Genomic DNA, 106,860 nt, shown 5'->3' on the forward strand with positions numbered 1-106,860 from the left:
AGGAAACTGGGATCAGGAGTTGCTGCCATCACTGCACAATTGGCTAGAGCGTGGGATGTGGATTCTGGTCTCTGCAGTCACCATAACTTCCTCTTAACAACTGGAAACTGGTGTTTAGATACTGGAAAGCTGAGTCCAGTCAGTGCTACCACTGCAACTACCTCACAATATCCACAAACTAGAGACTCGACACTGTCATCCTCAAACCATGTTTGCAAATAGTCAAAGCAGTGGCAAGAATTACCTGTGCCTCATTTCTCCTTTCAGATCTCACACTAGTATATCTAATTAGTGGATTTTAATTTGCATCCAAGATTTACCTTCAAGAGAGGTTTGGGTAATGTGTTTTCTTTAGGTCTCTGCAGTCAGGACCCTCACTAGAATGAGGTAGGTAGAGAAGATGGAAACCATTTGTCAATATCAAGTTCAAAAGGAGAGTGCCTGGGGACTCAGTCCTGAAACACACCGTATTCATTTTATACTGCTACAATAACAAATTAACTCAAACTTAGAGACTTACAACGACACACGTTTACTAACTCATACTTCCTATGGGTCAGGAGTCCAGCCGTGGCTAAATGGGGCCACAGGCTGCAGTCTGGGTGTCAGCTGGGCTGTGTTCTCATTAGAGGCTCACCTGGGGAAAGGTCCTTCGTGTTTCCTAAACTTGTTGGCAGAATTTATTTCTGTGAGCTCATGGTGACTTGCTTTCTCAAGGTCAGAAGGAAAGAGAATCTCTGACCTTCTAAGGGCCTCCATCTGATTAAACCAGGCCCCAGTCAGGATAACCTCCCTTTTAGAAAACTCAAAATCAACTGATTTGGGACCTTAATTATGTCTACAAAGCGCTATCACTGTTGCATATTTTATTGGCTAAAAACCAGACACAGGTTCCACCCACACCCAAGGGGAGTGTGTTATATAAGGCGTGACTCACTGGGGGGTTCACCTTAGAGTGTGTCTACTATATACTCCATGATTTAAAGGTCAGAAAAAGAAGGATAAGCAAGGCAAACCAAGAAGAATGGCAAGTGAGAAGAGGAAAGAGGGGGAAAAAGGAGATTGTTGGAGTATGGAAATCAAGTGAAGAAATTGATTCAACTGTGTTATAGGCTGTCCAGAGGCTGAGAAAGGTGAGAAGATGAGGATGAACAAATGACTGTCTGATTTGGTAATGTGACCTTGGCAAAGGTTTCAGTGATTGAATGTAAGCCTGATTAGAAGCCGATTCAAAAAGGAAAGGGGTAAAGATGTGGAGACACTGAGCACAGACAATTCTTTTAAGGATTTTTTCTGTAAAGGGAAGCAGAAGAATGAGGTGGTAGTTGGAGGAGATATGAAGTCAAGGAGGGGATTTTTTTTGAAAGTATTGTTTGTTCATTAATGAGAATGACTCAATAGAGAGAAAAAAATTTGAACATATAGGAAAGCAGGGAGGCAACCGTGGGAGTAGGAGGGCTTGGAATCCAGTGCACCAGTGAAGGGGACGGTAGGCAGGAGGCTGAGCCGCTCATCCATTGCAACAGAAGGAAAAGAGGGTTTAAAGGGACGGATGCAGGAAGCAGGAGGATTTGATGGTGAGAGTTTCTGCTGCTGCTTACATTTGTCTGCGAGGAATGGTCGATGAAATAGGAGGAAGGTGATGGAGTTTTGAGGAATGAAATAGCCCTGGGAGAGTCAAATAAATTGACCAGGGATATGCAGAAGAATCGTCAATCAGCAATAAGGGGCAACTTAAGGTCTGATGTCAGCATAATCATTTTTTTTTCTTGAGGTACATTCAGATTTTTAAGGGCAGGAACAGAGCAGGTAGGGACAGGACTATTCCCAGAGTTGGGATTTTTTTTTAGGATAATATAATGGAAGCAATAAAGGGTCAAAAGAGGTCAGAGCAGATTTAAAGGAGTAATTATAATGCGGGACCATGGAATCTAAGTTAGGTAAGGAGGGAATGAGGACCTGGGGGATGGAAATAAACAGTGAAAAGGCAGTAGGGTCAGATGAACAAAGTGCCTGGTGGAGTAGAAGAGTTTTTTGAGCTTCGGGCATGAGCTGGATGTAGAAGTAAAATGCTTGACACTGAGATAATTGAGGGGATGCAGCTATTATAAATGACGAGAACTAAGGATAACAGTGGGGGCTGGTGGCTGAAGTGGCAGAAGAAAAGATCACTGGAAGTAAAGGGATTGAGGAATACAGAGGCCATGAGGTTGGATGGACCAGCCATGAAGACATTGAAATCACCAAGAATAATGACAGGAGACTGGAGGAGAGAAACACAGTAAACCTGGTGTTGAAATCTCCAAGGAATGTGTGGGAGTGACGGGGAAGACAGGAGGAGGCACAGCAAGAAGGTCTGGAGGGGCAGTCTGATAGCATGAGCTTCAAAGCAGCTGATCGGGAGGGCAAGAAAGAGACAGTGGCTTGGAAGTGGCCACGAGGAGTGAGACAAGAACCTGGATTACCTTCTGACCCAGTGGTGCATGATAGGTGAGAGAGAACTGGCCACCACTCATGAGGGCTGCAGGGAATTCAGTGTCCTCAGGGGAAAGCCAGGTTTCTCTCAGAACTAGAAAGTGAAGGCACTGTTCAGAGAAGAGTGTGGATACAGGGGATTTTTCTGATGACAAACCAGTATGGGGATAAGGATCTGAGTGATGAAATTTGACCTGGGAAGCACGGATATCTTGAGGTCACTGAGATAAACATCTAAGACAAGATGGGGTTCCCTGGTGGCTGCTTCAGTAGAGGGAATAATTAATTCTAATTATTCTTAGAACTTGACTCAGGCAATTCTTAGGTGAGAACAGGAATTAAATCCATTGGAATTCAACTGATCCAATAATGCTGTTCATCCTTTTTCCTTAGTAACTTGTGTTGGTCTCCTTTCCAATCCTTATTGATTCTATCCTGCCTTAGTTTCTCATCAGTTCTGATCAAATCCAAACTCCTTAGCATGGGAAGGGCCCTCAAAGAGCTGCCCTGTCCTGCCCATCACCCTCAAGGGCCCCGACTCCACCACAAGCTCTTGCTGTGCCCCTTTGTCTCAGGGCTCCATCTCTTTTTCACTCGATTATCTTGCACTCATTCTTTTAAGCTATAATTCAAATCTTTGGAAGAATATACAAGAAATTGGTAGTCCTGATTGTTCTGAGAAGAAAACCGGGCCTGGAGAGGGGACCGTAAAGGGGAACTTTTCAGAGCATGCCCTTTTATACATTTTGAATTTTATATTATATGGATGTATTACCACATCTTTAAAAGTAATGAAAATTTAAAAATTTTTAAAGCATCAAATGGACCAAAAAAAGAGATACATTTCAGTGTTTCATCCTCCATGAAGTCTTCACTAACTTGACGCTTCCATCCACTGAGGCATCATCATGCCTTCCACATTACTCTATTACAGCATTTATCAGTCTATGTTGTAATTATCTGTAGACAAGTTAACAGTCTTAATGTCCTCATAGCCTGGAAGCACCTTGAGGGAAGGGACTTACTTTGTCTCATTCACCTTTGAATCTAGTACATGGCAGGTGCTCAGTAAAGGCCTGTTGAATTAATGAATGAAAAAAAATCTTCTGCACAGAAGGGAAAGAAAAGATAGGCAAGCAATTCTGCTTCTTTTACAGATGAAGAAAATGAGGCCCAGAGAGGTGATTTATTAAGGATTGGTAGCAGAATAAAATGAGAATCCAAGCTTTCTAGAGTCCAAGTTTGACATTAGAATAAGTTATAAAACTTTCACGTTGGGACAGCTGATGTGATGTGGATTATACTTACTTATTTTGACCTGAGTTTCTGGATTTTCAAGAAATTTCTGATTTCCAGAAAGCTGCCCAGTTAACCTCCAAAGGATACTTTCACATATCAGATCATGGGTCCTAAATTTGGGTTTGGAAAACATGTATTCTAAGGACCTCATAGACTAGGCTTATATTGCAGAGAAATCACAGGAAAATCTTGTGGCACATTTGTTTATCTTAAAAGCTGTGTTTCGTTTTATTGTTTTCCTGAAACACACACAGTGCGGTGGACATAGCTACACACAGTAGCTCTCTGTAGAGATGCTAGAATAGCACAGGGAAAAGTGCCTGGGTCAACTCAAAGTGATGTATTCAGTTCTCATTTGTTAGCATTTGCTGAATATCCAGGGCAGTGACCAAGGGCATTTCATTTTACACAGCAGCCATGTTTTTAATGTGTAAAGTGGTAGCGTTAACGATTACTTGAGCCAGATTTTAAGTACCCTGGGGAGGTCTGCTGTGGGCTTCAAGATCAGTGGTCTTCAAACTCTTTGCTCACATAACTCCCTGAAAGAATTCTGAAAAACTTGCATCCTTCCCATATTTTTATGTTGCCACCTATAATTTTTCAACATAAGTTTGCAAAGAGTATCATTTCCAGAGTATTGCATGCAATTCATGATATTTTAAAATAAAGCTGTTAGGTCACTTTTTAAAAGTTACCCCAAGGAATCTAAATCCCATGGCACTTTTTTACCCAACATTTTTTTTTTTTTTTTTGCGGTACGCGGGCCTCTCACTGTTGTGGCCTCTCCCGTTGCGGAGCACAGGCTCCGGACGCGCAGGCTCAGCGGCCGTGGCTCACGGGCCCAGCCGCTCCGCGGCATGTGGGATCTTCCCGGACCAGGGCACGAGCCCGCGTCCCCTGCATCGGCAGGCGGACTCTCAACCACTGCGCCAGCAGGGAAGCCCAACATTATTAATTTTAAATATATGTAACCTAGCTCTTCTTTAACAGCCAGGAAAGTTACATTGTTCCTTCTTCTTCTTGAACTCATATTTTCATTTTCATTTCATTTCCACATTTCCATTTCTCCCACAGAATGCTATCTTATTGCATATTTTCATGCTTGAAAAATTTGTATTGATCATTACATCATTCTTTTCAACTACATACTTACCTAATTTTACTTTCCAGTAACTCTAAGGTCCTAGGAGTTATGTCTCTGGATGGAGTTATTACTAAAATTATTAGTAGTACACTGTTGATCAGTGGCTGTATTACAAATTGACAACCATTTTTAACATAAAAATAAGATTTTATTGAAAATGCATCTGTTAACAAAATGGAGGGGACTTTTTCTTTTCCAGTGGATTTGCGGATGAATATTATAGAGTGAGATTGAGTTCCATCCCAATTCTATTCATGCGTTTGACAAGGTTCTTATAAATGCTGAAGCATTTTGTTCACAAAATAAGTAGATGGGAATGTAAGGTTTCTGCTGTAGCCGTGTTACTCAACTCCTTTAACTCCTTTCAATTATATGCCAAAACCCATGTGATGACCTCTCATTTAAACTCTTTTTTCTTCCCATTGCTTGTTAAATGACCCTTTATTGAATTATGGTCCTTTGCAGTTCTTAACTAGCTGGGCATTCCACCACACCACTGTTGTTGTCATTCATCTATGATGTCATGAGGATGACGGCAATCCACATCAGAGACCACAGACCTGGCCGTCCCCAGGATCTATTTAATGGTTCCAGAGTATTCTCTAGCTAAAGATTGGTGTCTCATCTGCTGGGCAATGTTGACGATCTCATCAAAAGTGATGTTCCACTGTGCTTAATGTTTTTCTGCTTCTTTCTGTCTTTCGGTTGTTCCTTGAAGGCTTCGATGATCAGGACTGAGACACAGGTACCACCTCAGTCTGGGCCTGTGTGTTCTGAATGGTCAGTTTCACTGTAGTCCTCAGACCCTTCCAATCCCCAGTTGCCTTGGAAATGTTATCACCAACCGTTTTTGGAGACAGACCCAGGCGGCCAATCTTGGGGGCCAGGGGAGACGTGGCACAGACTTCCCCACTGGTGCACCTCAGGTATACAAATTTGATCTCCTTGGGCTCAGACTTAGGCAACATGGTGAGGTGGCTGGTGTCAGATAAACCCGGATTTCAGAGGACCAAAGAAAATTGCACCTTGGCCTCCTTCAAGCCGAATCTGAATGAAAGCCATTTAAAAATTTTTTAGTGCACTAGCAGGTGACACTTTTGTTCCCCAGTCATCATAGTCATTCCCTTTCTCAACACTAACACCGGCTTCTAATTTTCCATGTTTTGTGCACCTGGGTTGAATGCACCATGCTACGATGTGGAATTTGTGAGAGGAATGACTTTCTTTTTTTAAGTGGAAAAATGGCGATTGTAAAAAAGGGATGGAAAAGAGGCTGCAAGCATGGTCTCAGGCAGATAAATTTTAGGAAAGTGTAGAAATGAAAGTTGAGAATGTGGAAGTGATCCCCTTAAAGCTATCCATGCTGTGTAGCACTACAGAGTCTTCATGTACACGGGCAGAATGTGGTTATCCCAGTTTGAAGATTTCTGTTCACTAATCGGCAGACATTTGAACAAAAATGATTGGAGAGCAAGAAAGATTAAGGCAGTCCTAAATAGGCTGGGAATGACATGGTGGTTAAGAGAAGAGCTCTGTAAACCCTAACTCTGAAATTTACTAGCTGGGTATTTTTGGGCAAAATAACCTCTGCCTTCTTAATTCCTAGTCTAGAAAGAAAAGCAATAATGATACCTACCTCATAGCGTTGTTGTGAGGATTAAATGAATTAATATGTAAAGCACTTAGAACACTGGTGGACAAATAATAATCGCTCAATAAATCATTAACATTAATACTAGGAAATGATTACATATGACTAAAAATGTTATATATGACTAACTCCCAAATAAGTTAACATTCCATATATACTTTGCTGTTAGCAAAGCTAACCCATTTAATTTGTAAATTAAATGAAAACTATAAGTACCCACAGCAAGAATGGGGCAGAGCCAAGATCCTTGCCCAGTTTGCATGCTTAATGATCAAGCTATGCTGCCTCTTAAAAAAGAAAAAAGCAAAAAGCAACAAAAATAAATGGAACAGAAGGTGTAGGAGTTGTAGTTATTCTTTCTAGGTCAAAGGGTAGCCTATGTTAGGCAAAATTTATAATATGCTTACTTTGGAGAGGCAAGAAAAATGTTTGATGTGTTCTTTCCTCATCTTCTATAATCACAGAAAGTGCCATTATTTCCATTTAAGACGTTCCCTCCCCCTACACATAAACTAATTACTAAATATATCAACCACTTTTGGTGCTTAGAGGTTCAGGGGTTTTGCCTTGCTACTGTTTGGGGCTTCAGGCAGATCATGTTCAACAGTCCTATCTTTGTTAAATGAAAATTAAAGGTTATTTTCAATATTATTTTATTTCTCCAGTATTTCTAATTGTCCCTACCCCTACCCCATTCTAAATTTGAGTCTTACGTTTGATAGCATATACCATAAGTTGTGAAAAACACAACAAAGAGCTTGAAAACCCTCATTTGAATAACATCGACTTTAGGAACAGCTGCTAAGATAAAATAAATCCAAGAAAGCTCAGCAACCAGGACGCAATTGCTTTTCTTTTTAAAGGGACAGGCAGATTCACACACGATTGTTAAGTCTTAAGCAGTTACTTTAAATCAATGCCGTATTTTAATTGATATCTAAGTTTTTCAACTCTGAACTTTTATGTGGGTGTTTTACCCAGTATGTAGAGGATTGTATTCCACTATATTTCAAGTTGAACAATTATTTGATGACATCATTGATAGAGGTTTACAAAGCAGGAAATAAAATCCACCAGAAATCAAGCCTTCAGATTTCTTCTTCCCTGAGAAGGCAGAAAGAGAAACTTTGCCTAGTGAAATAGAAATAATGAAATGACATGGAAATTTATTACTAAGATAAAATTGAATTGCCAGTTGCAGAATAAAAAGATAAGAACTGTTTTGTTGATTGCAACACCTCAGCCACCTCTACTGAGACTCATATTACAGAAAACTCTTCATTAAAATAGTTACCCAAAAGTCTGGGTTTTAAATAAGGAAAGGTGAAACTCTTTTAAGAAAATCCAACATATTAAAATATAATCTTATAGAATGGACAAATAATGAGATTATTTGTTCTACGAAGGTGTCATTCATCATGCAAATAGATTTATCGTAATTTTAAACATCTAGTTTCACTAGTACATTCAGATTATGACTTGATTTCTTATTTTTTTTGCGGTACACGGGCCTCTCACTGCTGTGGCCTCTCCCGCCGCGGAGCACAGGCCCCGGACGCGCAGGCTCAGCGGCCACGGCTCACGGGCCCAGCCGCTCCGCGGCATGTGGTATCCTCCCGGACCGGGGCACGAACCCGTGTCCCCCGCATAGGCAGGCGGATTCTCAACCACTGCGCCACCAGGGAAGCCCTATGACTTGATTTCTAAATGCATTATTTACACATGACTTTTGCTGGAATATACCAATAACATAACCTATATATAGGTTACCTATATACCTATAATATATAGAGCAGGGAAACATATACCTATAATATACCTATAACATAAAGCAAGTACTAGCCAGAAAACAGTGCTGTGGTCTGAAATTTTCAAAAAAGCAAATCATTTTGTGCAAAGTTATATTTATCAATGTGTCTTAATTTTTCTGGCCTAGTTAAATTAGTAAAGAAAGAAAGAAAATATAACTTAGAAAAATGTTAATATCTAAGATACATATTTATAATTCAAAGCATAGACACAGTCCCGCATTTTCCCTGCTTCTCATTTAATTATTCCATTCAGTCCTCTGTAAATAACTCCTATACTTCATTTTTCACTGACTTTTTTGCTCACTTGACTGTTTCCACATGTGGCACTTGAGTATATTTGTGCCAGTAAAATGAAATATCACACCATCAGGTCACTTCATGAAAGTTCTTTTTTCAATGTATTATCAGGATGCTTTTGGCTGCAATTATCAAACAACCTAACTAGAAGTCACTTAGACCATGAAGCATTTATTGTTTACTAAACAGAATGCCCAGAGGAGGAAAGGTGGGTTTGGGAGTTCAGTGATGTCAACATGGACCCAGGTGGCCCAGCCAGTATTTCAGCCCAGGCAGTCAGACTCAAGTGTCAATGGATTCTTCTGTGTTTCTGGGAAACTCTGAGTTCCTGTTATGAGCAGCAGTCTAAAATCTCTCAATCTCTCACACAGTAATCATTCAATAAATATTCATTAAACTGTTAAGGAAATTTTTAAATAAGAGCAGGGAAGCTAAGACTATGTGAAATAAAAGGGTGCTTTGGTGCAGAATTATATCACAGCTCTTCAAGTTAATGCTGGATCTTTGTGCTCTGTGGTTTTTACATAGATTTCAGTATAACTAAAAAACCATTTTGAGTCATTTATAGTCCCCCTACTTCCTTGTAGGGTCTTTTGCTGTCCGCTCAATGCTTGGGGTTTAAATCTGCCAGCTTAGAAGAGTAGACTAAACCAAATTGTTCCGTATGAGAAAGGTTTAGAGGCCACTGTAGTCAGCAAGGTAAGCTTTGTGCAGCATTTCTGTGTGTGTGCATGTGTGTATGTTTGCATGAATGTTCATTGCATTTCCTAAAGGAGGTATGCTTCTCTTTTGGAAATACAGGGTTTGAGAACTACTCTGGTTGGTACCTCATCACTTTTCTGTGATAGCACCTTATTAACTGTTGGAGTGACTTATGCACAATCAAGTTTTATATGAAATATTTTTAAATCAATAAATCAATTTTGGGACAAATGGAGAGTTGGAAACCAAAGAGTTAGCTTGGTAAAAGTCATCAGGTTCAGAAAAAACAAAAACAAAACCCCCAAAACAACCAACCAAACAAACAAAAAACACTTTCTAAAGAAATCGTAGAGCAAAACATTCAGCAGACCAGACAAAATCTAAAGCACTAAGAGCGAACCACCTAGAAGATGATCAAGCATTTTGGCCGCAGTTCTGTGTGTTTGTGTATGGTGGTGGGGCATGGGAGGTGGGGTAGGGCAGGGAGGCAGGGCGGGTAATGAGGAGGGATAGCTTTCTGAGAATCTTCACCTGGGTGGAGGTGGGAGGAAGGGGGAACCACAGTGGTCTGCTTTTTCTGCAGACTCAGCCAACACTTTATAAATGGCACAGGACTGTCGTTTCAAGCTGAACCACTACTGGCCCAAATCCAAAGGGACTGGCCAGAAATGAAATCATCTTTGGAAATGCAGCATGATGCAGAGGTTCACTCAGATAGCTAGAGGAGCCAAGCCCAGCTAAGTGTAAGGCCACCTTTTAGACCCGGAAGCAGACCTAGTGGTGTGGTCTCTGCTTACTGCTAGGCGTGCAGAGTCAGGGTCGCCCCAAGGCCCTACTCCAGTTCCCTCTTCTCCATTGAGTACTCCCTGACCACTCCAGCCCTCAGCGAGGATTCTAAAGTCTCATGGCCCTTGGAATTTGTCCTATACCATTTTGTAGTTAATTACAAACAGGTTTAAATTGATCTTGTGAATAAAATGAGGCTACGGATATGAAAGTTCCTCGTACAGAATCCAGCAAGACTTTGTTTCTTCACCCTGCCACCCCTGGAAAGACAATCCTGGCCAGAACACAGAATTAATGAAAGTGAGGCCATTAAGAGAGGTGACCCAGCCCCTCTTCTCATCTGTTAGAGCATACAGGCCCTGAAAAGCAATGGTCTTCACTAGATCCAGAAATTGTTGCTGCTATTGAAATAATCCAGATGGTATGAATTACAGCAGAAAGCCTTTCTAAGTTGGCCCATTATTATCCAGATTTGAATATACATGGTATTAGAAGCAGTGTGACCTGAATGTTTGCTGGGGTATTTGAAACACTGGTTTCTGAGGAACACATATGAGTAAATAGGGGGTGGATTATTAACTTACTACATGTATTAAAATCAGAGCCTATTTATTTCAGCAAAATTAAAATATTTTAAAATTATAATAATACATACTTATAAAAATTCATAAGTCACCGAAGATAATAAAATGTAAAGCAATCTTACTATTAACAGTATGGTTAGCAACCCTCCAGGGAAGGCATGAAGGGGCTGGGACTACAGAGGCAAACATGACCAACAAGGTCCCTGCCTTCAGGGGGATTACATTCTAGTGGGAGGAGACAGGCCATAAGTAAGCAAACAAGTAGACAAATAAACCAGACATGGGGAGGTTGCTTTACATATGGAAGTGGGATCTGAATGACGAAAACGAATCCGAGTCTTGAAACCTTCTTGGAAGAGCCTTGCAGCAGAGTGAATGGCAGGTTCAAAGGACCAGAGGAGAAAAAAGGGGGCCACTATGGCTGGCACTTTGCATAACCAAAGTAAGAGTTCTAAGAGGGGTATAGGGGCCAGATCATGCATGCATGACTGGGTAGGAAGTTCAATTTCATGCTAAATACAATGAAAGGCCATGAAAGATTCTTAATTGAAGATGGGGGGGCGGGCAGCAGAGAGGATCCGATCTTCATTTTTGAAAAAAAAGTAGGGGCAAGAATGGAAGACCGCAGACAGGTTGGAAGAGATTCATTCACACATACACACAAACATAGAGAGTTTAAAATACATGTATACTTTTCCTTCAACGTGTTATTAGTGTGTATTTTTAGAACTCCTCTTTGAAATTATGTTCACAGTCACTTTACTGTCTTAGAAAATCAAACACATCTTGTTTATTGACCTTTCCCTATCCACCCAAATGCAGGAACTTAGTTGGAAAACACAGGTTTTGGCATTTGAACATGACTCCAGAATGTGTTCATCAGATTTGGCTCTGAATAACTTTTGGATCATTCCAAAAATCAGATTTTTTCTCAAAGAGAGAATTCCTTTCAAAAATTCAGTGTCTCCTAATGTGATACTTGTGAGCAGCATCATGGGAACATGTATATAGCCTGCCAAAGTGATTTATTTGAAATGAAAAACATCCATTTGAAGTTATATTCATTTATTCACAAATAAGTATTGAGCACCAATCACTAAGTACCAGGCACTGTTTTAGACACTGGGCATACATCAGTGAACAATCAAACAAAATCTCTGTCCCTGTTGGGCTTACATTCTAGTAAAGGGAAATGGACTAAACAAATAACAAATGAAAAAAAAATGTAAACTCTGTACTATGGTTGAAGATTACATAAGAGCAAGGTAAGAGATATTTAGGAAGCTGGAGGGGGTTCCAGTTTTAAATAATGTTGTTAGCTTGGGCCTCACAAGAGGGTGACTGGTTAGATTTGAAAGGGGAGAGATAAGTAATATAGATTTTAAGAGGAAGAACATTCAAACAGAGGGAATAGTGCAAAGGTCCTGAGGCAGGAAAGTGCCTGGCAAGAACGAAGAACAGTGGCTAATGGAGAGAGCTGTAGGATATGAGGTCAGATAGGTAAGGAGACGGAGGGCAGGTCATAAGAAACTTGTAGCCACGGAAAGAAATTTGGCTTTAACACTGGCTGGGGGGAATCAAAACAGAAAGTCGTCATGATATGAATTATATTTTTAAAGAATTACTCTGACCACTGTGATATAGACTACAGAGGAGCAAGGTGGAAATTTTGATGTGTTTTGGAAAACAGCAACACTTGATAGTCACATCCCCTTAATTTTGCTAGAAGGGGGGAAAGTAGGCACAGTTAAGCATTAAAAAACATTCTAGATTGTGTCTTTCCCCTTTATTTCCTTTACCATAGCAAAGTTCTATTAAGTCAATTCCTTTACCTCTGGGCCAAAAAGCGTCCTTAGACTATTTTCAGGCTGTAGCCAGACTCTTTATCTTGTCCTGTACATTAGTCAGGATCTTCTTGGCTGCAAGTAACCAAATACCTGACCCCAAATGGCTTAGGTGATAGGCCACTTGCTATCTCATATGTGAGCAGTCTGGAGGTTTGCAGAGCCAGGGTAGGTTAACTTAGCCACTTAGTGACTTCTAGGTTCTGGGTTACCTTTCCTGTATTTTTCTTGCTCATTGTTACGGGATGTGCCACCACAGCTCCAAACATGTCTTGCTTACTGGAGGATGGCCAAGGCAAGAAGTAAAGAAAAGACTTCTTAGGGGCTCTCAGGGATAAAACCCTTCCCCTGAAGTCCCCTTCCCCCCACTTCCCATTATGTACTCACCAGAATTAGGTCGCATGCTTAGCTCCTAAACCAGTCATTGATAAAGGGGGATGAAGTATCAAGACCCATCTAGACCAGTGGCTCTCAAAGTATTAATTGGAGAAAGGGTGGGGGGGCAAGGGGATTTTAGGAGGTGATCCCCAAGACACTTTCAGGGAGTTTGCAAGGTCAAAACTATTGTTATAATACTAAAATGTTATTTGCCTTTTTTTTTCTCCTATTCTGAGTGTACAGTGGAGTTTTCCAAAGGCTACCTGAAATAGTGCAATAGATTAAATGCAGCAGATTTGAAGATCCAATTGCCTTCCACTAAGCCAGACACTAAAAGATATTTGCAAATTTTTAAAATACTATGATTCTTTTTACTATGTTAGGGGGAAATATAGTTATTTTCCATAAAAATTTGCTATTTATGATAAGATGTAATTATTATTATTTTAAAATAAATATTTTTAAATTTCTCAGTTTTAATTTCTAGCATAGTAAATATCAATAGATATAACCCACATAAACAAAAGCTCTTTGGGGCCCTCAAAAATTTTTAGGAGTAGAGCAAAAGATTCTAAAGCACTAGTTTAATCAGACAGCTCTGATTCATCCTTGCGGCTGGGGGCGGAGCCGAACTTCCCTGAGCTCACCTCTGCCTGAGCCAAGCCTTCTTAAAATCCTGCAATGTAAGTGGCTAGGTCACAACAGGGAGTGCCAGACGCTGCGTATCGAATCAACCGATCTCAAAGCTTCTAGCTAATCGGAGAGTGAGCTCTCGCTTTTTTGACTGTGAGGAGGTTAAAATGGTCAAAATGAACCTGGAAGTGTTACTTCAAACTGTCACACTAAGTTGCTTCTTAAGATGGGAAGGGGTGTGGGATTTTGGGGGATGGACAGTTGAAATTTCAAAACCCCTCTCGGGAGCAGGTGTAACCCCCTTTACTCCCATCAGTTGTCTGGGTTAGCGATTAAGGTAATTATTGGTAATAACTGGCTTTCCTCCCTACCAGGCTGCGGTAATAGCGTCCTTACAATGAGGGCCCTAACTGGCGATTCCGCTGTCATTCACTTATGCTTAACAGCATCAATCCAGGCCTCCTGATCGCTTAGGCCAAAGGCAAACAGGAGAATTACCTTGGTTTCTGAAGTTGTCGCCATGGCATGTTCATTTTCTCGCCTTGATCTTTCATTCAGGAATGGGGATATGTGTGTGTAAATTGGAAGGGGGCACTCCTCTCTCCCTTGTTCTTCAGTGTTAATATTTCTTGTCCTTCTCTCATACTATTTTGGTTTCAAAGTGCTCTCAGGAGCCTCCTTAAAATACCAAACCTGTTTTTCCTTTCTTGAGTAAATTTCTTGGCTTCACTTTAAAAAAAATCTATCCAAGTACATCTTGTGTTTATAACTCAACTCATATGCCTGCGATTTCTCCATCTGATCTCTTTCCTTTCTCTGGCCTCTCATCTTCCCTGGAGAATTTTAGGCTGCCGTGGAACAGGGGAGGAGCCTGCATGACCTCGGCTACGGGTGTAGCAGGCATACATTTTCTTTGCGCATATTTTGATCAGTGAGTGTGGGACTTTTTTGCATAAACGTCTAGTTCACAAGTGCCTTTTCTTAGTCTTTCCGCTGTCTTCCGCCTAGGTCCATTTCTTGTCCTAATTTTACATGAACTTTCTCCTTGGTATTCTCGTCTCCCGGCGCTTGAACCTCCCTTCCCCTAGGCCTGACCTAATTCTGGGTACCGGCTGTTGTTTGGTTTATTTCCCCACTTTTGCAAGCACACGTGGCTTTTCTGGGCGCTCCACCTTTGCTCCTAGGGTGGGTGCTGGGGTTCACCGGGGCTCGGAACACGTGCTTTAAAACAGACACGACTTCCCCACCCCGCCCCCAGCCCCACGAAGCTTTGGGCCCCGAGCTCCGCGGGCGTGAGGAGGGGGTGGGGAGCAGGGCCCGGCAGGGTGAATCACAGGGCGTAACAGGTGCCGCAGCTGCAGCTGCGCCAGCATCCCGCTTGGGCTCTAGGGATAAGGTTTTCTTTTTCTCCGGGTTTTTTTGGAGGTGGGGAGGAGACTCAGGGGCCCCCACCGGACCAATGCAGGCCGCGGTTGTTCATCGCCTAGCAACTGGCGGAGCCAATGGGAGGAGGCTGGCCTGCGGCGCCGGCGACGCGGGGGCGGGGTGGGAACCTTGCAAACCTGCAGAGTTCTGGAGGCTGCAGCGAGGGGAGAGGCGGAGCCCGGCCGGAGGCGGGGAAGGCGGGAGCTGGAGGTGGAGGCGGGGCCGCCGGCCCGGGCGCTGCGTGCCGCGGCGCCTGTGCGGGCCCTCGGGGCTGCGCGAGCAGGTTTAGGACGCTGATCGGTGCGTCTCCGCCGCACCCGGGGGCCGTGACGGTGAGAGCCTCGCCCCGCGCTGGGGATTGTGACGCGCTCGCCCGGGGAGGGGCGACGGTGCCGGCGGGGCCTGGGGCCTGGGGCCAGGGGCAGGCGGGCGGGGGGCGGGCGGGAGGGCGCGGAGGTGAGCACCGGCACCTGGCGCGGCGCCCCGCTTCTCTGCGGGAGGCTCGGCGTGGCCGTTGGGGCCGTTGGAGGAGGAAGGCGAGCGGTGACCCCCGGCCGCGCCTGGAGGAGGAGGAGGTGGGAGGTAGGTGCCAGCTCGGGGACAGCTCCCGCTGGCGGTCGCAGCGCTAAGCCCCAAATCCTATCGGGGATGGAGAGAGGGTGGCGCTTGGCGTGGGATGACGAGCGACGCGGGGACGTGGGGGAGGAGGGGATGGCCAGTTTGGGGCTGAGGTGTCCGCTTAGCAGAGGCTGCGGGACTCGCGGGCTTGGGGGATTGTTAGCTCGAGCCGCAGGGGACAGCCGTTAGAATGAGTTGCTGGTGGCCCGTGGCCACTGCAGAGGAAGAGAACCCCGCCAGCGGTCTAGTTAAAAGACCTGGGGAAGAATTTACATCATCTACAGGCAGGCATGTGTGAGAATATTTTGGTGTAGAATTCTGTGGTAAAGTACAGTAAACTGAATTGTGAGCTCCCCGCTCTCTTTCGAGCCTATGCTGATCGCCCAGTTATGCAAGTCACTTGGGCCCAGGAAATGGAATCTGCTAAATAATTTGTTCTCAGCACGTTTATATAATGTGGGGATCTTTAAGTTATTACCCCATTTCAAGGTCCGTAGTTGTGATTGCCAAGTTATCATTACTTGCAACGGGGATAATAGTTTTTGTTGAATCTGAGACTATTGACATATCCCTTTTCTGGACCCCATAATGGGGTGACGATTAGAAGAGGCACTCCTCCCAAGGGTGGTTCGGTGGTGTAAGAGGGGCTGCCTGGAATTCGAAATTGCTGGGCTCCCCTAACAGTTCAGATTAGAGTCTAGATCTAGAGTTGGCTGTGATTGATGGGAGCCTTGGAATCCTTCATGATTCAGGAGGGATTGGTTTACTGTTTAAGTAGGAGAAAATTCTGGTAGCCTTGATCCTGAACTGAAAAGGTAGGTATGACTTGACACATTTAGGGGACTGAGCAAAATTTGAAAAAATTAGAGATCTGGACAGAGAAAAAAAAAATGCCTTTAAAGTTTAGGTCAAGCTATCTCGAAATTTAGGAGTTTGAGGTAGATTTACGAATTTGGATTCAGTCAGCAAAACTTAATCCATCAAATCTCCTGTCCTAGAGCTATCGTGACCTACAGGTCTAGGGAGCTTTGGTTATTCATTCAAATTAAACAAGTAAAAGCTAGTAACTAGTTTGATGCTCTCTTCTGCCTGCTGTCAGTGAAAGTTTCTCAAACAAAACGGTTCTGTGACGAGAGGATGAGGAACTTATAGTTAAAATGAAGGCTCTTTTGGTGGCTTGGTGGACCTCTTCAGCCAAGTCATTTTATGTCCTTCCTTCCCCCATCTGTACAATGAAGATAATAAAGGCCCAGGATTAAGTAACATGGGTGAAGCAGCTTGAAGATAACTGTGAAGACTTAGTTATTCTAGGACGAAATGTGAAGATCTCCTCCTAACACATTGTGCCTTGTGACAGGACTTGTTAAAGCACATTGCGTTCCAGACATGCTGAGGCAGTGTATGAGAAAAAGAAAATGTTAACAGTTCAGATGATTTGCCTAAGGCCTCAAGGCTGACACATTATATTCTTGGGCTGTCTGAAAACCTGACATAGCTTCTCTTTGACCAAGCTAGCTGTGTCTCAGGTTTTATAAAGGTAAATATTTGAGTGCCTTCAATGTGGTATGCACCTAGAGATAAAAAGATGAAAAAGATGCTGCCCCAGAATTGTGTCATTTTAATTCATTTCACACACTTAAATTGGAGCACTTCCAAAGCCTTTTAAGTGATGTTTTTTCATATCTTTTACCAATAGTTGTAAACATGCCTTATTGGTTTGACTGGGTCATAAAGAGGTTTTGGTAGTCCTTGGGTCTCTTTTGTGTGTTTGGTGATGGTGCTCATGATTAGCTGGTGATGAAGGTACAAGTTATCTTGAATTCACGAGTTTTGGGGATGAGACAGAATAGAAAAGTGCACCATTCATTATCAGTAGTGGAAAGCTACCTAAAATCTTTACTTTTGATAATTGATCAGTATTATATAGTTCCTGCAGATTTACTGAATTATGCTTCAATGATTTACTCTTTTAATAAACATTTATTAAACACTTACTGAGCCTCTACTTGCCAGATCTGAGGATGAAAAATATCAGTGTTGCCTTGTGGAGTTTGTTTTTAGGAAATGTACAGTATAGTAAGGGAGAGAGCGAAAATGAAAATTGCGAATATGAGAAGGCTTTAAAAAAGAATTTCTGGACTTCCCTGGTGGCGCAGTGGTTAAGAATCCGCATGCCAATGCAGGGGACACGGGTTTGAGCCCTGGTCCGGGAGGATCCCACATGCCGTGGAGCAACTAAGCCCGTGCGCCACAACTACTGAGCCCTTGTGCCACAGCTAGGAAGCCCGTGCGCCTAGAGTCCGTGCTCCACAACAAGAGAAGCCACCGCAATGAGAAGCCCGCACACCGCAACAAAGAGTAGCCCCTGCTAACCGCAACTAGAGGAAACCCGCGTGCAGCAATGAAGACCCGACACAGCCAAAATAAATAAATGAATTAATTTTTTTAAAAAGTAATGATGATTAAAAAAAAGAATTTCAGTTGTCTTGATGGAGGAGGAGACGTTCACCCGGTGAACACATATGTTGCAATGGACCATTGAAGAAGTATAGGTGGTTTGGTAGTTGGGACCAGGTAGAGTGGGTTAAGGTTAAGGTTGGAGAGCAGGGCTATGACCTTTGACTAGTAGGTGATAGGGAATCTTTAAAGGGTTTTATCCAGGGGAATTATATTTGATTTTTACTTCAGAAGGGTATTTCCACCAAAATCAGTAAATTGCGTGGTCCATACACGATCCAAGTAATATCTGAGGCACAGCAGTCCTACACAGCGATTAAAAACTTTAATAATATGTTATTGAAGCCCCCAGAAACTTCAGAAAAGTGAAATGATTATTCATACAACCAACCTTTACTGAGAATCTTTCTTTTTATAATTGTGGTATAATTGACATGTAACGGTGTATTAGTTTCAGGTGTACAACATAATTTGATATTTGTGTATACTGCGAAATGGTTACTGCAGTAAGTCTAGTATCTTCTACTTTTACGATTGAGGGAATAGAGATACAAAGACAAATAAGATACACTCCCATTAACATATGTATATGTATAACTGATTCACTTTGTTATAAAGCAGAAACTAACACACCATTGTAAAGCAATTATACCCCAATAAAGATGTTTAAAAAAAAAAAAAAGATACACTCCCATTTTCAAGTAACTTGCAGTTCAGTAGGAGAAATGACACAGTTGTAATGCAGTGCTGAATCTGAGTGTCATAAGAGACATAAAAATGTCAGGTCTTAGCAATGTATGATTCTGAGATGAGAGAAGACACAAATTCTTTCAAATTGAAAATAAGTTCTTGAACAGATATTAAACTTTGGCCGGTTAAACAGTCAGTACAGTCTTAACTATAACATTTACAGTTCTCATCTATTAACCCTCACTTCACACATTGCCCACCCTCCCTCTTACTCTTTTGTGTGAAATTTTGGGCTTGACTACCATACTGCTAGCTATGAGACCTCAGCAAGTACCGTATCTTCTCTGTGCCTTAGTTGTCTCATTTGTAAATTAGGAATAGTAATACCTACTTCATAGGTTTGCAAGGATTGAATAAGAAAACACGTTAATATCCAGAACGGTGCATGGAAAAACACTTTACATCTTTTGAGCACTTAATAGTTCTATTTGACATAAAAATGCTGTAATTGAATAAGAACTAACTTAAAGACAGGATTTTTTTTTTTTTTTAAGAATCACTCATGGATCTATCCCTGAGTATCAGGCAAAGCCTCTACATTCAGAAAAGCTAAATATATTCTGTTAAACTCTGCTTCTCGAACAAGTGACCTTTGTTTATTATTTCCTTTTCTTATTTGCTGATCACTTTTCTGAAATCCAATTTCCATTTTTACCCCTCAGCTTTGTCATACAGTCACTAATTACCAGATCCAATGTAATGTTCTATTTAGCTCTTGCCCTTTTTATGGCATTTGTTGCTGTTCATCACTTCCTCCTCTTTAAAACTATTTTCCTTGGCTTTCCTAAAACTCCCCCCACCCCTGGATTTTTATCTCCTACATCTAGGTCACCTGCACTCACCTGTTACATGTTGATGTTCTTTAGGGTTCTTTCTGCTGCCCCTCTTTTTCTGTGTAGATTCAGCTATCACATGTATGCTGATGACTCCTAAATCTGCCCTGATGTCTTGATCTCCAGGCCCTAGAGTTTATCTCCATTTGAATGTCTCATAAGGGCATATATAAGCCCAGTGAGTTCTACATGGAGCTTTATAGCTCCACTCACTTAACCAAACCCACTGGTAACCTTAGTCCTCTGTTCTCTTTACCTGTGTGACACTGTTATCTGTCTAGTACCAAAGACAGATTTTTATATGCGAGAATAAATGCCTCCCTTTTGTATACTTGTCACCATGTTTGTCGGCCCAACTTGTGAAGTATTTCATATCCATCCTTCATTGTCCTCATTGTCACTGGCTAAGTTAGCCAGCCAACCCCTGACCATTAATTGCTCTGTGCCACAATATTTTTGGGCCAGACCTGCTGAAAATGGGACCTATTTTGGAAACATAATGTGGGAGGAGATTTCTAGAATAATATTGTTCTAAAAGAATTGAGTTTAATGAGTGGCTAGTAGATATTTGTAACCCGCCATTGCATATACACTCGGCCCTCCATATCCACAGACTCAACCAACCATGGATTGAATTCAGTCATTTGAATTGAACCCAGATTGGTTGAACCCTTGGCTGTGAAACCTGTGGATAAGGAGGGCTGACTGTATTCATTGTACTGTACTGTCATTTTATATAAGAGACTTGAGCCGCCTCAGATGTTGGTATTCACGGGGGCTCCTGAAACCAATCCATTTTGGAAACTGAGGGATGACTGTACTTTTTACCTGAGAGTTCGTATTGTTTAGGTTATAAAGTAGTTTAGGTTATAGAGGACACAGTCTTGAGTTTGTCAGTCTTTTGCCAGTTGATTGTAATCTGGTTGTTTGTGCTTCCTATCTAAAAGATGGCACCTTCAGCATGATTCTTTCTACAGGTGCCCTCGGAGAAATAGTGGGCTTGGTTCCAGACCACTACAGTTTTGTGAATATTGCAATAAAGTGAGTCACATGAATTTTTTGGTTTCTCAGTGCATATAAAAGTTATGTTTACACTATATTATAGTCTGTTAAGTATGCAGTAGCATTATGGCTAAAAAACAATGTACATACCTTAATTAATTAAAAAATAGTTTATTGCTAAAAAATGCTATTATCTGAGTCTTCAGCGAATCCTAATCTTTTGCAGTAGTAACATCAAGGATCACTGACTGCAGTTCACCGTACAAGTACAATAATAATGAAAAAGTTTGACATATTGTAGGAATTAACAAAATGTGGACAGAGACATGAAGTGAGCAAATACTGTTGTGAAAAACGGTGCAGATAGACTTTTTTGTTGCAGAGTTGCCACAAACCTTCAATCTGTAAACACGGTATCTGCAAAGCACAGTAAAGCAAAGTACAGTAAAATGTGGTATGCTTGTATTCTGTATCCAAGTTTTAGAAATCTCCTATGTAGGATCTAGCATGTAAAAGCAAGAAGACTTTTTAGAAATCATCAATAAATACAGTCTATCATCAGCTGTGTTATTTTATAATGAGGAGATGGGCTCAGAGAATTTATATCATTTGCTCCAGGCACTTAAAAAAATTATTTATTTATTTATTTACTTATTTATTTCTGGCTGCATTGGGTCTTCATTGCTGCACATGGGCTTTCTCTAGTTTCTCTAGTTGTGGCGAGTGGGGGCCACTCTCTGCTGTGGTGAGCGGGCTTCTAATTGTGGTGGCTTCTCTTGTTGCGGAGCTCAAGCTCTGGGCACACGGGCTTCAGTAGTTGTGGCATGTGGGCTCAGTAGTTGTGGCTCGCAGGCTCAGTAGTTGTGGTTTGGGGGCTCTAGAGCGCGGGCTCAGCAGTTGTGGCACACGGGCTTAGTTGCTCCGCGGCACGTGGGATCTTCCTGGACCAGGGATCAACCCGTGTCCCCTGCATTGGCAGGCGGATTCTTAACCACTGTGCCACCAGGGAGGTCCCTCCAGGCACTTTTTGAGTATCAAGAGGAGGCCGGGGTTTGTTAGGCTTTGGAATCAGATACAGACATACCTCTTTTTATTATGCTTCACTTTATTCTGTTTTTGATAAATAGAAGGTTTGGGGCAACCCTGTGTTGTCAGATGATGGTTAACATGTTTTAGCAGTGAAGTATTTTTTAAGAAAGGCATGTACATCGTTTTTTTCAGGCATAATGTTATTGTACATGTAATAAACTACAGTGTAATGTAAACATAACTTTTATATGCAGTGGGAAACCAAAAAATTTGTGTGACTTGCTCTATTGTGGTGATCTGGAACCAAACCACAGTATCTCCAAGGTATGGCTGTACCTAATCTTTATTCTTACCTTGCAGGGAAAACAGCTGGGTTTTCCTTTCTATCTTCCAGGTTTGCAACTGGGTAAGGTATCTAACCTCCCTGAGCTTCATGTTTTTCCATCAGTAAAGTAGTGTTATATCTACTCCTTCCTAGGGCTGTTGTAAGGGTGAGTGACGTGGCTGGTGAATACATCTGGCAGCTACTAAAGGCTCAGAGCAGCAGTTCTTCTCTCCTACCAGCTTCACATAATTAGCTAGAACAGAAGTTCTTAATTCCCTGTCCTTGATCCTTGGCAAATCTGTGGATGGCTTCATGGATCCATCCTCTGAAACTGTGGCCAAAACTGCCTGTTTTTCTACTTTTAAGTGGGAGGCTCAGAGGCTTTGAACTCTGTGACCCAAAACAACTTAACCTCTGGGTTGGCTGTTGTCAGGCCTAGAACCCCAGGGCTCTTGATACCTCATAGCCAGACTGGGTAGAATTTAGAATTGCTTGAAATATTTAAGGAACTTTGTGTGTGTGTGTGTGTGTGTGTGTGTGTGTGTGTGTGTGTGTGTGTGTGATTTCTTGGTCCCACCCCAAGTTTCTGAATCTGTAGGTCTGAAATGGGACTTGAAAATTTGCATTTTTAACAAGTTCTCAGGTGCTGTTGTTGAGGCCTATAACCAGTGATTGAATTTGGGCTAAATCATTGAAAAAACTGTTACAGATACATGATTACATTATCACAGAACAGATTCATGAATTATGTTTAGTTTCTTTGTTATTTCCATTGCCTTTAGTAAATGTCATTACCTTTTACCTAATTTTGAGAATGAAATACCAATAAATGACAATTGTTTTTTAAATTTTATTTGGACTTCTTAGCTGACTTTCAACTTTACAAAGTTAGCTTAATGTGCTTTTTTTTTTTTTTTTTCTTAATCCTCTTTTAAGAATGATTGCTGCAATTCCTCCCTCTGCCCTGGAAGAATTTGAAGCTGGTATACTGTCTCTAAATTATCATGCTCTTGATTGATACATCTAATTGCCTTCCTGCTTCTCTAAGCTGGCATCACTCAAGACTCATTTGAAAGCCTTTCTAAGTCACAGCGTGGCTAAAGTGTTGATTCTTGTCATAATATTACAGTAGAATACATCACACTAATACATCATTGAACTTAGTTGACATTCATTCAGCAAACGTTATTGGGTTCCATACTGACAGTGGGTCAGTTATGATACCTCACACCAAAGCAGGGTACAAACAATATGCTGACAGGCTTGCTGACCAGGAATGCAGCTTAGGTGGTAGGAGAGAAGTTTCATTACAGTTAGATCTGTACTACAGAGTTAATGCAAAGTGCTCTGGAAGCACAAAGAGAAGGGATGGCAGTTTGGGGAAAGCCTGGCAATTTGGGCTCTATATATTGACTAGATTTTTCAAAAAAATTTTTGAATTTCTGTAACATTTAATATTTTGTCTGCTTTTATACAGTTCACATTCCAGTTACTCAACTGGAATAATACTATTGGATTATACTTTAGTCTCAAGGCGAGGTGGTAGAGAAGCAAGAACCTGTGTGTGTGCTGGGTTTGAAAAAGCAGCTCACGTATTGTGTATTCCTTCCTGTCCTACAATAAAGATAGTAGGGTGTGTAGTTAAATGTGCTGGACTCTTATGGTTTGATTCTTGACTTTGTCATATTCTAGCTATGTGACCTTGGGCAAGAAAGCTGTCTGGACTTCAGTTTCCTCATCTGTAGTGGGGTGAAATGATTATTTGAGTTATTGAATCAGTTAATATGTGTAAAATGCTTTAAATTTACTTGTTTCAAGTAAATCGTTTATGCTTAATTATTCTTAAAATTAGGTAGAATCTCATTTGATAAACGTGGTTGTGAAGACAGTGTGTGTACATTCTGCTATAAAAATGTGAAGAAAATTTTAATATAAATAGCTGTATTCAATTCTCATATTAGGTCCCATGAGAAATGTAAAAATCGTAATTAATAGAACTGAAGATTCTTTAAAGATCATGTAGCTTGACCTCCTGAATTTACAGATGTGGAAACTGAAAACCAAAGAAATCATGGCCTGCTCAAGGTTGCTCAGTGTATGATGGAAGTGGCTGTGGGAACCGTGGTCCCTGGCTCTTGTCTGGGGCTCTTTCAGAGCCTCGTGCAGCTTCCCTGAGGTGGAAGTGCCCTGAAAAAATGAGTTTAATTGGAGAGCCAAGACCAGAACAGATGAAAACATGAGCAGGAAGAAGTCATTGTGTAATGAAATGCCGGACGGTGTGGCGTAGGCTCTAAGAACATAATGTCTCACTTCGCCAGCTGCGCTCCTGAAGCAGAGAAACACACTTTAGTAGCTGCTTGAGTCACAGAAGGTTGCTAGATTGAGAGCATTCTTTTTTGAAAAGAATGTTAATAGTTATAAATCAAAGTCAGCCTCCCTCTTCTTTCTTCGCACTGTGTTTAGATTGTAACTGAGCTGGAGGAAGAGTCCACCTTTGCCAGGCCAGCCAGTACTCTTGTATCTTCACTCTTTGCATCAGTGGGGGGGAAGCCTCCCTGATGGGCTGACTCCCCACAGACATGCTCTGACATGGCCAGGGTCAGTGTGAAGGCTGCAGCACCCTTGCCCACTCGTATGTGTGAACACAGGGCGGGGGTGGGCTAGGTGCTAGAAGTGTGATTGATCGATGGGGGGCATGTTTATTATTTGTCTACACTGATATTTCCACTTTTAGAGGGCAGGGGTGCTACTGTCTGGGATGGAGGTGGCAGTGCATCCATACACATTGTCTTAGTAACTGTGCCTGAATCCACTGCCTCTAAAAGTTTTACAAAATAATAAGTGCCCTAGAACATTCCAGCGGTATAAAGGTGTGCTGTAGAAGAAGTGAAAACGCTGGCCCACCTCTCACTACGCCCGAACGTCCCATTCCCCAGGAATGTCCTTGGGAACAGTTTGTAACCTTTCCACACCTTTCTCCTAAATATATTTAGATAGTTTGATTTAGCAAAAGGTGGTGATCAAACTATTCTTGTTTTTCATAACATTTTTTTTCATGCCATACGTGCAGGTCTGCTTCACTGAGATTGTATCCCTCAGCCCAAAGGGAAACGCATGAAATATTTTGCCGCAATTTGCGTCTTCACACTATTTTGTGCAGTCTTTGCCCAACTGGGAGATACGATCTCATGAGTGGTGGCAGGAGATACTGCTCCTGGGCCTCTCATCCATGAAGCAGCAACACATGAAAGTTAAGAGAATGGACTCTGGAGTGTGGGATGGGGAATATCCCCTGGCTCTGCCACTTGCCAGCTGCGTGACCTTGGGCAAATTATCTAACCTTTCTGTGCCTCAGTTCCCTTATCTCTGAAAAGGAAATGATGTGATAACATGTAGGGTTGTTGTGAAGGTTGCCTTCATGAAGTATGTAAAGCGTTTAGAACAGCACCTGGCACGTGTTTGTTAGATCAGCCCCCTAGGTACTCTGTACTTGGTTTTTCACCCCTTACCCCATTAAATACCTGTAACCACCCTACAGAGTAGATAGTATCACCCTGTTTTCCAGGTGAGGAAACCAGCTCGGTCAGGATACGACCTGTCCGACCCAGGCCTGTGAGGCTCACGTGGTTTGCACTGTGCTCCCCAAACTGTAAATCCTCCTCAGAGCCACAGCCTCAGCAAGGGGGTAGATGATTAGAGGGATACCAGATGTTCAGTTTCAGCCATTCAGATATATGTTAAAATTTAATTTATTTCTGTGGAAAAAAATCTGTACTATTATGCCACTCAGATGAAATCATTTGGATTTTAAATTTGTAAAAAGTAGGTTCTAAGAGGTTGAATTTAGTATTTATCTGTACTGAGATGCATAGACGAATGGTTTTGTATTAGATGGCAGAGGTATTTGTAATGGAATTGAAAGCTATAGTCTCCTTCGGAACAAAATTATAGTAGAAGGTGGTAATTTTTTAAGTAATCATAATGTATTTGGTTTTTGAGAATAATAACATCTATTAAAGTACACAGATAACTAAATTCTTAAGTTTTATGACTGAATTTGTAAGGACTAATGTTTAAAGATTAAGTTCTAACAATTTTATTTTCTTAACCCAACAGTTGGGTAACTCTAACTTTGTGAGAGTTTAGCAAAGACTTTAGTTGGTTATTTGTGAAAAATCCTGTGTAATATTTAGAAGTCCAGATGGTATCATGTTACTACCTTCCTGTATAATGAAAAAACTATTATTTTCTGATACTTGATTGAAGTTTGTTTTAGAATTCTGATTAGATAGGCAGTTGTGCCTTCTCAAGTTTGAACTTCAAGTGAACTTGAAAAGAACACTTAAAATAGTGTACTGTATGAAGGAAATCTTGTAATCAAGACATCACTTACGTTTCTGCCAAGCTCTCTTTCTGTGGGTAGAAGTGTTAGGAGAGATTTGGGGGATGATGAAGAGTAGTACTTTTCTCTAAAGGACTCACATCTTGTGCATCTTTTCCATTGCTGTTTCATTTATCCACTTTTGCTTGCTGGAATGAATGTGCTAATTTATCATCAGTTATTTACTTGGGTATTTGTTGATTATTCTATTAAGATGCGCGGCGGGTATAGAAATGGAGAATGTGACTAAAGAGTCTAACCAGGAAAGATGAAATAAACTAAGGAGGACCTAGAGAATAGAGTTTAATGGCCTGTGTGGAGGGGATGATGGTGGGTAAGCTGTGCTTTGAAGAAGCGTTAGTTTAGGGGCAGGTGAAAGAAGAAAGCACCTGTGGAGCACACAGGCTGGAGTGAGTGTGCCGTATGTGGGACTCAGTTCATTTTATAAACATCTGCTGAGTGCCTGCTGTGTTTCAGGAGCTGTGTGTACAAAGATGAATACATTCCCCACCCTGTAGAAGTTCATAAACTAGTTTGGGAGACATCCAGCTATAATAATATGGAGGGAGTTGTTGTAATACTGCATGATATCATTGTCATATACCTGATGGGTTGCTTTTGTAGTGCATGGTATCACTTTAGTTATGTTTCAGCAAGAAACATGTAATTATGGAAGGGACTCAGAAATGTAATATATATATGTAAATATATGTAAAAACTTACGTTATCTATTGCTGCATAACAAATTACTCCAGAGTTTAGCAGCTTAAAACAACTGGACTTTATCTCCCAATTTTTGTCCATTGGGAATCTGGGTGCCACTTTGCTGGGTGCCTGTGGCTCAGGGTCTCTCACTAGGCTGCCCGTAGGTGTTGACCGAGACTGCAGGCATCTCAAGGCTTGACTGGGGAGGATCTACTTCCAGACTCACTCGCCTGGCTCCTGGCCGGCCTCAGGTCCTCACTGGCTGCTGGCTGGAGACATTGGTTCCTTGCCACATCAGCCTTTCATGGGGCTGCTCACAACATGACAGCTGTGACAGCTTGCTTTCCCTGGAAGGAGGGATCTAAGATACAGCGAGTGAGAAATGACCCCAAATGGAAGGCATGCCCTTTTTATAACCTAATTTGGAAGTGAAATCCAGTCCCTTCTGCTTTATTCTGTTTGTTAGAAGCTAGTCATGAAATGCAGCCCACACCCAAGGAGCAGAATAACCTAAAGGTGTGTACAGGAATAACTGGGGCCATCCTAAAGGCTGCCTGCCCCAAAATTCTATAAGCAGTTAATATATATTGAGCAACCCTGAATCTTTGGGGTAGAAGGAAGAAGAAGAACCAGGCAAGGAACTTTTCTGTTGGAAAAAAAACGTATAATTAACCTGAATCACAAATGTTCTTGCTAAAGATCCGTAAACTTAGTTTTGATGTTGTCTTAATATTTATTCTAGGAATAAATGGTAAAACGAGTAAATTCCACCCTCATTAAACTTTCTGTGGAAGTGATCTCATTTCTGGGAGTTGTTTTTATGCCTTTTTAAAGCAAAGTAATCATAAATGAGAAAAAAGCTATTGTTTGTGGCATAGCAGAGAAGTTTACAAGTGTACCTCAATTTAAGTAGTAGGTAAGGTCCTTTAAGAATTGTGTGTTCTTAGTGGAATCATTTAGAATGAATTATAGGAACTCAGTCTTTTAAAGAAACTTGATGGAAATCTTTTATTATATTCTACTTTTAACATAGCTAGATTAATTGATTGTGTGTACGGTGTTGAAAGGTTGAATGGTAGAGAGAAAAGAAGCACACTTTTGAAGACTGTGATTTGTGTCCAGGCTTCACAACCAATTAGAAGTGTGACCTCAGGCAATCCTGTTGACTTCCCTGAGCTCAAGTTTACTGTCTGTAATATAGATAAATACACATGAAAGAAAATACTTTGACATGAAGAGTGATAGATTTTTTTTTTTTTTTGAAACTTACTAAAATCTTCATTTTCTTTCAGAAACAGTATAATTATGTTCAAATGTCACACTGCTTCCCAATTTTCTGTCAGGATCCTAACCTAGAAAATGCTACTCGGTAATTCTTAAGTTCAGCATAATCATTTTACTCAGAAAAGACGAGAGTACCCTTGCTTATTTTACACTCAAGTATGTGACGTTGTACTTGGGGCCTATAGCAACATAGAGGCATGCCAAAGTAGCTCTTCAGAAATAGTGAGATAACATTTTTACTGAAGTAATTGCAATTTTACTGAATTAGTACGATTTTCTGTTATGAAGATTTACTGGAATGTACTTGAGAGAAATACTTGGAACAGGGAAGTTTATTATATGCTTATATACATGTTATCCACTAGGAGGGAAAAAAACTGTGTCTTTCTGATGTGTCGAATAGGAGATAAAATTCTTACTTATGGATTACTTTATAGATTTTTTTCCTTTAATTTATTTGAAGATTGTTCCCCTTCAATCTTGGATGAATGAAATGACTTTTACAGGTTGTTTAAATCCTTTAATCTTCAGGTTTCGCTCATAAAGTTCACTCATTATTTTGGGAATTTGGGCAGCTACTCTAATTAATGGTATATTGAGAGAATTGGGGGTTACAGATTACTTGAACCAAAGCACAATTAACTGGTAACTGTTTTCCTTTCTTCTTCTGTGATGAACCTATAGTAACAGTGCTAGCATAACCAACCTTGTTTTTTATATGACTTGTCGTGGATAATCATGTCCACTATATAATGGTTTGCTATGACATGAGTAATATGTAATAATAATAATTTTTATATAAAGTATGGAACTTAATTCCGTGTTCCAGCACCAAGCTTTAATGGAGTCCTCCATGGCTGCTTTTAAAGCTTTCAAGTTGAAAGGGACTTGTGATGGTATTAGGTTTATTCAAAGCAGAGATACTTCTGTTATCTTTCTTATTTTGCTTCTGAAATTAATATTGACTTATTTTAATATAACATAATAGTTTGTAACCTTCATCAATGAAATTTTAGCTATGATTGAGCTAGAATAGAATACTTTGCTTAAATTAGTCTCTTGGTTTTGGGATGCATATTGATGAGTCTTAAGTCTCTGTTCTTAGAAAGACTGGTTGGGTAACTTTTCTTTTATCACAAGCCTCATTGTGTGTAATTTGGTGCCTCATTGAACAGAAGAGGATACATAGAAACTTTTTAAATGGTGTGAAATTATATACTCCTCCTAAGTTTTGTTTCATAGCACTTCAGAATGGAGTTTTGGTTTTCACTTTGAGCATTTAACTAGACCTGAATATTTTGCAAGGTTTTTTTGTTTTTGTTTTTTACAGGACAGGGGGAACAACTTACTGGTGAAACCTGGAGACGCTGGAGAACTAAATTCACAGACTGAGAGTAACTGACTTAAATTACAGTTTTAAAGTATGGATATGTAGTAGACACATATTGTGTTTAATAATCTTTCTGTATGAGGAGAAAAGGCACTTAGGCACACTGTTGTATTTTCTAGTGATGTCTGTCTCAGGTCTTCTAAGGATTTATGTTCAATCCTTATTAAGAGCAACAATGCATTTTGTTACAGGTTTTAGAATCCTGTCATTTATACCAAACCGTCAGATCTGTGTCTAAGTGATGATGATAACAACTGATATTAATTACGTGTGTCCCATATGCCAGGCAGTGTGCTAAATACTTTATGTGCATTATCTCACTTAATCTTTAGGGCATAATGGCAATTTACCAGTGAGGAAGCTAGGGCTTGGAGAGGTTAAGTAACTTACCCAAAGCAGAGCCGGGTTAGAATAGTTGGATTTATTGTCCCTTGGGTCCTGTTTTGCTTATAGCTAATATCTCTGAAAACCAAAAGTAAGATCATTTGTCTTTCTGGATGCAGATTCAACCTTCATCCTGCTCTTCCTGTTGCTGAAGGTACCCATTTAAGGTCACTGGGAAGTGCCAAAGAGTTCAAGGTGCTCTTCTCAAGGCACATGAGTAGCAAAATAGCAAAAGATCAGTGCCAAACTAGATACCCTTCTGTGTGCATGTGTGTGTGACATCGTAATGTATTATATGACACAATCATTTGCACGAGTATATATTTTATGTTGCTATGTAATCTAGGAATTATTTGTCATCTCTCTTTTGTCCTTGTTTCAATCCATCTGCAAGTCCTGAAGGTTCTGTCTCCAGGACACATCCCTAATTTATCCATGTGTCTCTGCTTCCACTGTCCGAGACATAGTGCAACACTGGTCTTCTTGCCCGAACAAGAAGTTGCAGTCGCCTGGTTTCGTCAGCACCCACTATTGCCCACCTATAATCTCACAGGGTAGATAGAGTGGCCGTAATGATCTTTTTTAAAGCCTAAAAAGAGATCACGTTGCTTTCCTGCCTAAACTGCTTTAAGAGCTTTTCATTGCAGTTTAGAGAAAATCCAGCTTTATACATCTATTCTTGCTTACTGTGCTTCAGGCTTACTGGCCACTTGTATATTTTTAATATGTACCAAGTTCTTTCCATCTTGGGTTTTTATACATGCTGTTTCCTCCACCTGGACTCCTCTGGTCATTGACCATCTTGTAGTTGATTCCGTATCATTTAGTTCTCAGTTCAAATATCAGCATCTCTACGCAGCCTTCCTTGACGGATCTAGATACCCCCCCACCCTAATACTCTCGTTACTGTGTTGTATTTTCTTTATTGTCATCACTCTGAGTGTGATGTTACTGTAACTTATTGCTTACTTGTTACCTGTTTCTTCCCTACCTGAATGTGGACTTCCTGAGAGCAGGGCTTCTCCTATGCCTAGAAAAGTGTGCCTGGCACATAGCAGCACAATTAAAATTGTATTGAATGAATGAAAAATTTCATGTCACTTTAACATTATATTGTGAATATTTCCCCACAGTCTTAACTATTCAGAAGAGAGGTGGTAAACTCTTGATCTACAGTCCAGATCTGGCCTAAAGACACATTTTATTTGGCTTATTAAACAGTAGTGGTGTTTGAGGTATAACTGCCATTCAGTCAAGTGTACAGCTTCATGAATCGTCCTGTTGTGTGTGCCTAAGTAGCCACCTCTCAGATCAAAGCGTAGGTGGTGCTCTGATCTCCCCCTTCCAGCTGTTCCCCCTTCCACTGGATAACTTGCGTAGTTACTCTTTTTAATTAGCGTCTAATATTTAAAAATTGGGAGATGTCACATAGAAATCCAGAATTTCAACATTTCTTAAAAAATGGAAAGATGTATCAGCACGGGAATTGCTTTCTTTTTTGGCCACAATTTATTGTGGCTGGGAAGCAGCTGTCCAAAGTGTTGACATGTGTTCTCCAGTTTGCCTGTAGTCTTCACCTCTCCTCTTCCTATCCCTGACCTTGAAACCAATTTCCAGTTGCTGTTTATAATTTCATTTGATTTTTTTTTTATGGTGGAGAAATAGTTACTACTTCCATTATCTCTGTAAAAAAGTGGAGGCATCGGGCTTCCCTGGCGGCGCAGTGGTTGAGAGTCCGCCTGCCGATGCAGGGGACACGGGTTCGTGCCCCGGTCCGCGAAGATCCCACATGCCGTGGAGCGGCTGGGCCCGTGAGCCATGGCCGCTGAGCCTGCGCGTCCGGAGCCTGTGCTCCGCAACGGGAGAGGCCACAGCGGTGGGAGGCCCGCGTACCGGGAAAAAAAAAAAAAAAAGTAGAGGCATCAATGATAGACTAAAACGGTTATGTGTTTCTTAGTCTACTTTATTCATATGCATTTCTTAACTTTTGTGTATGTGTTAGCCACCCTAATTCTACATGGCTGTGTTTAAAGGTTACACGGTATTCGAGCATATAAATGTATTATTTATGTAACCAGTCTCCTACTGTGGAACATATATGTTATTTCTGGGTTGTTTTTTTTTTTTTTGGTATTGTAAAGAACAATATGTAGGTGAATCTTTGTGAAAATTGTTATTTTATTAGGATAAAATTTTAAAAGAGGAATTCCTGGATCAAAATATATTTTCATTATTAAGATTTTTGATACATATTGCCAGATTGCTTGGTAGTAGTATAAATTGATCTAATTTTTCTGGAGAGCAGTGTACGGGAGTATTCATTTCACTACGTCTATGCCAACACTAGGAATTGTAATTAAAAGTTTTGTTAGTATAGTTAGTAAAAACAACAAAAAATGGGAATGCTGGCCAAGAAATTTTTCATCTTTTCATCTACATAAGTAGGAATTGTACTTTAAAGGGTATAGTTTGGAAGTATTTATTAGTTAGTACAATTCTGTACCTTATATTGTGAGTCAGATCATGTACCATGTACTTTGTGTATGAAGTAATGCGAATACCTTAGTATAACTCGAGAAGCCATTTACCTTGATTCTTGCACACGCACACACACACAATTATTATTATTAAGCTCTACCATGTTCTGTATGAGAGTACAGGAGAGTAAATAATGCAGAATCCATCTGTTTTGAAGTACATACAACTAATTCTTACACATTGGCTTTATATTTGCTTTCATATTTTTAATTAGATGCTGTTATTCTGTGATTTGTTTCCTAAGGAGATGCCTACATAGAAGAGTGACAGCAGCTGGGCTGAACGTTTCACTGCTGAACTGGTTCCTCAGGTATCCTGGCTCTGGCGATTGCTATGGGAGATTGGATGACTGTTACAGATCCAGGTCTGTCTTCAGGTAACTGAGTTTAGAATAGTTGTAAGCAAAAGCAGTAATTATAAAGGTTAATTTTCAATGACACTGTAATTACCAAAAATATTGAAGATGTAACTAGAGAGAGACATAAATAGTTGTAAAATATATAATTTTCATCTTCAGTAAAATTATCACGGAGAGCTAAGTATCGTGCCTGATCAGTGGGGTTAAGTGCTTTGGCTGACTAGTTGATTACTTGAGGAGGAGACTTTTCTGCATTTGAAATAAATTCATTGGCTACTCCAGTACATTGCTCTGATTTATTCCTTTAATCACATAAACTTTGAGTGCATAGACAAGTGGGTTTTATCTATCAGTTTCATAAATCTAAAGTATTGTAAAGTAAGATAGTATATTGTAGCTTAACATGCCTTTTCTAGGAGCACCACTTTATTAGTTGTATCTTTTTGGAAAAAATTATATAGTTTTCATACAAAAACCAGCTTTGTCCTAATTTGAAAAAACTTAAAAATATTTCTATAATTCAAAATCTTTGGTAATGGAGATTATGTTGTTAGCTTTGCATGCATTTTTACAAATTATTTACATAAATGCCTTTTACTGATTCTTTCAGAAAGCAAATATATCTCTCAATATACCTCAGAAACAAAGATGTCTCCATCAAGTTTATACTCACAGCAAGTGCTATGCTCTTCAATACCTTTATCAAAAAATGTGCACAGTTTTTTTAGTGCCTTCTGCACAGAAGAGAATATTGAACAAAGCATTTCATATCTTGATCAGGTAACATGTTTTGTTTTTGTAAGAAGCAATAAATAACATAAATCATGTTATATAATAGAACATATCAAAGGTATGAGAAAAACTTGTCAAGCGCAAGTACGTTACATATTGGCCCGGGACTTATATTAGATTTGCAGAGAACCTTGGTGACCATCTAGCCTAGATACACGAGGTAAACGTTTTTGTCTGGATCAGGTTGGATCCCCCATCACCCCAGGGGTTCCTCCACGGGGAGTCTTACCCTTATTTTACTGATGCAGAAACCTAGGTGCCTTCTCCAGATCACAGGTGATTGTAGAGCAGAGGCTAAAAGAGCGCAGTTCTCTTAATTCTTTGTCCTTTGGCATAGGTGCTACTTTCTTAACTATCTCAGGTTAGTTTTCTTTCTCAGAAAAGATTTCTGTCTTTTGTTTATTTATTAAGTTGTCCGGTCACCAACTTTTAGGAAAACATTTTCTCCTACTAGGAATTGACTACTTTCGGTTTTCCTTCATTATATGAAGAATCCAAAGGTAAAGAGACAAAGAGAGAATTAAATATAGTTGCTGTTTTAAATTGTATGAATGAGCTACTTGTACTTCAGCGGAAGAACCTTCTAGCTCAGGAAAATGTGGAAACACAGAATCTGAAACTGGGAAGCGATATGGACCATTTGCAGAACTGCTATGCAAAACTTAAGGTAGAAATTACATCTCAATCTGTATTTCAATGCCATTGTTATGTAGTTTGAAACTATAAATTTTCATTGGATTTATTTAGCAAACACATTTTAGGGTTTTGTTTTTTTTAAGTTTTAGGATTTTTTTTAAACTGGAAAGTAAAACTGAATGTAATTTGTACAAATCAGTTGTGCTGCTTCCTGATACTATCTATATCGAAGGCGACGATTTTATGAACTGTTTAGTGTCTTGCTGAAACTGTAGAAAGTTAGATTAGGAAGTACTTATATCTGAGGACAATAAAATAAGGATTCTCCCACCCTATCCAGTCTTGCTTAATAAAGTAGATGCTTAACTTAAAATAGTCTTATTGTGAGAGATTGCATCAATTTGATTGCATCAAATTTCAAGAATATTCTTGAGAGCATCTACGCCCTCTAGGAAAAATCTTGAGCTTACCGCTTGCAAGGCAGAACTGGTGTCATGCTGTAGTCCCACCCTTTTTGACCTGAAGTGTTCTGCTTTGCTTGGCCGCCTGTCTTCTTCATACTTAGCTCCAAGTCATTTTTGGCTCTTTCTCAGAGTGTGCCGTAGAAGTGTTAAAAAGTATTAAAAAAGAAATTATGAAAATGTTCAGTGGCAACATCACTGGAATAGGTAAAGAGTCTTTCAAGAGATCCACTTTGAAGGTCTTTTGTATATACATTAAAAATCGGTATTTAAATTAAATAAAATTTGATATTCAAATTTAGGTAAATTTTGTAACACTATAGTATCAAGCTTTATAGTAATTGTTTTAAATAAACATTTTGTGTGGTGCTAAACTTCAACTTTAGGTAACAAACCCTAGTTTATGTAACTTGTTTTTACTAATCTTTTAAGGATTCAGTTGCTCTGCATCCTATGTTAATTTTAGTCAAAATTGCATATGAATGTTTTAGGAGCAGCTGGAAACCTCCAGGAGAGAAATGATTGGTCTTCAGGAAAGAGACAGACAGTTACAATGCAAGAACAGGAATTTGCATCAGCTACTGAAAAATGAGAAAGATGAGGTGAGTTGTCAGTTATTGCAGATAAAGTTTAAGTGAATTTTTTTTTTTTCTTTTGGAATTTGAGGTGACCATAATGGTCACGACTTTAAAACAAGAAAGAACCATTTGTTCACCCTGTGTCACATTGGCCTGGAGAAACTGTGTGTATAGTGTCGTATCACATTTAACTGAGAGGCCAGGAGCCCTCCCCACCACCCTCTCCCCCAAGCGCATCCATTTGCCCTAGTAGGTTAGTCCAGAGCTCGTGACATCCCAGTGTCCTATACCATCTGTCGTGGACTCACAAGCACTGTTAATTTTTTGTCAGACACAAGGGCGCTTTAAATGCAGATCTTTTATTCTCTGCTATACCTTCACTTGTATCTGGAATGCCTTTTCTTGCAGTGTCTTAAATGTCAACATTGTTCATCCAGTCAGGCAATTACTTGACTAAATGGACACTCAAGTTACTGTTTAAAAAAAGCAATTCAGATTAAAAATCTCATTTTTAGGCTGAAGACATCATAATTCTAATCTCATCTTTGCTTTAGTGATTACTTAGTATTTGGACCTATAGAGTTAATGCATTTGAAATTATCTTTCAGTTTATGTAAGAAGAAATCATTATGTTTTTATTGCTCTGCAGTTTGATTTCTGACCACGTGATAACTATAAAACCATAACATTTTCAGTGTTGTGTATGTTGCTCACTATAATTAAAGACTTCTAAGGGAGCGTATTTCTTTAAGGACCTTGTAGTGATTTAGACAGATTTGTTTTACCATATTTGATTATTTAGTAGTATATTTAGTAAGTGGGTAAGAAGTATCTTAACTAAACCACAAGGTTACTTATACTTTTCCTTGAGTTATTTCACAGACAATTTTGACTTAATCTGTTGATTATACTTGAAATGTTTTGACTATAGTTCTTCCTCATTGAGGATTAAGTTGAACATGATCATCTCTAGCAGAGATAAAGAATGTCGGTATAGAACTTACTTCCTTCCCAGGGCTGCATGAGAAGTCTTAGTAGATATAAACATTGACCAGTAGTGCTTGGCATATAATATGTACTCAGCAAATGTCTGAACTGGATTCTCTCTGCTGTTTGTCTCACTCTAATCTGAGAACTGTTTTTGATCAGAGAAAAATGAACCTGTTTATCTACTGCCACGTGTCATGACTAATTGGCCTTGTCACAGATTGATAAAGGATAAAGTGATTCAAGTCATTAGTAAAAGGAAGTCATTACAAATGATCAGATGAAATCTACTTGCTTCAAATGAAGCTTTAATCACATTAATACTTCCATAAGAGTTTGTGGTTTCTAAATGATCAGAATCTGTATGTAGCGTGAAAGGTGTAGACGATAATTTAGAGAGTTAGCAGCTCTGGAAATTTCATAGTTAAAACATAAAAACTTTATATGCTTCATTTAATGATATCTTAAAGAGTGATTTCCAGTGGTTACAGAGAAGGAGGAATAATCCTAGAATTCTTAAACTATTATATGAGGAGCTGAATTCTAGGACTTCTTTTCTCTACTGAATTTGTAAATTTTAACTGGGTTTACCAGTCCTAAAGGAACTCACTTAATAGAAAATGCTTTTTTTAGGTGCAGAAATTACAAAACATTATTGCAAGTCGAGCTACTCAATATAATCATGATATGAAGAGAAAAGAGCGTGAATATAATAAACTAAAGGAACGTCTACATCAACTTGTTATGAACAAGAAGGATAAAAAAATAGGTAAGGAGCAGCTGGCTAAGATAAAGCAAAGGGAACAAATAAGCTAGTATTACACTAAGAAATAAATGTAGAGGGATTGAGCTCAATAATTCATGAAGTGTCCTTTTCATGCTTTATACAATTGATTTTAGATGGTATATATCCATGTAAACTAGAAATTGAGACAACTGGTTAGTTGAAAAATAGTAATTTTGCTTTGCTCCATTAGTTGCATATAAGAATTGCATATATATTTGTTAACATGACAGATGTAGGATTAATCCACAGAGAAAAGCTAAGCCAGAGGACACTCTAACCTTTCATAGCAAAGAACTGATTATATTAAAAATCAGGATCAGTTTCTGAGTACCAAAAGTGTGATTTTTGAGTTAACTTCATAAAATGGTTCATCAGGCCAAATCATTCATGCCAGTTTGAGTTCTTTTAAATTAGTTTAGCAGTGCTTTTTTTTTTTTTTTTTTGCGGTACGCGGGCCTCTCACTGTTGTGGCCTCTCCCGTTGCGGAGCACAGGCTCCGGACGCGCAGGCTCAGCGGCCGTGGCTCACGGGCCCAGCTGCTCTGCGGCATGTGGGATCTTCCTGGACCGGGGCACGAACCCGTGTCCCCTGCATCGGCAGGCGGACTCTCAACCACTGCGCCACCAGGGAAACCCTAGCTGTGCATATTTGAAGTACAGCCGACTGTGAAAGTTTTGTTTGTTAAAGTATACTTTTTTTCTATTATTCTTTTGAAACTTAATTTACAACTTATTTCATTCAAGTTTGTGCATAATTCCAAGTAAATAGTGTAGATTAAAAAGTAGAACTTCACTATTCAGCCGTAGAAAAGAACGAAATAATGCCATTTGCAGCAACATGGATGCAAGCAGAGATTATCATACTAAGTGAAGTAAGTCAGAAGGAGAAAGACAAATACCATATGATATCACTTATATGTGGAATCTAAAATATGGCACAAATGATCCTATCTACAAAACAGAAACAGACTCACAGACATAGAGAACAGACTTATGGTTGCCATGGGGGAGGGGAAGAAGGAGGAGGGGTGGACTGGGAGTTTGGGGTTAATAGATGCAAACTATTACATTTAGAATGGATAAACAACAAGGTCCTACTGTATGGCAAAGGGAACTATATCCAATCTCCTGGGATAAACCATAGTGGGAAAGAATATAAATGAAGAATGTATATATGTGTAATAACTGAGTCATTTAGCTGTACAGTAGAAACTAGCACAACACTGTAAATTAACTGTAATTCAATTAAAAAAAAAATAGAACTACACACACACAAAAGTAGAACTACACAGATAAAGTGTTGCTGGCCTGCCAAGATTCAGGGAACAGGAAATATGTGCATTGATTTATTGAAGAGTGGTTTCCAAGTGGGCTATAGGCTGTCATCTAACCTACATTATACATTATTCTGAACTTGGACTTGCATACAACAGCTGATGAGCAGATGTTTCAAGCTGTCACATGGTGGGCTAAGCCTGTTACCAGCAAGCAGTTCAGTGTTCACTGTGTCACTGTCATTCTGTACAGCAGCGCTGTTGCAGTTTTTTGAACATTTTATTTTAAAATTATTGAAAAATTTAAGTATGATAAGTAGCAGTTAAGACGAGGTTAGAAATCGAAGTATTCTGAGATTATAAATCTTAAACTTGGACACTTATTGGTTTTTAAGATTGGTTAACCTTGTGTTCATTCATAAAGGGAATAGCAAAATTAAAGAGCAGGATGAAATGCTAGAAGTATAAAATGTAACAGAGAAGTTTATTAAATACTTAACCCTATAGCGGAGCCCTTATATTATGGTCGTCTGGCTCTTTTCCTGGTCCAGACCCAACTGGAAGTGACAGTTCTGTAATGATTTTTATCAGCTCTAAAATTATAATAACTTATTCTCATCTTTTTTCCTTCTTATGCCAACTGCTTTCATCTCTACCTGGGGCAGAAGAGACATTAATACTGTCAGGAGCCTTGTCTCCTTTGATGATGAGGATGATGGTGGTCATGATACAGGGCATGGCAAACTTTTTCTGTAGTGATCCAAATAGTAAATATTTTGAGGTTTGTGGGTTCTGTGGTCTTTTGTCACTCTGCCACTGTAGTGCAAAAGTAGCTATAGAAAAGAGATGAACAAATGGTGTGGCTATGTTCTAATAAAACTTTATTTACAAAATCAGGCAGCTGCCCACAGGCCATAGTTTACTAGCCCCGATGATAAAATTAATAATGATAATTAAATGAACACTTATTAAGTGCCTACTGTGTTAAGTACTTTAACATTTCTTTCACTCTTCACAACTCTTTGATAGATACTTTCATTATTCCCACCCGATTGATGAAGAAACAGGCTTAGCAGTTAAGTAACTTGCCAAGATCTCAGGCTTATGAGTGATGGAACTGCAACTTAAAATCTGGGCTGTTTGAGCCTAAATCCTAATTTGTATACCAGTTGACTTACGTCCCTAATGCATGTAGACCGTTAGGGTTTTAAACACTTAAACTTGTGTGGTAAGAATTGGTTTTGTTCTGTGTGTTCATGTTTGTAGCTATGGAAGTTTTAAATTACGTGGGGAGAGCCGATGGAAAAAGAGGCTCCTGGAGGACGGGTAAAACTGAAGCCAGGTAAGGCACGAATGAAACTGACACATTTAATCAGACTTCCCTTTCTATACTGCATTTTCATACTGACAGTTTCTTTCTCAGGAACGAAGATGAAATGTATAAAATTCTCTTGAATGATTATGAATATCGTCAGAAACAAATCCTAATGGAAAATGCTGAACTTAAGAAGGTTCTTCAGCAAATGAAAAAGGAAATGATTTCTCTTCTTTCTCCCCAAAAGCAGAAACCTAGAGAAAGAGCAGATGATAGTACAGGAACTGTAAGTGGCTCTTTCCTCTCTAATACAGTCTTCAGATCGCTGATTAGAACAATTAAAACAGTAGATAGGGATTCTCAGTGGGGACGCTGTTGATATTTTGCGCAGGACGCTCACTGCTGTGCTACCCCCAGTCACTCTGACAACCAAAAAAATGTCCCTGTAAGTTTCCAGACATGCCCTAGGAAATGATGGAGGTGATTTTCTGGGGACTTAATCTGTGCCAAGCACCATGAAAAGCACTTTATAAGCATTGTCTCATTTTAGTCTTATAATAATTGATGCTTTGGGTACTATGACTATCCCTATTTTATAGGTGAGGAAATTGAGGCACAAAAGCTATCTCAGTATCACGCATGACAGAACTAGGATTTGAATCCAAGTCTGTCTCACTCCAGAGCTCATGCTTTTAACCACTGTGCCAAATATCCTTTAAGTAGCTTAAATGTTGAGTAACTTTAGCAGGCTCTACTTTTCAGAGAGTGAAACTTTTATTAACTTTGGGAACCAAAGAATCACTTAGTCCATAAATTTATTGAATGTTCATTATGTGTTCTAGTCCCTGGAGAGAAAAAGCTGAGAAGATTTTGACTGTTTCCTTTGCCTTAGTTCAGGCTGCTAAAGCAAAGTACCATAGACTGGTTGGCTTATAAACAAACAAAAATTTATTTCTCGCAATTCTGGAGGCAATCAGGATGCCAGCAGGGTTGGTGTCTGTGAGGGTCCTTTTCATGGTTGGATTGCTGACTTCTTTCATCCTCACACGGTGGGAAAAGGTGAGAGGGCTCACTGGGGCCCCATTTATGAGGGCTTCACCCTCATGACCTAATCACTTCCCTAAGATCACCCACCTCCGAATGCCATCACATTGGAGGTTAGGATTTCAACATGAGAATTTTGAGAGAACACAAACATTCAGACCATTGCATCCCACAGGAACCTTTTTTGAGAGAGACAGGCATATAGAGAAGTAATTATTATACACATTAACAGCTATAATAGGGTGGTACAGTGTGTAAAATAAAACAATTATGGCAATCAAGAAAGGCATCACAGGGGAAGTCACATTTGAATTGGCCCTTAGTAGGTGTTTTTTGAGGTAGAAAGCCTGGGGAAATCATTTGATGAGGGCATAACATGTAGAGGTCAGAAAAAAAAGTCACGTAATGGTGAAAATGTTTTTAAACTTAGTTCTTTACATATAAATTTAAATTCTGGACTCAAGCAAGTTCACATTAGTAACTAAAACCTGAAAATAACAATGTTGATGAAGAGTAGTAATTACCAGTAAGTCACCCAACATGTTTTATTAACCTATGTTTGAGGATTATTTTGTGGTTTCACAAATCAGTCCAACTGATAAGCTCATCTCCTTTTTTTTTCTTCTTTAAAAAAAGAACCTGAATGTTCTTTTTAGACTCTCCAATTTGGGGTCTGCTTGACATATCTTATATTCAGTTAACTAACCTTTTCTCTCAAAGTCTATCACTTTGGGTCAGTTCTTAACACTCACTAATACCTTGCCAGGGTTAGCATAGTTTCTGTAACTCCTGTGGTTTCTTCAGTTTTGGACCCAACCTTTACTAATGTTTCATTACCAGCTTTTAGTCAGCAAAAGTAGGTAGTAAATCAAGGAGATCTTTTTCAGATGATAGTATCCTGTATAATTTCTCATAATTCAAGTGTTGAAGTTTGGAGAAACAATAATATCTTAAGTGTATTTTCTGTTTTTTAAAAGATCCTTTTTTTCGAGATACATTATCTCTTAAAATTTAAGTAATTCACCCATTCCTTACTTGTAAGGAAAGATTTTGGCCCATTATAGCAAGAAGGGTAAGACATAACCTTGGAATGCCTAGGTAGCATCCAAATTTTCATTTATTATTTTGCTTAATTGTAGCCAAAATATATACCCAAAATTCACGTTAGATGCATTTTTAATTTTTTTGTGGTTTTAGAGTTTCACTCAATCTGGCAATTATTAATGTGCAGCAGTTAATTTTAATAATGAATTTGTAGCATCCTGGTGTGCCTTGAAATGTATAGCAGAGAAGGTGTAGCCCCTTGGAAGAATTACTGTCAGGTAGCTCCAGAGTGTTGATTGGCAAGAACCGGAGTCACAGTGAGCCACACCCTGGGTTTTTCCCCACCTACGCCCCCCGGGAGACCTAGACCTCTACCAACCCATTGCTGACCTCGGACTGTTGATACAGTTCTTCAGACTCAGTCACTCCCTCACTCCTGCTGCATCTATCGGTACATGTGGGAACAGTCTAATCAGCCCTTCTTTCTTTTCAGCGTCTCTTCTTTTTTTTTTTTTTTTTTCCCCAGCAAGATATATTGTTCAAATTAGTTAAGTAGTTAAGTATATGTATCTACTATCCTAATTTGTTAATAACAAATTAGGACCATTTTATGTAGATGCAGGTTATTATGACTAAATGTATTATGAATACATTTTGTATTGCTTCCCTATGTTCTTTATCCTGCTTTTGACTTTATTTGATCATATCAGTGAAGGTTGCTACATTTTCCTGTGATTTAATCTGAAAATGCATGTAAATAGAGTACAGAGAAAAATATCTCCAGTTTTATAAAATAAAAATTATATGAGAAAAATAGGATTAACAGTTGCTTTTACTTTGGAGATTATTTCACAGGTGTATTTGTCAAAGCAACCAAAAATTGGAGGCAAGTTGGACTGGAGCTGTGTGACATCAGGAAAGTTAGTCTGCTTCTCTAAGCTTCAGTTTCCCCACGTGGTAACATGATTTGAGGACTAATTAACATGTGAAAGCACCTAATAGCATGAGGCAGGTTCTTCTTCCTTACACTTTTGACACTAACTATGTTGGGCTTCAAATTCAGCTTTGAAGAGACCTGAGTTGGGGAATTTCTATCTTCAGTATTAATTGCTTTTTCTCAAGACATTTATGTTAAGGACTGGGTCATTTATGCTTCAGATACAGCACAGAAATGATTTTGATATGTGTCTCTGACCCAGTCTGATGACTACTGCCTGAGTGTCTAAAGCCATTTTAAGATTCTGGTCTTTCCCTCTCATCTCTGGCCACTTGCAGGTTATCTCTGATATTGAAGAAGATGCTGGGGAACTGAGTAGAGAGAGTACGTGGGACCTTTCCTGTGAAACTGTGAGAGAGCAGCTTACCAACAGCATCAGAAAACAGTGGAGAATTTTGAAAAGTCATGTAGAAAAACTTGATAACCAAGGTAAGTGCTGCCTGACTACAGGTAGATTGAGCTGTGACACTCAGTAAGCTGACTTCAGTCAGTCACCTAGAAAGGCAAGTTACAGGCTCAGACTGAAGTCCTTAGCTCAGTCTGGTGGTTCGAAAAGCAAGACTCTGCCTACTTCCAGACATGCGGTTTGAACCTCACTGAGAAAAAATGCTTTGCTCTCAGAGTGAATGTCTCTGAAAAAAGGACATCATATGTCCATCTGCTCTGAGTGCAGAAGACAATTGAATAAAGTGAACTGAGTCTCTTACTGTATCATGGAAATCGGGAAAATATTAATCATAATATAGTATAAATATGAACCTTTTGCTTATTATTCCTAGATACTTGCCTATTCCTAGGTTGCTAATAATTCATTTCTAAATTATTTTCAAAATAATAGACGCTTGTTGCAAAGTATCAATTAGGAAGTGTTGGTTTGGCCAAAAAGTTCGTTCGGTTAAGGAATACCTTGTTCAGTAAAGTTCTTGGGTCACTTGTAGACATGTGGGTGGACCTAGAGACTGTCATACAGAGTGAAGTAAGTCAGAAAGAGAAAAATAGTGTATATTAACTCATATATGTGGAATCTAGAAAAATGGTACAGATGAACTGGTTTGCAAGGCAGAAACACAGAGACACAGATGTAGAGAACGAACATATGGACACCAAGCGGGGAAAGCAGGGGGCGGACAATGGTGGTGGGATGAATTGGGAGATTGGGATTGACTGTATACGCTGATATGTATAAAATAGATAACTAATTAAAAAAAAAAAAAGAAAATTCTTTAAAAAAAACAAAACAATAGACATCTGATGCAAAATATCAATTAGGTATTGGGTTGGCCAGAAAGTTCGTTTGGTTAGTAAATATATTGTTCTTGGTGGAAATGAAAAAATGTCTTTTATTTTTACTTAAAAAACCGAACGAACTTTTTGGCCAACCCAATATATAAAGTAGAATATTCAGGTCTCTATTCCCTATGTGTAACACCTAATAGTTTGGTGCATACCTTTCTAGACCTTTCCCTGTGTGCTCGCAAAATATTTATTTTAAGTGTATACGAACCAAAAATTGAATATTACATGTTTTTTTTCCTACACTGTGCTTTTTTCACTTAACAGTCTATTATTTTAGATACCACTTCTTGTCATTATAGATAGTGTAAATAGATATATGTAGATGAATATATCCTTATTTTATATTTGTTAAGATTCGCATGCTTTTAAATCAAGAAAATTAAGATTTCTGCTAAGTAAATGAAGTCTATTTAAAGAAAATTTATTCTAAATGGTCAAAAATGACAAACTCAGTGCTAATTGTCTCCAAAAGTAAAGAGCAATCAGCAAAATTATAGTATCAAAATTACTTTACATGAGATTTTATTGATTTCAGTCATCATTGTCTATTAGTAAATAGCAAGTATTTTCGGACTTCATATTTGTTGAATTTAATAACAGCAAGATTTGTAGCACTGCACTGATCTTTGAGGAAGTGTCAAAAGAACATAGTTTATGAATGTTAATTTTTCTGTGAATATAGGTTGTACCTTTTTAATTAGGACATAATCGTGAATAAATATGAATTACAGATTAAATGTTGACAATAGAGCTCTGTAAGTAAGGATATCATTTAGTCCAGAAATAGCATGAATTTATAGTTGCCATGAACTCCTTAGAGCTGCTTTGTGCTTTTTAAAATTTTTTAGTGTTAAAATAATATACATTTTGTTTTATTTTATTATAGCTTATAGAATTTTTAAAGGGCAAAGGAAATACCTACCTTTTAGGAAACCTACAAGATTCCAGAAAGGGAAAAGTTCTGCGAGCCTTGATTTTTAAACATATGTGTCCGAACACCATAAACTAAAATGATGACTGCAAGGTTTATGTCAAATTACTGGTTTTGTGTTAGTTTCAAAGGTACACCTAGAAGGTTTTAATGATGAAGATGTAATCTCACGTCAAGACCATGAACAAGAAACTGAAAAACTTGAGTTAGAAATTCAACAGTGTAAAGAAATGATTAAAACTCAGCAGCAACTTTTACAGGTAAATGCGAGGCACCTTTTAAAGCTGGTCTCCCCTGTGAAGGGTCAGAATTTTACTTAATCTTACTATATTTTTACTCCTTTATTTCATAAGAGCTGTAGTATTTGGCATTTTTCAGTCTAAACTAAGTTCTGTACTTGCCCGGAGGTAGACCCCGTAGCACTCCTTAGTAGGGGCTTTGCCAGTTAGAAGCATTTGGGAGATGAGACTCCTCATTTCAGTTGACTTTCTGATTCTTTATCATTCCTCTCCTTCCCCTGAAGTTTGACCTGCTTTTCCCTTGTGTTCATTTCAACTTGTTGGAGGGCTGCAGGGACCCTCTGGCACTTACTGTGTTTTGAAATCTAATAGCAGCAGCTCGCTACCGCGGGTGATGATGACACCACTTCACTGCTCCGAGACTGCTACTTGCTGGAAGAGAAGGAACGCCTCAAAGAAGAATGGTCCCTATTTAAGGAGCAAAAGAAGAATTTCGAGAAGGAAAGACGAAGCTTTACAGAAGCAGCTATTCGCCTAGGATTGGAGGTATTTTAAGCAATTGGCTTTCCTTGTAGAGCGTTTGAAGGTCCTGGAGAGGTCAGTAGAATGCATCTAAGTTCCGCTTTTTCTTGTTTCTTTGCTATCCACTTTTTTTCTCCAGTATTTTACTAGTGATTTCACAAATAGCTTGAAATGGAAGCTATAACAGAAGGATATCATTTTGCCTTTACCAGATTTGGGAATTGAAAAATAATTTTTTTATTGAAAAAACTATAAGCATTTATCATCCTTTTTGGGTGGCTTTATTTTATTTCGTTTTGTTTTGTTTTGTTTTATGTTATTTTTTTGGCTGCATTGGGTCCACGTTGCTGCACGCAGGCTTTCTCTAATTGCGGTAAGCAGGGGCTACTCTTCATTGCGGTGCATGGGCTTCTCATTGCAGTGGCTTCTCTTGTTGCAGAGCATGGACTCTGGGGGCACAGGCTTCAGTAGTTGAGGTGTGTGGGCTCAGTAGTTGTGGCTCATGGGCTCTAGAGCACAGGCTCAGTAGTTGTGGTGTACGGGCTGAGTTGCTCTGCGGCGTGTGGGATCCTTCTGGACCAGGGATCGAACCCGTGTCCCCTGCATTGGCAGGCGGATTCTTAACCGCTGCGCTGCCAGGAAAGTCCGTTGGGTGGCTTTCTACTGTTAAGGGTTTAGCTTCACACAAGAGGTTTCTTTTGGGCATCTGTCATGTCTCCACTGTCAGTAGGTGTAGAGTCAGAAGAGAGTGCAACCAAGAACATGTCTTTTGTTTTTAAAAAAGGGGGTTAGGGGTAGAATACAGCAAAAATAAAGTTCTCTCTCTCTCCATCCCCTTACCCAGGGATGAATGCATTAACAGTTAACAGCTTGAACTGTGTGCGTATACACTTCGACAGGTCGCTTTTTTATTTAGCAGTGTATTGCCTACATATTTCCTTTTCAAAAATTAGAGAAGTAATGTCTGAAAATGGTTTAAAAAAAGAAATTCAATCCATACAAAAAGCTACAAGTTAAGACAGTATCCTCCATTCTTATTGCCAGTTTCATCCCTCAGAAGTAACCACTGTTAAAAGTTTGTGATTCTTCTGGGAAGTACTATTTTAACTTGAAATAAAGTTCAACCTTCCCAGAAGTACTATTTTGATCGATATAAGCCTATCGATCCCCCACTATGAAAGATAAGGAGTTTAGTGTCTTTATCATACCTCCCATCTACACTTTCTCATTTACATATGATTTCTTCATAATGTTTTTACTTTTTGAAGCTACTTTTTAAAGAATTATTTCTCCTGGTTGACTTTCTTGCTTTAAGTAAATTTGTTTAATGCTTCCATTTCAGGTTTGCTCAACTTCAGACAGTACAGGTTTATCCCTTGTTGCACTGCTCTTACCCTTCGGCTCCCCAGGTTTTGTCTGTGATATTAGTTTTCATTGTCAAGGATTATCACGTTTATATTCCGTCTTTTAATACAATTCAGGTGTAAGTACTTTGTCTAAGATGGAGACTTAAGAATTAAAAACCAGACAGAACGTTGGTGACGTAGTGATTATGTAAATGTTATTCATTCTATAGCCAAGTAATTTTTTTGGACACATAAAAAATATTCTGTTATTAAGATTTTGCCACATGGAGGAAAATCTTCCATGTATCACTATGTAGTAAATACTTTGACTTTCTTTGTAGCTTCCTTTATGATTTCCTGCATCAGATTCAACTTATATCTCATGTATAGTCTCTCTCTTCGGTTCCTTTTCCAATTTGCTGTATTACTTTCTTGAGTCATTTTCTCATAAGTAGCGTGTGAGTGAAAAATATTCTGAATTCTGGAATATCCGAAAAATACATTCTTACTTGATTGGTTTGGCTGGATACAGAATTTAGTTTTCCAACTTTTCCCCTCACAACTTTGGAGTTATTCCATTTCTTCCAGTGTTTTGTTTTGCTCACGAGAAGCCTGGCTGTTATATAGCCTGTATTACTTTGTAGATACCTGTGTTTTGTTTTTCCCCCCTCTCTGGAAGCTTTTGGAATTTTATGTTCTTAAGAGTTCTGCAATTTTACCAGGAAAAGTCTGGGTAGCTCCTTTCGGCCTGAAGACACTATATTTCTTCAGCTTAGGGATATTTTCTTCAATTCTGTATTTTTTCCTTCTTCTCTTGCATTCTGGAACTTCTGTTAGACAAATGTTTTGCCTTCTGACTACATCTATAGATTGACTTTATGTCCTGAATTCAGGAATATTTTCTCACTCTTATCTTGGGCATCACCAACCTGGTATTCAGCAAAGGTCAGTTTTATTATTCACTTCATCCACTGAGTTTTTGTTTCAGAATTTATCTTTTAAGTTTTCTAGTGTCCTTATTTTCTGCTTTTTTGGGGGTATACCATTATATTTTACAGATATTCATAAATCTGTCTGATAATTTTTGTTATTTGAAAAAAAAGTTTATCTTGAACTGTTTCCCTTGGCCAGTTCTCTTTATTTATCCTGGCCGTGTTTCTTTTATGCTGTTAGTTTTCTTCAGATGTCTGGTGATCCATGATTTTGTATTAATATTTATGAATGAAAGACTATAACGTTATCTTAAGTGGCTGACATGACCTCCCTCTGTAATTACAAAAGCCTGTGTCATCAATAGCTATCTTCCTCAGGAGGCAAAAACAGTTTGCACCAGCATTTCCTCCTGTCTTATGGGCTCACCTGTGTTTCTGAGCCCATATCCCCCCACCACCCCTGATGCTACTCCAAGAGATACTCTTGCTGCTTTGCATTACCACTCCCCATTCTCTGCCTGAGACTCTGTCTGCCTCTGGTCACTGAGGACAGTGGGGCCAGTGAAGGATGGGAAGGAAGTATGAGAGACCCGAGGGGAGAGGGAGAATTCAGGATTGCTAATTAGCTATTCAGGAGGAGGAGGTTTGACATAGGCCCGAAAGCTGCTAGCACTGGGAGATGGTTGGAGGATGAGATCAGTGCTTGATGAAGTCATATCTCTTTTTGTTTTTCAAGTGATTAGTTTACAGTGGGGTAAATGTCAATTTTTCTGTCGCTTGTAATCTTATATTTACCATGTTTTGTGTGTTCAAAAGTTATGCTCATATTCCATATGTTTAAAGTTATGCTAACATGCTTATCATTTTGTGTTATACACTTGAATTTATTCAGAATTGATGTGAAAATAGTAGTTGGCTTGTCAGGAGACACAGGTGGATTTTTATTTTTTAAACGTAATTTTCTTAACTGAAATTTTTCTTAGTTTTCTAGGGTTAATTCCTTTGACTAAATATATAGAGATAATCAGAGAGCAGACACAAATAGCTAGAGAAATCGTGTGAAATGGCAATTGTGTGAACGTTGAAGTATTTATTGATCGGTATTTCTTTGGTTTGCTTGTGATGGTAGAGAAAGGCATTTGAAGAAGAAAGAGCCAGTTGGTTAAAGCAACAGTTTCTAAATATGACTACCTTTGACCACCAGAACTCAGAAAATGTGAAACTTTTCAGTGCCTTCTCAGGAAGTGAGTACTTCATAAACTCTTTAATCTGAAAATGCATGTAAATAAAGTACTGTAGATTATTATTAATCTATAACTTTAGCAGTCACCAGTAAGAACTCTCTAATTGGAACTAAAAATTAACTTTGATATTTTATTTGCTGGAGTCAAAATAGAAATGACAGGAGGACTTTGCATACCCAGAGCAACTTTTGTTGTGAATGTAATAATGTCAAGTTTTGAAAATTCACAGTCTAGAAATATTTTTTAAACTGGATCCTTCTAAATGTTCGTGGACTGTGCATAACAAAGATCACCGGATTACCTAGACTAGACTCAAAGGGCTACAGTGGATATTTAATTTGTTCTCTCACACCTCACTTAGAACTGCAAATGAATCTAGTCTAGGACCCTAGTTAATTACCTTCACTATGTTTAATGCTTTTCCATATGTAGTGCCTTTTTTCCTTCCTTTTTTTTTCTTTTTTAAACAGGTTCTGATTGGGACAACCCTACAGTACACTCGAGGCCACGGCAAAAGAAGCCTCACGGTGCACCTAGTGGGTCTCCAGTTTGCACGTCTAAACTTACTAAATCTCTTCCTGCTTCTCCTTCTACTTCAGACTTTTGCCAGACGCGTTCCTGTGTATCTGAATATAGGTACTGGTCTATAGGTGATCTTCTTACATACTTGTTAAAGTGCTAGAGTTGCGTTGCAAAGGAAAAGTTGGCGTGTCTAGGAGGAGCACCAACAGTAGAGACTCTGGAGAGGAATTGAGTAGATTGACTCATTCATTGTACAAATATTTATTGGCTATCCATTATGTAGACACCTGTTAGGTGCTGGGAATACAGCAGTGAACAAGGTAGCTCTGGTCCCTGTCTTCTGGGAGCTAAGTCATATAATGTGATTCTTTTTATTTCACGTGTAAAATACAATTTAAAATACAATCTTATTTCAGGAGTTACTTAATAATTTAATTGTATTGAATAGAAGGATATTGTTTTGATAGTTTCTGTAGAGTACCTATTTTAGAGTTTCCTGTGGTGTGCCCGTTTTATTGGTGTGGAAGGACAAAGACCCGAGAAAAGCCCCCTCCCCTTGACTGGCGAAGAGGATCTGTGCCCAAGGATGACAGGGTAGACAGAGTTGCTCCCCACCCCCAGGAGAGCCAGATACTGCTTTTAACTGATGCGTTGTGGTATTTTCCTCTGTCTGAAGTTGTTACATCATTTTCTAAGGTATAATATCAGTACTCTACCTCAGAGCCTATTCCAGGATTGATTTTGAACTAAGCAGATAGAACCTTCCTAGGGAAATAGAGAGGAGTAGCAAAGAGCAAAGGGACATGTCGCAGAGTGTGGTGGTGATCGCTCTCCTCTTCACTAACGTAGGAGACAGTGGCACGAGGGCCTTCCCAGGCGCCTTAGGAAGCAGGAGCCAGGGCTGCAGCGCAGTTGGCCTGTTGTAGTGAGAGAGAGACTGGTGTGGAGCTAAGTGCTGAAGACACCAGCTAGCCTTTGGACCAAGAATTGTGAAATAGATTTTTTTTTTTTTTTTTTTTTTTTTTTTTTGCGGTATGCGGGCCTCTCAGTGTTGTGGCCTCTCCCGTTGCGGAGCAGAGACTCCGGACGCGCAGGCTCAGCGGCCATGGCTCACCGGCCCAGCCGCTCCGCGGCATGTGGGATCTTCCCAGACCGGGGCACGAACCTGTGTCCCCTGCATCGGCAGGCGGACCCTCAACCACTGCGCCACCAGGGAAGCCCGAAATAGATAAATTTTTAAACAAAAATATGAAGTTTTAAAAAAGGACAAGGCACTCTCATTTGTAGTTGGCCTTTAAAAGGATTAGGACTCTAAGTAAACACTGGGGGACAAAAAAAGGAACTGGGGGAAGAGTCCTCCAGGCAAGTGTAGGAACCCTGAGGCTGGACACGGGTGTGTTTGTGGATGGCGAGTGTAGTTAGTGAGCACGACCAGGAGGTGTGAGGGTGGGAGGTGACATTATGTAAAAGTTCAGATGTATACACAGGTAGAGGGAATGAGGTCAGGGACCCTGTGTACCCATCACCCAAGTTCAGCAGTTACCAACTCACAACTAATATTGTTTATATACAGCCCCACTCTGCTTGTGCTCCCACCACGCACTTGAGATTTCATTTGTCAACTATGTTAGTCTGTACTTGTAAGTCGGATATCGTTCTAAGGGCAATGGAAAAGCATTGGAGACCTTTTAAGTGAGATAATGATTTTTTTAAAAATCCAAGGTTTAGAAAGATTACTTCATTTTGGGCTTCCCTGGTGGCGCTGGTGGCGCAGTGGTTGAGAGTCCGCCTGCCGATGCAGGGGACGCGGGTTCGTGCCCAGGTCCGGGAAGATCCCACATGCCGCGGAGCGGCTGGGCCCGTGAGCCATGGCCGCTGAGCCTGCGCGTCCAGAGCCTGTGCTCTGCAACAGGAGAGGCCACGACAGTGAGAGGCCCACGTACCGCAAAACAAAACAAAAACAAAAACAAACAAAAAGATTACTTCATTTTATTACATGAGAAACAGATTGTAGGAGCACAAGCCAGGAGAGCCAGTTAAGAAACATTAGTGGAGTTGAGGTGAGAGATGTGGTAATTTGCACCCTACGGTCATTACATGAAGACAGAACTGTGCTTGGATTTAGGCTGTGTTTTGCAGTTAGAGCCAATAGGTTGATGTGTGAAATATGGGAAGTTAAAGTTTGTTTAATTTACAATCAAAAGATAATATAAGCTCAGGGTATGTTCTTACATAGAATGTTATTGAAGCCCCCAAATTTGACCAGTCAGAACTCTGTGTATAGATTTAGACAGACATTCTGCTCACCATTTACAAATACAGGCAGCCCTCGGAGATGTTGCAGATTCAGTTCCAGACCACTGCAATAAAGCGAGTATCGCAACAAAGCGAGATACTCAAACTTGTTGGTTTCCCAGTGCATTTAAAAGTTATGTGTGCACTGTACTGTAGTCTATGAAGTGTGCAGTAGCACTATGTCTGAAAAAACAATGTACGTACCTTAATTTAAAAATACTTTATCACTAAAACATGCTCGTTAGTCTGACAACCCAGGGTTGCCATAATCCTCCGTTTGTAAAAAAAATTCAGTATCTGCAAAGTGCCATAGGTTGAAATGCCGTAAAATGAAGTATGCTTGTAATGCATTCTGTACCTAAAAGAGAACTTAGCTTAGTTGCCTCAATTATTTTTATGTATTTAAAATGTTTACATAATTATCTTTAGTTATAAAGTATTTAACATAAATATTCCTTGAAGACTTTGTTTTGTGTTTAATAAAAAGTCCAACATTTAGTACCTACATCATAGGGTACTGTGAGATTCAGTACCAATATATGTAAAGCACTTAAAACAGTACTTGGTCCATTGTAAACCTTCAGTAACAGGCTATAAAAATAAAAATATATGTAAACATAAGTGGATTATAAAAATGCTTTTCTGTTTCTTGTGTTCGAGAGCTGCACTGAACAATGTCAGTGGCATAGAAACAGAATTTTGGAGCTTAAAGAAATTTCATTAAGCTCTTCACAGATGCTGGCCACTGAGGGTAAAACAAAAGAGTCATGTAACTGGTTATCAGGAGAGAAGCTGTGCAGCTTGACATCGTTCTTGAAATTTTTAATTATTTGGTATATTTGGATTCCTGCTCCTAAAGCACCTTGGATCTGGGTTCGTAATAAGATTATGACAAAATAATTAGGAATATTTGTAGCTAATTTCTACAGCAACAACCTCATTGCTCCTTCACTGTAGAGTGGAATGTTACATACGGGCTGTGCCTGGATTCCGTGCAAAGTACCTCTTGTGCTAAGTTACGTAGAGAACTTAGTTCATCATTGATCTCATCTCATCTGAGACGGCAGGGATTCTGAATCTGAATTATAAGCAAGTTCCTTTTTTTTTTTTAAGCAAGTAAGTGTAAGTAAAATTGTCAATTATGTTTTTGGTTTAGCGTTTTAGAATTAAAGCAACTTAATTTTTTTTAGGATTGCCACATTATAAGGTTGAGTTAGTTAACCAAAGTCACACCAAAAAATGAACATTTAGGCAAAAGAAGTTTTGTGAAAAAAATTACGTAAGATATTCAGTTGATAAAAATGTATTGTTCATTGGTTCAATCCCATGATTTGTAAGTAATCATTTAACTAAATTTCCTTGTTTTGAGGCTGGTTGCAGAGCATACCTCGGACTGTATCTCTGAAGCTAGGGACTGTGTCTGTGTTCAGACACTTAGATTGTTATTGTCCGACACTCAAAGTTAATTGAGCATCATCGCTAAGTGCTTAGTGTGTGTTAACGCATTTGGTTCCCACCCCAACCCTGTGAGGTGTAGGTTCTATTATTATTTCCATTTTACAGCTGAGGAAGCTGAAGAACAGGGAGGGTTAACTTGCCAGAAGTGACGTAGTAAGCGGTCCAGCTGGCATATGAACATCAACCATCTGTTCAGGGTCCGGACTCCTAACCACTTTGTGGCCCTCATTAAATATATGCATGAGTGAACGGATGGAGGCCGAAAGCATGCATGAACAAATGGACGAGTGAAGAAGGAAACTGTAAAGAGATTAGAAACTAGTGACAGAAAGACAGGGGTATGGGGAACGTTAGCTTTCAAAACTCACATGTTCTCTATCTACCTTAGGCTCTAGTTGGGTAGCATCCTTCACAGTAGACTGAACAGATAAATAAAATAAACAGATGGATAGATAAAAGTGACCATGTTGAAACACTTCTGTGTTTTTGACCAGTGTGTCCTCGAAATTTGCTTAGCATGAGACAAGGGAGTAATCAGATTTTAGACATTCAGGCATATCTAAGGTGTGAAAGGAGGAGGAGATGATGATTGAGATCTCCCTTTTCTTTCCCCAACAGTTCAATCAGTGTGCTAAATACAGCCCCTGAAGAATCTAAGCCAAATCAGGTTGGAAGAGAATGTACAAATCAGAAGTGGAGCGTGGCATCAAGGCCTGATTCACAGGAAGGTTGCTGTAGTGGATGCTCCTCGACCCACGCGGATGCTCACATAGAGAAGGATGACTTACCTTAGACATGTGAACTGGGATTTTTTTTTTTTTTTTCATTAACATGTTCATCAAATTTCACATCTGAGTTGAAACAGGGTGTGTTATAAAGTCAATCATCTCTAATAATTTAAAATGGTCTGTGTTGTTTGTTTGGACTTCCCTGTTCCTCCCCCAAAGAGCTAAAATGTTAAATCTATTTAAAAGGATATAAAAGCTTTGGATATGTATTTTTAGTAACAGAAGCACCTGGTTCTGTGAATAAAGGAATGTATAAACGTTTGGATGCAAACAAAGCACTAGAATGAGTTTCCTCTTATAGGTATTAAAAATAGCACTTTTAGGAAACTGGTTATTGTAAATGTTTAATTTTGTCTCATATATAGTTGGCATTGGAAGTTTAGCCTTTCCTTGAATGTATACTGTAGCTTTTTAACAAAGCAAGTTATATATTTATTATGTTTAGTGTGATTTGAAATACCCTCTTTCATATGTTTTAAATAAAGTGAAATTTATGTATGTTTTGTACATAGATATACATGATTATGTTAAGAGGCTTTAAGATTTAAAGATTTTACACATCCATAATTATAGTATTTCATGCCAATAAAATTTTTATTAGTGATATTCTGTTTACAGATGTATTAGAGCCATTGCCACCTTATGTTTAAGAATTTTTTGAACCCATCTGAGCAATAAATACTGAAAAGGTATTCCATGAAGCCAAGTTCTTTAGATCATTAACATTACTAATGTTACATTTTGGAGATTTCTACAGCATTAGGTTCTTTTAATATGCAGGATACTACAACTTTTCAAAGGCTTATTGATTTTAGCGTAATAGAGGTGAGACAAGAGTACCTTTGGATGAAACCATTTAAGGATATTGGCTTAGGATATTTGGATGATAGAAGCTATTAAGATATTTAAGATGTTTGGATGGTGATATTTTCTCTACCAGATGGGTACCCATACCGTAACACCTATACCAGCAAAGGCTTTGTACAGTTGCCAATAATTCTTTAATATAATTTTTTCAATGAGATATTTACTGATAAGGAAATCTGATAACATAAAAGCATCAGATTTTATAGTCCAGATATGGTCCTCTGGACAAACTTGTCATTTCACTTTCAGGACTGATTGCATGATTCTTCATGGTTGTTATTGTTATTATTATTGATAGTAAGAATAATGTAAGTGTGGGCCCAAGCACTTTCCTAGAATTTTCATCAGAAAGCTTTAAGTACCTAACTCTATTTGTCTCTGCATGTAGAAGCCTACACATATCCAGTCCTTGCTATAGGTATTGTAGCCTAGGCCCATCTGCCTTCCCATTTTCTAGCAGTTTAACCGTTTGTATTCACTCACCTGGTTGTGGCTGTTCAGTTTAAGTTTGTCATGTTAAAAAGTACTTTTGTCGGGCTCCCCTGGTGGCGCAGTGGTTGAGAGTCCGCCTGCCGATGCAGGGGACACAGGTTCGTGCCCCGGCCTGGGAAGACCCCACATGCCGCGGCACGGCTGGGCCCGTGAGCCGTGGCCGCTGAGCCTGCGCATCCGGAGCCTGTGCTCCGCAGCGGGAGAGGCCACAACAGTGAGAGGCCCATGTACTGTAAAAAAAAAAAGAAAGTACTTTTGTCATCCACTCACTCACTATATATATAACTTTGGAGTTGCGTAGCAGCAGCCATTTTTTCAGGGTTAATAGCATATTATTGAGTATCTTGTAAGACATTAGTGAAAGTGCTCATGAGAAAGTAGTACCACATTTATAGTCTCAAAAAGCTGGCTCTTGAGCAAAAGCAAATTAGTCACCGCATTCAGCTTGGTGCATGCCCCTTTTTTACCATTTAAAAATATTAGAAATGATGCAGAATTTCAGAAGTAGTACCATACTCCAAAGGAAGAAACAGCTGTGATATCGTTCTTTTGCTATTGAGCAATAACGTGATCGAAGAAAAGCAATCAAATTTTCTAAATAGGCAGTGATACATTTGTCAAGAATTGGGGTTTTTTTTTCAGGGCTTTCTATGATATACTCGGCTAGAAACAGTGTTCTAATTTTCAGAGTAATCTCTTATTTTAGGAATATTGCATTCCACAATGATGAATTTCTCCAAAGCAGCATCAGTTTTTTGTTTTTTTCATTTTAAAGTTGGTTGAATTCTCATATTGGAGAGAGAAATTCCCTTGAGACTTACTTTGAAATCTAAGGTGTGAAAGAAACAGTAAAATGAAAGCCAGGATCATTGTGCTTTTGATAAAAGATCTGCCAGTAGTTGTATGTTTTACTTAACAGCGTAGAGTCTGCTTTACATTCCAGCTCCAATGACGATTCGTAGTCACGCTAAACTTCCTAGAATGTTGAAACGGTTTCCATGCTGGATAAATCCTGACTCCACACATAAAACTCCTAGATTTTATTCGCCTTCCCTCTCTAGGTGTTTGCAGTTTACTAGTAATACAGCCGTGCTGCAGTCTTGCATTTAGCCAAGATGAGGTGAGAGAGAACCATGTTCACTTTTGCTTGAAAGTCTTCCTGACCATTTTCAGTGTCTTCTTCTTTATCAGGATGCAGATCTGAAACATTCTGTGCCTTACTTGTTTTTATCCATTTTGAATTTTCAAAGCATAAAAGTGGCAAAGAAAATTTAAGAGATTTTATTTCCTACTCTTAAATTTTTATATCTTCAATTTATGATGAGAAACTTAATAGGAGAACAATCCTACCAGAAAATTAAGATTAAACTTAATAAATAGGTACTTTCTTGTAGAAGCAATGTATTAACTGTGTAGATTCACGGAACAATCCATGGCAAATTGTTTTCCTCATGGTATAATTAAAATACTGTCGTTACTTAGAATTGCATTTTTCGTACCTTTGCTGCCCAGACTTGTTCATAGGCCTGTGGTAACACTTTTTTGGGGGAAACATATTCCATGGTACATGGTGAGAAGGAGAGCGCCCTAGAATCCAGTTTTGACCTGCCCTGGTGGAGCGTTTTAAAACGCCCGGAATGCCAGGAGAGGTTTTGCAGTGTGTATGCACAGAATGCTGTGAGCTAGCAGACCCCTTATGTGATTGCCCTGTTGTAAAAGTCTTGAACACCTGTTGCCTGATGTAAATCATGTTCTTATTTCTAGATTGGATTTAAATTAAGTATGGGTCTTGGAAGTCTAGTAAATATACTTCTCCCTATGTTTGTCCTTAATTTTTTTCATTCTTTTCATAAGCATATAAAAGTAGCTGCTGTGTGTCAGGGCTTATTACTACCTTCTAGTTACTGGGGAGGGAAAGACAGCTAAGCACGCTCCCTGCCACTGAGAATCTCTGGGTTGAGTGGAAGACCAGCTATATAAACCTAAATTGTCATAAACAATGGGTGATGCTGTTCAGACATTCGGTCTGGTGATAAAACTTGGACTCGTTGTTCTGCTCCAGGATCACGTATCCGTCTCCTAACAGTGACGTGGCAAGCTTCTAGTTAAAGAGTCTTTGCGTTATTTCCTATGGGAAGAACTATGTAATTAATATATTACTGTTTTGTTTTTGTTGGGTGTTGGGTTTTGTTTTTGTTTTCTACAATCAAAATACCTGCAAAGCAGCATTAAGGATTTCCGCCCACAAGAACATGTATTATTATCTAATAGAAAAAGAATTTACAAAGATTTGGGCCATGTAGATAAGGGTAATGAAATAGGTTATTCTAGTCATTTCTCTAAATATGATGTTTTTTTCAGGTTGGATGTAGATTAAAGTGGAATGGACTGATTAAATTATTTGATTTATATAAAAATACTTCACTTGACTGGTTGGTTTTTTTGGTTTTGTTTTTTTAACGTTTACAAATACCTGATTTCAGAGATCTTAGGAGGTACTGTAATGCCAGTGTTACATAAAGATCCTGGTAGAGACCCTCTTATGTTTTAGATTCAGAAATACTTATACCTCATATGACGCTTAACCCGTAGTGAGCACACAATATTTATTAATGAGAGAGATGAAATACTAATGAAACAAGTAGCACATTACTTCATTGGCATGAATGGACTACATTTCAGGTCAAAATCCTGAAACTCTTCTTTCTCAGGAGGGCTAGGAGCCTTTTGTTTTGGTTGATTTCCAGCCCTATCTAGCTTGGTTCCTCGCACAGAGAATTGGAATAGAGTAGGCCATTCTACAGTGAAAAACACCAAACTTGTGTGGTTCAATACAAAAATTCAATTCTTGCTCATGAAATGACCAGCGTGGATTGGGCGGTCTGCTCGATGGCCCGCAATGTCAAATCGGAGAAAGAGCAGACTGGCAGGTGATGGTGGATATTAAGAGCCAGATCTGAAAGAGACACGCACATTGCTTTGTCCACAACCTAGACTAGACGTACAGCCTCAACCTAACAACAAACGACTGGGAGATGCAGAAAATGAGGCTAGTTGGTGAGCACTGATAGCTCTGCTACAAAATGTGCTTGATGTGTTACTTACTTTAAAAAAAAAAATAACCAGCAAAACATATTACTCTGTGCAAGGGATTTTTTTACTGATTATTTATTAAAGCTTCAAATCGTCTTAATTTTTGGAAGGAATGTATTTTAAGGCTTCTCTTGCCTTCTCTAACCTTTTCATAATACGAAGTTTTTTAATGTCTAAGTGGTAATTTTACACGTTTACTAAAATATAGTATACTGAACACATTTTCTTTTGATTCAGCAACCCTGCAAAATAGAATATTAACCTTCCTATTTTTAGAGAGTTGGTAACAGACTCAGGAGATATCAAGGGACAAATGCAAGCTCACATAATTATAAGTGACAAAATCAGAACTGAAAAACCCAGATCTTATCATCCCTAAATTTCAACTTATTCCAGACTGCTGTAGTGCCTTTTGGTATGGCTTTCTGAGTGAAATTGTTCAGTTCTTAACCCATAATCTGTCACCCTGTCATCTCCAAAGGTATTGATTGTTTGATCCACATACGAAGCTCACCCTTGTTTTTGTTAATGGTGACCATGGCAGTCCTATTCAGAACTGAATCTCTACCTTTTCAAGTTTAGGGCATTAAGGATCTAATTGAGATAGCCAATTTAATAGCAAATAATACTCTAACTAAAGGTCACTGAGTAATGCCAAGATACACCTAGACAGCCTGCTTTTTCTGCCGTGTCTTTTGTTCTCTCGTAGTGTGTGCACCACGTCCCTCTGTGACTACAGCCACAGTGACCAAAAACATTGTTTTGTCCAATGGTCCAGTAATCTTTTGCAGATATCACCATGAAAAATGAACGTTAAAGTAGTAGAATTAAGTAACGTGTATGAATATTTTTACTCAATTTAGAAAGAACAGCTGCTTGCAGGGCAGCTGGAGATTTTCTAGTTTCCCTGCTGTGTCTGCATTTAGATATTTCGTTTTCTTGTTTCTGGTTTGTCAAGACAGTTTCCTGGTTACAGTGCTCCATTAAAGAAAACCACGCCCCAGCCCAGTGTACTCATTAGAAAAAAGCAGACTTTTGCACGTTCCCTAAAGCCCTCAGACTGAGACCCCAGAACCTGCCCTCCATTCCAGTTCTCTGGACCCAATTCTCTAATATAGCTGGTGTCTAAGCTGAGGCGGAAGCTGTCCAGCTAGGGATGGGGTCAGACACTGCTGGTTCTCAACCCTAACAAGTGTCGGCACCTAGTCCTCTCCAGCCCCTACGTGTGGTCATTACTTGATTACAACATCATAATTAACTTACCCCGAATACCTGTGCCTCTAACTCTTTCAGGATAACCTTTTTTCCTGATTTTATATCAGTGAAAAGTTTCAATGAAACAGTTCTGAAAGAGTTGCCCAGGAATGCAATGCTTTTATGGAGGATCAACTAAACTCTTTTAGCCTTTTTCTTTATCAGTCGCTTTTACCTTGAAAAGTAACTAATTGATAGATTATTTTTGGTAGTTTCATCCCTTTTTAAGCAAAAGGAATTAAATAGTGAAAATCTCTATAGATTATTTGAATTTAGTGAAATCAAACTTTCCCAAACAGTTATTTCTTCTAGGCTTAATGCCCTAAAGAAAAAGGGAAATCCGTCAACAATTAGCCATACAAAACAATGTCATATGTTAGTTCTAAGAAGCTATTTTGATCTTAAAGAAACCATGGGAAATTTTAACTGGAATTAGAAAATTCAGCTTTGATCCTTTATTTCTGACACAGGATTGCTCATTTTTATCAAAGGCAAAGATTTGAGGAAATGACAAATTCAGTTCATGCTTTTAATTTAAAATCTATAAATTATTGTCCAAACTGAGAACTTTTCAGTAGTGAAAGGGGAGCTGTTCATAATGAGGCCCGTACCAGAGGTGTAAAGTGGGATGAACGGTCACCTTACTTGTGGCTGAAGGCTCCTCCAAGTAACCAGAACTCTGACTTGAGTTTCGACTGTTGAACCCTAATCCCTTCAAAACTACTCCCTTTAATTCATGCCTCAGGTACGGTTTCTATCAATAAAAGATGGAGTCAAGTTGTTGTCTATCTTAAGGTACAGTCAGTTCTCCTAAAACACTTGGTTTAGAAGTGCAACGCAAAAAATCAAATTTGTCCCAGGGTGATTGATACATTAGGGGACGGTTTAAGCATAGTGCAAAATTTGCATTTGCTAATGCGTGATTCTGTCTGTGAGAAACACCAGATGGATACGGAAAACTACCCCCAGCTGAACTGAGCTGGGTAGAGACACATAAAACACATAGACACCTCAAATATCCACCAGCAACTTCAGTTTACCACGTGTGTTACAAGCAACACCCACCCCTATCTGGCATTACAACTTCCCCTTCCATTTCAGGCAACTTCCTGCCGCCACTTTACAATAACTCACAAGCTACAACCTACCAACACCCCTTCCATAAGCAAACTTCCAGCCTTTTCCAAGGTCAAGTGCTGTATTTGTTGTGGTATTTATGTGTTTCTTAACCATTTAACATGTATAAAACTCTGCTGCTTGTTTTATTAGGATTTTTTTTTTTTGAGTCACTGATGAAGTTTTTGAGTGTTGTGCCCATAATCCTATTTTCTCCAAACCCCCTGTGTTATTTACTGTGCGATTTAGCACATGGTGGTCTTAGGAGTGCATTTGTTGTATGAGAGCAGAGCTGATAGAAAAGAGCAGCCTTCTGTCGACTCATTTATAACTCAGACTGCTGGAGAGCCTCTCAAAATTCCATGCCAACTTCCCTCAATCTACACATCTGTGACACAATCAAACTGCTTTTTGTGGGTAGACACTTACTACATTTTAAACAGCCCTTGCTGTGTTCCAGACACCACACTAAAGCCATAATAAGCAATTTCTTTTATTTCTCCCAGCAACTTTATAGGTAGGAGCTATAGTTATACCCACTCGACAGATGAGGAAACTGAAGCAAGGAGAGAGCAATTTGCCCATTGCCACACAGCTAATATATGGTGGAGCTACAGCTGAGCATAGGAATCATATTAAAATTATTTTATAGCATTTTCTCTCAATCTGATAACATCTATTTTCCTTTAATAGTAACTTAAATGTTATGCCTATAAAGCTTTCCCTATAAGCTTCTATAAACAGGCAGTCACCTCTCTGCTATCAGAATTGAACTTTCTTTTATTCTCTCAGCAAATGTTTATTGAGTCCCTAGTAGGATTGCAGTGCTAGGTGCTGGGGCTGTAACATTGAAGGCGACTTGGTCATTGTCAGAAACTAACAATCTACCAGGGGAAGCAAGTGAGTGAACTATTGAAGGCAGTGGGACAAGCCCTACAATACAGGTGTCAGAGCGCTCAGAAAGTCAGAGAAGGGGGGCAGCAGCTTTGACTGGGAGGTAGGAGATCAGAGAGGATGTTTGAACTAAATATTGAAGAGTAGACATTCCAGGTAAAGGAAACAGAACAGTTAAGGTCAAGGGTGTGAAACCACAGAACGTTTATTGAAACTACAAGTGGTTCTGTTTGCACAGAGTAAAGGAGACCAGTGGGAGAGTAGGCAGGGACGAGGTTAAGAGGGTCTTGGATATAAGGGATTCTGAATTTATCCTAAAGGCTTGGTGATGCTATTGAATAAATCAAGCAGGAACGTGACACAAGCAGACTGTTCCTCCTCTCTCCTTGTCACAGCGCCATGAGCATTCCTCTATTATAGCATTTATTACAAATGCCTTGATTGTGCATACCTCTGTCGTAGGATTTATCACGATCCTAATTTCCAGATGGAAGCAGTATGGAGAATTGCTGGAAAAGCAAAGTGGAGATGAAGCCAGTTTGCAGTAACCCAAGCGAGAAGTGATTGAGAAAGGGGATGGATTTACAGGTAGATCTGATTGGATGATGGAGTTAAACAAAGCACTCTAGGCTGATTTCCCACTCAGGTAATGGCAAATGATAGAGTGTAAAGGAGGACAGCCTTGGGAGGTCACGTGGGAAAGAGTTAACTCAGTACCCTTGGGCTACCTGTACATTACTCCCAAGAAAGTTCTGTCTTTAGGATTGGCCCTTGGCTGGCTCCTGGGAAATAACCTCTGAGGCCTTGGAATATTCTGCCCAGTAAGAATGTTTTTATATGCCTGAAGCCTTGGGCCGTGCTGTACGGTGTGACCACATAAGTTCATTCTCACAATGTGACTCATGGTGAATGCCTGCTTTTGCCCCATGGGGCTGGCATCTGAGTAGCTGAGGTCATTCACATGGGTGCTCCACGCCTATGTGACTGACTCCCAATAAAACCCCTGGATGCCAAGGCCTGGGTGAGCTTCCCTGGTCGGCAACACTTCACAGGTATTGTCACACATGAGTGTGACTCCACTGGGAGAGGATACCTGGAAGCTTGTGCTTGATTTCTCCTGGGCCTTTGGAGTTTGCCCATGTGCCTTTTCCCTCTGCTGATTTTAATCTGTATCCTTTTGCTGTAATACATCATAACCATGAGCGTAACAGCTTTTCTCAACTTGCGAGTCCTAGTGAATCATCAAGCCTAAGAGTGGTCTTGGGGATCCCTGATGCAGGGATAATGAATTGTTCTGGGTGTGCTGAATTTAAGGTGTCTGAAGCATCCCAGTTCATGTGTCCAGTAGGCAACTGGAAATACGGGTTTGGAAATCAACAAAGAGGTCTGGGCTAGATACTGAGTTCTGAGAAAACATGTAGGCACAGATGAGGTCCAAAAGGAGAAAGAATGAAAGGCAGAAGGTAGAGACTTGGATATGACTGGCATCTAAAAGGCACGTGTGTAAGCAGAAGACCCAGGAGTCTGGTTATCGACCGTCCCTAGGAAGGAGAGAATTTTAAGGAAGTTCAGGCAAAGAGGTTGAATTCATTGAGAAACATCAAGTCTTCAGCAAAAGTGAATTTACAAAGCCATTCAGTATTCAACAACAGTGGATGAAGGTGTTTCCTCCAGCTTTGACAAGTTTCAGTCTTGGTCCTGTGCTCAAATAATCACAATGAAACTTATCCCTGCTAAGCCACCAAACTGCTGTGTGGCCAAGAAAGTTGGGATAGTCAGTTCCTATTGCCGACAAAAATTCACAGAATTGACCATGTTTAAGTCCATGTGAATGAAGGACATTCACCACTGGGACCACTGGTTCTATAACAAACAGCTCTTGTGTCATTGTGTAATAAATTCAAATAGATTTACATCTTTCTGCAAAGTACCTGCTTCTTCACACGTTACCATCACTTGTCTTACCAGATTCCACTTCGAATTGTACTGAATTCGTGTTTTCTCAATGTCTTTGAAAATGTCCTCACCTGTAATTGTTCCAGGCCAACTATTCAGAGGCTAATTCTTCCATCACTTCAAACCTGCTGTTGACCCCTCAAATAACAGCTGGGCAGTATTTGTAACATCTGTTGACTCATCAAGTGCCAAGGAAAATCACTTGCCTTGGTTTTTAAAATTTACTGTCGATGTTTCTCATAATGTCCTCAGTTCTTTAAGTAACTTCTTGCTAAAACTGAATAACACATGTCTTCAACTACAGTAATCAAATACTACCTGATTAACTCATCATTGGTAAACACTTCTTGCTTGGATAACAAATGAACTCCTTGGAAACTTAGTTTGCTTGCAGACTCGTTTTCATTTTTTATTCCTGTGAAGAAATTCTGCTATAATAAGAGATTCCGTTTTAAACTTAAAAAATTTTCTGACCGCTGCTTTCCTGTGATGAACGTTTATCTAATAATGTTAACATACATTGTATTCCTTCAGCACAGATCATATCCTTGCATAATAAAACCATGCTTTTTTAAAAAATATTTTTTTAAATTGAAGTATAGTTGATTTACAGTGTTGTGTTAATTACTGCTGTACAGCAAAGTGATTCAGTTATACATACATTCTTTTTCATATTCTTTTTCATATGGTTTATCACAGGATATTGAATATAGTTCCCTGTGCTATACAGTAGGACCTTGTTGTTTATCCATTCTATAGATGACAGTTTGCATCTGCTAACCCCAAGCTCCCAATCCATCCATCCTCCATCCTCCCTCCCCCTTGGCAACCACAAGTCTGTTTTCTATGTCTACGAGTCTAAAACCATGCTTTGATATCTAATTTGATAGCAAAATTCTATTAAGAATACAACATTCAAAGTTCACTCCTCTTGTCTCAATTTGTCGTGATGAGTATACACAGGTAATAAAAGGAATTTTTAAATGTCACTGTATGGTGTAACCTGTGCCACTTGAAATGTGGACAAGATGTGACTGCAGTCTGCTGTGCCCAGTTATGACTGAGCAGCCATGCAAAGAGACGAGGGCATCACATATGGCCCATCACATCTCCTTGACTCTGCCACGTTAACATGGAAGCAGTCATAATGGGGCATAAATGAATAAAAATGGTGGTGTTAGTATAAAACTTAGGTTATGGTCACTGAAATTGAATTTCATTTAATTTTTACATGCCTCAAAATATTCTTTTCAGGGAGACAGTAGTGGGCTTGACCAGGTTTGGGGTCGCCATCCCAGCTGCCTAGACTGGTCCTCAAGGGGTGTAACCAGCAATTCCATCATGGCAAAGTCATGTCTGATCCTGTCTATAAATGATGGAAACCCAGCTGGAAGTGACTTAGGCAAAACAATTTGGCAACTCATGTAAGCGTTGAAAAAGTGTTAGCAATGTGCCCCAACAGAACAAGATGCCAACCTCTAGTTGGAAATACAGAGCAAGGGGTCCACCCAACAGGGAGAAGGAGTTGGCAAGGCCTATGGATGTGGTCAGGACCCCAGACCCATGGGCAGACTCCAGTTCCCAAGGCATCTGAGCAGAAACCCAATCCCAGGGACAGGTCAGTGGTTCTCATCCACAGCTATGTGGCAAGAAATTAGTTACAATAGAGTATAAATGCTTGCAAATGAATTCCTTTTAAAAATGTTATTTGGAGCAAATTTAAGCTTATCTTTACTATCATTCCCACATACTTGCATTTCCTTAGGTTTCTTGAGAGCAATAGAAGGGTGTAGGCTAACTGCTAGCACAAAGGGTGTGTGCTGTGTATGTGGATGTCACCATTCCTGCTGGGCAGCAAGATGGCTTTCAAGAGGAGACCCACTGTGGTAATCTATCCCATGGGAGCCCAGAGCCCACCGCTGCAGAGACTGTGGTGACGGAGATGCAAGAAACTCTAACCCCCAAAAGCCCTTGATCTCAGGCTACCAATGGGCTGCTGGTATTGGTCAGGTTTGCTCCAGAACTCGATGGTTCTCAGCGGACAGGTTGAAGTTTATCTCTTCTGCCTCTAGGTTACAAAATATTCTTTCCATTGAGGTTTGGGAGGAGTTATCCAAAGCTCTTCTTCTGCCTGCATTTTCTCCTAGAGTTCCTCAGAAAATGTTCTGCCTGATCCATTGCTGCCTGACCCTGGAAAGAGGTCAGAAATGAGGTCCCCAAAGCCAGGATATATTGGGATTTACTTTCTGGAAGCTGCCTGTGCGTGTCGCCCTCCCGGTAGACCTTTCCTAATGCACTGTGGCAAAGTAAAGTGACAAGAATGGGGGCGATAACACTGATGCCAAGAGTGACAGAAGCAGCCTTGGCACTTCTGCCTTCAAACTCTACCTATTGCTCTGCCTACGTGCAGAGGGGAGAGGAGGGCTGTCTCCTCAACCTCCTGTGCAGAAATCAGATATCTCCACCTCCCTAAAGCTAAGTGAATTTTCAGAAGATGAATTATTGTGTTATGTAATTGGCTCCATTTAATATCTGGGGAAATAGGGGGAAGTAGTATTGGCTCAGTTTGGTGGGTCGTGTACTCCATGATGTCTTTGTGCAGGCAGAGTTCTCCCTCCCAACTGTCACCGACCACAGCTAGAGAAGGAGCTCAGGAGAGGGGCTGCTCCCAGAAGCCAGCAGCAGAAGGGCTGCCCCCAGGGACCTTGCAGGGTGGCTTGAGCTCCATTTCCAGTGGCTGGGTATCCCAACTGGTCCTTGAACCTGTGGTCACCGGGACAGGAGCCACAGCCTGCACGATGCACTCCTGAACACAATGGAGCCCTTGACAGGGAAGTAAGAAAGCCGTTTATCCTCCCCTGCACCTGGGAACAAACTTAACATTTTCTGTTTCACAGACAAGACTCTTAAGGTGAAAACTCTCACTTGAGGTGAGTTAATGAAATAAACAGGCAAAAATAAAATCCCCAACAGGATTACAAAAGAACTCTTATGTCTATTTTTGCTCCCAGGGCATTGCATTTTCACCTTATTCTGTTCCTCAACGGTCATCTCGAAACGTTTCCGGTTCTTGTTTTCAGGTTTGGAAGGCCTGTCTCCCCCCTGTCCATGTGCACCCCAGGAGAAACGTGGGTGTGGGGGAAGGTGGCAGATTACAGGTGCCCTGGTGGTCCAGTCAGACTGCCCTTTAAGATAACACGATCAATCATGCTAACAAGAGGGGTGGGATTCCCGTATGTTTGAGTGTGTACTGTAGGAACAGCCACAATGTACATAAATAAGAATGAGGCAAGACATAAATTATGTGGCTTAATAGAAAAATTCTTACTGGTTGCTCAGGCAGGTCAAAATTAGATGATCTCTTCTGTGGGATCAAGTATAAATATTCAGGTCTTACAGATTGCTTCCATGTCCTAACCCACCTCAGGGCTTAGTCTCTGAAACTGATCAAGAAAGCTGCAGTCTGTAGACTGGAAAGCATTTAGCGTCAAACTGGCCATTCAATATTTATGATGGCTCAGGTCAGAGCATCTCCACAAACACTCCCTGACAGAGATAATCATCCCACCAGTTCTAAGAAATAGAATGTTAATTTTGAGTGACTCATTTAACATCGAAGCAAACTATTAAGTTGTCTATTTTGAAATTCCAGTATATAAAATTTTCAAAGGGCTTTAGAAGCCATTTAGGATGCATGTTCAGCTCTGTTATGGAACATGAAGAACATTATTAAAAAGAAAAAGATTCTAGGGCTTCCCTGGTGGCTCAGTGGTTGAGAGTCCGCCTGCCGATGCAGGGGACACGGGTTCGTGCCCCGGTCCGGGAAGATCCCACATGCCGCGGAGCGGCTGGGCCCATGAGCCATGGCCGCTGAGCCTGCGCATCTGGAGCCTGTGCTCCACAACGGGAGAGGCCACAACAGTGAGAGGCCCGCGTACCACAAAAAAAAAAAAAAGAGAAAAAGATTCTAAATGCATGAAGAATAAGGGGCTAATTCTCCCACTCCTGAACATTTAGAGCAGAGTCTGAGAACCTCTATCCCTTTCTCCTTGTCCCCTGCATGGGGAGAGGCACGCCCTGGAACAATTCCAAGGAGACGCTTCTTCCCTATCTTCTTCTATTGGAGATGATGCATGGACAGGTGGGTTAGAAGCTTATGGGCTACAGTCCAGTCCTGTCACCGTCAAGCTGTGTGCCTTTGTGCCAGTTGTTTTGTCTCTCCAAGCCTCTGCCACTACATGGTGGAGGAATTGTCTAGTTGTTGGGAGGCAAAGATATTGAATAATATCCTCTGAACTGAGAAGGAATTTTGAGATGGAAAAAACGAAGCGGGCAACTCCATAAAGTGCAATATGAAGCTTATTATGGGTAACTTACACACAGGCAGGAAGGATGGGGCGGACAGATGATGCAGACATATTAGCAGTTGCACTCCGAACCACCAGGGGGCTACAGCAGGATTTAAAGGAGCCAAAGCTAAAAATAGAATCTGACTACCCAGTGAGAAGCACAGTTGGCGCTGACTGGAACTGGGGATTTTTCCTCCCCCCGGGAGTCTCATGACCATTAACCATCTGTGTTAGCAAAAGGCATTCTTCCAGTTTTCATATCAGATGAAGGTGAGGGTAAAAGGTGATAGTGAACTCACCTAGCTTGGGCACAATTCTTGTGACTAGGCTAAAGTTTAGTGCTCAGGGAGGGGGCAGGACTGGGGTCCTGCGACGGAGCTGACAAACTGGTCAGCCACACACTAGTTCAATGCCGAGTCATGTCCCCTATGAAGCTCCCCATCCTGCTAGCAGGGGAGGCTTCAACACCGATGGAGGAGGATCATAAGGAGGTATAGCATTTCCAAGGTTAGAAAATTTGCAAATGCAGCTTCGAGATTCATTTGAGTCTCATAGCAATCACGGAAGCCTAACCTCCAAGCAAATATTACTCTTCCCTACCGGAGTTGAACGAACTGAGGTCAGGTAATTTCAACAAACTGGGTAATGCTATTTGAGGAGTCAGCCCTGATGTGGAAACGGGCTCGTGAAAGAGAAGACAGAAAGGCCAAACGGCAGAGTAAGGGCCTCCAGCCCTTAGAAACAAGGCCTGGCTGCCCCTTGGCTTATCTTATACATAATATCGTGTATAGCAAAAGACACTAGAAGAAAAGAAGTACTTTAATCATGTGCTTATTTCTAAAATGATGGGATTAAAGATGTTTTATTTATTTTCATCTTTACGATATTTAAATGTTTTCCAAAGTTTTTTACAATGAATAAGCATGACTTTGGAGAGGGGAAAAAAATAAGTGGTATTGCAAAACACAAAAAACAAAACAACACAAGTGGAGGGAAATATGGATGGAGAGGCAAGAAGGTGGGAAATGAAAATCAAAACCCAAACCAAAAACTGGTCTCGGAAAACCAGGGCGGGCCCACTCAGACTCGCTCCACCTGCATCCCGGCTTGGGGAGTCTGAGGCCCCTCGGCCGCCTCGCCCCGCACCCGTGTGCCCCTCCCCTCGGCCCCGCCAGAGGGCGCCCTGGGGCCGGCCCGCCGCGTCCTCGCCCTTCGCGTTTCTCTGGGTGCTTCTCCGCTGGGTGAGGAGAGAGCGCTCCCGGGCCGCGGGCGAACAGGAAGCGCCTGTGCACAGTGACGCGGGATGTGGATGCAGCACAGCGCACCCGCGCCTCGCCCGCCGAGCACCGCGGCTCTACACCGTCCAGCCCGGCGCGCGCACGGCCCCGCCATCTCCCCGCAGAGAGCGCAGCGGGCAGCCTCGCCCGGCCTGGGTGCGATGCCCACAGCTGCGGGTGGCCCTCAAGGCAGATCCCGGCCCAGGCTTCCTCCTACCCGTCCCCGCCAGGCTCCTTCGCCCGATTCCCCTCCCGGGCGCTCCAGCCTCGCCCAGAGGCCACTCTGGGTCACCTCTGCGCACCAGGGCACACCCAGGGGAGTGCATGACAAGATGCCACTTCCCCCAAGAGTGATTGCATTGCTTTTCACACTAAAACAAAAACAAACTTTAAAAAAAAGGGAAGTAATACACACATAGTAATATGTGGTTGTGAAAAATCCAAATAACCCGTGTGTGTATTTTAAAAAATCAGTCTCCTTTCACCACCGTCTTACCAACTCCCTTCTCCGTAAACAGTTACTAGCGATAGGTTCTTAAATGCATTCATGTACATATAATAAGTATACCGTTGTGGATATTAGTGTGTTTGTCCATCCGACCATCAGTCCATCCATCCATACTTTAATGCATGCATCTATCCACCCATGGAAGAATATTAATCAAAACGTTAACGGTGGTAATTTTTAGGTGGTAGAATTAAAACGATTCTTATTTTCTGAATGTTCTACAGTGAAAATATGGGTGCAGGGGGAGCTGTTACTATTTTTAAATCCATTTCCTCTCTTAAGGCTGTCCTCACCTCTACAATAAACGAACTAACCCCTATTTCCCCAGATATTAAATGGAGCATCTCTGAGTCTCCCCATCTTACTGGAGAGATCATCGTCATCACCATCTCCCAGCTTCACCAAGCAGCGCTCTGATCTCCTGGTAACAGACCTGAAGGTTTGTGTCTCAGTGATTAATGACTATGATGGACTTGGCTACTGCCTACGATTTTACCAGTTTCAAGAGCAGATTAATCGGAAAATGTTCGCTGCTGGCTTCTGGGAAATAGCAATAGAATCACGATGATAGTGTTATCTGTGGATTAAGAACTTATACGAAGAGGTATTTTTTTTGTGTGATTCTTGAAAAGTGATTTTGAAAATTTTCTTTGATTTTTGGAGGCCAGAGAACCCAAGTTCTTATTTAAAAGCTTGTTCAAACCAATCCTGAATCTTTATTGTCTTTGGGAGTTATGTAGCTTAGCCATTACAAGGTTCCTCCTTTCCTTCCCAGTGTTTGAAAAGCAGAAAGGGGTTTGGTGCTCTAACCTGAACACATGGCACCCAACATCCATTTCTGGGATGTTTGTGAGGGGCAGACATACAAAGCCTGAGAGGGTCCCCTGCAACGTTGCCACGCAGGGGTAGTTTGACTTTTGCCTGTGTAATAGATTTATTAAAAATACATGTATTAAAAATCACAATTTTAGGGCTTCCCTGGTGGCGCAGTGGTTGAGAGTCCGCCTGCCGATGCAAGGGACACGGGTTCATGCCCCAGTCCCGGAAGATCCCACATGCCGCGGAGCGGCTGGGCCCGTGAGCCATGGCCACTGAGCCTGCGCGTCGGGAGCCTGATTGAATAAGCACCTGCTTCACCACCAGCCAGTATGATCTGGGCAGGGAAAGAGAGGATAGGAAAGCAGACCCACCCAACCCTCAGGGAACTGACAGAAATCCCATTGTGTTTCCAAGCTTGTGGGAAATGCATTAGTCCAGGGATTCCTAGACTTTTACATGGCACAGACAAAATTCCAAAATAAATTTAGGGATGGTGAAGTATGACAACTTTTAATTTTGCCAAGTAAGGTCATTGAAAAAGAACCTGTCATCTACTGGCACTACTGCTTTTTATAAAAGAAAGGACACATTGACAACAAAAGACATGATCTCAGAATAGAGGAGTGTGTTTTAAAAATTAATTTTGCATAATAAAATATTTTACCATATTTTCCTTAACTTTTCATTTTTTGCCCATTTTCCTGTCTTAGTTCCAAGAGCACAAGGACTGTAATTTAATCTTTGTTTGATGGGGGCTATTCTTACACTGTTTTAGGGCCATCATGATGACTATTACTGAACAATATAGTACATTGAGGTGAGAAATATTAGCTATTTGGCCGAATTTACACTAATCCTGAATTTATACTAATCATAGGATCCTATACTAATCCTGCACCCAAACTTTCCAATATGGGTAAGCATACCACCATTTATTTTAATTTTAGATTGCTTTTGTTGTTTGTGTTGAGTTTGGATCTATATACTTCCTAGATAATTGAAGGTCTTTTTACTTGGATTCTTGTCAGTTGAAGACTCTCTGCTAGTGACCACCCAAAGAACTGAGCGCTTTGATATCATATTCTTTGGCCTAAAGTATTTTCCAAATTACAATTGTTGAATTTCAAGAAACCAATGCTCCAAAGATGGGTTATACTAGCCAACGCCTTAAAATGAAATGGGGGAGGAGGAGACGATGGGAGGCAGGGAGATGGGGAGGGCAAGGAAAGAAAAAAGGGATGGAGGCAGAGGAGAAGGGGAAGGACAACAAAAATCAACTGAGATGAAAAGGGTGCTGTATACAAACAGATTTTTTTAACCTTTCCTAGAATTGCAGCAGATCCTGGGACCAAGAATCAACCTCCTATTTCTTGAAAGCAATCAGAAAGGCATTAAATCACCCAGAAGTTGGAAGCGGTTTGTCAGAGAGGATTCCGTGAGCTGTCAGTGTTTACGACATATATCTCAACCTGCTGACATTGTCCAGCCCCAGGCCTGGTGGAATAGCTACAAGGCAGCTCCCTGGATAATAAGGGGGCAGGAGGTTTTCAGGGCACAGGCTGTACTGTATTACAGAGTAGTAATGGAAACCTCAACCTTGAATATGACTTTTTGTTTTTCAAACTGAAAAGTTAAAGTATGTCAGCCAGGGAAATGAAAAGCCTTTAGCGGTTTTACCTTGTCTTGAGACCCAGAGATTTGACCCAGGTCCTGGATGTCTGGGAAAGGGATTCATTTGCAGCCTCGAATTTCTTGAGCTGCAATTCCCAAAGAACCTTCCATCAGAATGGACTTTGCAGAGAATTCATACAACCTTGGCACTTCCCCAGGCTTTATCCTTGACTTGGTTCCCCCATTCTTTTCTGGTCAAGTTATCCCAGATTTGTGTCTGCAACTGTCACTCAGACACACACACTACAGCCCTTGACTTCTCTCCAGAGCTCCAGACACATATTTTTGTCTCCCATCTAACAGGCATCTTAAACTCAGCAGATCCCCAATCAAATGGACCACATTCTCCCCCCCAGCAGCACCCTCCCTCACTTGGTTTACTTTGGGCAGCTGCACTGTCATTTACCAAACTGCTCGAGCCAAAACCTCAGCGTCACCCTAAACTCCATCTTCTTCCTTCACTGCAGTCTCCCCATGGTCACCGAGGTCTGTCCTCTCCTACGCTACCGTGCCTCGCTCTTCCATCCTCTTTGTTCCATTCCCCTGTCCAGGCCCTCAGCCCCTCTCACCTGGACCGGGGAAACTGCTTTCTAACTGGTTTCTGGGTCACGGTATCACCCCACCAGAACCTGTCCACATAGATGTCAGGAAGATCTCTGTAAAACACAGTTCTGTTTCCATCTCTCTCCTGCTTAAACCTACCTGGTAGTTCCTCATTGTCAGTTGGATAAAGTCCAAAGTGTTAATACTTGCCATGTCAGATCGGGTCCTTCCGATCTGACTCCCATCCACCCTAGTGTCCTCCTGGGACCTTCTCTACCAGGCATCCTGCGGGAGAGACTATAGATAATCTGCTGATTTACATTCTCCCCTCCTTTCTGATTAAGATAATAATTCTTAATTATATTTGCAAGTCTTTTGTGAGGTTTGATGTGGCCGAGTGACAAGTTCTGGATAGTGGAATGTTAGCAGAAGTATCATGAGAGAATTTCCGAAAACCTTTCCAGGGGGCGCTGGTGAGCATCTTTTGCTCCCTCTCCACCCTCCAGCCCGGAACTCAGATGTGATGGATTCCATCTTGGACCATGAAGATGAGGGACACACCCCAGGGGAGGAAGAGCAGCAAGCTGGATGGTGCCATGGAGCAGGACTGCCAGAGCCCTGACTACCAAGCTCTGGAACTTTCTGCCAGAAATATACTTCTAACGTGGTTAAGCCATTGTCATTTTGAGTCTCTGTCCCTTGCTGCTGAACCTAATCATAGCTGATCTAGAATTTGGTACCGGATAGGGGATGCTGTAGGTAACCACACGCTTATCTTTTTCTTTCTTTATGCTCCAGAGGGACTCAAGGAGCCAGCCAACCCCCCAGTGTTTAAATTCTTCACTCTCTTATTACCATAGCCACTTGGCCTTCCAACATTCTGGTTTCATAGATACTTTTTTCCCCAGGTGAGCACAGGGATAACTTGCGTAACTGTTCCGCCGCTGCATACCGCACACTGGTACGTTTTGCAAGTGCGTCTGATTGGCAGAATCACATCCAGAACCATACCTTCACGGCATTCTGGAAATATGGATTTATTTCCGGTTCTGCAGTGCAGGCAGCACCCTGGGAAGGCACGTGGAGTGCATCAGTCCAGACTGTTCATTTTGCACGTGTTCCTCAATCCAGCCCCGCACGACAGCTCTTCTTCAGCAGACTTGCCAGGACGTGCTTGCCTTCTTTACATCATTTCTGCAATTCCTTCTGCCTTGAATCTTGCCTTTCCCCCTCACTCACCCCTCTGCCCCGGTGAGTTTATGCTTATCTCTCAACCCCTGACGGAGCAAATCCATCCTGCCTGCTGTGGGATCTGTGCAGAGCTTGGAATAATCCAGTCACTGTCCTTAAGTGAAATATATTATTGGCTCACAGATCCCTCTTCTCCACTAAAAGGTGAGCTTCTCAAGGACCGAATGATAAGCGACTGCCGCATCTGTGCCCTCTTCTGCCTCCTACTTCTATCCCAGTCTGGCACAGGCACTGAGGAAATGTTTGTTGAGCTAGTGAACATTGACAATGGCTCCAAACTAAGCTACCTCCTCCCTCAGACTGCAGGGTTCAGAGTAGATTCCAGAACATGTACATGTATGGCTGAGTCGTTTTGCTGTGCACCTGAAACTATCACAGCATTGTTAATCAGCTATACTCCAATATAAAATAAAACGTTAAAAAGAAAAAAAAGGGGACTCCAGAGTAGAACCAGCTGTGTGTGAATCTCGGCTCTGCCGGGTCCCAGCTGGGGCATCCCGGGCATACTATGTGACATCTCTGTGCGTTAGTTTCCTTCTCTGTGACATGAGTTCAATAACACCCACAGGGTTGTTGGGAGGATTAAACGACGGCGTCTGTGAAGCATGTGGTACAGCACCCAGCACACACATGGAACTCAAACATCAGCTAGTATCATTTTGTGGGTGTCGCTCTCTTGCGTGCTCTTCACTTTCCCTTTTTTCCTCCGCTCTCTGTACTTTGCTTATCAGTAACATTTCGACACAACGAACATTTTCCGAGCCCCGGCGCTGTGCCAGGACAAACACAGCCTTGGGGATCTTGCTGGCTTTTAGGGAGGCAGACACAAACCATGAGCCCCAGCAAAGCATGGCACTTGAATGATAGGAGCCTTCACCAGTTTCCATGGAAGCACAGGGGAGAGAGGCAGTCGCCTCTGTGGATAGGGGGTTGGGGTGGGGGGAGGACAAATGATTTACAGAGTGGGGTGGTGATTCTTGCGATGGCTTTTAAAAGAGGTGTGGGAGGAAGAGGAGACTTCTGGGCAGAGAGAATAGCGTGTGTAAAGGCAGGGAGATGTCCAACACACAGTGTGGCTTAGAGGACTACCAGTAAAACTAGACCAATGGTTCTCACACTTGAGCTTCCATCGGAATCCCCAGGAAGCCTGGAAAATATGCAGATTGCTGGGCTCCTCTCCCAGAGTTTCTGCTTCACTAAATCTGGGGTTGGGCCTGAGGTCTTGCATGTCTAACAAGTTCCCAGGAGGTATTCGCGTTGCTGGTCCAGGACCACGCTCTGAGAGCACTGGGGGGCCAGAGCATGATGGGGGAGTGGGGAGCAGGGAATAGTGAAAAGGAGAGCTGGGCTTCACAAGCTAGCTCAGGCGTTTAGATTCTATAAACAATGACAACAGTACTTAAAGAGAAGAGTACACAATCAGATCTATGTGGCCCAAGTGGATGTTAAGGGCCTACGACTTCAGAAGGGAAGACTCGTGAGGAGTAGAATCCAGGTGAGCTGTGGGTAGTCTGTGAGTAGCTCGGCACAGAGCCCAGTCCCCAGCCGCTCAGCCCAAGCCTCTCTCCCTGGGCTGCTCCTTTCTCCTGAACGCAGAGGAACAGGTGCTTCTCTCATCTCCAGGGTTAGGGCTTCTGCTCCTGCCTTCCATGCCATCACCGTCTCCTCTGGACTCATCCTCTTCCAGATATCTTCAGCCTTTTTTTCTGCACACCCCTTCCTGATGGGCATAGTTTAAGCCAAACCTTCAACCATAGTGCACTCCAGGAATCACACTACCCAGCTCCTTTCAGCTGCTACTATTAATACATTTTTTTAAGCCAAAAACATCTCAACGAATGGTCATCACCTGCCCCATTTCCTCACACCCGGTACCTACCCTCTGAGTCTCATTCTGCACCAGCCTAAGCAGTGAGATAGCAACTTGCTTTTCTGGTTTGCTTTACTTGCATCAGCCTTGCTTCTACCAAAAATTCTTAAGAGAACCCTACATCAAGAGCTCCAGTAAACATAGTTAATAAATGTTGAAAATGCCAAAACAGAATTGAATTTTTAAGCCTCCAAGACTTTATTAACCTTTCTACTTCAGGACAGCTTATAGGAAATCCATGTGACAGAATATATTATTATTTTCCTGTTAGGAACAACATAATCCAATTTGTCTAAACTGATGGAGTCAAAAAAAATTTGAGACTTATGTAAAGTATAATTCCATAGAGACGTATGTCTTAAGCTTTCCTGGTCTATCTAGAGCTATGTTCCTTAGAAACAGGATTTATCCACCTTTGTATTAATTACTGTAAGAAGTGTCCATGAATTATCCATCACTTGTTTCTACATTTTAAATTTTTTAAAGGCTTGAGATAGGGGAATTCCCTGGACGTCCAGTGGTTAGGACTCTGCACTTCCACTGCAGGGGGCACGGGTTCCATACCAGCGCATGGCCAAAAAAAAAAAAAAGAAAGAAAAAATAATAAAGGTTTGAGATAAAAATGGGGCCTGTTGGGTATTGGGAGCATAAGCAAAGCCTACTCTTAAAGGTTCTTTATTCAAATGTTGTAAACAAACATGGAACATCCCTTGAACCCAGTTCAAGCCCTTGGATGTACAACAGGGGTTGTTTTACTTCCTGAACAGGCAGTTTTCTGAGTGTTACTTAGAGCCAGAAATCTCGCACTTCTGTTTGAACTTTTCCCTCTCTTCTGGACCATTTATATATCTGCTGCAAATCCTTGATGTCAAATAGTCTTTTCACAGGTACCTTCCAACAGTGAGGGAATTGAAGTATCTCCAAAATCAATTTCTAACTCAGGCAGAATGCCTTTTATAATGTCAATAGTCAGAAGAGCTAGGAAATTCTAGAAACAAACAGAGGCCCATTTCCTATCAATAAGCTTGCTCCTTTTTAAAAGTTTTTTCTCCACTTTATTCCTGCTGTGACTTTGCAAAAATACATAGCTTTCTCAACTTCCCTGAGAGCGAAATTAACTTTATTTTTCTAATCAGTGGGAACACCACCAATTCTTCCACGATGATCAGAATCTTCTGAGGTTAAGGGCTTCTCTCTTTTTAAGGCAAACAACTTCTTCTTTTAAACATAGTTCCAGGTCCATTTACTTGATTTGATTAGGGGCACAGAGCAGAAAGCCTGTGATCTTAGCTCCCACGCTCCCCTTCCCCTGGACCCCCCGGAGACTAACTCCCAGTGTGCAGGTAGAGCCGAGCCTGTGCCGCATTCCTGAAGGAGCCCAAGATGTCCATTGAGATGCAGCTGGGGAAGGGGCAGGAAAAGGAGAAGAGGAGGCCTCTCTGTGCCCCCAACTCCAGCGATCATCCCCAAGCCAAAAGAGAAAATTGGCTGTGTTATTTTTACACTTGAAGCAATTCAGTGAAATCCAGGCCTTTATCTTACCGGTTGCGTTGCTTTCTCAAGTGCAAAATCTTTAGTGGTCATTTAAAAGCCACCGGAATATTTTCTCCTTAACACTGGTTCCTGCCAACTTGAAACTGGCTTTCTCAGTTCTCTCTTTCTCATCTGGGAGGAACCCCGTCGGACTTCTGCCTACAGATGATAAAACCCTGCCCCATGTCCGCACCAGATCTGTCCTCCGAGTCCAGGTCGGGAGGCTGGCTGAAAGAAAGGGTGACCACGGGGACACGGGGATGATCCCAAAGAGCAATTAGGCTGCTGCCCGGGGCCTGGTGGTTCCTGAAGCTCATAGTTTTTCAGAACTGCAGTGGTAGGGAATTGGGGAGGAAACTATGGTAAGTGAAGACCTAAAATGACCTGAATGTCCTCAGGTATAACATGGAAATGTTCTCCAGCTCTCTGAGAGCTGTCCCAAGGTTAGCACATTAGGGCCTGGTACCAGACAGATACTGGATAAATACAGGATGAATGAATAGACACACTGCTAGAGTGAACTAAACATAAACACTAGGGATGTTCTTTATATTTTCTTTCAAATGTTTTGATTTGAAAAATGTCTTAGCCATTTCCCCCATCTTGTTTCCAGATTCAATCTCCCCAAGTTTATGAACATGACGGTTACTGACCCAAAGACCCCTTCATACCATTAAAGCTTCATACGCCTTCATACCATCAAAGCTGACTGCTATGATGGCATCCCATCTCTCTGCCCCCGTTAACTTTGAGGACGCCAGTGGGAAGGTTGGAAATATTTATGCCCCTGAAAATACGTCGAACACTATAATATTCTCAGGGCTCTCTACCTGCTGCTTGTGACCACCAAGAAAACAGTCTATGAACTGCAGAGGTGGGTGTGAGTGCTTCCCTGTACTTGCCGACCTTCCTCCCAGCTGTGAGATGGAGATGATCAGATGACAGGACCTCAGCCCTTGCCAACAGAAGGTTGTGAAGACCAGTGGGACTGGAACATGAATGGCTGCTCAGTCTACACTCCGGGGGTCCCAGGACGAGAGCTTCCCAGTACCTTCCCTGGACCAGCACCCCAGGGGGCATGGCACTCAGCACCCACTCTCCTTAATCAATGTTGTACTGATTTGATCAGTGGTTTTCAAACTCTGTCCTACACAATCTGAGATGTTCTGCCCAGGAACCATGGTGAGGGATGGTGTGTGAGCAAAAATTCAAGCATCCCCTCTTCTAAATTGAACAGCCCCACTTTTTGTTTTTTAATTGATTTTGTATGTTAGGTTTCTGCTCTTTTATGGGAAGGTAATGCTCCATTCTTCAAACAACAGTGATAGCTCACGAGGCCAAAGATTAGGGTTCTAATGGTTCTAACATGGGACTCTGCTTCCTATGGGCACTTAACACATGCTCATTCAATTGAAGAAGCACTGCCTTCTCTGAACTTCATTTCCAAATTGAAACATTTGGGACTGAGTTTCCATTCCTGTGACTCACTGTAGGAAAACTGAAAAGAACCTGAAGTCACCCATGTCTTTCTGCTGTTGTTTACCCAAATCAACACCTGTTGTTTACCAAACACCTAGCTTATAGTAAGCACTCAGTGCATGTTGTTGAATGGATAAACGACTAAATGAATGATGTGTGATCCTGCACAAGTTACTTGCCCTCAAATGTAAAATGAGCCTAAATCCACCTTTTTTGCAGTGTATGGTGAAGATATAATGAAAGAAGATGGGTAAATTGTTTATCACATAGTAGGATCAACGAATATTCACTTTATTTTCTTCCCCTTCATGTAAACAGTAGACCTTGTTCTCTCTTTTTTTTTTTTTTTTTTTTGTGGTACGCAGGCCTCTCACTGTTGTGGCCTCTCCCGTTGCGGAGCACAGGCTCCGGACGCGCAGGCCCAGCGGCCATGGCTCACGGGCCCAGCTGCTCCGTGGCACGCGGGATCCTCCCGGACCGGGGCACGAACACGTGTCCCCTGCATCGGCAGGCGGACTCGCAACCACTGCGCCACCAGGGAAGCCCCGACCTTATTCTCTTTGACCCTCTTTTCCTGCCAGGAAATCACTTAATCTGATGGAAATAATTGATGGACCAATCACATCTGATTTCCATAAACAGGGTAGGAGGCCTAGCCTTCAGATTTCTGTCCATACAGAACTTGGCCAGATGCCAATGTAACTAATAAATATACTGAAATACTGTACAAGTTTGGGATACATAAGATCTTTGAGTGATTACTTTGATGATGGAAAGTTATCATGTGATACCAGAGCAATAAAGCAATTAAATTACTTTTCTTCATTTAAAAAAATAGATGGTGGAAACCTTACAACATTTAGATGAAAATAACCACCGTGGAATCCATAAAGATGTTGTACATAATTACCTAGAATTGGTACTTCTCACTCACAGATCTACCTGGGAGACCTTAGATAATATTTAGAAGCAATTTGGGGATAAGATTCAATATAGGTAAAACTAGATTAGGGTTATATCACTTGATCAGGGATTCTTGTAATGGACCATGATGAGATAAATTAACAGAATTCTACAGATGTGGAGGCATTGACAGCCGAGTGCACAGCTACTAGCAGGAATTTGGGACGCATTCAAAGCTTTGAAAGTTAAGCTACATGGTGGTGAACTTAACAACATGGAAACAAGTTTGCTCTTCTCCATGACCTACGATCTTGTCAAGGCTGATGATCGACTGCTACACGTGGCCACAGTGGATAAATCCTAATTAGGCACCTTTTCAAAAAAGTATAGACTAACAGGGAAACTAATAGTTTGTTTAGCTTTGAAATGGTTTTTAAATGAGAGTTCAAAGCCGAGTGGACAAAATATGTTTTCTAGCTAACTCTTCAAAATCGTGCTCTATTCCAAAGGACACTACATCTTTATGAGGATAAGTTATGCTGTGCTTTGAATTTTGGAGGTATTGAGGTTGCAACGTTGGGAGAAGATTATTGTTTGAAAAATTTTACGAAGAACTAGGGAGAGGGGACAGCTATAGAGCTGTTCAGACCAACTGCAGCCAGTGGACCCTTGCTGGGTTTGAGTGATTAACTCTGAAATGCTCTGAAACCATCAGCTTCAAAATCTACCCCAGATTTTTTGTGAGGGATGGATGTTGTGCTTGATGAAATAAAATTCATATTTTAAAATAAGACAAGAGAAATCTAAACAGAAAATTTCTTCTCGGCCCATTTGGGCCTCCTCTCTTCCCTACAGTGTGCATTGTTCATCTGCATTATTCATTAACCGGACTTCCCCAGTGGCAGAAATACCTGCTCTGCCACAAAGATCAATTTTCTCCTTTCTCCAGCCATGTAACTCCTTAGAAGATAACATTCCTTTCTCAATCCTGTAAGGGGTCATGATGACCCACCGCTCACCTTGTGCGTGCAGACTCTTTGGTGAACTTTATGTACAATGCCAACATCTCACTTCCCTTAAAGATAGTGATTGGTGCAGAACAGATGGGTCAGACGACCTGGGGAGACACGGGGCCACATCTTTTGGATGGTCTTAGCTTAAATACTTACTTATGACCTTATTGATGTCACTAGCTATATTACTTGTATTCTGCCTATTTTGCAAGATTATTGCTCCTTGCATTATCAGCTGTGTGACTGAACCTCCGATAAAAACAATAATGACTAGAGGACTTGAAACGATTGACCAAATACAAAGTTCTATAAGAGCAATGATTTTAACAGTGTACCTCTAGTTATGGGAAGAAGCAACAAGAGGGAAACATTTCCTGGACCAAAACAGGCTAGGAAAACAGGCTGTCCAGGGGCTTTTAGTTACTGTTAATAGAGCCGAGTCCAGTAACAGTACATTGAATGACCTATCAATGAAATCCTCGCCTGACCTGGGAATAAGCATTCTTAGCACCGTGGGACAAACCTGTCATAAAATGTTTCCCAAACCTTGATTGAAATTAAGACCGAAAAGGAAGAAACTGTAAAATAAAGACTATTGCCCACCATCCAGTTCTATAAGAATCAAGTCATTAGCCACTGCAGTCACTGACCTACAGTACACCCTGAAAGAATTCAGAGCAAAGATCAGGATGAGGTAATTTGTGTTCTGGGAAAAACAGAAGAACTGGGCCTCACATAGATATATTCAGGAGAAAATTTTATGAACCCAGTTTCTTGCATCTTCCCATACTTAGAAAAGCACTAAAACCTTTAAAGAAGATATCTGTTCCTTGCGAACAGCAGTAACCTTCTACCAAGATGTGTGCTTGATCGTACATACCCCTTCTCTGAAATCACATATATACTGGCCTCCCCCTTTACGTCTATGGAACAGTCCTCAGAGCTTTCTGAAAGATTTTCTCCTTGGTTATAATCCCCAGGTTGATGTGAATAAAATTTTCCATTTGTTTTTTAGATTGTTGATTAATTTTTCATTGATCTGTTAAATCTCCCAAACTCTATCTTTTATTACTGAAAAATATTTGTGATATTTGCTGCCTCTGGCACAGCTTATGCTCCCGTGATTTCTTAAAAGCTCACCAACAGTGGTTCGTCATCCTTTACATAAGATCACTAACAACAGCTTAGCGCATATTGAGTTCTTGATATAAGCCGAGTACTGTTCTAAAAGCTTAATACACTATTAACATATTTAACCCTGTGAACTAGGTACTATTATTGTCCCCATTTTATAGATGAGTCACGTAGTGTATGAAGCACATAGTATATAAAACTTGCCCAAAGGCACACAGGTATCAATAATAAGTAAAGCAAATATTTGAACCCAGGCAATCTGGTGCTGGATCCTATAAGGTGAGCCTTTACACTACACTGTCTCTGTTCAGAAACCTGGGGCAATTGTTTGGCCCTTGACCTCTGTCACATCACCTCCTCCACTGTACCTGCTTGTCCAGCTTTCTTTCCCTCCACCTGAAGTTCGGTGTGAAGCCTTCCTGATGGATGTACCAGTGAATTTCCTTAGAAACACGTCCATTCAGTTGTCTTCTAAGACCCACCTTCTTGTCATTTGTGCTTTACCAAATGAGCCATCTGCAATTCAACCGAGTTCTTCTGGTTCTGACTGTACATTGCTAACTACCATGCAACACTAAAATAGTATCTGTTCATAGCCATCATTGTTAAGTATTGGTCGGAAAAGCTAGTGTTTTAATCAAATTATCTGTGTTATCTAGTTAAGAGTGACCATGAGTGAGCCACTCAAGGCCCTTCTTTCAACCACCCCACTCTCTCTTTGGTGGGAACTGGTGACTACCCCACTCATTTGGGAAGACTCCATTTCACACACTGGCTCTTGTAGGATATGGATCCTCTATGTTCAAGTATTGTAAGGTGACTTCATCCTGTCCTAACACTATTCTTTGGGTGATTGGTATCATTCAGATATCAATCATAGATTTTTAAAAGTGGTTGTGAGTCTTTGGAAATCCAGATGTAGAGTCCAGAACCTGCTTCATCTCCAGGGTCTTTACTCTGAGTTTCCAGAAACTGGACGCTCACAGAATGATCTCTGTCCTACCAAATCTGTACAGTGCACACCCAGTGTAGCCAAGGCACAGTCCCTGATTTTTAACTAATTTTGGAGTCTATCTATCTTTAGCTGTCCATGCCAAGAAGATCAGAGAAAGCGGGATTTAGCCTAACATACTCATTCAAAGACTCTCTTGTTTATAAATGAAAATTTCTACAGACATCAGACAAAAGCAGGGCATTTGAAGGCTTTAAGATGACTTGTATTGCATCTATCCATATTTCTGCAATTTGTTCTATGGCTGCTCTAAATGTTTCCTAATGTTCCAAGTTATATTTTTTCCTTATATGTGCATTGAAGGGGAAGGGTGGATGTGTGTGTACACACACACACACACACACACACACACACTCACTCACTCACTCACTTATAATTGCCACCTGGAGGTTTGGGGTTGGTCCTGGAGTAGGGCATCACTCAGTATTTGCTTCATGCCTCGTTGTGTCCCAAATACCCTTTTTATTCTTTCCTTCTCCAAAATCTAATCAAGCTCCTTCAGCGACCTAGAGACACCTGCTGGTAGATGCTGATACTATACAAATACTACTCAAGACAGATGACCCAAGACAAGTCATTCAAAATTAAGCCACAGAAGAGCTCTAGAAATGGGGGACTGAGAGGTGGGGTGCTGTACCTAGGCTGTGGCTGTGGAGATAAAATAAAAACCCCTGACTTGAGAAAGATTTGAATTGCTAACCCATCTGTCAGTTCATACCCTAAACACTGACTCGGTTTCCTTCCCTTAGAATTAACTAACAACTAGCGTCATCAGCACAGGCAAAGCCATATTTAATGGAGTGCAGAGTAGGGCTAGCCGGAAGCTTATGATATTTATTTTGGATAAACTCTGATCCATGTATTACTTATGGGTATTTGGGGGGCCTTTTTAGAGAATTCTAATGGGGGATAATAATAGCATTACCACAAAAGGTAGTTTTGCTTTTTCGTTTTTTTTTAATGACTAAACCAACAGTGTCTGGCACATTGTAAGTGCTATTATGATTTTTATTGCCTGATGATGGGCTTGCTTTGCAGGTTTCCATAACTTTGCAGCTGTGGCCCTGAGTAAATGCTATGAGGATGATGTGGTCCTAGTTGTGAAGGTCAGGGGCAATGCTGGGCAGCTTACCAGCATCAAACTTATTCTGAAGTTCCTATTCAGGATTTCTTTCTTTCCTTCCTAATTCCTTCCTTCCTTCTTTCCTCCTTCCCTCCCTCCCTTCCTCCTCTTTCTTTCTTCTTTCTTTCTCTCTCTCTTTCTCTCTTTCTTTCTTTCTTTCTTCTCCTTCTTCTTCTTCTTTTCTTTCTTCCTTCCTTCCTTCCTTCCTTCCTTCCTTCCTTCCTTCCTTCCTTTCTTTCTTTCTTTCTTTCTTTCTTTCTTTCTTTCTTTCTTTCTTTCTTTCTTTCTTTCTTTCTTTCTTTCTTTCTTTCTTTCTTTCTTTCTTTCTCTCTCTTTCCACATCTCCCTTTACTCTGAGCAGCAGGTGGGACACTTCCAGCAACAGTTAAAAAAAATTAATTTACAAAAACCAAGATTCAACGAATCCACCTGGTTGGATCCCTTAGGAGCTCATACGTAGATGCCAACCCAGAGTAGCAGGAAGAGAACTCCAAAGTCAATGGATAGCAAGGCCACCAAGGAGATGAGAAGCTTTTTGTACATATCATGAGTGTGCTTGGTGAAGGTGGCTTCATAAACAAAGTACCAGCGAGTGAAGAACCAGCCAATAGCCAGCAGCCCCATGGTCAGATAGAGGAAGACAGCCAGGTTCCCTGGGATGGTGTATCTGTTCGTGGCCTTGAGCTCCATTTTTCTGGACACAGAGTAATCCACCAGTTTGCCCCGTCTGGGTTTGCATCTGCTGCTTTGGACCTTCCTGTTGGGGTTCAGGCAGAGGCTGTGATGGCATCAGGAAGACTACCCAGAATGATCCTGTAAAAAAAAAAGTGAGCTCTGAATGGTAAAGATGGTAGACAAGACAAAAGTTGTCTTTCAGCATACAGATGGCCAACAGCCACGTGAAAAGATACTGAACATCACTAATCATCAGAGAAATGCAAATCAAAATGATGATATCACCTCACACCTGTCAGAATGGCCATCATCAAAAAGACCACAAATAACAAATGTTGGCAAGGAGGTAAAGAAAAGGGAACCCTTGTACATTGTTGGAGGGAATGTAAATTGGTACAGTCACTCTAGAAAACAGTATGGAGGTTCCTCAAACAACTAAATATAGACCTACCATATGATCCAGCAATTCCACTCTTGGGTATATATCTGGAGAAAACAAAAACACTAATTCCAAAAGGTATAGACACCCCAATGTTCCCAGCAGCACTATTTACAATAGCCAAGACATGGAAGCAACCCAAGTGTCCATCAACAGATAAATGGATAAAGAAGACATGGTATACACACCACACACACACACACACACACACACACACATACACAATGGAATACTACTCAGCCATATAAAAGAATGAAATTTTGCCATTTGTAACAATATGGATGGACCTGGAGGGTATTATACTAAGTGAAATAAGTCAGACTTATAACTAGTAACTCACTAGTGGTTACTAGTGATAAGAGGCAAGGGGGAGGGGCAAGATAGGGGTAGAGGGTTAAGAGGTACAACTAATATGTATAAAATAAATAAACTACAAGGATAATGTATAGCACAGGAAATACAGCCAATATTTTATAATAATTATAAATGAAGTATAATCTATAAAAATGCTGAATTACTATATTGTATACCTAAAACTTATATGATGTTGTAAATCAACTATACCGCCAAAAAATGTTGTCTTTCAGTGAGTTGTTTTTAAAATCTATAAATGTATTTCTGGAAACTTTGAGTGGAGGATTTGCACAGCAATTTTTAAAAGTCTGAATAAATATATGAACACATAAATAACCTGGTGTATGAACTCGCTGCAGACCCAGGGAAAAGCATGGAAGCCACAGAAAAGCAGAAAAAAGTGATCTCCCTTCTCGGTAGAAGCTTCTCCTTGCTCTGGACCCAGCCATTCGTCATGCTTGACGATATGATTTCTACGTTTCAGGGTTTCCCCTGCAGCAAAGCTTACACCCCCTCGTCATATTCTAGGTCTCAGCAATGGGTGAACAGAGATATTCACGAGAAACACAGCATTTCTTTGCTACTGAATGTTGCCACTTTTAGACAGTGTTTTTTTTCCTCAATTAAACTTAAAACATTGCTCTTGATCAGCAAAAGCTTCTTCCTCTCAGGGCTGCTTGCATCTGCCTTGGATGTGCATTTTAATGTTACTTCATGGTGAGGAGAATTGGGGGCATTTTCCTCCTTGCCCTAAATGATTTCCTAAGAGTTTTAAGATCATTGTGCTTTATGCATAGACTCTACATCTAATCTGGATGTAAAAATTGTTATTATCTATGCATCATGACAACAAGAGGGGTTTTATAATTTGAGAGGGCTAGATTAGCTTAAGCTACTGAGATAGAAGATGTTATGTATATTTGAGATACAACGTAGGGATCTCGTTGTTCAGTTTAAATTGGGTCAAAATGCCAGTGAAATGTAAATGACGTTCATATGATATTTTAACATGCCATCTTTTTTCTCTTTTGAAGATGACGTTGGCACACCATTGTAATCATGTCTGTCAACAAAATGACCTTGAACTCCATTAAAAAATGCAAATAACTTTGCGCATAGAATTTGATGCCAAGATAAACATGCAAACAAAGAATTTCAGGTTATTATTTCCTGTACCTCAGGATCAGTGATAAATGGTTCTCAAAAAATACATAAAACAAAACACAAAAACAATGCTGATTGATTTGCGATCTTCCATAATATAAATACTTCTGTTGTGGCTAATTTTGAGCTACCAACAGTTACTAGCTTACAAAATTCCTGAATACTTAACAGTTAGGTCTGGTGAGCTGGCATGAGCTGCTTCTGGGGCACCACTGTATCTATTTCTCTTTCATGTTCTCTTACCTCTGGGCCTTTGCACCTGCTGTTCTTTTTGCCTGGAATGCTCCAGTGACCTCTCTCCTCACTTTGCAAGTTGGCTCTTCACTTAGCATCATTGGAATCCTTAAATGAATTAAACAGTGGTATAAAGCACTTGGAATGATGTCTGGCATACAATGAACACTATTTAAGAGATGTTTATTAATATTCTTTTCCTTCACTGACCACCTAAGACTGAATTAGGTGTTCTTCTGTGTGCCCAGCCTGCTGTGCTTCTCCTGTGGTGCCTCCCTGACTCTGTTTTACTGGCTCCCTTTCCAGCCCTTGTTGGATCAACCTCCATAATAGATGGACTGGCTTTGTTTACTGTTACATCCCTGCCTAGCAGAGTGCCTGGAAAGTAGAAGACACTCAATATATATTTGTTAAATAATAACCTGATAGATCATTGAATCTGTTATGTACTACCAACTTGAATGAGGAATTAAGAAGGTCCATGTGGATGTCAAGAAATGGTTATAAGAAACAGGTAGAGGGGAAGATTTGGTGATAGCTAAATAAACTATATTTTCTGAGGATGTCTAGACTCTTATATGTGCTGACAGAAAGGGTGTTCTTTGTTTGGACTAACCAAAGTGGAGAAAGTTTCAGTTAGGATCTTCCGATGTTTCCACAGACAATCCCATTATCATGTGGGTGTGGGGACTTCTACACTGTGCCAACTGGTGACTTTCTCCAGCATTACAAGAACCCTTGTAATCTCAGGGGCTCTCTCCCTATTTTTATTTTATTTTATTTATTATTATTATTTTCAACATCTTTATTGGAGTATAATTGCTTTACAAGGGTGTGTTAGTTTCTGCTGTGTAACAAAGTGAATCAGCTATACATATACATATATCCCCATATACCCTCCCTCTTGTGCCTCCCTCCCACCCTCCCTATCCCACCCCTCTAGGTGGTCACAAAGCACCAAGATCTCCCTGTGCTATGCAGCTGCTTCCCACTAGCTATCTATTTTACATTTGGTAGTGTGTATATGTCAATGATACTCTCTCACTTCGTCCCAGCTTACACTTCCCCCTCTCCCCATGTCCTCAAGTCCACTGTTTATGTCTGAGTCTTTATTCCTGTCCTGCCCCTAGGTTCATCAGAACTTCTTTTTTAAGATTCCATATATATGTGTTAGCATATGGTATTTGTTTTTCTCTTTCTGATTTACTTCACTCTGTATGACAGACTCTAGGTCCATCCACCTCACTACAAATAACTTAATTTCATTTCTTTTTATGGCTGAGTAATATTCCATTGTATATATGTGCCACATCTTTATCCATTCATCTGTCGATGGACGCTTGGGTTGCTTCCATGTTCTGGCTATTGTAAGTAGAGCTGCAATGAACATGTGGTACATGACTCTTTGAGAATTACGGTTTTCTCAGGGTATATGCCCAGTAGTGGGATTGCTGGGTCATATGGTAGTTCTATTTTTACTTTTTTAAGGAACCTCCATACTGTTCTCCATAGTGGCTGTATCAATTTACATTCTCACCAACAGTGCAAGAGGGTTCCCTTTTCTCCAAACCCTCTCCAGCATTTATTGTTTGTAGATTTTTTGGTGATGGCCATTCTGACCGGTGTGAGGTGAGACCTCATTGGAGTTTTGATTTGCATTTCTCTAATGATTAGTAATGTTGAGCATCCTTTCATGTGTTTGTTGGCAATCTGTATATCTTCTTTGGAGAAATGTCTATTTAGGTCTTCCAAAGAGCTAACACCTATCCTTCTCAAACTCTTCTCCCTATTTTGTCAAGATCCTTATCTTACACTGGTAGGAGAGGGATGGTGCCGGTTGAGGGAGGTTATCTCTAAAACAGCTCTAATGAAATCTTGCAAGCTGTTCAGCCAAGGCTCCAGATGACTTCATTATCCCATTTTTAAGATTTTACCATTCTTAAGTATGATTTGTTTACTGCTACAAAGTGACATAGAATCAAGTCGTAGAACACAGAATTAACAAAAATATCTGGTACTATGTGAGCGAATGAGATTCTCCCCCTCCTCCCTGAATACACAGTTGTACAGTATATGCTGTCTTCAGGAATTGGATTTATAGAAAACTTCTATTGTTCCTGACAGCATTCAAAATTATATTCTCTATGATCCTTTCTAATCAGTAGAATTAACTTCTAGAGAAAAGAAGCTTGATCGTATATTGTACTCATTGATATTGCTACTGTTTTTAAAAAGTCACACTTGTTATCTCTCAAGATGCTTATAACACTGTCATCTCCAAAATATATTCAGTGCAGCAATGTGTGTCTGCTGTAGTGACGCCCCCCAAAAGTTCTGATTCCGGCGAAGAGGTTATTTTTTATTTTGCTCTTAGAAAGTCATTCACATGGATATTTTGTTTCAAAATATTTCATTTTTTGCATGAAATATGCATCATTATATAAAACCTTAGTATTTCATTTCTTAAATCTCTACTTTTCTACAACATTTTTGGAAATTAATTCTCTCACTGTTCTTGTGAAACTTGGTAAGAGATTGAGAATTTTTTCATATTTCATTGCTAAAGTGCAAACATTCTGAAGAACATGTTGAATCCTGGTTGGTTGGCCTCTTTCTGCCTTCCAGAACCCTTCTGAGATAGAATCAGACAACCATGGGATGTTAGAACAAAAGAGACACTGGAAACTCTAAACTTAGTCCCTTATTTTAGGGATGAGATGACTTGGTTCCACTGGCATGGTTTATTTCCAGGGAATAGAAATCCATCAAACTATTCACATGGGCAAGAAAAAATTAGGAAAGGAAACCAGCTTTTAAAAGGGACTGCAAACAAATGCAAACAAACAAAAAAACCCACAACAAGTAAAAAAGATAAAATGGACCTCCAAATTAGAGTACATTTTTTTTTTGTTAGTCTCCTCTGTACCACCCCACCCTCCATCAGCAGAAACATAAGAAAGTTCAGAGAGTGATTATTTGCTAAAGCCTGTGTTGGGTGTGCAGTTCTTACAGATTACAGAATTGAAAAGACCGAATCTGACATAAAAGTTGGATATCAGGCCACTTTAAAACTTATGCAGTTGTCCACTTGCAAGGGTGGGACAACGGCACACAAGAGTGGTGATGATGAGTGCCAAAGTAGAGATGTTTAAGAGACCACCTCATACTAAAGGCAAGCTCCCTGAAAACAGCACTTCAATTTCCAGGAGTGGTCTTGAAACAGAGGAGGCCTATGTGGAGGCCTTCCTGGTGCAGGTAAGTAGTACAGAGACAAAGATAGCACAGTCAGGCAGGGAAATAACCGTAGCTTAAACAAGTCATCTCCCAAGCACTCCCAGTTCTGTCTCAGGTAAAGGTAAAGTCTAATACACATTCCTCAGTTGTTTTGCAGAAACCATATCCTAACCAGATGAAGAATCGTGACCCTGAGCACATATACCCGCCCCAGATGAGCTGGAGCCTGAAGATTGATAATGTTAACCCCTGTGGTCTCACCTGGTTACCTCACCACCCAATAATCAGAAAATTGTGCATGAGCTGATTACGTTCCCCACAAATGTCACTCCCCTCACTTTGTCTTTAAAAACCTATCCCTAAAAGTCAACAGGGAGTTCGGGTTTTTTGGGCATTAGCTACCTGTATTCTTCACTTGGTGCCCTGTAATAAACACTGTATTTTCCTTCACCACAACCTGATGTCAGTAGATTGGCTTTGCTGTGTGTTGGGTGAGCAGACCAATTTGGTTCAGTAACAGTCTCTCTGGCTGCCTGGGGATGCTATTTATGTAATCCTGGGCAATTATGTAATTGCTGCCAATGATGTAACCTGGGCAAATGAGCTCATCATTCTATGTTCTATCCCTACCAACTTCAAAGAAATTCCATGAAGATGAATCAGACAAAATGCATGAGGACAGGAGTTTTAACCTGGGGTTCTTTGGAATTCACAAGTGAATTTCATGTAAGATTTGTGTGTATATGTGAACAGTGCATTTTTCTGGTTAGAAACTTTTATCAAATTCTTAAAGAAATCTGTAAACCTGAAGTGGTTAAGAAGCATTTACAGTCAGCTGATCCTTACTACTTGCTAATTCTGTATTTGTGAATTCACATACACATTAAAATGTGTTTGTTACACCAAAATCAGCACACCCAGTGCTTTCACAGTCATTCACAAACATGTGTGAAAAATTTGAGCTGCCTGATGTGCACATTCCCAGCTGAGGTCAAACAAGGTGATGCTCTCCTATCCTGTATCATTTCTCACACTGTATCCTTTCCATGGTCTATTTAGTACCACTTTTTTTGCACTTTTGTGCTTTATGTTGCTGATTTTGCTATTCAAAATGGACCAAATCATAGTGCTGAAGTGCCATCTAATGTTCCTGAACACAAGAAGGCTGTGAGCTGCCTTACAGAGAAAATATGTGTGTAGATAAACTTCATTCTGGCCTGAGGTATAATGATATTGGCTATTATTCTAATGTTAACAAATCAACTGTATATTAAAAAAGGAGTCTGAACAGAAACACACATAAAACAAGGTTATATATTGATTTATTGAAGAAGATGTTGTGACCAGAGGCTTGCAGGAACTTAACGCTATATTTCCTCTAAGAGCAATGATTTACTATTTGCTAATTCAGTGTTTGTGGTGACTTTATAAAACAACTACCACAAATAAGGAGAAGCAACTGCACTTAGAAGAAGGGTGGGGAGAGAACATGGAATAACGTTTAAGAGTAGCACTTTGAGGTACATATAAACAATGATATTACTCAGCCATAAAAAAAAATGAAATAATGTCATTTGCAGTCACATGGATGCAACTAGACATTATCATACTTAGTGAAGTAAGTCAGAAAGAGAAAGACAAATACCGTATGATATCACTTATATGTGGAATCTAAAATATGACACAAATGAACTTATCTATGAAACAGACACCCAGACATCAGAACAGACTTGTGGTTGCCAAGGGGAAGAAGGGGTTGGGGGATGGATGTATTGGGAGTTTGGGATTAGCAGATGCAAGCTATTATATAGAGAATGGATAAAACAACAAGGTGCTACTGTATAGCACAGGGAACTGTATTCAGTATCCTGGGATAAACCATAATGGAGAAAAATATGAAAAATAATACATATGTGTGTGTGTATATGTAACTGAGCCACTTTGCTGTACAGCAGAAATTAACACAACATTGTAAATCAACTATACTTGAATAAAATAAATTTTAAAAAAAAGAGTAGCACTTTGAAATTGGAGATAATTAGCTTGGAGTTACTGAGAGTAGAGCAACTAACACCTGTTACCACCACCAGGGAGGAGGGCCCTGCATGGAAGATAGCAAAGAGATGACAATGCCTCCCACCAGGAGCAGCTGTCCCAAGATGTCAACCCACTGCACCGTTTACAGGTGTTGGGGTCACCACGAAAGACATGACTCACACAGACACTGGATGGAGCAATGCTTTGCTTCAATAGTGTCAGTTCCCCAAGGCCAGTGGGTCTTGCTGTGTAGCTGATGCTGGAAGATGGTCTGCCAGCACCCCTCTGTGTTGCCAGTGAAGGACCCTGTTTCCTCCTCACCAAGACCAAACAGATAGAGCAATGTGTTTAGCCAGGTCCCGTGTGATGCATACACTTGAAGCAGAACAAAGAAGTACACTTTAAACTCAGAACAGGCAAATGATATTCCCAAACAAGGTGATACACCCAACATAGGCTGTGAGGGCTCCTCATCTCCATGTAAGGAAATGTTCTAGGCCCAAGGCACACTTTGGCAGCTGTGCAAGCATCAACAAACTGCATAACTACCCTTCCCAGCACTATCTATCTCTTGCTAGCTGTATCGATTGAATTATTAAACTTTGCTGAGTTCAGTTTCCTCATCTGTAAAATAGGAGATAATAATAATGACAATAAGAATAGCTACTTTGTAGGGTTTATAGATTAAATATGATAAAGAGCATAAAGAAAAAAACCTTCCAGCTTTGTGCCTTGAATGTAAGAGCTCAGTAAATATTGTCAAAAAGTCAAGGATCCGATCTTCAACCTGTCCATGATACCATGTTCCCCAGGTGGGAGGGAAGTAGAGACAGTCATTTATCCATTCCACAACTATGGAATGGATAGATGAGGAGGTGACAGATGAGCAGAGACCTGAAACAAGTGATGGAAAAAGCCACAAGAAGCTTGCATAAGAGTGTTCCAAGAAGAGGGAATAGCAAATGCAGGGACCCTGAAGCAAGAACAAGGTTGAGATAAAGACTAGAAAGGAGGCCACTGAGTTAGCAAGCGAAGACTGAAGCTCAGTGACAGGGAGAAGGCAGAGACGTAGGGCCTCTAGAAGTAGATATTCAAATGGGGGCTACTATAGTGGACACGCAAAAAGATGATAGTTATTTGGACTAAGGTATTGGTGGAGGAGGTGAGAAATGATTGGGAGGAGAGTTTATAGATGATGGGTTAGATATGGTATGTGAGAGAGAGAGAGAGCGAGAGAGAGAGACAGGGAGAGACAGAGAGGTCTTTGGCGTGAGTAATTTGGTGATTGGATAAGGGATTACTTACTAAGATGGGGAACACTGGAACAGGACCAGGTATGGGATGGAAATCAGGGGCTCTATTTCAACAGGATGAGCTTGAGATACCTCTTGAACCCCCAGATGGAAATACGGAGTAGGCCATTAAATGTGCAAATTAAATGTGCTCAGGTGAGTTATGAGGGTGAAGATATAAAGTTAGGAATCATAAGCATATAGATTGTATTCAATGTCATGGGACTGGATAAAATCACTCAAAAAGCAAGTGTGGATTGAGAGGAAAAGAAGTCAAAGATTGAGCCCTGGGACACTGCAGCATCTAGAGGTCAGGAAGATGAGGGGGTCCAGCAAAGAAGGCCCAAAACAAGTAGCCACTTCTGCATTTGACTGCAGTCCCAGGCATCCTATGAGCAGACGCTGAGCCCTAGGATGGGCTTTTTTATAAAAAAAAATTAATTAATTTATGGCTGTGTTGGGTCTTTGTTTCTGTGCGAGGGCTTTCTCTAGTTGTGGCAAGCGGGGGCCACTCTTCATCACTGTGCGTGGGCCTCTCACTATCGCGGCCTCTCTTGTTGCGGAGCACAGGCTCCAGACGCGCAGGCTCAGTAATTGTGGCTCACGGGCCCAGTTACTCCGTGGCATGTGGGATCTTCCCAGACCAGGGTCAAACCCGTGCCTCCTGCATTGGCAGGCAGATTCTCAACCACTGCGCCACCAGGGAAGCCCTAGGACGGGCTTCTTCTGACCCCCAAGTCCCACAGCCCTTTTCCAGGCCTCAGCCCAATGCAGCCATTTCAATAACCAGAAAATAATTAGATTAATTAGATTAATATAGAATAAGCTTAGGACAATTGTAATATTCATATATATTTACTAAATAGTATATACAAATGAATCAATAAATGAATATTGATGAATTTTATTTTTATTCCTCTTTAAGTTCTTACGTACTAATCATTATTTGTGTTTGATTTTTCCACCCAGAGGGACAATTGCATTTGCTTCATTTTAAGATCTATCAGAGGAAATTTTTTCTAGGCCAGAAATCCTTCCTATTAGCTCTGATGGCATCAATCTTCCAGAGTTTTATCAACTAATAATATTTTGTTCTTTAAAAAAAGGATATGCAAATTTTAAATCTTACAATTTCATTCAACAAGATTTTAGAGGTACCATATGTTAATAATATTAATTTATTCATTTAATTATGAAACCAAAACTTATGTAATATTTGTATGTACAAAATCACACTATTAGTTGTGTGTAGAATATAATACTCCAGTAATGAAAATTACTATTACTATGTGTCAAGTGGTAAACAAAGTGCTTTACATGCACTTCCTTTCTTTCATGGGATTCTCATAGCACCCTAGGAGAATAACGCTACTGTTGTGTGTTTCATAGAGGAGAAAAAAAAATTCAGAGAGTTAATTAAGAATCTCATGGTCAAATGATTAGAATTGGGCAGAACTGAGATTTGAACTCAGCAGTCTATTATTACAGAACTTGAGCTCTTACTCTGCTCTGTGGCCTGTTTATTAATCAACATCATCATCATCATAGTTTTACTTACAGCATAAAACAAAAACCAAGCTTGGCCGACATAAGCATGCATCTCCAAAGGAAAACATGACAATGACTGAAATTCAACTGAGGCTGGAGGAAAATCCCATCCAAGTCTCTATCGAAAATGTTAACATTTTCTGTGACATATTCTGGAAAGAGCAAGACGAAAACTGGGACATGGGCCTCCAAACAAAGAGCAAACACAGCACAGCGGCAGCATAGGCAGTGCCCCAGTGAGGACCAGGGTTCAGCTTTCCCACAAGAAGGCCCTCAGCAGCAAAGTCACAGCCGTGGCAGCCTCAGCATCTCCTCGGCTGCAGCAAGACGAAAAACACTCTTGGAATTAAACAGAAAGAAAGCAAAGCCCAGCAAAGAACTTATTTTGGGCAAAATGAGCAGTAGGTGGAAGTAAGAGCAGCAACAGCAGCGATGCAGTCAAGGGGGCAAATACAGCCTCAGCAGCACTAAGCACAGAGCCAATTAAGCAAAACCATCCTTGGCAGCAGTGAGAGTGAGGGGGAAAAGGAATTCTTTGGCATCTTCGCAAAGGAAAGGGATTACAGTTGGTAGTAATCATGCCACCAGGTTTAAGGACTGGGCTTCCAAAATCTATTTGGAATATACTAGATAGATACTATGATCTGATTCTGTAATTATTCACTGGACATGTTTTAATGAGATAATATACAAATATATTATAAATATAGTATATATAATCTATTTATATTAAAGTGTTTTGTAAACAGGAACATACAATTAAAAATTATATTGTTGCTATTAATGATCATTATTTCATTAATATCAAAATGATCACAAATAATATTATTACAAATTAAAAGTGTCATTTAAAAAAATCCATACTAAAGAGGCTTTTGGTCATTTGGTTATTATTCACTTTCTATGTAATTTAAATGGGACCTGTTTCCTACCCTATAATTCTGTTAATAATCACCATTTGGTAAGGTAAACCTTATGAAGATGACCAATGGAACTTTATCAAATAAATCTGGGCTAAATGAGGCTAATCATTCTGTATATGATTCCATTGCCTTGTTTTCCCCCATTCCAATGCTTTTCAAATTGAGTCTGCCTGCTTTCAGAATTCTTCAAATGATCATTTTAATTGCTTCCCTTTACATCCTATTTTAGTTTTTGTTAGAAGGCATTTAATGAAGCTTCACTTATCAACTGGAGACTATTTTAAAATTTTACTTGATTTGTGATGTCTTGGGCTCTGCTTCCCCACTTAAAATTACAGCAGTGTAGAGTTCTATTTTATGCAAAGATATCATACTTATCAGTTTATTTGCCTTAGTTCAAAGATTCTACCAGAAACCTACCAATTTAAATTCATACTGTCCCCCAAATATAAGACAGGTCTTATTCCTCCAGTGAATTCTAATTCTGAAAGGAACACATCTTTCATTGATGAAGAAAGCAAGTTCTGGCTAGGATCACCTAGGCAATAGAGATGGGATTTAAGGAAAGTAAATTAATGCCATTGCTGTCTAGTTCTTGTTCACGCCAGAACAACTTATGGTAATTTTTTTCTTGCACTGGAAAGGAACATGAGGGAGAAAAAAACCAAGCTATAAGCCAGGATTGGAAAAATTACTTTTTCTTTTTAACATCTTTATTGGAGTATAATTGCTTTCCAATGGTGTGTTACTTTCTGCTTTATAACAAAGTGAATCAGTTATACATATACATATATCTCCATATCTCTCCCCTCCTGCGTCTCCCTCCCTCCCACCCTCCCTATCCCACCCTTCTAGGTGGTCACAAAGCACCAAGCTGATCTCCCTGTGCTATGTGGCTGCTTCCCACTAGCTGTCTATTTTACGTTTGGTAGTGTATATATGTCCATACCACTCTCTCACTTTGTCCCAGCTTACCCTTCCCCCTCCCTGTGTCCTCAAGTCCATTCTCTAGTAGGTCTGCATCTTTATTCCCATGTTGACCCTAGGTTCTTCATGACCATTTTTTTTTTTTTAGATTCCATATATATGTGTTAGCATACAGTATTTGTTTTTCTCTTTCTGACTTACTTCACTCTGTATGACAGACTCTAGGTCCATCCACCTCACTACAAATAACTCAAATTCATTTCTTTTTATGGCTGAGTAATATTTCATTGTATATATGTGCCACATCTTCTTTATCCATTCCTCTGTCGATGGACACTTGGGTTGCTTCCACGTCCTGCCTATTGTAAATACAGCTGCAGTGAACATTGTGGTACATGACTCTTTTTGAATTATGGTTTTCTCAGGGTATATGCCCAGTAGTGGGATTGCTGGGTCATATGGTAGTTCTATTTTTACTTTTTTAAGGAACCTCCATACTGTTCTCCAAAGTGGCTGTACCAATTTACATTCCCACCAACACCCTCTCCAGCATTTATTGTTTGTAGATTTTTTGATGATGGCCATTCTGACTGGTGTGAATGATATCTCATTGTAGTTTTGATTTGCATTTCTCTAATGATCCATGATGTTGAGCATTCTTTCATGTGTTTGTTGGCAATCTGTATATCTTCTTCGGAGAAATGTCTATTTAGGTCTTCTGCCCATTTTTGGACTGGGTTGTTTGTTTTTTGGATATTGAGCTGCATGAGCTGCTTGTAAATTTTGGAGATTAATCCTTTGTCAGTTGCTTCATTTGCAAATATTTTCTCCCATTCTGAGGGTTGTCTTTTCATCTTTTTTATGGTTTCCTTTGCTGTGCAAAAGCTTTGAAGTTTCATTAGGTCCCATTTGTTTATTTTTATTTTTATTTTCATTTCTCTAGGAGGTGGGTCAAAAAGGATCTTTCTGTGATGTATGTCAGAGAGTGTTCTGCCTATGTTTTCCTCTAAGAGTTTTATAGTGTCTGGCCTTACATTTAGGTCTTTAATCCATTTTGAGTTTATTTTTGTGTATGGTGTTAAGGAGTGTTCTAATTTCATTGTTTTACATGTAGCTGTCCAGTTTTCCCAGCACCACTTATTGAAGAGGCTGTCTTTTCTCCATTGTACATTCTTGCTCCCTTTATCAAAGATAAGGTGACCATATGTGTGTGGGTTTACCTCTGGGCTTTCTATCCTGTTCCATTGATCTATATTTCTGTTTCTGTGCCAGTACCATATTGTCTTGATTACTGTAGCTTTGCAGTATAGTCTGAAGTCTGGGAGCCTGATTCCTCCAGCTCTGTTTTTCTTCAAGATTGCTTTGGCTATTTGGGGTCTTTTGTGTTTCCATACAAATTGTGAAAGTTTTTGTTCTAGTTCTGTGAAAAATGCCAGTGGTAGTTTAATAGGGATTGCACTAAATCTGTAGATTGTTTTGGGTAAAATAGTCAGTTTCAAAATGTTGATTCTTCCAATCCAGGAACATGGTATATCTCTCCATCTATTTGTATCATCTTTAATTTCTTTCATCAGTGTCTTATAATTTTCTGCATACAGGTCTTTTGTCTCCTTAGGTAGGTTTATTCCTAGGTATTTTATTCTTTTTGTTGCAATGGTAAATGGGAATATTCTTAATTTCACTTTCGGATTTTTCATCATTAGTGTATAGGAATGCAAGAGATTTCTGTGCATTAATTGTGTATCCTGAAACTTTACCAAATTCATTGATTAGCTCTAGTAGTTTTCTGGTAGCTTCTTTAGCGTTCTCTATGTATAGTATCATGTCATCTGCAAACAATGACAGCTTTACTTCTTCTTTTCTGATTTGGATTCCTTTTATTTCTTTTTCTTCTCTGATTGCTGTAGCTAAAACGTCCAAAACTATGTTGAATAATAGTGGGGAGAGTGGGCAACCTTGTCTTGTTCCTGGTCTTAGTGGAAAATGTTTCAGTTTTTCACCATTGAGGACGATGTTGGCTGTGGGTTTGTCGTATATGGCCTTTATTATGTTGAGGTAAGTTCCGTCTATGCCTACTTTCTGGAGTGTTTTTATCATAAATGGGTGTTGAATTTTGTCAAAAGGTTTCTCTGCATCTATTGATATAATCATATGGTTTCTCTCCTTCAAATTGTTAATATGGTGTATCAGATTGATTGATTTGCGTATATGGAGGAATCCTTGCAATCCTGGGATAAACTGCACTTGATCACGGTGTACGATCCTTTTAATGTGTTGTTGGATTCTGTTTGCTAGTATTTTGTTGAGGATTTTTGCATCTATTTTCATCAGTGATATTGGCCTGTAGTTTTCTTTCTTTGTAACAGCTTTGTCTTGTTTTGGTATCAGGGTGATGGTGGCCTCGCAGAATGAGTTTGGGAGTGTTCCTCCCTGTGCTATATACTGGAAGAGTTTGAAAAGGATAGGTGTTAGCTCTTCTCTAAATGTTTGATAGAATTTGCCTGTGAAACCATCTGGTCCTGGGCTTTTGTTTGTTGGAAGATTTTAAGTCACAGTTTCAATTTCATTACTTGTGATTGGTCTGTTCATATTTTCTATTTCATCCTGGCTCAGTCTTGGAAGGTTGTGCATTTCTAAGAATTTGTCCATTTTCTCCAGGTTGTCCATTTTATTGGCATAGAATTGCTTGTAGTAATCTCTCATGATCCTTTGTATTTCTGCAGTGTCAGTTGTTACTTCTCCTTTTTCATTTCTAATTCTATTGATCTGAGTCTTCCCCCTTTTTTTCTTGATGAATTGGGCTAATGGTTTATCAATTTTGTTTATCTTCTGAAAGAACCAGCTTTTAGTTTTATTGATCTTTGCTAGTGTCTCCTTCATTTCTTTTTCATTTATTTCTGATCTGATCTTTATGATTTCTTTCCTTCTGCTAACTTTGGGCGTTTTTTGTTCTTCTTTCTCTAATTGCTTTAGGTGTAAGGTTAGGTTGTTTATTTGAGATGTTTCTTCTTTCTTAAGGTAGGATTGTATTGCAATAAACTTCCCTCTTAGAACTGCTTTTGCTGCATCCCACAGGTTTTCGGTTGTCGTGTTTTCATTGTCATTTGTTTCTAGGCATTTTTTGATTTCCTCTTTGATTTCTTCAGTATTCTCTTAGTTATTAAGTAGTGTATTGTTTAGCCTTCATGTGTTTGTAGTTTTTACAGATTTTTTCCTGTATTTGATATCTAGTCTCATAGCATTGTGGTCAGAAAAGATATTTGATACAATTTCAATTTTCTTAAATTCACTAAGGCTTCATTTGTGACCTAAGATATGATCTATCCTGGGGAATGTTCCATGAGTACTTGAGAAGAAAGTGTATTCTGTAGTTTTTGGATGGAATGTCCTATAAATACCAATTAAGTCCATCTTGTTTAATGTATCCTTTAAAGCTTGTGTTTCCTTATTTATTTTCATTTTGGATGATCTGTCCATTGGAGAAAGTGGGGTGTTATAAAGTCTCCTACTATGGTTGTGTTACTGTCAATTTCCCCTTTTATGGCTGTTAGTATTTGCCTTACGTATTGAGGTGCTCCTGTTTTGGGTGCATAAATATTTACAACTGTTATATCTTCTTGTTGGATTGATCCCTTGATCATTATGTAGTGTCCTTCTTTTTCTCTTGTGATAGTCTTTGTTTTAAAGTGTAGCTTGTCTGATATGAGAATTGCTACTCCAGCTTTCTTTTGATTTCCATTTGAGTGGAATATCTTTTTCCATCCCCTCACTTTTAGTCTGTATGTGTCCCTAGGTCTGAAGTGGGTCTCTTATATACAGCATATATACGGGTCTTGTTTTTGTATCCATTCAGCTAGTCTATGTCTTTTGGTTGGAGCATTTAATCCATTTACATTTAAGGTAATTATCGATATGTTTGTTCCTATTACCATTTTCTTAATTGTTTTCGGTTTGTTATTGCAGGTCTTTTCCTTCTCTTGTGTTTCCTGCCTACAGAAGTTCCTTTAGCATTTGTTGTAAAGGTGGTTTGGTGGTGCTGAATTCTCAGATTTGCTTGTCTGTAAACGTTTTAATTTCTCCATCAAATCTGAATGAGATCCTTGCTGGGTAGAGTAATCTTATTTGTAGGTTTTTCCCTTTCATCACTTTAAATATGTCCTGCCACTCCCTTCTGGCTTGCAGAGTTTCTGCTGAAATATCAGCTGTTAACTTTATGGGGATTCCATTGTATGTTATTTGCTGTTTTTTCCTTGCTGCTTTTAATATTTTTTCTTTGTATTTAATTTTTGATAGTTTAATATGTGTCTTCATGTGTTTCTCCTTGGATTTATCCTGTATGGGACTCTCTGTGTTTCCTGGACTTGATTAACTATTTCCTTTCCCGTATTATGGACGTTTTCAACTATAATCTCTTCAAATATTTTCTCAGTCCCTTTCTCTTTCTCTTCTTCTTTTGGGACCCCTATAATTCAAATGTTGGTGCGTTTAATGTTGTCCCAGAGGTCTCCGAGACTGTCCTAAATTCTTTTTTCTTTATTCTGCTCTGCAGTAGTTATTTCCACTATTTTATCTTCCAGGTCACTTATCTGTTCTTCTGCCTCAGTTATTCTGCTATTGATCCCTTCTAGATAATTTTTAATTTCATTTATTGTGTTGTTCATCATTGTTTGCTCTTTAGTTCTAGGTACTTGTTAAACGTTTCTTGTATTTTCTCCATTCTATTTCCAAGATTTTGGATCATCCTTAATATCATTATTCTGAATTCTTTTTCAGGTAGACTGCCTATTTCCTCTTCATTTGTTAGGTCTGGTGGGGTTTTACTTTGCTCCTTCATCTGCTGTGTGTTTCTCTGTCTTCTCATTTTGCTTAACCTACTGTGTTTGGGGTCTCCTTTTCGCAGGCTGCAGGTTCATAGTTCCCGTTGTTTTTGGTGTCAGACCCCAGTGGCTAAGGTTGGTTCTGTGGGTTGTGTAGGCTTCCTGGTGGAGGGGACTAGTGCCTGTGTTCTGGTGGATGAGGCTGGATCTTGTCTTTCTGGTGGGCAGGTCCATGTCTGTTGGTGTGTTTTGGGGTGTCTGTGACCTTATAATGATTTTAGGCAACCTCTCTGCTAAAGGGTGGGGTTGTGTTCCTGTGTTGCCAGTTGTTTGGCATAGGGTGTCCAGCACTGTAGCTTGCTGGTCGTTGAGTGGAGCTGGGTCTTGGCGTTGAGATGGAGATCTCTGGGAGATTTTCGCTGTTTGATATTACGTGGAGCTGGGAGGTCTCTGGTGGACCAATGTCCTGAACTTGGTTCTCCCAACTCAGAGGCACATGCCTGACCCCTGGCTGGAGTACCAAGAGCCTGTCATCCACATGGCTCAGAATAAAAGGGAGAAAAGAAAAAAAAGAAGGAAAGAAAAAGATAAAATAAAATGAAATAAAATTATTAAAATAAAAAATAATTATTAAAAAAATTTAAAAATTTTTAAAAAAGAAAGAAGAGAGCAATCACACCAAAAAACAAATCCACCAATGTTAACAAGTGCTAAAAACTATACTAAAAACAAACAAACAAACAAACAAAACGGACAGACAGAACCCTAAGGCAAATGGTAAAAGCAAAGCTATACAGGCAAAATCACACACAGAAGCATATACATACACACTCACAAAAAGAGAAAAAGGGAAAAAAAAATATATATCTTTGCTCCCAAAGTCCACCTCTTCAGTTTGGGATGACTCGTTGTCTATTCAGGTATTCCACAGATGCAGGGTACATCAAGTTGATTGTGGAGATTTAGTCCGCTGCTCCTGAGGCTGCTGGGAGAAATTTCCCTTTCTCTTCTTTGTTTGCACAGCTCCTGGGGTTTAGCTTTGGATTTGGCCCCGCCTCTGCATGTAGGTCGCCTGAGGGCGTCTGTTCTTCGCTCAGACAGGGCAGGGCTACAGGAGAAGCTGATTCGGGGGCTCTGGCTCACTCAAGCGGGGTGGGGGGGGATGGAGGGGCACGGATGCAGGGCGAGCCTGTGGCGGCAGAGGCCGGCGTGACGTTGCAACAGCCTGAGGCATGCCATGCATTCTCCCGGGGAAGTCCCTGGATCATGGGACCCTGGCAGTGGCGGGCTGCACAGGCTCCTGGGAGGGGAGGTGTGGATAGTGACCTGTGCTTGCACACAGGCTTCTTGGTGGCTGCAGCAGCAGCCTTAGCATCTCATGCCCGTCCCTGGGGTCCGCGCTCATAGCCGTGGCACAGGCCTGTCTCTGGAGCTCCTTTTAATTGGCGCTCTTAATCCCCTCTCCTCGCACACCAGGAAACAAAGAGGCAAGGAAAAGCCTCTTGCCTCTTCGGGAGCTGCAGACTTTCTCCTGGACTCCCTCCCGGCTAGCTGTGGTGCACTAGCCCCCTTCAGGCTTGTTCATGCCGCCTGTCCTCTCCCTGGGATCCAACCTCCGAAGCCCGAGCTTCAGCTCCCAGCCCCCGCCCACCCCGGCGGGGGAGCAGACAAGCCTCTTGGGCTGGTGAGTGCTGGTCGGTACTGATCCTCTGTGCGGGAATCTCTCCGCTTTGCCCTCTGCGCCCCTTTTGCTGCGCTCTCCTCCATGGCTTCAAAGCTCCACCCCTCCGCCACCCGCAGTCTTCGCCCACGAAGGGGCTTCCTAGTGTGTAGAAACCTTTCCTCCTTCACAGCTCCGTCTCACTGGTGCAGGTCCCATCCCTATTCTTTTGTCTCTGTTTTTTCTTTTGCCCTACCCAGGTACATGGGGAGTTTCTTGCCTTTTGGGAGGTCTGAGGTCTTCTGCCAGTGTTCAGTAGGTGTTCTGTGGGAGTTGTTCCACATGTAGATGTATTTCTGATGTGTTTGTGGGGAGGAAGGTGATCTCCATGTCTTACTCTTCTGCCTTCTTGAAGCCTTCCCCTGGGTAAATTACTTTATTCCCAATTTTCAAGTACTAAAAATAACTTTAAAATTGGTTTTGAAACAAAACCAGTATGATATAACATTATAAAATATTTTTGTCACCTAGTAAAGGCCAACCATAAATTAAAAGGTATTTTCTTAAGATTAGATCTTAAATCAGATAAAAGCCCAATTATTTTCAAGGAGTGTGTCTTCATTCAAAATAAGGGAAAACACACTCAAAACTTTAAAAGCAACCACCTCCCCCACATGTACACATAAACTGCGTCAGAGATATATTTGCAGATCATTAGAGGCACTTCTGTAAATTCTATGAAAAGATTTTGTGCCCTATTGTCTTTTTGAAATTTATTCTGGTTGCTTCAGGATTCAAAAATTAAAGCTCTGGAAAGCAAGGAGAGTGGCAAAAGCAGTAGTTGCAATAGGAGCTAAAGCATCAGTAGCCACAGGGATGCCTCAAGCTCTGACAGGAGCAGCAGTGGCCATGCCATCAACATCCCTCTCCTGCAGTCAGACACAGGAGCCCACCACAGTAGCAGCCAAGCCTCAGCAACGTAAAAGCCCATTCTTCAGGGGCGGCAAAGTAGTGGGCAGCTCAGGCTGTAGCTTTGTCCAACAAAGGTAGGGAGGTAGCATTTGAGTAAAAGACCACCGAACAAAACCAAGAGTTAAAAAGGTGGTTTGTCAAATTTACATTCCCACCAACATAAGGGTACAAACTTGTAACGAGTACTAAATAAGTCATAGAGAGCTAATGGAGAGGATAATGAATATAGACAACAATATTGTACTGTTATGATGTAATATAAATACTGCTTCAATGGCAATCATATTACAATATATATGTATCAAAATAACATGATCACACATTAAATTTATAAAATGTAACATGTCAAATGTATTTTAAGAGTAAAAGGTGTTTTGTCAAGGTTAACAGGATGCCCAGTTGCCCTACAGACTTCAAAAGCACTGAAAGCATTTTTTAATATCTAATATTTCTTAACATAATAAAGACATAATAGGGAATATTACAATCAAAATTTTCTACTTGAACTATTTTTCTTCTTCATTATAGAGCCTAATGTACTGGTTGAGCCTGTGAAAAATGGTCTCACACTAACAGCCCATGATTATGTCATTGGGCTTTTTCATTGTGGAAAAACATGCCAAGTCTATTACCATTACCATTATGATTAAATCTTATCATTATTACAATTGCTTATTAAAAATACCATATTCTTTCCTGTTGTCCTTTATTAAAAACAAAGATCCAACTTTCTTTTTGTATTACTGGAAAAAATCCATGGCTTGTGGAAACTCTGATTCTGAAAAAAAAAATCACATTCCAAAAGGCCAATAGCTAAGGATGCAGGGAGCTCTGCTCAGTCATGAATGTTAGCAGGTAGTTCTGTAATTCAGGTACGAAGGGAAATGTACCTCTTTCCTCACCCTTGAGTTGCCAATATTCCCCAAATCTACTTTTATACTAAGAGCAAATTAACTTTCTTGAGTAACATTAGTTTAGCTAATATAACAGGGTCCTTTACTAGTTTATCACTATGAACTCATGCAACTTGTCTCACATGCTGATAGGATATCTCCAGCATAATTCAGTTGAAAAAGGGGCGCCACCAGTTTACAGAAAACACACACTGAGAGACAGAGTGAACATCCTTGTGGTGAGATGGGTGCAGTAGGCTGCCTCAAGTCTTGTGATCTTTAAAAATCTCCCTGGAGACTTGGGGTCAGTATCAGCAAGGACGTCCTGCTTGTTCTCGGGCAGAGGCAGAGGGGGCAGGTGAGTGGCTACTGCCCCAGGCCTGGCCTTGGCCTTGCTGATGCCTCAGCTTGGCTTCCTCAGTTACCCCAAGTTAACAGCTTCAAAGGGATTGACCCCTGCAAACCAAATCTAGGGATGACTGAGGCATAATCTAAAATGCCACTTTCTTTCTCTTTGTCCACCTTCCACTAACCAGTGAAGATACGTGAGGCCTCTAGGGCTACATAACTGGTAAAGACATAGGCCTGGGAGTAGAAGTCAGGGCTTTTGATGCTGTCCAAAATCAAAAGTGCTGAAAGGCCAGCACTGACACCAATGGCATCATAGTGATGATCAGGTTCAATATGCTAAGGACCAGAATTGTAGTCAGAAGGAAACATTAGCTCCCTACAAAACGAAGTGTTGTTTATCTGGCCCTGACTTATGGGAATACATGTTTCCATTGAAGAAACATGTGGAGCATGTTGAAGCATGACAGATTTTGGGGCCACCATTATACTATTTCATGCACAGTACTGAAATGCAATTGTTCTTAGCAAAATTGTCACCACCATTACCATCCCCACCATGGTCACCATCACCATTAACGTCACCATGATTATAGTCTATATGACCTTTAAAACA

General features: G+C 40.4%; 1 protein-coding gene and 2 pseudogenes across 11 annotated transcripts; 1 reads left to right on the forward strand and 2 right to left on the reverse strand.

Annotated features, from left to right (window-relative positions):
- Positions 1-4,932: 4,932 nt before the first annotated feature.
- On the reverse strand, positions 4,933-6,212 carry LOC111178308 (large ribosomal subunit protein uL11 pseudogene; annotated as a pseudogene).
- A 9,009-nt stretch (positions 6,213-15,221) lies between these two features.
- Positions 15,222-62,219, forward strand: SSX2IP (SSX family member 2 interacting protein). Of its 11 annotated transcripts, none has more exons than XM_089920273.1 (15): positions 15,227-15,361; positions 29,744-29,834; positions 32,970-33,101; positions 33,694-33,863; positions 34,330-34,542; positions 35,464-35,574; positions 37,171-37,306; positions 39,864-39,939; positions 40,009-40,198; positions 43,276-43,426; positions 45,348-45,484; positions 45,836-46,009; positions 49,393-49,507; positions 49,978-50,143; positions 54,401-62,217. In XM_089920273.1, the coding sequence occupies exons 3-15, from the start codon at positions 33,059-33,061 to the stop codon at positions 54,573-54,575; spliced, it is 1,857 nt and encodes a 618-aa protein (XP_089776399.1). In that variant the 5' UTR covers positions 15,227-15,361; positions 29,744-29,834; positions 32,970-33,058; the 3' UTR covers positions 54,576-62,217. The 11 variants fall into 11 exon arrangements, with proteins under 11 accessions (XP_089776425.1, XP_089776421.1, XP_022436660.1 ...); XM_089920272.1 differs by having other exon boundaries at positions 29,744-29,807; XM_089920295.1 differs by lacking the exon at positions 29,744-29,834 and having other exon boundaries at positions 15,223-15,361; positions 50,107-50,143; positions 54,401-62,219.
- A 17,891-nt stretch (positions 62,220-80,110) lies between these two features.
- On the reverse strand, positions 80,111-91,884 carry LOC111178374 (dolichyl-diphosphooligosaccharide--protein glycosyltransferase subunit TMEM258 pseudogene; annotated as a pseudogene).
- Positions 91,885-106,860: the final 14,976 nt, after the last annotated feature.

Source organism: Delphinapterus leucas, chromosome 1 (assembly GCF_059928025.1).
Source record: "Delphinapterus leucas isolate spDelLeu-1000000601 "Yukka" chromosome 1, BTC_Dleu_Yukka2, whole genome shotgun sequence".
NCBI lineage: Eukaryota > Metazoa > Chordata > Mammalia > Artiodactyla > Monodontidae > Delphinapterus > Delphinapterus leucas.

What these genes read in the sequence shown, in the direction of transcription:
- SSX2IP (XM_089920273.1), top strand. Translation starts at nt 33,059, where the DNA reads ATGGGAGATTGGATGACTGTTACAGATCCAGGTCTGTCTTCAG. An exon ending in CAGATGATAGTACAGGAACT is followed by an intron (nt 40,199 to 43,275) that starts GTAAGTGGCTCT and finishes GGCCACTTGCAG; the next exon opens with GTTATCTCTGATATTGAAGA. An exon ending in CTATTCGCCTAGGATTGGAG is followed by an intron (nt 46,010 to 49,392) that starts GTATTTTAAGCA and finishes TTGTGATGGTAG; the next exon opens with AGAAAGGCATTTGAAGAAGA.